Here is a 123,593-nt window from a genome sequence, read left to right as displayed (position 1 = left end):
GGACTACAAAATTCTGTCCAAGGTCATCGCCAATTGGGTCAAGTCAGCCCTGGAGGTGGTGATCCACCCCGATCAGACCTGCGCCGTGCCTGGCAGGAAGATCTCTGATAGCCTGGCGCTACTCAGGGATACGATCGCCTACGTACAGGACAGGGGGGTGAATACCTGCCTGGTCAGCCTGGACCAGGAGAAGGCCTTTGACAGAATATCCCACAGGTACATGATGGACGTGCTCTCCAAAATGGGGTTTGGGGAGGGAATCCGCAATTGGATCCAACAGCTCTACACAAACATCAGTAGCGCCATTTCAATCAATGGATGGGAATCAGAAAGCTTCTCGATCAAATCTGGATTCAGGCAGGGCTGTCCTCTCTCCTCCGTCTTGTTAGTGTGCTGCATCGAACCCTTTGCCGAGTCCATCAGGAGGGATGCGGGCATAAGAGGGGTGACGATCCCAGGCAGCGGAGGCACTCAGGTCAAGGCCTCCCTGTACATGGACGACGTCGCCGTCTTTTGCTCGGATCAGCTGTCGGTCCGCAGACTGATGAGCATCTGCGACCAGTTTGAACTGGCCTCAGGGGCCAGAGTAAATCGCACCAAGAGCGAGGCCATGTTCTTTGGGAACTGGACCGACCGATCCTTTGTCCCCTTCGCCATCAGGTCGGATTACCTGAAGGTGCTGGGGATCTGGTTCAGGGGGGCTGGGGCGTGCACCAAGAACTGGAAGGAGCGTATCTCCAAGGTGAGGCAGAAACTGGGACGGTGGGATCGACGATCCCTCTCGATTGTGGGCAAGAACCTGATCATCAGGTGCGAGGTGCTCTCGGTGTTGCTGTACGTGGCGCAGGTCTGGCCCATACCTCGCTCCTGTGCCGTGACAGTCACCCGAGCCATCTTCCGCTTTATCTGGAGATCAAAAATGGACTGTGTCCGCAGGGACACGATGTACAAATCTCTGGAGAAAGGGGGGAAAGGCGTGCCCAACGTGGCCCTCATCCTGATGGCCACTTTCGTGTGTGGCTGCATCAAGCTTTGCGTGGACCCTTGGTACGAAAACAAAAAATGTCACTACGTGCTGAGATTCTACCTATCCCTGGTGTTGCGAAGGATGGGCCTGGCTACGCTGCCACGGAACACTCCATTCAGTTGGACCGTTCCGCCCCACCTGTCCCTCGTCGAAAAGTTTATGCAAAAAAAACACTTTTGACCACAAGGCAATCAGTAAGTGGTCCGCACGTAACGTCCTCGAGACCCTGCGGGAAAAGGAGACGATGGATCCTGTCAGTTGGTTCCCCGAGCAGACTGTCAATGTCATTTGGCAGAACGCTTCATCGCCAGAGCTTTCAAACAAGCACCAAGATATAGCTTGGCTGGTGGTGAGAAGGGCCCTTCCTGTCAGATCCTTCATGCACTCCCGGACTCTCAGCGCCACCGCACATTGTCCCCGAGGAGGCTGCGGTGCAGACAAAACTGTCACCCATCTCCTTCTGGAATGCGCCTTTGCAAAGAAGGTCTGGAGAGAGATGCAGTGGTATCTGTCCAGGTTCGTCCCGAGCAACTCCGTAACACAGGACTCTGTGCTCTACGGGCTGTTCCCGGGGATGCACACCGAGACAGACATCAACTGCTGCTGGATGACCATTAACTCGGTGAAAGACGCCCTTTGGTCTGCCCGAAACCTGCTAGTCTTCCAGTGCACGGAGCTGTCCTCGACCGAGTGTTGCAGACTGGCACATTCCAAGGTCCAGGACTACATGCTCAGGGACGCACTGAAGCTAAGTGCAGCCGCCGCAAAGGCTCTGTGGGGAAAGGAAACCATTTAGAGCCTTCCCGCCATTGTATACCGAGGGGCTGCAATCATGGAAACCCCCCCCCCGGGCAGAATGTAAAATTCAAATTGCTGTAATGTATCTGTAATGTACCTGTAATGAATCTGTAATCAATAATCTGTATTGAGTATAATGCAATGAGACACCCTAGAGTGTCATGAACTGTAATTATGCACAATGTGTTCATTGAACTGTATTTGATTTAACCTGCAAATTGTATAATCTGTATTGTGTACGATTGGAATGTGATATGACAAATGTATGTTTTGGCTACAAATTTTATGAATAAGGTATATTTTTTGAAAATAAAATCCAGGCTGACACTTCCCCCGGTGCCAATACTGAGGGAGTGCTACACTGTCAGAGCTGCCATCTTTCGGATGAGACGTTAAACCAAGACGTCTGCCCTCTCAGGTGGACATGAAAGATCCCACGGCCACTATATGAAGAAGAGCAGGGGAGTTCGCCCTGGTGTCCTGGCCAATATTTATCCCTCAACCATTACTAAAAAAGCAATTTGTCTTTTCATTTATCAGGTTATTAGGTTGCTGTTTGTGAGACCTTGCTGTGTGCAAATTGGCTCCCGTGTTTCCCTACATTACAGCTACAGTGGACTACAGTTCAAAAGTACTTAATTGGCTGTAAAGCACTTTGGGACATCCTGGGGTTGTGAAAGGCACGGTATAAATTCAGAACAGATCTAGCAGCAAAAACTGGGCATCCATGAGGCGCTGTGGGCCATCAGCAGCAGCAGAATTGTATTCCAGCACAATCTGTAACCTCATGGCCCGGCATATTCCTCACTCTACCATTACCAACAAGTCGGGGGATCAACCCTGGTTCAATGAGGAGTACAGAAGAACATGCCAGGAGCAGCACCAGGCGTACCTAAAAATGAGGTGCCAACCTGGTGAAGCTACAACACAGGACTACATGCATGCTAAACAGCGGAAGCAACATGCTATAGACAGAGCTAAGCGATTCCACAACCAACGAATCAGATCAAAGCTCTGCAGTCCTGCCACATCCAGTTGTGAATGGTGGTGGACAATTAAACAACTAACGGGAGGAGGAGGCTCTGTAAACATCCCCATCCTCAATGATAGTGGAGTCCAGCACGTGAGTGCAAAAGACAAGGCTGAAGCATTTGCAACCATCTTCAGCCAGAAGTGCCGAGTGGATGATCCATTTCAGCCTCCTCCCGATATCCCCACCATCACAGAAGCCAGTCTTCAGCCAATTCGATCCACTCCACATGATATCAAGAAACAGCTGAGTGCACTGGATACAGCTATGGGCCCCGACAACATCCCGGCTGTAGTGCTGAAGACTTGTGCTCCAGAACTAACCGCACCTCGAGCCAAACTGTTCCAGTCCAGCTACAATTCTGGCATCTACCCGACAATGTGAAAAATTGCCCAGGTATGTCCTGTCCACAAAAAGGACAAACCCAATCCGGCCAATTACCGCCCCATCAGTCTACTCTCAATCATCAGCAAAGTGATGGAAGGTGTCGTCGTCAGTGCTATCAAGCAGCACTTACTCACCAATAACCTGCTCACTGATGCTCAGTTTGGGTTCCGCCAGGACCACTCGGCTCCAGACCTCATTACAGCCTTGGTCCAAACATGGACAAAAGAGCTGAATTCCAGAGGTGAGGTGAGAGCGATTGCCCTTAACATCAAGGCAGCATTTGACCGAGTGTGGCACCAAGGAGCCCTAGTAAAATTGAAGTCAATGGGAATCGGGGGAAAACTCTCCAGTGGCTGGAGTCATACCTAGCACAAAGGAAGATGGTAGTGGTTGTTGGAGGCCAGTCATCTCAGCCCCAGGACATTGTTGCAGGAGTTCCTCAGGGCAGTGTCCAAGGCCCAACCATCAGCTGCTTCCTCAATGACCTTCCCTCCATCATAAGGTCAGAAATGGGGATGTTCGCTGATGATTGCACAGTGTTCAGTTCCATTCGCAACCCCTCAAATAATGAAGCAGTCCATGCCCGCGTGCAGCAAGACTTGGACAACATCCACGCTTGGGCTGATAAGTGGCAAGTCACATTCGTGCCACACAAGTGCCAGGCAATGACCATCTCCAACGAGAGAGTCTAACCACCTCCCCTTGACATTCAACGGCATTACCATCGCCAAATCCCCCACCATCAACATCCTGGGGGTCACCATTGACCAGAAACTTAACTGGACCAGCCACATAAATACTGTGGCTACAAGAGCAGGTCAGAGGCTGGGTATTCTGCGGCGAGTGACTCATCTCCTGTCTCCCCAAAGCCTTTCCACCATCTACAAGACACAAGTCAGGAGTGTGATGGAATACTCTCCACTTGCCTGGATGAGTGCAGCTCCAACACTCAAGAAGCTTGACACCATCCAGGACAAAGCAGCCCTCTTGATTGCTACCCTGTCGACCACCCTAAACATTCACTCCCTTCACCACCGGCGCACTGTGGCTGCAGTGTGTACCATCCACAGGATGCACTGCAGCAACTCGCCAAGGCTTCTTCGACAGCACCTCCCAAATCCGCGACCTCTACCACCTGGAAGGACAAGGGCAGCAGGCACAAGGTAAACAACACCACCTGCACTTTGCCCAAGTCACACACCATCCCGACTTGGAAATATATCGCCGTTCCTTCATCGTCGCTGGGTCAAAATCCTGGAACTCCCTTCCTAACAGCACTGTGGGAGAACCTTCACCACACAGACTGCAGCGGTTCAAGAAGGCAGCTCACCACCACCTTCTCAAGGACAATTAGGGATGGGCAATAAATGCTGGCCTCGCCAGTGATGCCCACATCCCATGAACGAATAAAAAAAAATTCAAGTCTCTTCTTTCTACGCAGTCTGTCCGTTTCTACCACTCTGTGGAATCTGCTAGACACTTAAGAGGTTGAAGTTCACAGTTTTGGGAAGCAAGGCCATTTCAGAACCACTCCTACTGCAAGCAGCTGCGTAATGTGACATCACCTTAAAAGAAGTTCAGTGCAATACATAACTGCTGGTTTGCCTAACGGCATCTGGGATCAACTGATATGAAGACAAAGTGGAGTGCTGCATCTATTAGCAGTTGCTAATGGAAGTAATGGGAACCAGCTATTCCTGACTCTTACTATTGGTTGACAAAAATAAGAATAAAAGGAAAATACTGCAGATGCTGGAAATCTGAAATAAAAACAGAAAATGCTAGAAACGCTCAGCAGGTGTGTGGAGAGAGAAACAGTGTTAACCTTTCAGGTCGATGAATTTTTGTCAGAACTGGGAGATGTTACAGGCGAACTGTTATCAGTAGGAACAGAAGCAAGGAAAAAGGGCGGGGAGCAAAGAAAAAGTATGGTCTGTGATTAAGGTGGAGGCCAGGAGCTGATTAAATGACAGAAGTGATAATGGTGTGTCAAAAGGAGCCAATAATGAGAAATAAAAGATGATCCGGGAGACCCAGATGATGTGTAAATGGTTACAGCACAATAGCAGAGTGGGAGGGGAGCATGGCAAAGCGGAGAAGGCCCCAGTGACCTGTGAGTGTGATGGAAGAGGACGGCAGGGGACACCAGGGAAGCAGACCATCGCACTGGCTCTCGACCGATTGAGCATCCACATCCCAAGCACCAGCCCACAACCTCCCCCATTCCCGGAAGCGCTGGTGAACCCATCCCACATTACCAGCACCCGCTGTCCAAGAGAAAATGAGAGCCGTGGTTACAGTGTGAAGATCAATTTTCAGGACAGATGGCTGTAAATTACTGAGTAGAAAGATGAGGTGCTGTTCCCCGAGCTTGTGTTGAGCTTCGTTGGAACGGTGTAGGAGGCCGGGGACAGAGAGGTCAGAGTGGGAGTTGGACGGGGAATTAAAGTGGCAAGCGACCGGAAGCTCAGGGTCGTGCTTGCGGATTGAATGGAGGTGTTCAGCAAAGCGATCGCCCAATCTGCGTTTGGTTTCCCCAATGTAGAGGAGACCGCATCGTGAGCAGCGAATACAGTATAGCAGGTTTGAAGACATCGCTGTCTCACCTGGAAGGAGTGTTTGGGGCCCTGGTCAGTGGTATGAGAGGAGGTGAAAGGGCAGCTGTTGCATCTCCTGCACTTGCAATGGGAAGGTGCCGGGGGAAGGAGTGATGGAGGAGTGGACCAGGGTATCACAGAGGGAACGGTCCCTTCAGTAATGCTGAGAGAGGAAGGTGTGTTTGGTGGTGGCATCATGCTGGAGGTGGCGGAAATGGCTCGGGATGATCTGTCAAATGCAGAGGCTGGTGGGGTGGAAGGTGGGGACGTGGGGGAACTATCAAGTACTGGGAGGGAGGAGAAGGGATATGGGTGGAAGTGCGAGAAATGGGAAGATCACTGTCCAGGGCCCTATTTACAATTTGTGTTTTCAATAACATTAAACAGGTGTTTCGTAAATTGGTAACTAGCCCAGGATGCTGGCGTGTGCATTAAGAGAGGCATTTAGCATTGGGAGCAGGTCACTTGCCTGCTCAGCCACCTAAAGAATGGTCTGTAGTGCAGAAGAAGAAACAAAATAGGATAGAAGAAAAATAAATGCAGCATGTGAAATAATTACTGGCTTTTAATATTCAATTAAGAGAAGTTATGTTAAACTTGTATAGAACCTTGGTTAGACCACACTTGGAGTACTATGTACAGTTCAATTTTAAAGTTTAAATTTTTAAGTTTCTGTCAGGCTTCAGCAGAGAGCTGCTGTAGTAAGTTAATTGGTTAGCTAGATTAAACTGGTTCCTGAAGGTGGAGCAGGCCTGACTCATCGGAGTCACAAACTGTAGAAATACAGGGGCCTGTTCGTGCAACAGCACGGAGTGCAACGGAGCACAGAGTGATCTGCTAAGAGTTTGGTGAGTGTGGGAGTTCGGTGAAGTGGGGGAAGGAGGTGCTGCTTTGCCTTGCTTTTCCTAACTTTTTCCGCAGAGCGGCAGCGGACCTGAGCAGCAGAAGACTGAGAGTGGGGAATAAAAGCAGCAGCAGACCTGCAACAAGAGAAAACTACTGTGCGACGTCACAGGTGAGGCAGGAGAGTCCGAGAGGTGGGCACAGTATAAAAGGAGAGACCGAGAGCGGGAGGAGAGTCTGAGAGGTGAACGCAGGGTAAATCTAAGGCAAGTCATGGCAGCACAGCTCGCACTCGTGATATGCTCCTCCTGCACTATGTGGGAAGTCATGGACACTACCAGTATCCCTGGCGACCATGTGTGCAGGAAGTGTGTCCACCTGCAGCTACTGGCTAACCGCATTTCGGAGCTGGAGCAGCGGGTGGATTCGCTGTGGAGCATCTGTGATGCTGAGACTATCGTGGATAGCACGTTCAGTGAGGTGGTCACACCGCAGGTAAAGATTACGCAGGCAGAAAGGAAATGGGTGACCGCCAGGCAGAGTAAAAGGACTAGGCAGGTAGAGCAGGAGTCCCCTGGGGCCATCTCCCTATCAAACAGATATACCGCTTTGGATACTGTTGGGGGAGATGGCTTATCAGGGGAAAGCAGCAAGAGCCAAGTTTGTGGCACCACGGGTGGCTCTGCTGCACAGGAGGGGTGGAAGAAGAGTGGCAGGGCTATAGTGATAGCTGATTCAATTGTAAGGGGAACAGATGGGCGTTTCTGTGGCCGCAAACGTGACTCCAGGATGGTATGTTGCCTCCCTGGTGCTAGGGTCTAGGATGTTGCGGAGCGGCTGCAGGAGATTCTGGAGGGGGAGGGTCAACAGCCAGTAGTCGTGGTCCATATCGGTACCAACGACATAGGTAAAAAAAGGGAGGAGGTCCTGCAAGGTGAATTTAAGGAGTTAGGAGATAAATTAAAAAGCAGGACTTCAAAGGTAGTGATCTCAAGATTACTACCAGTGCCACATGCTAGTGAGTATAGGAACAGGAGAATAGACCGGATGAATGCATGGCTGCAGGGATGGTGTAGGAGGGAGGGATTTAGATTCCTGGGACACTGGGACCTGTACAAGCGGGACGGGTTACACCCGAGCAGGACCAGGACCAATGTCCTCGCGGGGGTGTTTGCCAGTGCTGTTGGGGAAGGTTTAAACTAGAGTGGCAGGGGGACGGGAACCTGAGAGGGGAGTCAGAAGGGAGTAAAGTTGAGAGCAGCAAGAGAGGGGAAGACCCAGGGGAAATTTACAATACAAATGGTACAAACAGTTGTTCAAGAACAAGTGAAAGGGAACAGCGTAGAGCAGTAGAAAGAAAGTGTACTTTAGACACTACAGATAAAGTGAAAACTAGAAGGTGTAAGGCGATTAACCCAGCATCAAAGCTGAAGGTCAGGCTAGGGTGTGTGGCCCAACTAAGAGTTCTATATACAAATGCACGGAGTATAAGGAATAAATTAAATGAACTACAGATTCAAATTCAAATTGGAGGGTATGACATGATAGCTATCACTGAGACATGGCTGCAGGATGGTCAGGATTGGGAACTGAATATATCAGGTTATAAGGTCTACAGGAGAGACAGGGAAAATGGAAGAGGGGGAGGAGTAGCCTTAATGATTAGAGATGAAATCACTTCAATGATAAAGGAGGATATAACGAGAGATAAGCAGCCAACAGAGACCTTATGGGTTGAATTGAGAAATAGGAAAGGATGAAGACTATAGTGGGAGTTGTGTATAGGACCCCTGGCAGCAGCTCTGAAGTGCTAGATTGTATAAATGCAGAGATTAGACAAGCGTGTAAGAAAGGCATAGTGGTCATAATGGGGGACTTTAACCTTCACATAGATTGGGAAAAGCAGACTAGCAACTGTCAGAAAGGTAGCGAATTTCTTGAGTATGTCCGGGATAGTTTTCTACAGCAATATGTCCTGGAGGCAACAAGGGGGCAAGCCATACTAGATTTAGTAATGAGTAATGAACCAGATTTAGTTAACGGCTTAACTGTACATGAACATCTATCCAATAGCGATCACAACATGATCGAGTTCAATGTAGTGTTTGAAAGGGAAAAAAGTGAGTCAGCTGCTAAGATTCTAGACTTGGGTAAGGCCGACTTCAATGGGATGAGACAGAGACTGTCCACAGTAAACTGGGAAAATCTGTTAATGGATAAAACGACTGATGATCAGTGGGAAATGTTTAAAGAAACATCTAACGTGATACAGAATTGGTTTATACCCCTGAGGAGCAAGAACTCTACTTGCCAAAAAAAACAGCCATGGACAACTAAAGAGGTAAGGGACAGTATAAGACATAAGGAAAGGGCATACAAAAAGGCAAAAAATGGCACAGATCCTGGCGAATGGGAAAGATACAAAGATCAACAAAGGGTCACAAAACAGATAGTAAGAGCTACAAAAAGAGTATGAAAAGAAACTTGCAAGGGATATCAAAACCAATACGAAGAACTTTTATAGTTACATTAGGAAAAAGAGGGTGGTCAGGAGCATTGTTGGCCCCTTAAAAACTGAAAGTGGGGATATTGTCATTGACAATGGGGAAATGGTGGACATGTTGAACGATTACTTTGCGTGAGTATTTACAGTAGAAAAAGAGGATAGCATGCTGAAAATCCCAAGAAAACTAATTGAATCGGGGACAGGAACACGATAAAATTAATATAAGTAAAGCAACAGTAATGAAGAAAATAATAGCACGAAAGAGTGACAAATCCCCAGGACCAGATGGTTTCCAATCCAGGGTTTTAAAGGAAGACGGTGAGCACATTGCAGATGCCCTAACTATAATCTTTCAAAGTTCTCTAGATTCAGGAACTGTCCCTCTGGATTGGAAAATTGCACATGTCACTCCGCTTTTTAAGAAAGGAGAGAGAGGGAAACCAGGGAATTATAGACCGGTTAGCCTAACATCTGTTGTGGGGAAAATGCTGGAGTCCATAATTAAGGATAGGGTGACTGAACACCTCGAGAATTTTCAGTTAATCAGAGAGAGCCAGCATGGATTTGTGAAAGGTAGGTCGTGCCTGACAAACCTGATAGAATTTTTTGAAGAGGTGACTAAAGTAGTGGACAGGGGAATGTCAATGGATGTTATTTATATGGACTTCCAGAAGGCATTTGATAAGATCCCACATAAGAGACTGTTAGCTAAGTTAGAAGCCCATGGAATCGAGGGAAAAGTACGGACTTGGTTAGGAAATTGGCTGAGCGAAAGGCGACAGAGAGTAGGGATAATGGGTAGGTACTCACATTGGCAGGATGTGACAAGTGGAGTCCCACAGGGATCTGTCTTGGGGCCTCAATTATTCACAATATTTATTAACGACTTAGATGAAGGCATAGAAAGTCTCATATCTAAGTTTGCCGATGACACAAAGATTGGTGGCATTGTAAACAGTGTAGATGAAAACATAAAATTACAAAGCGATATTGATAGATTAGGTGAATGGGCAATACTGTGGCAAATGGAATTCAATGTAGACAAATGTGAGGTCATCCACTTTGGATCAAAAAAGGATAGAACAGGGTACTTTCTAAATGGTAAAAAGTTAAAAACAGTGGATGTCCAAAGGGACTTAGGGGTTCAGGTACATAGATCATTGAAGTGTCATGAACAGGTGCAGAAAATAATCAATAAGGCTAATGGAATGCTGGCCTTTATATCTAGAGGACTGGAGTACAAGGGGGCAGAAGTTATGCTGCAGCTATACAAAACCCTGGTTAGACCGCACCTGGAGTACTGTGAGCAGTTCTGGGCACCGCACCTTCGGAAGGACATATTGGCTGTGGAGGGAGTGCAGCGTAGGTTTACTAGAATGATACCCGGACTTCAAGGGTTAAGTTACGATGAGAGATTACACAAATTGGGATTGTATTCTCTGGAATTTCGAAGGTTAAGGGGTGATCTGATCGAAGTTTATAAGATATTAAGGGGAACAGATAGGGTGGATAGAGAGAAACTATTTTCGCTGGTTTGGGATTCTAGGAGTAGGGGGCACAGTCTAAAAATTAGAGCCAGACCTTTCAGGAGCGAGATTAGAAAACATTTCTACACACTAAGGGTGGTAGAAGTTTGGAACTCTCTTCCGCAAACGGCAATTGATACTAGCTCAATTGCTAAATTTAAATCTGAGATAGATAGCTTTTTGGCAACCAAAGGTATTAAGGGATATGGGCCAAAGGCGGGTATATGGAATTAGATCACAGATCAGCCATGATCTTATCAAATGGCGGAGCAGGCACGAGGGGCTGAATGGCCTACTCCTGTTCCTATGTTCCTATGTTCTGGTCTCCGTATTACAAAAAGGATATAGAGGCACTGGAGAAAGTGCAAAAAAGATTGACAAGGATGATACCAGAACTGAGAGGCTATAACTATCGGGAAAGATTGAACATGCTGGGGCTCTTTTCTCCAGAAAAGAGAAGGCTATGGGGTGACCTGATAGAGATCTTTAAAATTATGAAAGGGTTTGGTAGGGTAGACATAGAGAAGACGTTTCCACTGTGGGGGAGACCAGAACTTGGGGCCATAAATATAAGATAGTCACTAATAAATTCAATCGGGAGTTCAGGAGAAACTCCTTTACCCAGAGTGGTGAGAGTGTGGAACTTGCTAACACAAAGATTGGTTGAGACGACTGGCATGGATGCATTTAAGGGGAATCTAGATAAACACATGAGGGAAAAACATAGAAACATAGTAGGCCATTTGGCCCTTTGAGCCTGCTCCGCCATTCAATATGATCATTGCTGATCATCTATCTCAATACCATATCCCTGCTCTCTACCCATACCCCTTGATGCCTTAAAGGAATAGAAGGATATGCTGATAGGGTTAGATGAAGTAGGGTGGGAGGAGGCTCATGTGGAGCATAAACACTGGCACAGACCTGTTGGGCCGAATGGCCAGTTTGTGTGCTGTAAATTCTATGTAAAACTCTGGCTTACTGACATCAGGGAATTGTTTTACAAATTGGCATTTTCCTCTAAGTGTTTTCACTTCTGAGCTGATGTAACCTGCTGGACTTGCCCCATCTCCGTCACAGCTTAATAACTGTTCTCTCCCTGCCCAGCCTCGAGAGCTCCGGTGGGAAAAAAAACACAGCGTGTTCTGTCCAATTAGCTTTTTTGCCTAGTAACGGCACACCTGGGATTTTCCAGCTTCTGTCATGTATCGATGGTTATTGCTCTAAAATTTCACATATAGTTCCACACATTATTAACATACACACAGAGGCAAGCACAAAAGCTCAGGGCATCCAGCTCTATAGGAGTGTTAGCTCTCAGGAGAGGTAAGAAGAAAGAGATGTGTGTTAGCCTCAGCTGTGTCTGCAGACTTTTCCACCTGTATAGATCTGCAACCCAACATTGTCACAGTCCTGTGCTAATTGTAGCCTCCAGTCACATTTTGCTAATTTGTTCCCAAGACTTCCTTAGGTAGCTTTCACCAGCAGATATATCTGCCCATTTGTGTAGACACCTACAGATTTAACAACCAATTACACATTTTACATTCAAAATAAGTCAAGGAAGAGACAGAGTCACATTGTATGTGCATCCCCGATTTCCATCGCTCCAACATTGGCGGCCGTGCCTTCAGCTGCTTACAACAACAACTTGCATTTATACAGCGCGTTTAACATAGTAAAATGTCCCAAGGCACTTCACAGGAGCAATTTACAAACAAAATTTGACACTGAGCCACATAAGGAGATATTAGGACAGGTGACCAAAAGCTTGGTCAAAGAGGTAGGTTTTAAGGAGCGTCTTAAAGGAGGAAAGAGAGGTGGAGAGGAGGAGATGTTTAGGGAGGGAATTCCAGAGCTTAGGGCCTAGGCAGCTGAAGGCACGGCCGCCAATGGTGGAGCGAAGGAAATTGGGGATGCGCAAGAGGCCAGAATTGGAGGAGCGCAGAGATCTCGGAGGGTTGTAGGGCTGGAGGAGGTCACAGAGATAGGGAGGGGGTGAGGCCATGGAGGGATTTGAAAACAAGGGTGAGAATTTTAAAATTGAGGCATTGCCGGACCAGGAGCCAATATAGGTCAGCGAGCACAGGGGGCGATGGGAGAACGGGACTTGGTGCGAGTCAGGGATTTGTGAGAAGAAAGAGATGCGTGTTAACCTCAGCTGTGTGAAGCGCCTTGGGATGTTTTACTACGTTAAAGGCGCTGTATAACTGTTGTGACTCATTGCTGTACGTGACTCATTGGATCACTGCTCACTTCCAGATTCATCTCCGAGGACCAGACATTGAGGAATTGCATGTAAGGTTTTCTCACATATTTATTTAAACTGGATAAATATAGAACACAATTTGCATGTGACCTCACAGCGTGTGGTCAGGAAAGAACTGCTAACTGCATTCAGAATGCTCTTTGACAAAAACAAACGTACAACTCAAACAGTGCTAATGATCCCGTCTTCTATCATTTGAAATATTTGAAATATTTACAGATCTTCAGTAATTACGAATACTGGATATTTCCATGTACTAAAGCAAACATTAAACAGCCCTGAGGCCACTAATTCTTCACTAACAAAAGCAACACTTTTATCTGTAATAATATTCAACCAAAAGCCATTCAAATCAATTGAATTCTTCCTTCTGGTGAAAGGTCAAAATAATTTACAACTTCTACAAGATCCAAAATCAAGCTTCTAGTTACTCAAGAGTTCTCTGTGATGTTGCTGCATGGCCCATATCCATGGAATGACAATTCAGATATTATAAAAGTTGTACCAATCCGGTTGATTTGGAGATTCTGGGTCATGTGGCAAAGTTTGTCTTGAATCTGTAAATAAAATGAGAAAAAAAATACACACAAAGCAAAAATGATTATTTTCATTCGCTCTTATATAAAAAAGCATGTTAAATCAAGTCCCTGTATCATCTGCTATACCCAAAGAATAACTATGTGGTTGGAAATGGGCCATAACCAATTTCCATCCCTATTATCTTAAAGGCAGATAGGTCCATTGTCACAGAAGATTCATGAGGTTTTTCGGATTTTGAAAGGAACTGATAGGGTAGATAGAGAGAAACTTTTTCCGCTGGTGGGAGAGTCTAGGACAAGGGGACATAACTTCAAAATCAGAGCTAGGCCACTCAGGAGAGAAGTTAGGAAACACCTTTTCATGGAAAGGGTGGTAGAAGTGTGGAACTCCCACAAAAAGCGGTAAACACTAGCTCAATTAATCATTTTAAATCAGAGATCGATAGATTTTTGCTAGCGAAGAGGCAAGGCAGGTGGATGGAGTTAAGATACAGATCAGCCATGATCTCATTGAATGGCGGAACAGGCTCGAGAGGCTGAATGGCCTCCTCCTGTTCCTATGAGATTGAGATGATTGCATATTGTCAGTGTAACATGCAATAAAAAGTCAGCTAATGAGATCTACTTGCCATAAGCACTCACCTGATAACCCATGAGCAAAGAATATGATTGAGTTATGGTGGGAGGCATCAATGGGATATAGATCCTATTCCATCACTTTCAGGAATTTTGTTTATACCACATATTACGTAGAAATGATAAAACATGGATTTAGATTAGTGATATTCATGTGCAGATTGTAGACTGGTTCCACTGACAACCCTCTGAAATGGCTTTCCTCGTAGTTTTGTCTATTTGCAATTGTGAAATTGGAGATTTCCAAGATGGGACTGCAAAACATTTTTTTTGGAACCAGTGGGGAGTAGGACTGTAGGCCTGGTGAGTGGTGCAGGAGGGTAATAGTGACCGTGGGAGCAGAGCGTTAGAGGTTAAACTAGGTTGGCGGTGAGATGAGATTGAGAGATTTTTGTCAGGTAAGGGTATTAAGGGGTATGGAACCAAGACGGGTAGATGGAGTTAAGATACAGATCAGCCATGATTTAATTGAATGGCGGAACAGGGGGTTGAATGGCCTTCTCCTGTTCTTATGAGGCTGGGGGCATCTACCACTGATGGGATGATTGAGGGCGGGCAAATAGGACCTGCATAGGGGAGGCCTGAGTCTGGTAATATTTTGCGGACAAGGTGGAGGAAAATCAAGGCTATCAGCCATCATCCTATCTGTACCCGACCTCCTTCCCCCATGCCCAATCCCTGTTCCTGTCCCACTCCCAGTGTCTCACCGACAACGACCAGTGCCCCATTTCCCCTCTCCTATAACGGATTTGCAAGTGGCAATATCTATTTATAATCTAAGATTTGCTGGGACAATGTACAATACGTTTAAAAGTTAGTTAAGAGTGTGTTTTCCCCTAGTGGGGGAGTGTGAGCCCATTAAAAGTGAGGTTAATTAAATGTAAAGCATTGGTAAACAGAAAAAATAAGGTCAAATTCAACGCACTGTGCAAAGTCATTACAATCATTTGCATAGCGTCAGATCAATCAATTGTTGTATGTGATTATAAAGAATTAACCGCATGGGATTCCACTGAAAATTAAATTAATTAAGATAGTTAAGCAGTGAAATAGCATGTGAAAATAGTGCCTGAAAAGTGCACATCAAACCAGCAGTGGTGACAGTGAGTTCTCACCTCACTGATGGTAAAAATGTTTCATCGTAGAGGTGTTCACTGCTTCAGAGACACTCCCTGTCAGAGGTGTTACTGGTTAGCTACTTTCTACAGTGCATACAATTACTGACCATACAAATTTCGATGGCACACTTAAACGTTTGATGCATTCGCAAAGGTACTGAAAATTTGGCAAGTTTCACCAGTTAATAGTGCGTCTGTATTACAAAACTGCTTTGAGAGTTCGAAAACACATTAAGCTTGCTGGTGTTCTGAATTGGCCCTGTTCTCCTGGCCAGCCTCCCACTTTCCGCCCTCTGAGCTTAACCAGAACTCTGCTGCCTGTATCCTAACTCACACTAAGTCCCATTCACCCATCACCCCCGTGCTCATTGACATACATTGGCTCCCGGTCCAGCAAAGCCTCGATTTTAAAATTCTCATCCTTGTTTTCAACTCCTTTCATGGCCTCGCCCCCTCCCTATCTCTGTAACCTCCTCCAACCCCACAACCCTCTGCGATCTCTGCGCTCCTCCAATTCTGGCCTCTTGTCCATCCCCGATTTTCATCGCTCCACCTTTGACGGCCGTGCCTTCAGCTGCCTAGGCCCTAAGCTCTGGAATTCCCTCCCTAAACTTCTCCGCCTCTCTACCTCTCTCTCCTTTAAGACGCTCCTTAAAACCCACCTCTGTGACCAAGCTTTTGGTCACCTGTCGTAATATCTTCTTATGTGGCTCGGTGTCAAATTTTGTGTGATAATCGCTGCTGTGAAGCGCCTTGGGACGTTTTGCGACGTTAAACACGCTGTATAAATGCAAGTTGTTGTTGTTTACGCTGTGGGGTGGGATTCAGATCACCGGCAGCAAGACTGAAGCAACTGCATTTGTGCGAGATTACGCACAACTGGTTGTGCAAGATTAGATGTGCACAATTGTACAAAAGCCACAACTTCAATGCAACAGCACACACGTGATCCTGTGCACGTGCAATTACTTCCAGGACTCATTCTCAACTTTATGGCTTTGCCCACGCACCTTTGCCAGTGCAGGAATGCCCTTGCTGGCCTGTATGGCAGGGTGAACAAAATACCCACCTCCAGGCCGAGCAGCAGTGCGGTGAAGTTTTTAGGGTGAGTCTTCACGACCCTGATGCTCCCTGGAGGAGGTTGGGGTGGGGGTTGCGGGGTGGGGGGTAAATACTCTCTAGTCTGAAGGCACTGGATGGAAAGTCAAACTTGCTTGAAGATATTCTTGCTGCAAGACAGACAATTAGAGACCCAGAGCACAAGAATCAAGGACAACTGAGTAAGACAAGTGGCAACACGGGAAAAAAAATGCTGCAAGTTACAGGGGAAATTCCTGCTGACTGATGTGGGGAATGTCCTATCCATAGAAATGACCAATTGGAATGTTTCTTTTTGTAGATGCAGACGGCAAGATCCAATTGGTACAACTTTAGCAGCCTCTGCTGGTGGAATTAGGAAACTGCGGGCCGAAGATGGTTCGGTTGTTTTGATTTTTGGTGCAAAACAATGGCCTGGAATTTCCTGGGTCGCACTCAGCTTAGAAAGCGCAGAAGGTGCAAAAAAGATTTAGAAGGATGAATCATGGAATCATAGAAATTTACGGCACAGAAGGAGGCCATTCGGCCCTAGACTGTGCTGGCTGATAAAGAGCTATCCAGCCTAATCCTACTTTCCAGCACTTGGTCCGTAGCCCTGCAGGATACGGCACCTCAAGTGCACATCCAAGTACTTTTTAAATGAGTTGAGGGTTTCTGCCTCTACCACCCTTTCAGGCAGTGAGTTCCAGACCCCCACAACCCTCTGGGTAAAAAAATTTCTCCTCAACTCCCCTCTAATCTTTCTACCAATTACTTTAATTCTATGCCCCCTGGTCACTGACCCCTCTGCTAAGGGAAATAGGTCCTCCCTATCCACTCTATCTAGGCCCCTCATAATTTTATACACCTCAATTAAATCTCCCCTCAGCCTTCTCTGTTCCAAAGACAACAACCCCAGCCTATCTAATCTTTCCTCATAGCTAAAATTCTCCAGTCCTGGCAACATACTCATAAATTTCCTCTGTACCCTCTCGAGTGCAATCACATCTTTCCTGTAATGTGGTGACCAGAACTGTACACAGTACTCTAGCTGTGACCTAACCAGTGTTTTATACAGTTCTAGCATAACCTCCCTGTTCTTATATTCTATGCCTTGGCTAATAAAGGAAAGTATTCCATATGCCTTCTTAACCATCTTATCTACCTGTCCTGCTACCTTCAGGGATCTGTGGACATGCATTCCAACGTTCCTTTGTTCCTCTACACCTCTCAGTATCCACCCATTTATTGTATACTCCCTTTCCCTGTTTGCCCTCCCCAAATGCATAACTTCACACTTCTCCGGACTGATTTCCATTCGCCACTTTTCTGCCCACCCAACCAGTCCATTGATATCTTCCTGCAGTCTACAGCTTGCTTCCTCACTATCAACCATATGACCAATTTTTGTATCATCTGCAAACTTCTTAACCATGCCCCCTACATTTTAGTATATGCCACAAAAAGCAAGGGACCTAGTACTGAGCCCTGCGGAATCCCATTGGAAACAGTCTTCCAGTCACAAAAACACCAGTCGACCATTACCCTTTGCTTCCTGCCATAGCGCCAATTTTGGATCCAATTTGCCACTTTCCCTTGGATCCCATGGGCTTTTACTTTCCTGACCATTCTGCCTTGTCAAAAGCCTTGCTAAAATCCATGTAGACTACATCAAACGTGCTACCCTCATCGAACCTCCTCAAAAAATTCAATCAAGTTAGTCAGACACGACCTTCCCTTAACAAATCCATGCTGACTGTCCTTGATTAATCCATGCTTTTCTAAATAACGATTAATACTGTCTCTCAGAATTGTTTCCAATAATTTGCCCACTACTAAGGTTAGGCTGACTGGCCTGTAATGGATAGACTCAGTCTATCCCTTTCTCCCTTTTTAAGCAACATTACAACATTAACAATTCTCCAGTCTACCGGCACCACGCCTGTAGCCAGAGCGAATTGGAAAATGATGGTCAGAGCCTCCGCTATTTCCTCCCTTGCTTCTTTTAACAGCCTGGGATACATTTCATCCGAGCCTGGCGATTTATCTACTTTCAAAGATGCTAATCCCCTTTATACTGCTCTCACTATGTTTATCCCATCCAATATTTCACACTCCTCCTCCTTAACTACAATTTCTGCATCGTTCCCCTCTTTTGTGAAGACAGAACCAAAGCATTCATTAAGAACCATACCCACATCTTCCACCTCTACACACAGGTTACCTTTCTGATCTCTAATAGGCCCCACTCTTTCCTTATTTATCCTCTTCCTCTTTATGTATTTATAAAACATCTTTGGGTTTTCCTTGATTTTACTTGCCAATATTTTTTCATGCCCTCTCGTTGCTTTCCTAATTTCCTTTTTAGTTTCACCCCTGCACTTTCTATATTCCTCTAGGCTTTCTGTAGTATTGAGCTCTCGGCATCTGACATAAACTTCCCTTTTTTGCCTTGTCTTACCCTGTATGCTCCATAACATCCAAGGGGGTCTAAATTTGGCAGTCCCACCCTTTATCTTTGTGAGAACATGTTTACTCTGACTCCCTTGAATCTCCCCTTTGAATGCCTCCCACTGCTCTGACACTGATTTACCTTCAAGTAGCTGTTTCCAGTCCACTTTTGCCAAATCACACCTCAGCTTAATAAAATTGGCCTTTCCCCAATTGAAAACTTTTACTCCTGTTCTATCTTTGTCCTTTTCCATAACTATGCTAAATCTAAATGTATTATGATCACTATCACCAAAATGCTCTCCCACTGATACTCCTTCCACCTGCCCAGCTTCATTCCCTAAAACTAAGTCCAGAACTGCCCTCCCCCCCATCTTGTTGGGCTTGCTACGTACTGGCTAAAAAAGTTCTCCTGAATGCATTTGAAGAATTCTGCGCCCTCTATACCTTTTGCACTGATTGTATCTGTGGTAATATTCGGGTAGTTGAAATCCCCTACTATTACTGCCCTATTGCTTTTGCACTTTTCAGAAATTTGCCTACATATTTGCTCTTCTATCTCCCTCTGATTTTTTGGGGGTCTATAGTACACTCCCAGCGGTGTGACTGCCCCTTTTTTGTTCTTTAGCTCAACCCATATGGCCTCATTTGATGATTCTTCTAACATATCATCCCTCCCCACAGCCGTAATTGTTTCTTTAACCAATATTGCCATCCCCCCCTCCTTTTTTATCACCCTCTCTATCTCGTCTGAAAACCCTGTAACCAGGAATGTTGAGCTGCCATTCCTGCCCCTCTTTAAGCCTTGTTTCAGTAATAGCTAAGATATCGTACAACCTCGTGTCTATCTGTGCCCTCAGCTCATCTGCCTTATTCACTGTACTCCTTGCATTGAGGTATATACTGTTAAGCACTGCCAAAATCCTTTGTTGTCTAGTTTCTAATCTTTGTTTCCTCTGCCTTCCAAACGTGCTCACTAATCTTCTGCCTTCCATTTCCAGCTCTGTTTCTCTCCCTTTTGGATCTACGCTCAGGTTCCCATCCCCTTGCCAAGCTAATTTAAACCCTCCCCAACAGCACGAGCAGACCTCCCCACGAGGATATTGGTCCCGGCCCTGTTGTGGTGCAATCCGTTCGGCTTGTACAGGTCCCACCTCCCCCAGAACCGGTCCCAATGCCCCAGGAATCTAAAGGCCTCCCTCCTGCACCATCTCTCCAGCCACACATTTATCTGCTCTATCCTCCTATTTCTATGCTCACTAGCGCGTGGCACTGGGAGTAATCCAGAGATTACTACCTTTGAGGTCCTGCTCATTAATCTCTTTCCTAACTCCTTAAAATCTGCCGGCAAAAGCTCATCCCTCTTTCTACCTATGTCATTGGTACCGATGTGAACCATGACCTCTGACTGTTCACCCTCCCCCCTCAGAATGTTCTGCAGCCACTTAGTGACATCCTTGACCCTGGCACCAGGGAGGCAACATACCATCCTGGAATCACTGGTGAGTGATTTTCTTTTCTGGTCCCTATCAGGGACAAGTCTTAAGTTTATTTCTGGTAAGTTTAGTTAGTAATCCAATAAACAGAAGCATGGCAGGGCACCTCAGTCCCACATCCTGTGCCATGTGGGAAGTCCAGGACGCTTCTCAACGGCCACATGTGCAGTCTGAGGCTGCAGAAACGCCTGTCTGTTCCCCCAACTATTGAATCCCCGATCACTAACACTCTCCTGATCTTCCTCCTCTCCCCCTAAGCCACCTGTAGTGCTGTGGACTTGGCTCGGGCTGCACTCCCCAGAGGAAGCATCGCACTCACCAGTATTCAGAGCTGAATACCGGTTAGAGAGCAAGATGCATTCAGGGGACTCCTGCACTCCCTGCCTGGTCCTCCTTGTCTGTCTGGCGGTCACCCAGTCCCTCTCTGCCTTCACCCTCTTAAGCTGTGGGGTGACCACCTCCCGTAATGTGCCATCCACGTAGCTGTCAGCCTCGAGGATGCACTGCAGTGACGCCAGCCACTGCTCAAGCTCCGAAACCTCCAACTGACCACACTTTCTGCACATGTGGCCGTTCAGGACATGAGAAGTGTCCTGGACTTCCCACATGGCACAGGATGTGGGACTGAGGTGCCCTGCCATGCTTCTGTTTATTGGATTACTAACTAAACTTACCAGAAATAAACTTAAGACTTGCCCCTGATCGGGACAAAAACAGAAAATCACTCACCAATCAGCTTCTTCCCTTATGCTGACATCACACCTGATGCCTGAACTGAGAGGTTATAACCATCAGGAAAGATTAAACAGGCTGGGGCTCTTTTCTCTAGAAAAGAGAAGGCTGAGGGGCGACCTGATAGAGGGGTCTTTAAAATTATGAAAGGGTTTAATAAGGTAGATGGAGAGAAGATGTCTCCACTTGTGGGGGAGACCAAAACTAGGGGTCATAAATATAAGATAGTCACTAATAAATCCAATAGGGAATTCAGGAGAGACTTCTTTACCCAGAGAGTGGTGAGAATGTGGAACTCGCTAACACAAGGAGTCGTTGAGGCAAATAGTATAGATGCATTTAAGGGGAAGCTCAATAAACACATGAGGGAGAAAGGAATAGAAGGATATGCTGATTGGGTGAGATGAAGTAGGAGTGGGCTCATGTGGAGCATAAACACCGGCACAGACCTGTTGGGCCGAATGGCCTGTTTCTGTGCTGTACACCCTATGCAATATGTAAAAGTTGCCGAAATTTCCACCAGTTTCTACGCTGACCTTGCCAACGGGAACTTACGCCCAAATTTCCTGAGAATTGCATTAGTAAATGCTGGAACAGAAAAAAATGGAGTAAAACAAACGGAAATCAGTGTAATCAACTGGGGCCTGAGGAAAGCGATGAACATACAACATCTTCCTTCATTAAGTCCCTCTTTATCTTATTGATGTCATAAAAATTAAAATTTGAAGCCATCAGGTTGGCAGGCTGTAACTAGTGGGGTACCACAAGGATCGGTGCTTGGGTCTCAGCTATTTACAATCTATATTAATGACTTAGATGAAGGTGACTGAGTGTAATGTATCCAAATTTGCTGATGATACAAAGCTAGGTGGGAAAGTAAGCTGTGAGGAGGACAAAAAGAGTCTGCAAAGGGATATAAACAGGTTAGGTGAGTGGGCAAGAAGGTGGCAGATGGAGTATAATGTGGGGAAATGTGAGAAACTATTAAATGTTGGTGTTCAGAGAGACTTGGGTGTCCTGGTACAAGAAACACAGAAAGTTAACATGCAGGTACAGCAAGCAATTAGGAAAGCAAATGGCATGTTGGCCTTTATTACAAGGGGGTTGGAGTACAAGAGTAAGGAAGTCTTACTACAATTGTACAGGGCTTTGGTGAGACCACACCTGGAGTTCTGTGTACAGTTTTGGTCTCCTTATCTAAGGAAGGATATACTTGCCTTAGAGGTGGTGCAACGAAGATTCATTAGACTAATTCCTGGGATGAGAGGGTTGTCCTATGAGGAGAGATTGAGTAGAATGGGCCTATACTGTCTGGAGTTTAGAAGAATGAGAGTTGATCTCATTGTAACATATAAGGTTCTGAGAGGGCTTGACAGGGTAGATACTGAGAGATTGTTTCCCATGGCTGGAGAGTCTAGAACCAGGGGGCATACTCTCAGGATAAGGGGTCAGCCATTTAAGACTGAGATGAGGAGGAATTTCTTCACTCAGAGGGTTGTGAATCTTTGGAATTCTCTACCCCAAAGGGCTGTGGATGCTGAGTCATTGAATATATTCAGGACTGAGATAGATAGATTTTTGGACTCTAAGGGAATCAAGGGATATGGGGATCGGGCGGGAAAGTGGAGTTAAGATCAAAGATCAGCCATGATCTTAGTGAATGGCAGAGCAGGCTCGAGGGGCCGAATGGCCTACTCCTGCTCCTATTTGTTATCAGACCATTGTTCATGTATGTTTAAGAAAATGCAATTGTGGAACCTTTTCTCTTTTTAATGCAACAGATTCTGATGCCATTAAAAAAAAGCATTCGAAGATGTAGAATGTGCAGTGCAGGTCAACTTTAACTTTTTGCCCACGCATCTTTGCCAGTGCAAGAATGCCATTGCTGGCCTGTATGGTCAGGTGAACAAAATACCAAACTACCAGGCCCAGCAGCAGTGAGCTGAAGTTTTTAGGGTGAGTCTTCATGTTGCTGGAGGCACTAGAACTATCTCACTTATATTACGCTGCTGTCGTTACATGGCAGCACCAATTAAATTGGATGCTTCTCCTTCTCTCCTGTTCCCCCTCCCCCCCCCCCCCCCCAGTTTGATGGGAAAATTCTGCCTTCCAAGTTGCCTGATCTTGTTTCTCTGCTTGCTAGCTAAAACTGCTTTCTCGTACCTGCATCTGTAACAGAGGGCCCCAACCAGAACAACAACAACAACTTGACCACAACAGATATTTACACACTGAATAACGGAAGGATAAAGGTTATGTTCAGTGGGACCTCTACAATCTGCACTTGTGTTATCAGTCATTTTGATTATCTGTCAGATATTTTGCAGGACAAAACCTTGCGTGAGGCAGCACTTTACATCTGCTTTTCTTGGTGAATAAAACTATATAGCATTGATGGATTATTTAACTCTGTTAGGCATTGTACAGCTCAACTGAGCATCCACATAGATGGGTTTCTGGCATGCAATAATCGTGTAACAATTGATTATTTATATTGTACTTGTCTCCACCATGCATATAAGTCAAAACTTTGGATACTCTTGATTGTCGGTAGTTTTCCATTATTACTGGGTTTTGGGCCGGGAGCTCTCAATTATGCTGGATAAGGCAGGTCCAACTGTGAATCTTTTTTTAAAAAATCTTTAAAGGGTTATTCTACTGCACTCTGCATCCTTCACGTATCACTGGAGCTTAGCCAGGCCTGGATTACATTCTGGAAACATGCATAATGCAGGTTTCAGCTGTGGCTCAGTGGGTAGCACTCTCTAAGTCAGAAGGTCATGGGTTCAAGTCTCACTCCAGACACTTGAATGTAAAATCTAGGCAGACTCCCCAGTACACTACTGAGGGAAGTACCATCTATTGGATGTGATGTTAAACCGAGGCCCGATTTGCCCTCTTAGGTGGATGTAAAAGATCCCATGGCACTACTTCAACAAAGAGCAGGTGTCCTGGCCAATATTTATCCCTCAACTAACATCACTAAGAAAGAGATTATCTAGCCATTATCACATTGCTGTTTGTGGGAGCAATTTGGCTGCTGTGTTTCCAATATTACTACAGTACTTCATTGGCTGTAAAGTGCTTTGGGACATCCTGAGGTTGTGAAAGGTGCTAGAGAAATGCAAGTCTTGTTATGTGCTGATGTAATGCTGACCTATGTGTGATACCCCAAGTGATGTGTATATAAAAGTGTTAGATGGAGTGACAGGTTGTTTTCTCCTCTCCACAGGAAATCCTATTGTGACACTGAGTCTGTTCAATCCTTTTCTCTTCTTATCAACAAATGTGCATATATTGCTATATTTTTCCAATTTTTTTTAGCCACTTACTTGGTAACTTACTTGGTAAAAACAGTGATTAAATAGTAGTATAAGTAAATTCAAATAAACGATCATTTGTTTTTGAAAAACTGCTTGAAGTTTTAAACATTCTCTTGAATGTAGCCATACATAAACCACCTAGATTGGCACCATAAATGACAAATGTCTCTCTTCAAAATAGGACACCTCGACATGTCAAATCTAGCTCAGATTTTCCAGCCCATACCTACCAGAATGACCTACATGGTTATGTCTAAAATCTTCCAGGACAAAATACAATGCAAGAAAAACATAAAGGGAAATAAATTAGAGAATTGTGTCCAATTCTGGGCACCACATTTTAGGAAGGATGTCAAGGCCTTGGAGAGGATGCAGTGGAGCTTTACTAGAATGGTACCAGGGATGAGGGACTTCAGTTGTGCAGAGAAGCTGGGATTGTTCTCCTCAGAGCAGAGAAGGTGAAGAGGAGATTTGATAGAGGTGTTCAAAATCATGAAGGGTTAGGTAGAGTAAATAAGGAGAAACTATATCCAGTGGCAGAAGGTTCAGTAACCAGAGGACACAGATTTAAGGTAATTGGCAAAAGAACCAGAGGGGAGATGAGGAGAAATATTTTTACGCATTGAGTTATGATCTGGAATGCACTGCCTGAAAGGGCAGATTCAATAGTAACTTTCAAAAAGGAATTGGATAACTACCTGAAAAGGAAAAATTTGCAGGGCTATGGGGAAAGAGCAGGGAGAGTGGAACTAATTGGATAGCCCTTTCAAAGTGCCGGCACAGACACGATGGGCCGAATGGCCTCCTTTGTGCTGTCAGATTCCACGGTTCACAGAGCAAGACTCTACGCTGGGAATTTCCTTGTGGGTTTCTCCCGATCAGCAGACGTAACATCGGCGTAAACCCCCGAATAGACGCACAAATTGGACTTCTGCCAAAGTTACAGTGGCCAATCCGGAAAACCCTCTGAGGAAATTCCCGATGATAAGAATTTTCTTTCACTCATAAAAGTAATAACTGAGCCAACTGTGCGGTCACAATTTTATTCCTGTAAAGGATATCACTGCCAAATAACCAGCAAATTCGCAGCATGTGGAACAAAAGCTCAAGTCGTACATGAGTCAAGGATTCCACAACATCATCCCATATTGGTCATCATCTGCACATTGACTGGTATAAAGATATATTGTTTTTAAATTAATTCCTGATGCATTTAGTTTTTTCCCCCCACATGGAATCACTTCCTATACACCCTACATGAATCTAGGCACCGCTAGTTCTCCCACTGGGACACCTGTTCTGGGAGTTTGGGATGCATTGTGATGGGGCTGAGGACAGTTCAGTAAGCTCTGGAGATAGGAAGGAATTTTAGGGGTCTGCATGCATTGAGATGCATCCCAGATCCTGGTCCCAGAGAACACATCTATTCCAGTTACTGCAATACACAAGAAACTTTTATTTTGTACTGCCCCCAGCTGCAGGCTTTAGGGAACCTGATAAGTTTACTTTGGTTCTGACGAAAGATCATCGACCTGAAAGGTTAACTCTGTTTCTTTCTCCACAGATGCTGCCTCACTTGCTGAGTATTTCCAGCATTTTCTGTTTTTATTTAAGTTTACTATGGTGTTGCCACCAGCTCTGTCGGACCTGTGTGTCAGAAGCCAATGATGCTAAGAAAGACTTGCATTTATATAGCGACTTTCACCACAAGTGCCAGGCAATGACCATCTCCAACAAGAGAGAATCTAACCACCTCCCCTTGACATTCAACGGCATTTCCATTGCCAAATCCCCCACAATCGACATCCTGGGGGTCACCATTGACCAGAAACTTAACTGGACCAGCCACATAAATACTGTGGCTACAAGAGCAGGTCAAAGGCTGGGTATTCTGCGGCGAGTGACTCACCTCCTGACTCCCAAAAGCCTTTCCACCATCTACAAGGCACAAGTCAGGAGTGTGATGGAATACTCTCCACTTGCCTGGATGAGTGCAGCTCCAACAACACTCAAGAAGCTTGACACCATCCAGGACAAAACAGCCCACTTGATTGGCACTCCATCCACCACCCTAAACATTCACTCCCTTCACCACCGGCACACTGTGGCTGCAGTGTGTACCATCCACAGGATGCACTGCAGCAACTCGCCAAGGCTTCTTCGACAGTACTTCCCAAACCCGCGACCTCTACCACCTAGAAGGACAAGGGCAGCAGGCACACCTGCACGTTCCCCTCCAAGTCACACACCATCCCGACTTGGAAATATATCACCGTTCCTTCATCGTCGCTGGGTCAAAATCCTGGAACTCCCTTCCTAAAAGCACTGTGGGAGAACCTTCACCACATGGACTGCAGCGGTTCAAGAAGGTAGCTCACCACCACCTTCTCAAGGGCAATTAGGGATGGGCAATAAATGCTGGCCTCGCCAGCGACACCCACATCCCATGAACGAATAAAAAAAGACCTCAGGATGTCCCAAAGTGCTTTACAGTCAATTAAGTACTTTTGAAGTGTAGTCACTGTTGTACTGAAGGAAATGCAGCAGCTAATTTGCGCACAGCAAGATCCCACAAACAGCAACATGATAATGATCAGATAATCTTTTCTGGTGATGTTGGTTGAGGGATAAACATTGTCTCAGGACACTGGGGAGAACTCCCCTGCTCTTCTTTGAAATAATGACATGGGATCTTTTACATCCAACTGAGAGGGCAGATGGGTTTAATGTCTCATCCAAAAAGGCGGCACCTCTGACAGTGCAGCACTCCCTCACTACTGGCACTGGGAGTGTCAGCCTAGATTTTGTGCTCAAGTCTCTGAAGTGGGACTTGAACCCATGACCTTCTGGCATCAAAGGTGAGAGTGCATCGCAGATGTGCAAGAGGCCAGAATTGGAGGAGTGCAGAGTTCTCGGAGGGTTGTAGGGGTGGAGGTGGTTACAGAGATAGACAGGTAAATAATAAACACAACTGTCTTCACCAAAGGTCACAGTGTAATAAAAAATTGACGTGCATCATTAATGCAACCTCAGCACCTCTTCCATCACACAGCTTCATTCAGTCACCTGTGCATGAGTCAGGGGATTCGAAGGTGTGCTTTTCAGCGGGACTGAGAGAGAGGTGACATGCTCCCTGTGTCAAACAGGAAAAGTGGCTATCAAGCACCACGTCAGATACTGCGGTGTGCTGATGCCTTTGAGTTTTATCGTTTATTCTTCGTTGTGAAACTCATCTCACCCGCAGCAATTATTGGGGTTTATCCCTAAGATCAGAAAACCTAGCTTAACAGTTCTGAAATAAAATCCGTAATACAGTTGCGCGTGTTCGGTTCAACGATGTACCTTTACATGGTCCGTTTTCAAATAAAACATCATCTATTGCAATGTCGCTGTTTATTGATAGGCCACGGATTGCTTCAAAGACAATCTGAAAAGAAAAATATTTATTCGTAAATACAGCAGCGAGTTGTTATGATCTGGAATGCGCTGCCTGAAAGGGCGGTGGAAGCAGATTCAATCTTTCAAAAGGAAATTGAATAAATACTTGAAAGGGGAAAAATTTGTAGGGCTGTGGGGAAAGAGCAGGGAGAGTGGGACTAATTGGATAGCTCTTTCAAAGAGCTGGCACTGGCACGATGGGCCAAATGGCCTCCTTCTATGCTGTATGATTCTATGGTAAATCTATGAAAATAAGCCACCCAGCTTCTGCCTAAAAATACACACTTGTAAAAAATTTCTACATTTTTCCAGATATATTAAACAGCGGTCGGGAATTTCCTTGAAGTTGCTCCAGCTCACCCCGTGCTCCCCCGCCCCCCCGGGTGTGACTTTGCTGGAAGTGCGCCAGAAACTCCCATTTGCGCACATAGAATGATACAGCACAGAAAGAGGCCATTCGGACAATCGTGCCTTGAAAGAGTTATCCAATTAGTCCCACTTCCCTTCCCCCCCCCCCCGCCCCCCCCCCCCCAAACCCCGCTCTTTCCCCACAGCCCTGCAAATTTCTCCACAAACCTTGGTTAAACGTAAACAATGTTTCCTCCGCACTTCCATTGAGGAGATGCCCACAGACTGGAAGGAGCTGCGGGGAATTTCCTGGCCGATGACTCGATCATTTATTGTTGTTTGGGTGACTCTTTCAATGGGAACTGAATAAGTCAAATTCTATTTGTGTCACGAGGGATTTTGGAATTTTTCTTGGTGGTTTTGCAGATTGCATTCTGCAATTCCAAGTATCTTTCCTTGAAAACTGCAAATCGGGGGTGTTGGCCATTTATATCAGCGCTAGAAAGTACACTAGCTCAAGTGAGCTCTTGACATTTAACCAGCAGACTTCATGTTTGTGTGCCAAAGTGTTAAAGTGTTTGCTTGAGTTTTGCTCATCGTCAGTCCAGCTACTAAATGGAAAGGTGAATTTTAGGTGGTTTGTAAGGGGAGATTGTAGGACATAATTACAGTCTTTCCAATAAAACACTCTCTAATGGAGAGATATGACCCAGGCCTGCACCCATCATTCTCCCCACAGTCGCTTCCTGATCATAGCTGTGCTGTCTTGTTGGAGGCCCCAACCAATGGAGCCATAAGTCTGCACAGAGGGCATGGAACAAGCATCAGTCAATTCATGTGAAAATCTGGAACTCTTTCCCCCAAAGCGCTGTTGAGGCTGGGGGTCAATTGAAAATGTCAAAACTAAGATTGATAGATTTTTGTTAGGTAAAGGTATTAAGGGTTATGGAACCTAGGCAGGTCGACGGAGTTAAGATACAGATCGGCCATGATCTAACTGAATGGCGGAACAGGCTCGATGGGCTGAAGAATGGCCTCCTCCTGTTCCTATGTTCCTTCCTAATGCATGCCACTCTAGTGGACTTAATGGCCAGCTCAAGAGAAATGCTTGTCCACACTCTTGGCAGGAGAATTGGACATGGTATGGGGGAGTTTACAAAGGAAAGATGCAAACTTTAAATAAAGACGTACCCAAGGGCAATCTTTCTTTTTCTCATACTGTCTCAGTTTTCTAAACTATACTCTAGTTATTCTAGCTTTTTGTTGGGGGAGTGAGTATCAGTTAGTGCTTTCACTCCATGAATCAGCTATCCAATTCTAGCCAAACCAATGAGATGAAATTCTCTTCTCCTCTTCTAATCTCTCAAAGGATTTTGAGGGAAACGAGCTGTGCAGGACCTGATTCCAGCTTGTAGCTGTATAGCAGAACACTGCCAATAATTCTGCCTCAACTAGGAAATAGCAATAATAAAAACCATTTGTTTCAGCTTAATCAAAACAAAATCCAGCAGCATCAACAGAACATCATTTACTACCAAGATGATTTGTTGTGCAAGATTAAAAAAAAACGCATCAAAACAAATGAAAAGGGATCACTTTGGTCTCCTTTTATCTAAAGTACAGATGACCATGTATACCCTGAGTCAGCACTTCCCGCTCTGATTGTTACCAGTAGTGTGGTTTCTAGCTAAGGAACATTCTGGAATGTAATAGTCTATTCATATATTGGAAAATGTGAAACAGGAGCCTTTGTTTGGTTTTGGCTGCTGTAGAATCAATGATGGGAAGAACAATGCCCGAATTACTAAAAGTGAAATATCATATAGTTGTGATTTTTCTGCTCACTGATGCTGGAAAATGGAACACTTTCCATTTTGGACACTCTAAGAGTTATTAAACACTCCCACGTTAGGCAGGGCATGGTTAAATGCAGAGAGAAGCTCACTGTACTTGGCTCCAACAATGTGCCTTAACCACCAATCTCAGAAGAACATCACCAGTGTGACAGTTTCCCCACTTCCATAACTGGCCATCCTGTGGCCTCTCTAACTGAGATCACCAATTTAACGCTAAATTAGGTCAAGCTTTGTATTGTGGGCACATGACCGGAAGGAACTGGCCAAACTAGTTTCACATTGCAATCCTTCATCGAACTGGGCTGGATTCAAACCCAGGTTCAGAGGTGATGGGCTTGTATGCCCATTGGCATTTTAATGCCAACTAACCTGATGGCTTTGCTCACTCTGGTATTCTATGGAGGCTTTCAGCCAAGATATACTCTGCTCTCCTCTTCTTTTCCAAATGAGAGTTTCTTGAGCATCCTTCTTCTTTAAGTAAACATTTAGCGACCCAGTTCCGATTCCATACATATGGTAGAAGAACATCAGACAATGGTGACCAGTGAATCCTCGCAGATGCCAGGACAGCAAACGTGCATTGTATCCATGCCTCATATGAGAGGCCTCGATGTACATGTAGCGTCCTATATAAAAGATTTTCAATAGGTTAGATTGCAGACTTTCAGCTCTGAAACAAACCCCTTACTCTTGGGAAATACAATCCTTACTGACTGCCCCTCAGTTATTGTATGATGAATTTCATCCTTCCTTCCTTTAAGTCACTATCCAAGGGAATATATCCTATTCATTTAACGCCTGAACCCAGCCAAAATGGGTTTAATTCCAACCAGGATAGAGGCTGTGGAGGGTGGGGGGTAGAAGAAGTGTGGGGGGGGGGGGGTAGGAAAAGTGGGGGGTAGGAAAAGTGGGGGGTAGGAAAAGTGGGGGGTAGGAAAAGTGGGGGGTAGGAAAAGTGGGGGGTAGGAGAAGTGGGGGGTAGGAAAAGTGGGGGGTAGGAGAAGTGGGGGTAGGAGAAGTGGGGGGTAGGAGAAGTGGGGGGCAGGAGAAGTGGGGGGTAGGAAAAGTGGGGGGTAGGAGAAGTGGGGGTAGGAGAAGTGGGGGGTAGGAGAAGTGGGGGGCAGGAGAAGTGGGGGGTAGGAGAAGTGGGGGGTAGGAGAAGTGGGGGGTAGGAGAAGTGGGGGGCAGGAGAAGTGGGGGGTAGGAGAAGTGGGGGGCAGGAGAAGTGGGGGGCAGGAGAAGTGGGGGGCAGGAAAAGTGGGGGCAGGAGAATTGGGGGGGTAGGAGAAGTGGGGGGCAGGAAAAGTGGTGGGGGTAGGAGAAGTGGGGGGTAGGAGAAGTGGGGGGCAGGAGAAGTGGGGGGCAGGAGAAGTGGGGGGCAGGAGAAGTGGGGGGCAGGAGAAGTGGGGGGCAGGAGAAGTGGGGGGTAGGAGAAGTGGGGGGTAGGAGAAGTGGGGGGCAGGAGAAGTGGGGGGTAGGAGAAGTGGGGGGTAGGAGAAGTGGGGGGCAGGAGAAGTGGGGGGCAGGAGAAGTGGGGGGTAGGAGAAGTGGGGGGTAGGAGAAGTGGGGGGCAGGAGAAGTGGGGGGTAGGAGAAGTGGGGGGCAGGAGAAGTGGGGGGTAGGAGAAGTGGGGGCAGGAGAAGTGGGGGGGTTGGAGAAGTGGGGGGCAGGAAAAGTGGGGGGTAGGAGAAGTGGGGGGTAGGAAAAGTGGGGGGCAGGAAAAGTGGGGGGCAGGAAAAGTGTGGGGGTAGGAAAAGTGGGGGGTAGGAAATGTGGGGGGCAGGAAAAGTGGGGGGTAGGAAATGTGGGGGGTAGGAAATGTGGGGGGTAGGAAATGTGGGGGGTAGGAAATGTGGGGGGTAGGAGAAGTGGGGGGCAGGAGAAGTGGGGGGCAGGAAAAGTGGGGGGTAGGAAAAGTGGGGGGTAGGAAATGTGGGGGGCAGGAAAAGTGGGGGGTAGAAATGTGGGGGGTAGGAAATGTGGGGGGTAGGAGAAGTGGGGGGCAGGAGAAGTGGGGGGCAGGAAAAGTGGGGGGTAGGAGAAGTGGGGGGCAGGAAAAGTGGGGGGCAGGAAAAGTGGGGGGTAGGAAATGTGGGGGGTAGGAAATGTGGGGGGCAGGAGAAGTGGGCAGCAGGAAAAGTGGGGGGTAGGAAGTGTGGGGGGTAGGAGAAGTGGGGGGTAGGAGAAGTGGGGGGTAGGAGAAGTGGGGGTCAGGAAAAGTGGGGGGTAGGAGAAGTGGGGGGGGGTAGGAGAAGTGGGGGGTAGGAGAAGTGGGGGGTAGGAGAAGTGGGGGTCAGGAAAAGTGGGCGGCAGGAAAAGTGGGGGGTAGGAAGTGTGGGGGGTAGGAGAAGTGGGGGGTAGGAGAAGTGGGGGGTAGGAGAAGTGGGGGTCAGGAAAAGTGGGGGGTAGGAGAAGTGGGGGGGGGTAGGAGAAGTGGGGGGTAGGAGAAGTGGGGGGTAGGAGAAGTGGGGGTCAGGAAAAGTGGGGGGTAGGAGAAGTGGGGGGGGGTAGGAGAAGTGGGGGGTAGGAGAAGTGGGGGGCAGGAGAAGTGGGGGGTTGGAGAAGTGGGGGGTAGGAAAAGTGGGGGGTAGGAGAAGTGGGGGGTAGGAGAAGTGGGGGGCAGGAAAAGCGGGGGGCAGGAGAAGTGGGGGTCGGAGAAGTGGGGGGTAGGAAATGGGGGGGTTAGGAGAAGTGGGGGCAGGAGAAGTGGGGGGGTAGGAGAAGTGGGGGGTCAGAGAAGTGGGGGGTAGGAAATGTGGGGGGGTAGGAGAAGTGGGGGCAGGAGAAGTGGGGGGGTAGGAGAAGTGGGGGGTAGGAGAAGTGGGGGGCAGGAGAAGTGGGGGGCAGGAGAAGTGGGGGCAGGAGAAGTGGGGGGTAGGAGAAGTGGGGGGAGGAGAAGTGGGGGGTAGGAGTAGTGGGGGGGTAGGAGTAGTGGGGGGGTAGGAGAAGTGGGGGGTAGGAGAAGTGGGGGGCAGGAGAAGTGGGGGGTAGGAGAAATGGGGGGGTAGGAGTAGTGGGGGGGTAGGAGAAGTGGGGGGAGGAGAAGTGGGGGCGTAGGAGAAGTGGGGGGAGGAGAAGTGGGGGCGTAAGAGAAGTGGGGATAGGAGAAGTGGGGGGTAGGAGAAGTGGGGGGAGGAGAAGTGGGGGGTAGGAGAAGTGGGGGGTACGAGAAGTGGGGGGCAGGAGAAGTGGGGGGTAGGAGAAGTGGGGGGCAGGAGAAGTGGGGGGCAGGAGAAGTGGGGGGCAGGAGAAGTGGGGGGTAGGAGAAGTGGGGGGTAGGAGAAGTGGGGGGCAGGAGAAGTGGGGGGTAGGAAAAGTGGGGGGAAAAGTGGGGGGTAGGAGAAGTGGGGGGCAGGAAAAGTGGGGGGTAGGAAAAGTGGGGGGAGGAGAAGTGGGGGTAGGAGAAGTGGGGGCGTAAGAGAAGTGGGGGTAGGAGAAGTGGGGGGTAGGAGAAGTGGGGGCGTAGGAGAAGTGGGGGTAGGAGAAGTGGGGGAGGAGAAGTGGGGGCGTAGGAGAAGTGGGGGGTAGGAGAAGTGGGGGGTAGGAGAAGTGGGGGCGTAGGAGAAGTGGGGGGAGGAGAAGTGGGGGCGTAGGAGAAGTGGGGGGTAGGAATGTGGGGGGTAGGAGAAGTGGGGGGTAGGAAAAGTGGGGGCAGGAAAAGTGGGGGGTAGGAAATGTGGGGGTAGGAAATGTGGGGGTAGGAGAAGTGGGGGGCAGGAGAAGTGGGGGGTAGGAGAAGTGGGGGCAGGAGAAGTGGGGGTCAGGAAAAGTGGGGGGCAGGAAAAGTGGGGGGTAGGAAAAGTGGGGGGCAGGAAATGTGGGGGGTAGGAGAAGTGGGGGGCAGGAAAAGTGGGGGGCAGGAAAAGTGGGGGGTAGGAAATGTGGGGGGTAGGAAATGTGGGGGGTAGGAGAAGTGGGGGGCAGGAGAAGTGGGGGGTAGGAGAAGTGGGGGCAGGAGAAGTGGGGGTCAGGAAAAGTGGGGGGTAGGAGAAGTGGGGGGCAGGAGAAGTGGGGGGCAGGAGAAGTGGGGGGTTGGAGAAGTGGGGGGTAGAAAAGTGGGGGGTAGGTGAAGTGGGGGGGTAGGAGAAGTGGGGGGGTAGGAGAAGTGGGGGGGCAGGAGAAGTGGGGGGGTAGGAGAAGTGGGGGTCGGAGAAGTGGGGGTAGGAAATGTGGGGGGGTAGGAGAAGTGGGGGGTAGGAGAAGTGGGGGGGGGTAGGAGAAGTGGGGGTAGGAGAAGTGGGGGCAGGAGAAGTGGGGGGTTGGAGAAGTGGGGTAGGAAAAGTGGGGGGTAGGAGAAGTGGGGGGTAGGAGAAGTGGGGGTCAGGACAAAGTGGGGGGCAGGAGAAGTGGGGTCGGAGAAGTGGGGGGTAGGAAATGGGGGGGTTAGGAGAAGTGGGGGCAGGAGAAGTGGGGGGGTAGGAGAAGTGGGGGGGTCAGAGAAGTGGGGGGTAGGAAATGTGGGGGGGTAGGAGAAGTGGGGCAGGAGAAGTGGGGGGGTAGGAGAAGTGGGGGGTAGGAGAAGTGGGGGGCAGGAGAAGTGGGGGGCAGGAGAAGTGGGGGGCAGGAGAAGTGGGGGCAGGAGAAGTGGGGGGTAGGAGAAGTGGGGGAGGAGAAGTGGGGGGTAGGAGAAGTGGGGGGGGTAGGAGTAGTGGGGGGGTAGGAGAAGTGGGGGGAGGAGAAGTGGGGGGCAGGAGAAGTGGGGGTAGGAGAAATGGGGGGGGTAGGAGTAGTGGGGGGTAGGAGAAGTGGGGGGAGGAGAAGTGGGGGCGTAGGAGAAGTGGGGGGAGGAGAAGTGGGGGCGTAAGAGAAGTGGGGATAGGAGAAGTGGGGGGTAGGAGAAGTGGGGGGAGGAGAAGTGGGGGGTAGGAGAAGTGGGGGGTACGAGAAGTGGGGGGCAGGAGAAGTGGGGGTAGGAGAAGTGGGGGCAGGAGAAGTGGGGGGCAGGAGAAGTGGGGGCAGGAGAAGTGGGGGGTAGAGAAGTGGGGGGTAGGAGAAGTGGGGGGCAGGAGAAGTGGGGGGTAGGAAAAGTGGGGGGCAGGAAAAGTGGGGGGTAGGAGAAGTGGGGGCAGGAAATAGTGGGGGGTAGAAAAGTGGGGGGAGGAGAAGTGGGTGTAGGAGAAGTGGGGGCGTAAGAGAAGTGGGGTAGGAGAAGTGGGGGGTAGGAGAAGTGGGGGCGTAGGAGAAGTGGGGTAGGAGAAGTGGGGGAGGAGAAGTGGGGGCGTAGGAGAAGTGGGGGTAGGAGAAGTGGGGGGTAGGAGAAGTGGGGGCGTAGGAGAAGTGGGGGGAGGAGAAGTGGGGGCGTAGGAGAAGTGGGGGGTAGGAAATGTGGGGGGTAGGAGAAGTGGGGGGTAGGAGAAGTGGGGGTCAGGAAAAGTGGGGGGCAGGAAAGTGGGGGTAGGAAATGTGGGGGGTAGGAAATGTGGGGGGTAGGAGAAGTGGGGGGCAGGAGAAGTGGGGGTAGGAGAAGTGGGGGGCAGGAGAAGTGGGGGTCAGGAAAAGTGGGGGTAGGAGAAGTGGGGGCAGGAGAAGTGGGGGGCAGGAGAAGTGGGGGGTTGGAGAAGTGGGGGGTAGGAAAAGTGGGGGGTAGGTGAAGTGGGGGGTAGGAGAAGTGGGGGGGTAGGAGAAGTGGGGGGGCAGGAGAAGTGGGGGGGTAGGAGAAGTGGGGGTCGGAGAAGTGGGGGTAGGAAATGTGGGGGGGTAGGAGAAGTGGGGGGTAGGAGAAGTGGGGGGGTCGGAGAAGTGGGGGTCGGAGAAGTGGGGGGTAGGAAATGTGGGGGGGTAGGAGAAGTGGGGGGTAGGAGAAGTGGGGGGTAGGAAAAGTGGGGGGAGGAGAAGTGGGGGGAGGAGAAGTGGGGGTAGGAGAAGTGGGGGAGGAGAAGTGGGGGTAGGAGAAGTGGGGAGGAGAAGTGGGGGTAGGAGAAGTGGGGGGAGGAGAAGTGGGGGGAGGAGAAGTGGGGGGAGGAGAAGTGGGGGGAGGAGAAGTGGGGGGTAGGAGTAGTGGGGGAGGAGAAGTGGGGGGAGGAGAAGTGGGGGGGTAGGAGTAGTGGGGGGGAGGGGGTAGGAGAAGTGGGGGGTAGGAGAAGTGGGGGAGGAGAAGTGGGGGTAGGAGAGTGGGGGTAGGAGAAGTGGGGGGCAGGAGAAGTGGGGGAGAGAAGTGGGGGAGGGAGAAGTGGGGGTAGGAGAAATGGGGGGGTAGGAGAAGTGGGGGGGAGGAGAAGTGGGGGGAGGAGAAGTGGGGGGAGGAGAAGTGGGGTGTAGGAGAAGTTGGGGTAGGAGAAGTGGGGGGCAGGAGAAGTGGGGGTAGGAGAAGTGGGGGGGTAGGAGAAGTTGGGGTAGGAGAAGTGGGGTAGGAGAAGTGGGGGGCAGGAGAAGTGGGGGTAGGAGAAGTGGGGGGGAGGAGAAGTGGGGTAGGAGAAGTGGGGGGAGGAGAAGTGGGGTGTAGGAGAAGTGGGGGTAGGAGAAGTGGGGGGTAGGAGAAGTGGGGGTAGAGAAGGGGGGTAGGAGAAGTGGGGGCAGGAGAAGTGGGGGGTAGGAGAAGTGGGGGGTAGGAGAAGTGGGGGGTAGGAGAAGTGGGGGGTAGGAGAAGTGGGGCGTAGGAGAAGTGGGGGGAGGAGAAGTGGGGTGCGTAGGAGAAGTGGGGGGTAGAGAAGTGGGGGAGGAGAAGTGGGGCGTAGGAGAAGTGGGGGGTAGGAGAAGTGGGGGAGGAGAGTGGGGGGGTAGGAGAAGTGGGGGGTAGGAGAAGTGGGCGTAGGAGAGAATGGGGGAGGAGAAGTGGGGGGCAGGAGAAGTGGGGGGAGGAGAAGTGGGGGGGTAGGAGAAGTGGGGGTAGGAGAAGTGGGGGGCAGGAGAAGTGGGGGGAGGAGAAGTGGGGGGTAGGAGAAGTGGGGGTAGGAGAAGTGGGGCGTAGGAGAAGTGGGGGGAGGAGAAGTGGGGGGGTAGGAGAAGTGGGGGGTAGGAGAAGTGGGGGAGGAGAAGTGGGGGAAGTGGGGGGGTAGGAGAAGTGGGGGGTAGGAGAAGTGGGGGGAGGAGAAGTGGGGGCGTAGGAGAAGTGGGGGGTAGGAGAAGTGGGGGGAGGAGAAGTGGGGGCGTAGGAGAAGTGGGGGGTAGGAGAAGTGGGGGGAGGAGAAGTGGGGCGTAGGAGAAGTGGGGGGTAGGAGAAGTGGGGGGAGGAGAAGTGGGGGGTAGGAGAAGTGGGGGGTAGGAGAAGTGGGGGGCAGGAGAAGTGGGGGGAGGAGAAGTGGGGGGGTAGGAGAAGTGGGGGGTAGGAGAAGTGGGGGGCAGGAGAAGTGGGGGGAGGAGAAGTGGGGGGGTAGGAGAAGTGGGGGGTAGGAGAAGTGGGGCGTAGGAGAAGTGGGGGGAGGAGAAGTGGGGGGGTAGGAGAAGTGGGGGGTAGGAGAAGTGGGGGGAGGAGAAGTGGGGGCGTAGGAGAAGTGGGGGGTAGGAGAAGTGGGGGGAGGAGAAGTGGGGGCGTAGGAGAAGTGGGGGGTAGGAGAAGTGGGCGGAGGAGAAGTGGGGGGTAGGAGAAGTGGGGGGTAGGAGAAGTGGGGGGTAGGAGAAGTGGGGGGTAGGAGAAGTGGGGGGAGGAGAAGTGGGGGGTAGGAGAAGTGGGGGTAGGAGAAGTGGGGGGGTAGGAGTAGTGGGGGGGTAGGAGAAGTGGGGGTAGGAGAAGTGGGGGGTAGGAGAAGTGGGGTTAGGAGAAGTGGGGGCGTAGGAGAAGTGGGGGTAGGAGAAGTGGGGGCGTAGGAGAAGTGGGGGGGTAGGAGAAGTGGGGGGCAGGAGAAGTGGGGGCGTAGGAGAAGTGGGGGGTTGGAGAAGTGGGGGCAGGAGAAGTGGGGGGTAGGAGAAGTGGGGGGTTGGAGAAGTGGGGGCAGGAGAAGTGGGGGGTAGGAGAAGTGGGGGGAGGAGAAGTGGGGGGAGGAGAAGTGGGGGGAGGAGAAGTGGGGGCGTAGGAGAAGTGGGGGGAGGAGAAGTGGGGGGAGGAGAAGTGGGGGGAGGAGAAGTGGGGGCGTAGGAGAAGTGGGGGGGTAGGAGAAGTGGGGGGTAGGAGAAGTGGGGGGAGGAGAAGTGGGGGGAGGAGAAGTGGGGGGAGGAGAAGTGGGGGGAGGAGAAGTGGGGGCGTAGGAGAAGTGGGGGGAGGAGAAGTGGGGGGTAGGAGAAGTGGGGGGAGGAGAAGTGGGGGGAGGAGAAGTGGGGGGAGGAGAAGTGGGGGGTAGGAGAAGTGGGGGGAGGAGAAGTGGGGGGGTAGGAGAAGTGGGGGGTAGGAGAAGTGGGGGGAGGAGAAGTGGGGGGTAGGAGAAGTGGGGGGAGGAGAAGTGGGGGGAGGAGAAGTGGGGGGAGGAGAAGTGGGGGCTTAGGAGAAGTGGGGGGTAGGAGAAGTGGGGGGTAGGAGAAGTGGGGGGGTAGGAGTAGTGGGGGGGTAGGAGAAGTGGGGGGTAGGAGAAGTGGGGGGGTAGGAGAAGTGGGGGGAGGAGAATTGGGGGGAGGAGAAGTGGGGGCGTAGGAGAAGTGGGGGGAGGAGAAGTGGGGGCGTAGGAGAAGTGGGGGGTAGGAGAAGTGGGGGCGTAGGAGAAGTGGGGGGAGGAGAAGTGGGGGCGTAGGAGAAGTGGGGGGTAGGAGAAGTGGGGGTAGGAGAAGTGGGGGCGTAGGAGAAGTGGGGCGTAGGAGAAGTGGGGGGTAGGAGAAGTGGGGGGTAGGAGAAGTGGGGGGTAGGAGAAGTGGGGGGGTAGGAGAAGTGGGGGGTAGGAGAAGTGGGGGGGTAGGAGAAGTGGGGGGTAGGAGAAGTGGGGGGGTAGGAGAAGTGGGGGCGTAGGAGAAGTGGGGGGGGTAGGAGAAGTGGGGGCGTAGGAGAAGTGGGGGGAGGAGAAGTGGGGGCGTAGGAGAAGTGGGGGGAGGAGAAGTGGGGGCGTAGGAGAAGTGGGGGTAGGAGAAGTGGGGGGCAGGAGAAGTGGGGGGGTAGGAGAAGTGGGGGCGTAGGAGAAGTGGGGGGAGGAGAAGTGGGGGCGTAGGAGAAGTGGGGGGAGGAGAAGTGGGGGCGTAGGAGAAGTGGGGGGAGGAGAAGTGGGGGGTAGGAGAAGTGGGGGGTAGGAGAAGTGGGGGGGTAGGAGAAGTGGGGGGTAGGAGAAGTGGGGGGGTAGGAGAAGTGGGGGGTGTGGAGAACTTTCAATTCAAGAGAAGGAACAAGTCATTAAAACATCTCCTCCCAGTTTCCCCAAATGCCCAGCGTAAAACTGAGCCATGCAGCTCAGGAGAGTCCCTGGTCTGTGCTGATGTGGAAGGCCTTAGCTGGAATGGCATTTAGAATGTTGCAATTGGCCCTCAGCATTCCTCGGCTCGGGAGGTTTCCTGCTCCTGGTTACTATCCAACTGCAAACTGCACCTGTGTGTATTTCAGATGAGGATAGTATCAAGCTCAGCTGTGTAAGCTCGTACGGTTGAATAGCCTGAAAACATTCACTCACGTGTGAAGAATTACTACCTGGACAAAACTACCTGGGGTTTTTTTGTTTGTTTAATGACACATGGGCAGCCCAGTATCTCCTTATGGTTTGACTAAGAAAAGGCCAAGTGTACAGGCAAGTGTTCCAGACTCCTGCCAGTGCCAATTTGGAACGAGGTCCTAGGTGTGCAGGAGGTGACATGCCCTTCAATTTACCTTTCATCCCTCTGGGGAGATAACGTCCTTCTACTCAGTGATTCCCGTTAATCAAGATCTGGGAGCAGAGGGAGATCAGTCCTGCCTCCTACTTCTCCGAACCATGGTGGATTAACGGACTAATCCACTGGAACACTTGTGGTAGCACAACGCCTTGAATCTGAATCACATCTTCCTGCATGACCTCAGGACGTCCCAAAGTACTTTACAGCCAATGGAATAGTTTTGAAGTGTGGTCACTGTTGTAATGTAGGAAACGCGGCAGCCAATTTGCGCACAGCAAGATCCTACAAACAGCAATGTGATAATGACCAGATAATCTGTTTTTTTTCAGTTATGTTGGATGAGGGATAAATATTGGCCCAGGACACCGGGAAGAACTCCCCTGCTCGTCTTCAAAATCGTGCCACAGGATCTTTTACCTCTGCCTGAGAGGGAAGACGGGATCTTGGTTTAACGTCTTATACAAAAGACAGTATCTCCGACAGTGCAGCACTCCCTTAGTACTGCACTGGGAGTGTCAGCGTAAATTTTATGCTCAAGTCTTGGGAGTGAGACGTAAACCCATAACTTTCTGACGCAGAGGCGAGAATGCTACCCACTGAGCCACCATTCTTGCTGGGCCAGGAGGGTTTAAATCGAGGGCAGCAGCACACATGCACAGTACCTGATACTAGGCATGTATTTTTTTTTTATTCGTTTATGGGATGTGCGCGTCGCTGGCGAGGCCGTCATTTATTGCCCATCCCTAATTGCCCTTGAGAACGTGGTGGTGAGCTGCCTTCTTGAAGCGCTGCAGTCCGTGTGGTGAAGGTTCTTCCACAGTGCTGTTAGGAAGGGAGTTCCAGGATTTTGAACCAGCGACGATGAAGGAACGGCGATATATTTCCAAGTCGGGATGGTGTGTGACTTGGAGGAGAACGTGCAGGTGGTGTTGTTCCCATGTGCCTGCTGCTCTTGTCCTTCTAGGTGGTAGAGGTCGTGGGTTTGGGAGGTGCTGGCGAAGAAACCTTGGCGAGTTGCTGCAGTGCATCCTGTGGATGGTACACACTGCAGCCACAGTGCGCCGGTGGTGAAGGGAGTGAATGCTTAGGGTGGTGGATGGGGTGCCAATCAAGCGGGCTGCTTTGTCCTGGATGGTGTCGAGCTTCTTGAGTGTTGTTGGAGCTGCACTCATCCAGGCAAGTGGAGAGTATTCCATCACACTCCTGACTTGTGCCTTGTAGATGGTGGAAAGACTTTGGGAAGTCAGGAGGTGAGTCATTCGCCGCAGAATACCCAGCCTCTGACCTGCTCTTGTAGCCACAGTACTTATGTGGCTGGTCCAGTTAAGTTTCTAGTCAATGGTGACCTCCAGGATGTTGATGGTAGGGGATTCGGCGATGGTAATGCCGTTGAATGTCAAGGGGAGGTTAGATTCTCTCTTGTTGGAGATGGTCTTTGCTTGGCACTTGTCTGGCACGAATGTTACTTGCCACTTATCGGCCCAAGCCTGGATGTTGTCCAGGTCTTGCTGCATGTGGGCACGGACTGCTTCATTATCTGAGGGGTTGCGAATGGAACTGAACACTGTGCAATCATCAGCGAACATCCCCATTTCTGACCTTATGATGGAGGGAAGGTCATTGATGAAGCTGCTGAAGATGGTTGGACCTGGGACACTGCCCTGAGGAACTCCTGTAGCAATGTCCTGGGGCTGAGATGATTGGCCACCAACAACCACTACCATCTTCCTTTGTGCTAGGTATGACTCCAGCCACTGGAGAGTTTTCCCCCTGATTCCCATTGACTTCAATTTTACTAGGGCTCCTTGGTGCCACACTCGGTCAAATGCTGCCTTGATGTCAAGGGCAGTCACTCTCACCTCACCTCTGGAATTCAGCTTTTTTGATGTTTGGACCAAGGCTGTAATGAGGTCTGGTGCCGAGTGGTCCTGGCGGAACCCAAACTGAGCATCGGTGAGCAGGTTATTGGTGAGTAAGTGCTGCTTGATAGCACTGTCGACGACACCTTCCATCACTTTGCTGATGATTGAGAGTAGACTGATGGGGCGGTAATTGGCCGGATCGGATTTGTCCTGCTTTTTGTGGACAGGACATACCTGGGCAATTTTCCACATTGTCGGGTAGATGCCAGTGTTGTAGCTGTACTGGAACAGTTTGGCTAGAGGCGCGGCGAGTTCTGAAGCACAAGTCTTCAGCACTACAGCTGGGATGTTGTCAGGGCCCATAGCCTTTGTTGTATCCACTGAGACAGCCTCAAGGCACTCCTACTCACACAGACATGCCAGATCACCAGTGCTTCATTTCAACTGCAGCTCGTAAATCCCTGCCTGAGATCAAACTATTACTAAAAGCCTTGCCAAATAAAAGCTAAATATGCAGCACCATTTCACGTGTAACTATGGAAACCAATCTCAGAGATGGAATTTCTCACTCTCACTCAAAATAGACTCGCACGGCAATACTATATTTTATAAATATTACTTAATATGCAGTACTGTAGCTTATTAGTTATGATGTGGGACTAGCAAGCCAGAGGTCGTGAGCTTAAAATCCACCATGGCAATTTGTAAAATTTAATACCTATAAATCTGGTAATTAATGGCCTAACATGACCATTAAAGCTGTCGGATTATCGCCAGTCATGTTCTGGGAATAGAACATGCTAGTCCTACCCAGTCTTGCCCACATGTGAGTCCAGTTGACTTTCAGTGCCTTCTGAGATGGCCTAGCAAGCCAAACAACCACTACAAAACAGAACCATCAATCCTACAAAGTTCCCCCTCGCCGCATTGGAAGAGCCATCCCACCAACTAGTCAAGAAATGGCACGACATAGTCATCCTCACAAATTACATTAGTGTCCCCTCCCCCCTGAACTTCAATGGCACTAACAGCACTGAGTTCCCCACCATCAAAACCCTGGGGGACACCATTAACTAGAAGCTTGATGGGACCAACCAGTAGCTACAACAGAACAGGGTCTGGGAATTCTGCGACGAGTGGCTTACCTGCTGAGCTCTCCACCACGTAAACGGCTCAAATCAGGAGTGCGATGGAATACTCATCACCCGTCTAGATGGGTGCAGCTACAAAACATTCATAAATGCTCAACGCAATCCAGGACAGAGCAGTCTACTTGAGTGGAGCCTCTGCCACAGGACTCAATATCTATCTCCTCTATCTCCTCCATCACCAGTGGTTGCAATATGTACTGTCTACAGCACTGCACCAACTCACCAAGGTTACTTTGACAGCACTTCCCAAGAGCAGCAATGCCATGGGAACACTATCACCTCCAAATCACACACACCATCCTGCCACGGACATACACCGCTACTCCTTCATCATCACTGGGTCAAAATCCTGAATTTCCCTACTTAACGCCATTGTGCAAACACTATCACCACACAGACTGCAGCGGTTGAAGAAGAAAGCCCACCATCTTTATTGGGCAATAAATGCTGGTATCGTTCACATCCCGCGAACAGATAAAAATTAAACCATCTTGGCTAGTTGGAATGGTCATTACAGGCTGAACCAGCCCAAAGTGACACTGAACCAATTTCAGATGTCACAAAACAATGTTCAAGATGTCTCCATTCCAACATTTCTCTTGCCCATGACTGACCTCAACCACAGCAACAAAAACAACAACATGCATTTATATAGCGCCTTTAACGTAGTAAAAAGTCCCACAGCTGGAGTCAGGGATTCAGCAGCATCTGGGAAATCGACCTTGTGCCACTCACATATGTTCCAACAGTTGGTGACACTGCGCCCCATGAAGTAAACCTCCAGGTGTTAGCCCACTTGGGACTTAGGGGCAATTTTGTGAGTTTGCACTCCTAGTGAGGAGCCCTGCCAGCCAGGAGCACAGAACAGAAATTCGGGTGTGCACTGAACATGTTGTTCTGACCCTGTAAATGAATAAGCACTGCTTAGCCGAATTTCTGATACGTGCCATTGCCGGGCAGAGCCCCCCAGCGGAGCCTAGACTTGTAAAATGACAACAACAATAACTTGCATTTATACTGCGCCTTTCATAGAATCATAGAAGTTACAACATGGAAACAGGCCCTTCGGCCCAACATGTCCATGTTGCCCAGTTTATACCACTAAGCTAGTCCCAATTTCCTGCACTTGGCCCATATCCCTCTATACCCATCTTACCCATGTAACTGTCCAAATGCTTTTTAAAAGACAAAATTGTACCCGCCTCTACGACTGCCTCTGGCAGCTCGTTCCAGACACTCACCACCCTTTGAGTGAAAAAATTGCCCCTCTGGACCCTTTTGTATCTCTCCCCTCTCACCTTAAATCTATGCCCCCTCGTTATAGACTCCCCTACCTTTGGGAAAAGATTTTGACTATCTACCTTATCTATGCCCCTCATTATTTTATAGACTTCTATAAGATCACCCCTTAACCTCCTACTCTCCAGGGAAAAAAGTCCCAGTCTGTCTAACTTCTCCCTATAAGTCAAACCATCAAGTCCCGGTAGCATCCTAGTAAATCTTTTCTGCACTCTTTCTAGTTTAATAATATCCTTTCTATAATAGGGTGACCAGAACTGTACACAGTACTCCAAGTGTGGCCTCACCAATGCCCTGTACAACTTCAACAAGACATCCCAACTCCTGTATTCAATGTTCTGACCAATGAAACCAAGCATGCCGAATGCCTTCTTCACCACCCTATCCACCTGTGACTCCACTTTCAAGGAGCTATGAACCTGTACTCCTAGATCTCTTTGTTCTATAACTCTCCCCAACCCCCTACCATTAACGGAGTAGGTCCTGGCCCGATTCGATCTACCAAAATGCATCACCTCACATTTATCTAAATTAAACTCCATCTGCCATTCATCGGCCCACTGGCCCAATTTATCAAGATCCCGTTGCAATCCCAGATAACCTTCTTCACTGTCCACAATGCCACCAATCTTGGTGTCATCTGCAAACTTACTAACCATGCCTCCTAAATTCTCATCCAAATCATTAATATAAATAACAAATAACGTAGTAAAACGTCTCAAGGCGCTTCACAGCAGCGATTATCAAATAAAATTTGACACCGAGCCACATAAGGAGATATTGAGACAGGTGACCAAAAGCTTGGTCAAAGAGGTTTGGTTTTCAGGAGCGTGTTAAAGGAGGAGAGAGAGATGGAGAGGCGGAGAGGTTTAAGGAGGGAATTCCAGAGCTTAGAGCCTAGGCAGCCGAAGGCACGGCCGCCAATGGTGGAACAAAGGAAATCGGGCATGTACAAGAGGCCAGAATTGGAGGAACGCGGAGATCTCGGAAGGTTGTAGGAGGTTACAGAGATAGGAAGGTGGCGAGGCCATGGAGGGATTTGAACACATGGATGAGGATTTTAAGTTTGAGGTGTTGCCGGATCGGGAGCCAATGTAGGTCAGTGAGCACGGGGGGGTGATGGGTGAACAGGATTTGGTGCAGGCAGCAAAGATAAAGCAGATCATAGGAAATGATTCTATGAATTTGCTACTTGGAGAAGTAAAGATTATATCAATGTCTGTCTTTTGGATGAGACGTTGAAACGAGGCTCGATCTGCCCTCTCTGGTGGACGTAAAAGATCCCAGGGCACTATTTGATGAAGAACAGGGGAGTTCTCCCCAGTGTCCTGGACAATATTTATCCCTCAACCAACATCACTAAAACAGATGATCTGGTCATTATCACATTGCTGTTTGTGGGAGCTTGCTGTGTGCAGATTGGCTGTAGTGTTTCCTACATTACAACAGTGACTACACCTTAAAAGTAGGCTGTAAAGTACTTTTAAGATATCATGAGGTCGTGAAAGTGGCTATATAAATGTAAGTCTTTCTTTCAAGACAATAATTGACTTTTTCCCGTCTGTCTTACTTTCCCCACCAGATTTTGGCACTTACTAAACAAGGAAAGATTCTTAATTCGTTCATGCTTGTCTGCATGTGCTAAGGGGAAGATGCATAAAGTATTACTGCTGTTTTAAGAACACTTATTGAAGTACAACTCACCTACCCCTGTCGTGTGATCTCCTTTTGGACCTGTGAAGGATGTTGGTGTTGTACCTCCTCTTCTGTACCAATTGCTTTTGTCCTTGTGGTCCTGACTGAATCCACAATTATCCACATCAAAATTGCACTTTCCTGGAACAGCCAGCCAGGAACCTGCAAAAAGAAAGTCCTCAAACTGTAAAGATTTCCAAAAATATATATTTTTTTACCTCTACTCCCCCCATGCAACATTTTTATTTTTAACGATGCAGTATGAAAATATTTTATCGTTAAGAATGGCATTTTATTGAATTCATGTGCATCATTGTGAGGGTTGGGAGTGCTCGGGAACTGTCAGCATCAAGCACTTCCCTGGTCAAGGTGTCACAATTTTAAGTTGTACGAGGCCAGATCGAGGTTAGATGTCAGGAGGTGGTTCTTTTCCCAGAGAATAGTGGGCCTCTGGAACAGGCTGCCGGCTTGTCCGGTGGACGCTGACTCGCTGAATTCCTTCGAGCGAGAGATGGGCCTGTTTCTGGCTGGGGCGGAGATCACCTCGTACAAAAGGGTAGGTACAGCATAGAATTATCAGGGCGAGCGTGATCTCCCGGACTCGTCTCGATCGCCTCGAGAGGAATTTCCCAGATTCTTTCCCCCAAAATTGGCCTGGGTTTTTAATCTGGTTTTCTCACCTCTCCCAGGGAGGGTCCAGAGGCCCACACATACTTTGAGTTCATTGGTTACCACACGAGAGGTGCAGTTAATGACCCTGAGCACCGGTGTAAAAGTGCTTAGAAGAACGCCCCTTGCTACACCAGGCTTGTGAAGCGCCTTGGGACGTTTTACTATGTTAAAGGCACTATATAAGAACATAAGAAATAGGAGCAAGAGTAGGTCATACAGCCCCTTGAGCCTGCTCCTCCATTCAATCAGATCATGGCTGATCTTCGACCTGAACTCCACTTTCCTGCCTGATCCCCATATCCCTTGATTCCCCTAGAGTCCAAATATCCATCAATCTCAGTCTTGAATATACTCAACGACTGAGCATCCACAGCCCTCTGAGGTAGAGAATTCCAAAGATTCACAACCGTCTGAGTGAAGAAATTCCTCCTCATCTCAGTTCTAAATTGCCCACCCTTTATCCTGAGACTTTGCCCTCTTGTTCTAGACTCTCCATCCAGGGGAAACAACCTCTCAGCATTTACCCTGTCAAGCCCTCTCAGAATCTTATATGTTTCAATGAGATATAAATGCAAGTTGTTGTTGTAGTTGTCATACGGTCAACGTAACTGCCGATTTAGTGCCAATGTGCGTTGATTTGTGGGGCGGTTGTGCACTGTGAACTCACACCCACAGTTGTCCAAGCAGCAGAAGAGTCAAGTGGCCTCAGGTGCCCCTGGGCACGGAAGAGAAAGAAGAAAAAAAAACTTGGTGCCCTCTGGCAAAGTGCCCCTCCCCACTTCTTCCAGATACAAACAACTCTTCCGAGTTGAGCATTTAGCTGAAAATGGCCGTGCCATTGAAAGACCCCGTGCAGGTGCCCCTGAGATATCCTTGGTATCACATCATTGGACGATTTAATTTTGTGGGTGTAACCATGGTAACAGTGGATGCCGCTTTAGCTTGTGACGTACACTATTGTAACATGCAGGATGAATAAATATTTATGCCTTGTTTGTAATTAACGCTTTAGTACAGTCTGTACCTCCAGGGATCCGGCAGTCTCCTTGGATCACCGTGATATCATCCAGTGCTACCTTTCCACAGTTCCAGAAATTCTTACAGACACTAACAAAAACTATCTGAAAAAAATAAAAGACAACCATCACTTAAGTAAACTACAATAACATTCTCAAGGGTTTTTTCTCTCTGAGACCACCTTCTCCGCTTATTAACAATCCATACTGCACCTCTTCCAAGTTATTGCTCTATAAACCTTTGAGATTCAGGTTTGTAATTCATCTGAAATGAGATGTAAAAGTACTTGACCAAAGGCAAGACAGTACATGATTGTAACAGAATTTTATTTGAATAATTATCAGAGCTCAGGGAGTGCTGTATTTTTTATGGTTATAAATGGGATAGGAACATAGGAACAGGAGTAGGCCATTCAGCCCCTCGAGCCTGTTCCGCCATTCAGTTAGATCATGGTCTATATTTATATAGCCTTTCATAACCTCAAGACGTCCCAAAGCACTTTACAGCCAGTGAAGTACTTTTTGAAGTGTAGTCACTATTATAATGTAGGGAAACGCGGCAGCCAATTTGCGCACAGCAAGATCCCACGAACAGCAATGTGATAATGACCAGGTCATCTGTTTTTTTTGAGTTATGATAGTTGAAGGATAAATATCAAAACTGAGATTAATAGATTTTTGTTGGGTAAGGGTATTAAGGGTTACAGAACCAAGGCGGGTAGATGTAGTTAAGATACAGATCAGCCATGATCTATTGAATAGTGGAACAGGCTCAAGGGGCTGAATGGCCTACTCCTGTTCCTACGTTCCTAATATGGGTCACCCAACAACCTAGATAATGTTGTCCACAACTGGGACTGCTTTATACGGTAACACTTGCACAAGATTCACTCAGGAAGCAAAACACTGCACGTAGTTCAAAACCAGGGTTGCCATCTCTCGTTGGACGTATTCCAGGAGGTTCCATCACATCACCTCCAACCTCCAACCACCCTGCCCTCACACTCCTGCCATTGGCCGCCTGACACGTCCATCCTCACTGTGCCCCGCCTTCCCACGGCCAATGGGAAAGTGAACAGACACCTTGTTACCTGGTTGGATGATTCTTGACTCTCAGTCAAACAGCCTTTATTTCCATCTCCAATATTTTTATAATTAATAAAGGAAAGTGTTCAAAGAAAAACAAATAAACATACAATTTTTTTGATGCTCCTATGATTTTGCTCCTGGTTTGCTCGCAGCAGTGTCCAAGAGATTAATCTTTAATTCCTGGAGACTCCAGGACAACCCCGGAGGGTTGGCAAATCTTACTCACAACAGACGAGTGATTCTGCTTGTGACTAAGCCTTGGCACACTCTTTTATGACCTGGCTCAAGGCCAAACTATGACCATTCACTGCTGATGTAGTGGTAAGTAATTGTGAATTGTCAAAATGTGATCAAATCTAACAATATAAAAAAAGCCATAATTTAAAAACACAAGAAAAAATGTTAAAAGATGCATCATCTTCATGAAAAATATTTTTGATAAACTTTTTTTTTGGGGGGGGAGGAAGTGGAAGAGCCATACATCATTACTTTGTTAAGATCATCTCCAACACAACTGACAAAATGATCCTTTTGATTTAATTTACATAACTGTTTGCATACAAAATGAAAAACAAGACTTGCCAAATGCTTTTTTTTGAAAAAAGCAGTGCACCTTTAAACAGTTTCTGACCTTAGGAAATACCCTTGATTAAAGGCACCCTCTATGACAATGTAGCTTTGGATACTGCCAGAAATTTGCTGGAATTTCAACAGTAAGAAGATCTTGTATTATAGTAGTCAATGCTGTTTGCTGTGATTAATTGGACTCCGATTGACAAATAAATGTTGGATTTTCCCCGATATTTTGTTGACCAGTCTTCATTCCTTCATCAGATTTTGTTTCCGACCAACAATAGTCTAAGTGTCAGCCGTGGCTCAGTGGGTAGCAGCTCTTGCCTGTGAGTTAGAAGGCTCGTGGGTTCAAATCCCACTATCAAAGACCTGTGTGCAAATCTAGGCTGACACTCCCAGTGGAGTGCTGCACTGTTGGAGGTGCCTTTCAGATGAGATGTTAAACTGAGGCCCCGTCACCTTTTCAGGTGGACGTAAAAGATCCCACAGCCATTATTTTGAAGAAGAGGAGGGGAGTTCTCCCCAGTGTCCTGGCCAATATTTATCCCTCAACCAACATCACTAAAAAACAGATTATCTGGTCATTATCACATTGCAGTTTGTGGGATCTTGCTGTGTGCAAATTAGCTGCCGCGTTTCCTACATTACAACAGTGACTACACTTCAAAAAATACTTAATTGGCTGTAAAGCTCGGGGACATCCTGAGGTTGTGAAAGGCGCTATAGAAATGCAAGTCCTTTTTTCTTTTTTTATTGGATTTTTGATTACCTGTGTGCACCACAACATAAAATTCCAGAACAACGAACTGGAGGTAGACTTTCAACTCATGGCTGCCCATCTGTCGCCAGAAAATGGGCGGCACTCACTCGAAAATCGGGAGGGGTGGACACACATCTCAGCTGCCTCATTCACCCCTCAAAGCCCGCTGGATGGAATTTTCAGGCAGGCCTGTGAATGGCGAGCAGCCCGCCCGCCTGAGGCAAGAGTAAGGCTGCTTAAATATGCGAATTGGGATCCTACGCCAAGTTATACCAGGCAACGATCGGTCGAACCAGCAGTACGCACAAGGACCACTCAAGAAAAGGGTCTAGAAACTCTTCGTTTTTAATTGTGCAAAAATAAAACCTCTGGCCTGTTGCTGGCCATTGTGAGGCTCCTCCTGTCTAAATACTGCGAGGGGCCACCGCCGGGAACCACATTCCCCCCCCCGCCTCCCTCCATCCCACCGCCCAAATCCGATCGCTGGCTGGCTCAGACTGGGAGGCAGCCAATTTCCCGCCCTCTGACTTTGAGACATCATGAGGTTGTGAAAGGCGCTATATAAATGCAAATCTTTTTTTCAAGACCGGCAGCCATGCGCAGGGCTAGACAACGACAACAGCTTATTCGACCGTTGCAGGGGGCAGTCTCGGTAAAAATTCCCTCCTGAGTTCCGCACACATGCATTTCCCTGTAGAAAGCACTGAAGAAACTATTAGGAGTAGGAACTCAGACCGATTTTTCCCCCATCCCCAGCCCAGGGATTACTGGGTTAATAAACGATTACCTTATTGGGCTCTCGTCTTTGATAGTTGACTTCTGCCTGAATCCACATTCCAGTTGGTGATTTGGGAATTGACCAGATCTTTTCTTGAACATGGTCTTCTGCGTCATAAATGTAGACTGCCAGGGCATCCTCTGTTACAAAATGATTCAAGGCATAAAAGAATCGCAAGCAGTACTGTAGGTTGTCATGTAAAAGTGGACCGGCCAGATGTGCCACATACTCCTGCTGGTATCCAAATCTTGCGTTGGAAATAAGAAAGCCACCTGTGAAAAGTCAGGGAGTATCTGTTACTGACATAAAGCAATTTAAAAAAGAAAGGCTTCCATTTATACATGGCATCTGTCATGACTTCAAGACGTTCCAAAGCACTTTACAGCCAATTATGTACTTTTGAAGTGTAGTCACTGTTATAATGTAGGCAATGCAGCAGCCAATTTGGGTACAGCAAGATCCCACAAACAGCAATGACCAGACAATCTGTTTTTAGTGATGTTGGTTGAGGGATAAATATCAGCCAGGACACCGGGGAGAACTCCCCTGCTCTTTCTTCGAATAGTAACATGGGATCTTTGTGTTCACCTGAGAGGGTAGATGGGGCCTCGGTTTCGATGTGAAGAGAGGAATTTCATATCATCAAACTATGCATTCACACGGTAAAATTGCTTATGGTCTTTCATTATTCAGCTTTCCATTATTGACACGAGTGTTGAACAAATATGAATATTAATTTGATAAATCAATGGGGGTAATTTTAACTTAACTCGCCGGGCGGGATTTCCACGGGATGGGGTGGAACGCTGGTTTTACACCCCGCCTGATATTGATTTCAGTGAAGAATAAAATCGGGCAGGGTTTAAAACCAGCATTGCACCCGATCCAATCAGTTTCCCGATGGGCAGGTTAGGTTAAAATATCTCCTGGCAGATTTATTTTATCCTTTGGCCGTCTCATCATCCTTCCAATGTTTTGAGTGCAGAAGCGATATTAAATGTTTTTTTAACATTTTTATTTTTAACATCCCTCTTGTGTTTATCTAGCTTCCCCTTAAATGTATCTATGCTATTTGCCTCAACTACTCCTTGTGGTAGCGAGTTCCACATTCTAACCACTCTCTGTTTGATGGGAAATTATTGATATATCCAAAATAAACCGCTCTGTAGCATTGACTATGAGTTAGGCAGCCTGAAGATCACTATACTTTTAATTAGCCACAGATCCCCGTCATGCATTCTTGCTCGGATCCCAGTTTTCTGGCTCAATTTACATCTATGTTCATCCCAAAATCCTCATTAATCCCAGCTGCCTCAGCAGGTTACAATTATGCAGCTTGATAGTCTGACAGAAATTTTCTATTTTAAATCCAGGTATTAAACTTGACAGCCTTATGTTCAACAACTCACACACAAATCTTACCAGATGAATTTCAGATCACACAAACACATCTGTCTTTACACAATGAAAAAATGGAGAACTACCAATAACAACATCCACTTCTGTAGCAACTTCATAGTTTTTCCTTATTTCATTTTTACTTTTTTTACCTCTTTTGTAGGCCTCTTTCCATTCCTCAAAGGCAAAAACAAAGAACTTGCATTTATATAGCACCTTTCATGACCTCAGGATGTCTCAAGGCGCTTTACAACCAATGAAGTACTTTTGAAGTGTAGTCACTGTTGTAATGTAGGAAACGCAGCAGCCAATTTGCACACAGCAAGATCCCACAAACAGCAATGTGATAATGACCAGATAATCTCTTTTAGTGATGTTAGTTGAAGGATAAATATTGGCCAGGACACCGGGGAGAACTCCCCTCCTCTTCCTCAAAATAGTGGCTGTGGGATCTTTTACGTCCACCTGAGAGGGCCATCGGGGCCTCAGTTTAATGTCTCATCCAAAAAACGGCACCTGCGACAGTGCAGCACTCCCTCAGTACTGCACTGGGCGTGTCAGCCTGGATTATGTGCTTAAGTCTCTGGAGTGGGACTTGAACCCACGACCTTCTGACCCAGAGGTGGGAGAGCCATGGCTGACACAGCCGCTGAAGCTTTCAGATGAGTCAGTAACAATCAACGCCACCGTTCCAGAAATAGCGTAACTTCTGAGGCGTATTCTAACCCACCTCCCCAGTTTTCTCTTGACTCAAGACCCCTACTCCAACTCCCCCCCTCCATCCCAGCATCACATCCTCGAGAGAAGAAAGAAATAGACAAACAGTGTGTCACTTTTCTCATGATAACGTTGTGCAAAAGAAACACTTCAGTCACTATGTTGTGGGTTCATTTACAAATAAAGGTTTGCCAAGTGGCTTTTTTTTTACATAAAGACAGTGTCCCTTTAAAGCTTTCATCAGAGAATTATCAGGTTGAGCATCACACTTGTTTAATAATAACAACTGTATCCCTTGCCTGAACACCATTAGTGTGAATAACCAGGTACCCACCACATGATTTACCACACAGGCATAACTTCAATCTTACCTGTTCCACTTGTGTGGTCTCCAAATTGAAATGCATTTGGTTTTCTAACCAGTCTCGTCCATTTTGTGCCATCTTTGTGGTTTTGGGAATAATTGCAAAAACCGTGATCAAAGTTGCAATTTGCCAGAGATGGGTCAAAGACCAGTGCTTTATTCAACAAAAACAGAAAATACTGTTCAGCGTATATCAGATTGTTTACAGTGTAATAGATTGTAAGAGTAATGCAGAATCACTTGATTAAAATGTGTATCGTTTCAATGCTACTCAGACACAGCTAATCCTGCCAAAGAGACTGGCTAAAATCAGTCACCACATCTATATCTGCCCAAGAGCAGTTCTAGCTAGAAATAACCATCGGTTCAGAATAAAAATCTGAACTTGCTTGAGTTTTATTGAGAGCAGGGAGTAGGGTAGTTGATCAAACTGGACTCTGGCTTAAGGGCCAATTTTAACCCCCCCGTCCCCATGCCCGATGAGAATGGGGCATGTGGGGGAGAGGGGGTAAAATAGAGTGTCCTCCTCTCCGGGTTGGCATCGCACTCACACGTGAGGGTGCACAGTGGTTATGTTACTGGGCGAGTAATCCAGAGGCCTGGACTAAAATCCAGAGTCATGAGCTCAAATCCTGCCACGGCAGCTGGCGAATTTAAATTCAATTAATTAATTAAATTCAATTAATTAAATAAAAATCTGGAATTAAAATACTAGTATCAGTGATGATGGCCATGAATCTACCGGATTGTCGTAAAAACCCATCTGGTTCACTAATGTCCTTTAGGGAAGGAAGCCTGCCGCCCTTACCCGGTCTGGCCTATATGTGACTCCAGACCCACAGCAATGTGGTTGATTCTTAATTGCCCTCTGAAATGGCCTAGCAAGCCACTCAGTTGTAAAATCTCACTACGAAAAGTCATAATAAGAATAAAACCGGAGGAACACCCGGCATCGGACCACTAGGCACCGGACACGACAACGGCAAAACACCAAGCCCAGTCGACCCTGCAAGGTCCTCCTTACTAACATCTGGGGACTTGTGCCAAAATTGGGAGAGCTGTCCCACAGACTAGTCAAGCAACAGCCTGACATAGCCATACTCACAGAATCATATCTTTCAGCCAACGTCCCAGACTCTTCCATCACCATCCCTGGGTATGTCCTGTCCCACCGGCAGGACAGACCGACCAGAGGTGGCGGTACAGTGATATACAGTCAGGAGGGAGTGGCCCTGGGAGTCCTCAACATTGACTCTGGACCCCATGAAATCTCATGGCATCAGGTCAAACATGGGCAAGGAAACCTCCTGCTGATTACCACCTACCGCCCTCCCTCAGCTGATGAATCAGTCCTCCTCCATGTTGAACATCACTTGGAGGAACACGAGGGAAAAACTTACTTGACCTTGTCCTCACCAATCTCCCTGTCGCAAATGCATCTGTCCATGACAGTATTGGTAGGAGTGACCACCGCACAGTCCTCGTGGAGATGAAGTCCCGTCTTCGCACTGAGGACACCATCCAACGTGTTGTGTGGCACTACCACCGTGCTAAATGGGATAGATTCAGAACGGATCTAGCAGCTCAAAATTGGGCATCCATAAGGCGCTGTGGGCCATCAGCAGCAGAATTGTATTCCACCACAATCTGTAACCTCATGGCCCGGCATATTCCTCACTCTACCATTACCAACAAGCCAGGGGATCAACCCTGGTTCAATGAGGAGTGTAGAAGAGCATGCCAGGAGCAGCACCAGGCGTACCTAAAAATGAGGTACCAACCTGGTGAAGCTACAACTCAGGACTACATGCATGCTAAACAGCGGAAGCAACATGCTATAGACAGAGCGAAGCGATTCCACAACCAACGGATCAGATCAAAGCTCTGCAGTCCTGCCACATCCAGTCGTGAATGGTGGTGGACAATTAAACAACTAACGGGAGGAGGAGGCTCTGCAAACATCCCCATTCTAAATGATGGCGGAGTCCAGCACGTGAGTGCAAAAGACAAGGCTGAAGCGTTTGCAACCATCTTCAGCCAGAAGTGCCGAGTGGATGATCCATCTCGGCCTCCTCCCGATATCCCCACCATCACGGAAGCCAGTCTTCGGCCAATTCGATTCACTCCACGTGATATCAAGAAACGGCTGAGTGCACTGGATACAGCAAAGGCTATGGGCCCCGACAACATCCCAGCTGTAGTGCTGAAGACTTGTGCTCCAGAACTAGCTGCGCCTCTAGCCAAGCTGTTCCAGTACAGCTACAACACTGGCATCTACCCGACAATGTGGAAAATTGCCCAGGTATGTCCTGTCCACAAAAAGCAGGACAAATCCAATCCGGCCAATTACCGCCCCATCAGTCTACTCTCAATCATCAGCAAAGTGATGGAAGGTGTCGTCGACAGTGCTATCAAGCGGCACTTACTCACCAATAACCTGCTCACCGATGCTCAGTTTGGGTTCCGCCAGGACCACTCGGCTCCAGACCTCATTACAGCCTTGCTCCAAACATGGACAAAACAGCTGAATTCCAGAGGTGAGGTGAGAGTGACTGCCCTTGACATCAAGGCAGCATTTGACCGAGTGTGGCACCAAGGAGCCCTAGTAAAATTGAAGTCCATGGGAATCAGGGGGAAAACTCTCCAGTGGCTGGAGTCATACCTAGCACAAAGGAAGATGGTAGTGGTTGTTGGAGGCCAATCATCTCAGCCCCAGGGCATTGCTGCAGGAGTTCCTCAGGGCAGTGTCCTAGGCCCAACCATCTTCAGCTGCTTCATCAATGACCTTCCCTCCATCATAAGGTCAGAAATGGGGATGTTCGCTGATGACTGCACAGTGTTCAGTTCCATTCGCAACCCCTCAGATAATGAAGCAGTCCGAGCCCGCATGCAGCAAGACCTGGACAACATCCAGGCTTGGGCTCATAAGTGGCAAGTAACATTCGCGCCAGATAAGTGCCAGGCAATGACCATCTCCAACAAGAGAAAGTCTAACCACCTCCCCTTGACATTCAACGGCATTACCATCGCCGAATCCCCCACCATCAACATCCTGGGGGTCACCATTGACCAGAAACTGAACTGGACCAGCCATATAAATACTGTGGCTACGAGAGCAGGTCAGAGGCTGGGTGTTCTGCGGCGAGTGACTCACCTCCTGACTCCCCAAAGCCTTTCCACCATCTACAAGGCACAAGTCAGGAGTGTGATGGAATACTCTCCACTTGCCTGGATGAGTGCAGCTCCAACAACACTCAAGAAGCTTGACACCATCCAAGATAAAGCAGCCCGCTTGATTGGCACCCCATCCATCACCCTAAACATTCACTCCCTTCACCACCGGCGCACTGTGGCTGCAGTGTGTACCATCCACAGGATGCACTGCAGCAACTCGCCAAGGCTTCTTCGACAGCACCTCCCAAACCCGCGACCTCTACCACCTAGAAGGACAAGAGCAGCAGGCACATGGGAACAACACCACCTGCACGTTCCCCTCCAAGTCACACACCATCCCGACTTGGAAATATATCGCCGTTCCTTCATCGTCGCTGGGTCAAAATCCTGGAACTCCCTTCCTAACAGCACTGTGGGAGAACCGTCACCACACGGACTGCAGCGGTTCAAGAAGGCGGCTCACCACCACCTTCTCGAGGTCAATTAGGGATGGGCAATAAATGCTGGCCTCGCCAGCGACGCCCACATCCCGTGAACGAATAAAAAAAAGAGTTACAGGGAAGAATTTTGAAAAAAAGCTTTTATGTTCCAACTGCAGAATAAGTCACGGCTTTTAAACTTCTGCCAGACCTGAAACAGTCACATGATTAACGGGTGATCACCGAACAGTGTGACTATGGACCAATGACAAGAGAGATTTTTCAGTCATGTGCTTCACACCCCCCCACCAAGCAAAACGGTCAAAACGGACAGCAAAACAATGATTAGCAACTCAATTTAAAAAAACTCTACTAGCTGATCTAACACCACGTTGCCCATAAAGAGAAAAGAACAAAATAACAAATTTATTTCTTTATGTGATGTTAACTTGTTCAACTCAATTGTGGCGGGTGTGCACATTTGTGACATTAGTTTTTAAATGTAGTAAAGGTCATCAGTTTTGGCAAGGCTATGGGAGAGAAAAGAATGTAATTAAAAAGAGTAAGAACATTAAGTACACTTAAGGGATAAAAATTCTGTTGCCGGTGAGGTCATTTGTAGGAATAAGCTTAAACTGAAGACGATTTAACTGTCGTTCACATTGAGGTTAAACCTAAGGTCGCCAACTTTGATTGGACGTGTTTCATAAGGTTTCATCACATGACGTCCCGTCTCCAAGCTCCCCGCCATTGGCTGCCTGACATGCCCATCCTCTGCCTTCCCACACCAATCGGAAAGTAAACAAAACCTTCATTACCCGATTGGATGATTCTTGATTGGTCAGTCAAACTGCCTTTTTTTCCTATGTCCAATATTTTTATAACAAATAAACAAAATTGTTCTAAGAACATATTTTTTTCAATACCCTGGATGTTTGCTCGCAGCAGTGTCCAGGAAATTAATCTTTCATTCTTGGAGACTCCAGGGCAATCATGGAGGGTTGTGACCCTTAGTTAAAGTTGCTGTAATACAGATATTGTACTCAGCTTTTGGTGAAATGAGTACGTTTTTCAGTGAATTTTTGCCTGTTTTAGTTTCCACCACCACAGCAGTGGCCTGTGCCATTCTGGCATTGACCAGTTGGGCCAAATGGCCTGTTTCTGTGCTGTAGTTTCGATGTGCTGAGACTGGAACAGTAGAGTCGGGCATGAGACAGAGGGAATAGCATACAATGTGCGGAAGATGTGGGAGCAGTGACAACAACAACTTGCATTTAATGTAAAAAGAACTGCCCCGAGGCCCTTCACAGAGGCGTACGGAGAAAGTCAGAGCTGTGCCAAAGAAGGAGATATTCAGAAAGTTGACCAAAGGCTTGGTCAAAGAGGTGGGTTTTAAAGGGGGGTCCAGAGTGTGAGGCCCAGATGGCTGTCGGCACAGCCACCAATGGTGGGGCAAAAAAAGGGGAAGATGCTCAAGAGGCCAGAGCCAGGTAAGGGAGATAAAAGGATTTGGGAACAGGGCAGGCACTGGGAATATGTGGAAAATAAACACCAACACAACTGGTTGGGCCAGCTGTTGCTGCGTTGTAATTTCTATATAATTCTATGTAATAGTTCATAGGCAGTTCTTAAATACCTTGCTCAAAGGGCCATTCTTTACGTGTGAGTCCAGAAAGTGAGTGTTGGCAGTTTATTTAGTCCGGGGGGGGGGGGGGGGCGGGGGAAGGAGAAATGGGAGGGCCAATCACCTTTATCCGACATGAAGGTACATTCCAGCTAAGGTCACTGGATAGCACGGGAACCTGACTGATTTTGTTCCCCCTCCTTAGATAAGGACCCTGAAGTCTATTGTAGTCCCTCCAACTCTCTCCACTCTCCTGGCTGAGATCAGCTAATTCAGCAATAGCCAAGGATCATAATTTGGAACTTTTCGGATCTAAGTGGCTCAGGATTACACCAGGAACTGAAGGGGGAAACCATTAATTAATTATTGATCAGGGCTTGCTTGCTAGAGCTCAAAATACCCTTAATTGGATCCAATAATGAATATCCATTGACATATTGCTGCTTCTGTGTATGCACAAGCAATTAGCCTAAGCACTCATTTTTTTTTATTCATTCATGGGATGTGGGCATCGGGCAACGCCAGCATTTATTGCCCATCCCTAATTGACCTTGAGAAGGTGGTGGTGAGCCGCCTTCTTGAACTACTGCAGTCCGTGTGGTGAAGGTTCTCCCACAGTGCTGTTAGGTAGGGAGTTCCAGGATTTTGACCCAGCGACGATGAAGGAACGGCGATATATTTCCAAGTCGGGATGGTGTGTGACTTGGAGGGGAACGTGCAGGTGGTGTTGTTCCCATGCACCTGCTGTCCTAGTCCTTCTAGGTGGTAGAGGTTGCGGGTTTGGGAGGTGCTGTCGAAGACGCCTTGGCGAGTTGCTGCAGTGCATCCTGTGGATGGTACACACTGCAGCCACAGTGCGCCGGTGATGAAGGGAGTGAATGTTTAGGGTGGTGGATGGGGTGCCAATCATGCGGGCTGCTTTGTCCTGGATGGTGTCGAGCTTCATGATACTGCTTTCAAATTCCTAATGTTACTGAGGATTAATATCCACAAAAACCCTCTCATTACAGATGTAAAATACCAGCTTCTTCAGGAGTTACCCAACAAAGGAAGAAAATTAAATCTCTAACCTGTTTTATTATTGCAGAAATGTGGGGAGAACGAAATATCATCCAGCGCAGCATAACCTCCTTTCGTACTGCTGAATGCGACTTCGAACACCATCTGAAAAATCAATAACTATTTACATATCCGTGAACAATGTGTCAAGGGAACTCTAGAAGATTAGAAACTTGCCCGCTATTTGGCTCTCACACAAACTTTCAGCCTGAAGGGCCTGAAACTCTTTATCTAGGGTTTTCATCCTGTACATTTTCTTATGTGAAAGTGAGAGGGAAAATTGCAGACTAGTTCAGCATTGGACTCCTCACTGTCTTATCTCTTAATGATCAGCTGCAGATAGGAGTTGCCAACTCTCCAGAATTGTCCTAGAGCCTCCTGGAATTAAAGATCAATTTCCAGGACACTGCCGCGAGCAAACACCCGGGAGATGGGGGAGAAAAGGACTGTCAAGAATCAATCGGCAAATCGAGTAACGAAGAGTCTGTTCGCTTTTCAATTGGCTGTGGGAAGGCGGAGAGCCACGAGGATGGACATGTTAGGTGACCATTGGCGGGAGCGTGGGGGCGGGGTGGTTGGATATGGAAGGTCATGTGATGAAACCATGAATACATCCAACCAGAGTTGGCAACCCCAGCTGCAGAATGGCATTGGGAGGACCAGGGACAAGACTGCTGCCCACACTCTTGGCCAAAGGGTTGTGGAATAGTGGGAGGGGGAACTAAAATAAAGGGGAGGATAACATCATCAGAAAACCAATGTCCACACAACAGTCTGAAATATGTTACAACAGTCACTACACCTCAAAAGTACTTTATTGGCTGTAAAGCGCTTTGGGACGTCCTGAGGTTGTGAAAGGCACTATAGAAATGCAAGTCTTTCTTTCTTCCTCTTTCTCTCTATAATCCAATTTGTTTGCAGAATGTGAACATGGAGGTAGGTAAAGAGAAAAAAATACCTCAGAAGGAGGAGGGATTAAAATTGCCAGACAGAGAGAGATTTGAGTTGTATATATAAAAATGCACAAATTATTGTTGATAAAATTGGTGAGCAAGAGGCATAAATTGCTTGGGGACATTATGTTATAACAGCATTAACAGAAACATGACTTAGGGTAGAGCAGAACTGGGAGCTTAACATTCCTGATTAAAAATATTCAGGTGAGATAGAGGAGAAAGAAAGGGAAAAGGGATGTTAATCAAAGATTCCATTATAGCACTAGACTATAGGGGTAGTGCAAAAACTGAATCTCTTTGGGTAGAATTAAGGAACAAAAAGGGAACTGTTATTCCTTTGGGAGCATACTGTAGATTGGCAAACAGTGGATACAAGGTAGAGGAAAGAATGAAAGAATGTTTATATAATGCTTTTCACATCCTTGAGACGTTCCAAAGCACTTCACAGCCAGTAAATTACTCTTGAAGTGAACAGCCCAGACCATGAACAAGGGCCTTGGTTTAATGTCTCGTCCAAAAGTTGGTAAACTCCAACAGTGGAATTCTGGACTGAAGTGATAGCTTAGATTATGTGCTCAGGCCCTGGAGTGGGCTTGAACCCACAACATTCTTCCTCAGAGACAAGAAGGTTACCATTGAGCCAACCTGAGAAAGACAAGATATATAGACAAATAACAGAACAATGCAGGGACACAGGGCCATAATAATGGGCGATATTAACCACCTAAAGATAGACTAGGGGAGAGCAATGAAAGTAGCAAAGAACAGATGGGTTTCTATAATGCACCCAGGATTGCTTTCGAGATAAGTACGTTTTTAGTCCAACAAGGGAAGAGGCAGTTTTCAAATTTCTCCATGGCCTCGTCCCTCCCTATCTCTGTAACCTCCTCCAGCCCTACAATCCTCTGAGAGCTCTGTCCTCCTCCAATTCTGGCCTCATGCGCATCCCCGATTTTAATCGCTCCACTATTGGTGGCCGTGCCTTCAGCTGCCTAGGCCCCAAGCTCTAGAATTCCCTCCCTAAACCTCTCCACCTCTCTACCTCTCTCTCCTCCTTTAAGACAGTCCTTAAAACCTACCTTTTTGACCAAGCTTTTGGTCACCTGTCCTAATATGTGGCTTGGTTTCAAATTTTCTCTGATAATCGCTCCTGCGCTCCTGTGAAGCGCCTTGGGACGTTTTACTATGTTAAAGGCGCTATATAAATGTGAGTTGCTGTTGTTGTAGTGCTGGATCTAGTTGTAGGAAATGAAATGGGGCAAGTAGATTCATGCAAGAGTGGAAGAACATCTAGGAAACAGTGACCATGACGTAAGTAGGCTCAATTAAAAATTGGAAAGGAGAGGGAACAATCAAAGGTAAATGTACTCGACTGTGGGGAAAAAATCACTAAATTAAAAAAAGGAACTAGCCCAAATAAACTGAAAAACTGGCAAATAACGGGAAACATTCAAACATCTTTCTTCCCACCAAATCACTCACTGTCACCCACTCGTATTATTCCCCTGGATACAGTTAATATCTTCTCTTCCTTAAGTCAGAGGGCTGCAAACTTGTACGTATGCACCCGACGCACAACTAATCTAGTCATTCACTGCCTGATTCTGCTCGTCCGCGTCAAACATTACTGCACCTCAGACTCCTCAGCTAAATCCTCCCAATACTCCAGGGATACTGGAAGTCAAGAACAACCCAAGGCTTCTTTTCTCCACAACTAACCGCTCCTTAAACCCCTTTCCTTGGCTGCTTCACTCTCACTTCCACTAGAATGCAAAGAACTAATGGATTTCTTCATCCTGAAGATTCAGCCCACCTCTTCAACTGCCTCCCTATCCTCTCTCCCTGCACTCCCAGACTCTCCCCAAACCTCCCATCCACTTTAGCTCCAATCCCCTGTCACCGTAGTTTCTTTCCCATTCTCCCCAAGCTCATCTCTTCCAAGAAACCCACTTCAAATCTCCTTGATCCCCAAGTTAGACAACATTATTAATGGCTTCTTTTGCACTGGCCCCTTTCTTGCTCCCTTTCAAAAACAACGGCTATCACCCCCACCTCTCGTCTTATCTGTCCTCTCTAACTACCAACCCATCTCAAACATTGCTTTCCTTTCAAGTCCTCAAACATGTCATCAGCACCCAGCCCCGGGTCCACCTTTTCCAAAACTGCTCCGGGAGCTATCGTATCATGTCGAGTTATGGACGCTTTACTTTAAGAAGGATGTCAAGGCCACAGAGAGGGTGCAGAAGAGGTTCGCAAAGATGGATACCAGGGAAGAGAGGCTTTCGGTATGAGGGGAGACTAGGGAAAGTGGGGCTTTTGTTTTAATTAGACCGGGAGATTAAGGGAGATGTGGTAAAGGTGTTTAAAGTGAAGAAGGGTTTTGATAAGGTAAATCAGGAACAGTTTCTTCTCGTCACTGAATTGGTAACTAGAGAATATAAATTGAAGAATATAAATTTATCACCAAAGTACAAAGGGAGAGGTTAGGAGAATTTTTTTTCTGCAGTGGGTGGTTAGGACATGGAATGCTCTACTAGAAACAATGCCATGCTGGCTTTTAGAAAGGAAGAGGATACATATTTCAAAAAGAAAACATTAAAAGGGGAAAGCACAGGGGAATAGGGTTAAGTAGGCGACTCTTTCAGAAATCCAAGAGAGGCATTAATGGCCTCCTTCAGAGCTACAAAATTTCACAGCCCCACTTTTTATGGGGAGGGAGCGGGGAGGATCCAGGGCAGGCTGAAAACGGCCTAAGAAACCAGCAAGGCCGGGGACACGGAGATCCTGACGATCTTAACGGCAGGACCTCATTGACATTCTTTTATTCCATTTCTCACACGGCAGCCGGCCAAATGGACACCCTGGCCGGTGGATGGGAGGGAACACCAGCGGCAGGAGGCCGCAGTTGGGGACTCTTGGGGTTGACCTCCAGCAATTGGGAGGGGAAAGGGAAGGCCACAATCGGGAAGGGTGAGAGAGGTCAGCGATCGGAAGAGAGTTCAGCGATCAGGAGGGGGAGGAGAGGTCAATGATGGGGGGGAGGGGGGAGAGAGGTCCTTGATCGGGAAAGAGTTCAGCGATCAGGAGGGGGAAGAGAGGTCAACGATGGGGGGGAGAGAGGTCAGCAATCGGGAGAGAGGTCAGCGATCAGGAGGGGGGAGAGAGGTCAACGATGGGGGGGGGAGAGGTCAGTGATTAGGAGAGAGGTCAGCGATCAGGAGGGGGAAGAGAGGTCAACGATGGGGGGGGAGAGAGGTCAGTGATTGGTAGAGAGGTCAGCGATCGGGAGGGGGTAGAGAAGTCAACAATGGGGGGGAGGGAGAGAGGTCAGTGATCGGGAGAGAGGTCAGCGATCGGGAGAGAGGTCAGCGATCGGGAGGAGAGGAGAGGTCAGCGATGGGGAGGGGGGAGACAGGTCAGCGATGGGGAGGGAGGAGAGAGGTCAACAATGGGGAGGGGGAGAGATGTCAGCAATCGGGAGGGAGGAGAGAGGTCAGCGATGGGGAGGGGGAGAGGTCAGCGATGGGGAGGGGGGAGAGAAGTCAGCGATGGGGAGGGGGGAGAGGTCAGCAATGGGGAGAGAAGTCAGCGATCGGGAGGGGGGAGAGAGGTCAGTGAATGGGAGGGGAGAGAGAGGTCAGCGATGGGGAGAGAGGTCAGAGATGGGGAGAGAGGTCAGCGATCGGGAGAGCTGGGGGAGGGGGGCGCTGGCGATCGGGGCTGGTGGAGGCCGAAGGCTTCCTTGTGGGGTGGGGAGAGCACTCCTGCTCCTCCTGGCCCACAAGGAGTGCTGAGAAAAGCACTTACCTTGTGGTGCTGGCAGCTCCCACGTTCCCCGTATTTCACTCTTTAACCCCCCTACCCCGACCCTCTCCCACCTGACATGGGGGGTTAATATGGAGGCCCATGATGCTATGCGAAAGGTGCCCCTATCTGCTCAGATCTTTGAACCTGGAATAAATGAACATAGAAGCTGGCACCAGTTATTAAAATGAAAGATAAATGAGTGCATGAAAGCTCACTTAAAAAGTCAAGATTGATAGATTTCAACCATCCAACATTTTTGTATAAGCGATCCTGATTTAAATCCAAATAGAAGACTCCCCTTCCTCTCCCCCATATAAACAACCACTTCCAAAAGCCCTTACAATCAACAAGACCTGAAGGAAAAGTCTTTAGCAGGAACCATTATTTCTGGAAATAACTCCCTGCTGGTTTGTTCCTTTTTAGTCATCCCAAGCAGCCCATCCAAAATATACCCTCCGTTGTGGAAACTCTGAGTTTCATGATCTAATATCTGCCTCGGTTATTTTTCTGCTGTTGAAAAGCTTGACAAGTGAGTGTATATTACTGTACCAGGAACTGTCTGAGACACCAGATGGACTCTTTCATGCACCTACTCTGCAGACTTCCCAGCACATTCCAGACAGAATTGCCAGCTAAGCATTTCTAAACTTTGTCCAAAGATAGACAATGTAGGAACTCAAATTACATTTGAGATGTTAAAAATATGCTTGGAAAGTAAACACACACACACACACACACACACAAAAATCAGAAACACAAAAAACTTGTAATGAAAAGGCTAAAATGCTAAACGGCAGGTCAATTAATATCTGAAAGAGAAAGGTAGATTAATATTTAGGATGGGACAGATAGGTTCATATTTAGGATCGAACCCTTCATCAGGTTAATGTTTCAGTTGTGCCAACTCTGGTGAAGTCATGTTATCTTGTATCGAGCCTTAATTAGACCACACTTACTGCGCACAGTTCTGGTCATCATATTATAAAAAGGATATAGAGGTACCGGAGAAGGCGCAAAAAAGATTTACTAGGATGATACCAGAACTGAGTGGTTATACTTATCAGGAAAGGCTAAACAGGCTGGGGGTCTTTTCACTCAAAAAGAGAAGGCTGAGGGGTGACCAAAGAGAGGTCTTTAAAATTATGAAGGGGTTCGATAGGGTAGATGTGGAGAAGATGTTTCCATTTGTGGGGGAGACCAGAACTAGGGCCATAAATATAAGATAGTCACTAAGAAATCCAATAGGGAATTCAGGAGCAACTTTTAAAAAAATTATTTTCATGGGATGTGGGCGTCACTGGCAAGGCCGGCATTTATTGCCCATCCCTAATTGCCCTCGAGAAGGTGGTGGTGAGCTGCCTTCTTGAACCGCTGCAGTCCGTGTGGTGAAGGTTCTCCCATAGTGCTGTTAGGTGGGGAGTTCCAGGATTTTGGCCCAGCGATGTTGAAGGAACAGCGATATATTTCCAAGTCGGGGTGGTGTGTGACTTGGAGGGGAACGTGCAAGTGGTGTTGTTCCCATGTGCCTGCTGCCCTTGGCCTTCTAGGTGGTAGAGGTCGCGGGTTTGGGAGGTGCTGTTGAAGGAGCCTTGGCGAGTTGCTGCAGTGCATCCTGTGGATGGTACACATTGCAGCCACTGTGCGCTGGTGGTGAAGGGAGTGAATGTTTAGGGTGGTGGATGGGGTACCAATCAAGCAGGCTGCTTTGTCCTGCATGGTGAACAGCTTCTTGAGTGTTGTTGGAGCTGAACTCATCCAGGTAAGTGGACAGTATTCCATCACACTCCTAACTTGTGCCTTGTAGATGGTGGAAAGGCTTTGGGGTGAGTCACTTGCCACAGAGTACAGAGCTTCTGACCTGCTCTTGTAGCCACAATATTTATGTGGCCGGTCCAGTTAAGTTTCTTTACCCAGAGAGTGGTGAGAATGTGGAACTCGCTACCACAAGGAGTAGTTGAGGCAAATAGCATAGATGCTTTTAAGGGGAAGGTAGATAAGTACATGAGGGAGAAAGGAGTAGAAGGATATACTCGTAGGGTTAGATGAAGAGGGGTAGGAGGATGCTCATGTGGAGCATAAACACTGGCATGGGCCAGTTGGGCCGAATGGCCTATTTTTGTGTTGTAAATTCTATGTAATTTCTTTCTCTTTCAGACAGTGACCAACCTGCACTTCCAACATTTTCTGGTTTTGTTCCTGAAAAATATAATTTGTTGCTTTTTCCTTAAAAACAAATAACTTGAACTGTAACATTATTGACTTGAATCTGGTGAAATGCGAACAGTCAGATCGGAATCTAGTTGCAGATTCATCTCAGGTTAACGATGTGCTCCTGTACACAAAAGAAAGATTTACCTGAAATGGGTGTGAAGCTTTAACATTCACATTTACCAAATTCCAATTGTATGTAGACTGATTCGCCCTCCACACCTCCTCATAATGCCCGATTCTGTCCTTGGTATAGACCACAAATGAATTGGATTGCTTCTGCTTGAGTTGGTAAAAGAAAGATAGGCATCCAGACAGAACGGAAGTTGTCACTGGTGACATTAACTGAGCTACTTCATGTAAACTTGTAGAGTAAATAGAGTCAACATACATATAATGACCTGCAAGGAAAACAACAGATTCAAATACAATATGTCAGTTGTAAAGTGGATCATTGAATAGTCTTGACAATCTGATATTAGTATATCTTTTTCTGTTAGGGGAACTATACAAATATGTTACAGAACAGTTTAACATATAATGAACAAGTGGGCATAGGTGTAAGATTAAATGTAAGAGATTTAGGACAATTTCATTTCTATTGATTTCGATAAGAATCATACATTCATACAGCACAGAAGGAGGCCATTCAGCCCATCGTGCCTGTGCCGGATCTTTGAAAGAGCTATCCAATTAGTCCCACTCCCCCTGCCCTTCCCCCTAGCCCTGCAATTTTCTACCCTTCAAGTATATATCCAATTGCCTTTTGAAAGTTACTATTGAATCTGCTTCCACCGCCCTTTCAGGCAGTGCATTCCAGATCATAACAACTCGCTGCGTAAAAAAAAAATCTCCTCATCTCCCTTCTGGCTCTTTTGCCAAATACCTTAAATCTGTGTCCTCTGGTTACCGACCCTCCTGCCAGTGGAAACAGTTTCTCCTTATTTACTCTGTCAAAACGTTTGCTGATTTTGAACACCTCCATAAAATCTCCCCTTAACCTTCTCTGCTCTAAGGAGAACAATCCCAGTTTCTCCAGTCTCTCCACATAACTGAAGTCCCTTATCCCTGGTACCGTTCTAGTAAATCTCCTCTGCACCCTCTCCAAGGCCTTGACATTCTTCCTAAAGTGTTTAACTTTCTAAAGAGAACAATCCCAGCTTCTCTAGTCTCTCCATGTAAAGAGGAATAAAAATGAGATGGTTTGTCTAACGGGCGGTAATCCGCGAACCCAGTTTTACGCCCGAGTGACAAGTTGAAAATCTACCCCACTGTGCCATAAGTGCTGGTAAAATCAACACCCCTAGTATGGAGAGGGATAAGAAGACTTTGCAGCAGCTAGGCAACCACTGTACTTTTGTTTGGACCCCGCCTTGTCCTCCTGCCAGTGAAACTGGGGTCTACTGTAAGCAGGAAAGTTTATCCAGGAGCAGGGACACACCATAGGAACATAGGAACAGGAGTAAGCCATCCAGCTCCTCGAGCCTGTTCTGCCATTCAATGAAATTATGGTTGATCTGTATCCTAACTCCATCCACCCACCTTGGCTCCATATCCGTCAATACCCTTGGCTAGCAAAAATCTATCGATCTCAGATTTAAAATGATTGATTGAGCTAGCTTCTACTGCTTTTTGTGGGAGAGAGTTCCACACTTCTACCACCCCTTGTGTGAAGAAGTGTTTCCTAACTTCTCTCCTGAATGGCCTGGCTCTGATTTTATGTCCCCTTGTCCTAGACTCTCCCACCAGCAGAAAATGTTTCTCTCTATCTACCCTATCAATTCCTTTCAAACATCAAAGGTGTTACACTATAAACCTTGATACAACAGCGAAAGAGCGTTACATTGCCTGCAAGAGTTGTTTCTTTCTCACTTCCGACTCAGAATCAATTGTGGAAATGTAACATTCTGGCTGTTTTTTTTTGTTAAGGTGTGGTTCAGCCCTTTAAGAAGTAAAGTAACATTTCTACACCAGAAGAGAAATAGCCACAGATAACCACTTTTCAGTTCTTCTGGCAAATACCTAGGAGCAAAAAAAAAGACCTGCCATTTGATAGGTTTGATGGGGTAGACGTAGAGAAGATGTTTCCACTTGTGGGGTGTACCAAAACTAGGGGCCATAAATATAAGATAGTCACTAATAAATCCAATAGGGAATTCAGGAGAAACTTCTTAACTCAGAGTGGTGAGAATGTGGAACTCGCTACCACATGGAGTGGTTGAGGCGAATAACATAGATGCATTTAAGGGGAAACTAGATAAACACATGAGGGAGAAAGGAATAGAAGGATATGCTGATAGGGTCAAATGAAGAGGGGTGGGAGGAGGCTCATCTGGAGCATGGACCAGTTGGGTTCAATGGCCTGTTTCTGTGCTGTACAATCTATGTAATTCTATGTAATTTTTACATTCTTTTTATTCCATCTTTTAACATTCTTCACACTTGAGGTTTTCAGAAAACCTTAGTTTTGCGAATATTGTAGATCAGAAAACCTGTTGTGAGCATCGCACAGAAAAACTACTTACCATGCAGTTCATGAATTGAAAAATCATTCTGTTGTCCAGCACAAGCGTAATTTACTTTTTGGTCCTGACTAACACACAGACTCACATGAGTTGTGCCACCACAACCCACTTCGGAGATTCCTAGGGAATAAATCACTGGCTCGTAGACAAACAGAAATCCCACTGTAATTCAATAGCGGTTCTATGGCCAGGATCGTCTCTTCTTAAAGGAATACCGAGTACAGAAACTGCAGAACATGACATATCATGACATATCACCATCCCAACTTGGAAATATATCACCGTTCCTTCGTCGTCGCTGGGTCAAAATCCTGGAACTCCCACCTAACAGCACTGTGGGAGAACCTTCACCACACGGACTGCAGCGGTTGAAGAAGGCGTCTCACCACCACCTTCTCAAGGGCAATTAGGGATGGGCAATAAATGCTGGCTTTGCCAGCGACACCCATGTCCCAAGAATGAATTAAAAAAATATCAGATCATGTTATTGTGCTATTTGCAAGTTTATGTCGCCATGGAATTACATAGAATTTACAGCACAGAGACAGGCCTTTCGGCCCAACTGATCTATGCCGGTGTTTATGCTCCAAATGAGCCTCCTTCCACCCCACTTCACTATCAACATATCCTTCTATTCCTTTCTCCCTCATGTATTTATCTAGTTTCCCCTAAATGCATCCATGCTAGTTGCCTCAACCACTCCATGTGGTAGCGAGTTCCACATTCTAACCACTCTTTAGGTAAAGAAGTTTCTCCTGATTTCTTTATTGGATTTATTAGTGGCCATCTTATATTTATGGCCCTTAATTCTGGTCTACCCCACAGGTGGAAACATTTTCTCTACGTCTACCCTATAAAACTCCTTCATAATTTTAAAGTCCTCAATCAGGTCACCCCTCAGCCTTCTCTTTTCTAGCGAAAAGAGCCCCAGCCTGTTCAAGCTTTCCTGTTTAAGTATATCCTTTCAGTTCTGATATCATCCCAGTAAATCTTTTTTGCACCTTCTCCGGTGTCTCTATATCCTTTTTATAATATGGAGACCAGAACTCTCTCTGGAAATTCCCAGAACTAAGTCATCTGTCATGACTCTCATTGTAATTTGATAAAGTCCAATCATCGTGCAATAGTGTTTATTTAACAAGCAGCAGAATTGCAAATTCCAATTCAAGCAAAACAGGATGTGGTAGGTCATTCACCCAAGGGTACTTTAACTGGATTATTAAGAACAAACTTACTATTTTGAGTTTTGCAGGACAATCTTGCAATTTAGTGTTTTTTTCATGCTATCTGACTGTGCACTGTTTTGTAAATATGCCTTAGTGTTTTCTGTTAGTGGAAAGGTGTAATTTTTCCTTTGCTTGTTGCAATAAGGCAGTTGCTCGAGAGATCGGTTGACTGATCTGAGTGTGTCCTACTTATCCTTTCTATTAATCTGAGCAAAAATAGAGCTTGCCTGTGTATTATTTTTGTTCTGATTGTACATTAGTTAGCATTCTTAAGGTCTTTTTCAGCTTCAATAATATCACAATCTCACAGGATATAATGACTTACAAAAGTATTGGGACATACAGATATATAATCGCACAGTGCATTCGGCCCATCTTGCCTGTGCTGGCTCTTTGAAAAAGCTGTCCAATTAGTCCCACTCTCCTACTCGTTCCCCTTAGCTCTGCAAATTTTTCCTTTTCAAGTATTTAACCAGTTCCCTTTTGAAAGTTACGATTGAATCTGCCTCCACCACCCTTTCAGGCAGCGCATTCCAGATCGTAACAACTCCCTGCATAAAAATATTCTCTTCATCTCTCCTCTGGTTCTTTTGCCAATCACCTTAAATCTGTGTCCTCTGGTTACCGACCCTCCTGCCAGTGGAGACAGTTTCTCCTTATTTACTCTATCAAAACTCTTTTGTAATTTTGAACACCTCTATAAAATCTCCCCCTAAACTTTTCTGCTCCAAGGAGAACAATCCCAGCTTCTCCAATATCTCCACATAACCGAAGTCCCTCATCATTCATGAGAAAATACAAAACCTTACAACAATCATCCTTTGGCATTTTCTGGTGGTTTCTAGTGCTGCTGTGTGGTTTGCTGTGAGTAAATACTTCTCGTGGATAGTTACAGATGTCAACAGTACTACTTTGCTGCATATCTTTGATGGCTTTTATCCACAATTCGATGAGTGTTCTTCCTTAATATGCAACGTTTTATTCCATCTGTGGTCAGAATTCTTTTTGGGTTGTCCCCACTGAGGCAGTTGGTGCTCCTTCCAGTGCTCAATGACATAATTCATAACAGACTCCTTCAGATAAAGTCTGCAAGTTGTCATATTCTTAGTCCATCCTCAATTGAGCACCCCCCACTACATGTTTATTGAGAGCTGAGATCATTTATTTTGATTTCATGCTGAAGTAACATTGAGCTACGAGGCTTTACAGCTAGACATTCCAATTTGCATTGGAATTAATTTAAGTCAACCTACATTTTACATGTTGGGCCTGAATACTTGCTGTCTCAATGTAATAAAATGTTATTGTGCAAGGACATGCAGCATTTTACCTTTTGAAATGACATTGTTACTTACACATACAAAATTGATGGACAAGCCTGCACCATACCCATTATGACCGGAGCATCATGACTAGACACTTCATCTCCCCCCCACCACCCACCGACCCACCACCTCACCCCCCCCCCATCCCAGCCATGTAATCTCCTGGGAGAGGCAAAAAAAAGGAGAAAAAACCCCAGGGCCAATAAGGGAAAAAATACTCTGGAAAATTCCTCTCCGACCCTCTCGGCAATCAAAACCCGTCCAGGAGATCACACGGACCAAGTGTTATCTATAAAGACACTTACCTTCTATATGATACAATCGTTGCCCCCAGTCAAGAACCGGTCCAGCTCCCTCTTGAAGACAACAGAGAGTCAGCACCCACCTCACTTCAATGACTGTTACCTATATTTCATTATCCCTGCACTCCCAGTGGGGAGACACACATACACAGAACATGGGGGTGATTTTAGGAGGCAATTGCAGGTGAGTTGGGGGCAGGAGGGCTCTGAAAATTGTGGAAATCCTGTTTGGGTTCGGAAGCCGGCTCCAACCCGCCGATTTCCGAGTTTCCCAGGGACCCACCTGTGTGCGCGCGGGTGACCCGAAAACAGAAGTCCACCAGCAATTAAAGCCAGCGGGATGACAGTTAAAGAGCCAAATGTACCTGATTGAGGTACTTAAGGCACTTTACCTGTGGCAGATTAAGTAGTTAGAAAGATTTTTAACTTACCTGGGCAGCTTGCCCACCGCTACTGATTCATGTCTGGTGAAACCAGGCATGAAGGGCCGGATCAGGCAAAAAGAAACGAAATAAATTAAATAAAAAACCATGGAAGGAAGTGAAAACATAAATGAACCTACCTTTGAAACCTGCTCCGATGTCCGATGTCCCCCGTTCCGATGTCCCCCTCTTCACCCCCCCCGATGTCCTCCCGATCTTCCCCCGATGTCATCCCGATCTTCCCCTCTCCCCCCCCCCCCCCCCCGATCTACTCCTCTCTCTCCGCCCCAATCTTCCCCTCTCCCTCCCGATCTTCCCTTCTCCCCCCCACCCCGGTCTTCCGTTCCAGTGCCAGATGATGTCTGGCTCTTTCTGTTTTTCGCGCCCCCCTCACCCCCACCCTCACATTGCAGCTCCCAATGACAGCCAGCCTGTCAATCAGGCTAGCTGCCTGGCACGAAATCCCAAGAGGACGTTAATCATCAGCATCGGAAACGGTAAGTTTTGTTCATCTGGGTTTGCCACGCGTACCTTCACCCCCCCTCTCCAACCCACTGCCAACCCGCCACCGTTGTAAAATCGAGCCCCATGGTTTCAAAGTCAGGGCTACAACATTGCAGCCTTGATTTTCTGACCTGTGGTCACGAGACAGTGGAATATCCCTATAATGTAGCTTTCCCACCTTGATGCAAGTCAGTTGGATTGTGATCCATCTTTGAAAAATGTCGTGGGTTTTGCACCAAATTGATACTTTTGTTGAAGTGAAGTTACATTCTCCTTAATTATTTATACTTCAGACTTTCAAAATCATGAAGGGTTTAGATAAAGTAAATAAAGAGAAACTGTTCCCATTGGTGGAAGGGTCAATAACCAGAGGACACAGATTTAAAGTGTCTGGCAAAAGAAACAAAGGCGACATGAGGAAAAACTTTTTTACGCAGCATGTAGTTATGGTCTGGAAAGCACTGCCTGAAAGGGTGGTGGAAGCAGAGTCAATCGTAGCTTTCAAAAAGGGAATTGGATAAATACTTGAAGGGAAAAAATTTGCAGGGGTACGAGGAATGAACGTGGGAATGGGACTAACTGGATTGCTCTTACAAAGAGCCGGCACAAGCTCGATGGGCCGAATGGCCTCCTTCTGTGCTGTAACCATTCTATGATTCTATAAGATTGGATATTAGTACAAAATATTAGTACTGCATTCAGCTCTGGGCACCGCACCTCAGGAAGGATAGAATCATAGAATCATAGAAGTTTACTATATTGGCCTTGGAGGGGGTGCAGTGCAGATTCACCAGAGTCATACTGGAGTTTAAAGGGTTAAATTATGAGGACAGCTGGCTTAGACTAGGCTTGTATTCCCTTGAATATGAAAGATTAAGTTCCGCAGGGATCAGTACTAGGTCCCTTGCTTTTTCTGGTATATATCAATGATTTAGACTTAAATGTAGGGGGCATGATTAAGAAGTTTGCAGATGATACAAAAATTGGCCATGTGGTTGATAGTGAGGAGGAAAGCTGTAGTTTGCAGGAAGATATCAATGGACTGGTCAGGTGGGCAGAAAAGTGGCAAATGGAATTCAATCCGGAGAAGTGTGAGGTAATGAATTCGGGGAGGGCAAACAAGGCAAGGGAGTATACAATAAATGGTCGGATACTGAGAAGTAGGGAGGAAGAGAGGACCTTGGAGTGCATGTACACAGATCCATGAAGGTAGCAGGACATGTAGATAAGGTGGTTAAGAAGGCATATGGGATACTTTCCTTTATTAACTGAAGCAAGGAGGTTATGCTAGAATTGTATAAAACACTAGTTAGGCCACAGCTAGAGTACTGCGTACAGTTCTGGTCACCACATTACAAGAAAGATGTGATTGCACTAGAGAGGGGACAGAGGAGATTTATGAGGATGTTGCCAGGACTGGAGAATTTTGGCTATGAGAAAAGATTGGATAGGCTGGGGTTGTTTTCTTTTGGAACAGAGGAAGCTGAGGGGTGATTTAATTGAGGTGTATAAAATTATGAGGGGCCTAGATAGAGTGGATAGGGAGGACCCTTAGCAGAGAGTCAATAACCAGGGGGCATAGATTTAAAGTAATTGGTAGAAGGATTAGAGGGGAGCTGAGGAGAACTTTTTTCACCCAGAGGGTGGTGGGGGTCTGGAACTCATTGCCTGAAAGGGTGGTAGAGGCAGAAACCCTCAACTCATTTAAAAAAGTACTTGGACGTGCACTTGAAGTGCTGCAACCCACTGGACTACGGACCAAGAGCTGGAAAGTGGGATTAGCTGGATAGCTCTTTTTTGGCCGGCACAGACATGATGGGCAGAATGGCCTCCTTCTGTGCTGTAAATTTCAATGTTTAAGGGGTGATCTAATTGAGGTGTTCAAGATGATTAAAGGATTTGATAGGGTAGATAGAGATAAACTATTTCCTCTGGTGGGGGAATCCAGAACAAGGGGTCATATCCTTAAAATTAGAGCCAGGCCACTCAGGGGTGATGTCAGGAAACAATTCTTCACACAAAGGGTAGTGGAAATCTGGAACTCTCTCCCCCAAAAAGCTGTTGAGGCTGGGGGTCAATTGAAAATTTAAAAACAGAGATTGATAGATTTTTGTTAGGTAAGGGTATTAACGGTTACGGAACCAAGGGGGTAGATGAGTTAAGATACAGATCAGCCATGATCTAATTGAATGGCAGAACAGGTTCGAGGGGCTGAATGGCCTCCTCCTGTTCCTTTGTTCCTAAAACAAAAAAGTGTGTTCAAACCAAATACATTTTATGAGCCTTTCGCTAATAAAAAGATTTTTTTTAGCACATCTAAAATGCTACGGCATTAGAAAACATACCATGCTCATTGTCCAAAGTGTGATCAGTAGGCAGGTTTGTGGGTGAATCTCGGACCGAACCTCCACCGACCAGCCAGTTCAGGTTTGGGTTCCATCTGTTGTTATAGCCGCAAAGATGATTTTCTTCAAAGGTACACACTGTAATTGTAACGGCATTTGGTGAAAAGGAGCTCGTGGTGTTGGATACAGAGCTACGACCAAGAATATTAACTGAGATACAATCAGTGCAAAAGATATAGAGGGCACAGAATTCTTAAATTGCATTCAGGAGAACTTTTTTAGCCAGTATGTAGCAAGCCCAACAAGAGTGGGGGGGGGGGGTGGGGGGGGGGCAGTTCTGGATTTAGTTTTAGGGAATGAAGCTGGGCAGGTGGAAGGAGTATCAGTGGGAGAGGCCAATTTTACTAAGCTGAGATGTGATTTAGCAAAAATGGACTGGAAACAGCTACTTGAAAGTAAATGAGTGTCAGAGCAGTGGGAGGCATTAAAGGGGGAGATTCAAGGGGCTCAGAGCAAATATGTTCCCACAAAGAAAAAGGGTGGGTCTGCCAAATCTAAAGTCCACTGGATGTCAAGGAGCATACAGGGTAAGATAAGGCAAAAAAGGGAAGCTTATGTCAGATACCGAGAGCCTAGAGGAATAGAAAGTGCAGGGGTAAAATTAGAAAGGAAATTAGGAAAGCAAAAAGAGGGCATGAGAAGATATTGACAAGTAAAATCAAAGAAAACCCAAAGATGTTTTATAAATACATTAAGAGCAAGAGGATAACTAAGGAAAGAGTAGGGCCTATTAGAGACCAAAAAGGTAACCTAAATGTGGAGGCGGAATATGTGGGTATGGTTCTTAATGAATACTTTGCGTCTGTCTTCACAAAAGAGGGGGATGATGCAGAGATTGTAGTTAAGGAGGAAGAGTGTGAAATATTGGATGGGATAAACATAGTGAGAGAAGTATTAAGGGGATTAGCATCTTTGAAAGTAGATAAATCACCAGGGCCTGATGAAATGTATCCCAGGCTGTTAAAAGAAACAAGGGAGGAAATAGCGGAGGCTCTGAACATCATTTTCCAATCCTCACTGGATACAGGTGTGGTGCCGGAGGATTGGAGGACTGCTAACGTTGTACCGTTGTTTAAAAAGGGAGCGAGGGATAGGCTGAGTAATTACAGGCCAGTCAGTCTAACATTGGTGGTGGGCAAATTATTGGAATCAATTCTGAGCGACAGTATAAACCGTAATTTAGAAAGGCACAGATTAATCAAGGACAGTCAGCACGGATTTGTTAAGGGAAGGTGGTGTCTAACAAACACTTTTTGAGGAGGTAACAAGGAGGATCGATTAGGTTAGTGCATTTGATATAGTCTACACAGATTTTAGCAAGGCTTTTGACAAGGCCCCACATGGCAGACTGGTCAAAAAAGAAAAAGCCCATGGGATCCAAGAGAAAGTGGTAAATTGGATCTAAAATTGGCTCAGTGGCAGGAAGCAAAGGGTAATGGTCAACGGGTGTTTTTGTGACTGGAAGAATGTTTCCAGTGGGTTCCGCAGAGCTCAGTACTAGGCCCCTTGCTTTTTGTGGTATGTATTAATGATTTGGACGTAAATGTAGGGGGCTTGATCAAGAACTTTGCAGATGATACAAAAACTAGCCGTGTGGTTGATAATGAAGAGGAAAGCTGTAGACTGCAGGAAGATATCAATGGAATGGTCAGGTGGGCAGAAAAGTGACAAATGGAATTTAATCCAGAGAAATGTGAGGTAATGAATTTGGGGAGGGCAAACAAGGCAAGGGAGTACACAATAAATGGGAGGATACTGAGCGGTGTAGAGGAAGTGAGGGACCTTGGAGTGCATGTCCACAGATCCCTGAAGGTAGCAGGACAGGTAGATAAGGTGGTTAAGAAGACATATGGAATACTTTCCTTTATTAGCCGAGGCATAGGATATAAGAACAGGGAGGTTATGCTGGAACTGTATAAAACACTAGTTAGGCCACAGCTTGAGTACTGCGTACAGTTCTGGTCACCACATTACAGGAAGGATGTAATTGCACTAGAGAGGGTACAGAGGAGATTTACAAGGATGTTGCCAGGACTGGAGAATTTTAGCTATGAGAAAAGATTGGATAGGCTGGGATTGTTTTTCTTGGAACAGAGGAGGCTGAAGGGTGATATGATTGAGGTGTATAAAATTATGAGGGGCCTGGGTAGAGTGGATAGGAAGGACCTATTTCCCTTAGCAGAGAGGTCAATAACCAGGGGGCATAGATTTAAAGTGATTGGTAGAAGGATTAGAGGGGAGCTGAGGAAAAATTCTTTCACCCAGAGGGTGGTGGGGGTCTGGAACTCACTGCCTGAAAGGGTGGTAGAGGCAGAAACCCTCAACTTATTTAAAAAGTACCTGGATGTGCATGTGAAGTGCCGTGACCTACAGGGCTACGGACCAAGTGCTGGAAAGTGGATTTAGGCTCATTTTCAGCCAGCGCGGACACGATGGGCCGAATGGCCTCCTTTTGTGCCATAAATTTTCTACGATTCCATGTAATCTAAAAACTTTCAGCTAGAAATTGGACCCAGCTGCGCCTTTTCTCTTTGCGCAGAACGGGTGCACCGCTATCCCAGTGCCTTCTCCCATGCCCCGCGGGCACCTGAAATATGTCTGACACCATCTTGGGTCAGATGTAGGAGTTGCCAACCCTCCAGGTATTGTCCTGGAGTCTCCAGGAATTAAAGATCAATCTCCTGGACGCTGCTGTGAGCAAAACCCAGGAGAAAAAATCATAGGGGCATAAAAAAATTATGATTTTTTTAAATACAATTTCTTTGAACACTTTCATTTATTAGTTATAAAAATATAGGAGATAGCGGAAAAGGCTGTTTGACAGGGCGAGGCGGTTGGAGGTGGGAAGTCATGTGATGAAAACTCCAGGAATACGTCCAACCAGAGTTGGCAACCCTGGTTAGTTCTAACACCCAAAGTAACTTCACCCCCAGAGAGACTGCAGAAATGCAACAGTTTTGAAATCTGTGCCTGATTTAATTGTAATGATCCGCTGCATGATGGGCAGTTTTGGATAACAGCTGAAAAGCTCTTTTGCTCCCTAATCTTAATATTGAATAATCGCATTCAACAATGGTCCCAAACATCCCACAACTAGCATAACAATCTCATCATTCTTACTTTCATTTCTATTGGTATAATAACTAAACAAACTCACCAATGCAATAGCCAGGAGTGATGTTGATTTCAAAAACTGCAATGCTAGCCTTCGGGTCTGGATTGACTATACCTTCTAGAATGATCTGTGGAAAAGTAAAATAAAACATTCATGTAGAATGCTTGTGAATAATAACTTTTGTTTCTTACAGAACATTTGCTGTATTGTGACAAATTGGACCCTATTTTTCAATTCAGCAAACTGATTCTCAGCTCTCATCACGATCTAATGCAGTTGGCTTTGATGAGACCTCACCTGGAGTACAGCGTACAGTTTTGGTCCCCTTATCTAAGGAAGGATATACTTGCCTTAGAGGCGGTGCAACTAGATTGATTCCTGGGATGAGAGGGTTGTCCTATGAGGAGAGGTTGAGGCGAATGGGCCTATACTCTCTGGTGTTTGAAACATATAGGATTCCGAGGGGGCTTGACAGGGTAGATGTAAAAAGATTGTTTTCCCTGGCTGGAGAGTCTAGAACTAGGGGGCATAGTCGCAGGATAAGGGGTCGGCCATTAAAGACTGAGATGAGGAGGAATTTCTTCACTCAGAGGGTTGTGAATCTTTGGAATGCTCTACCCTTAGAGGGCGGTGAATGCCGAGTCACTGAATATATTCAAGGCTGAGATAGATAGATTTTTGGACACTAGGGGAATAAAGGGATATGGGGATCGGGCGGGAAAGTGGAGTTGAGGTCGAAGATCAGCCATGATCTTATTGAATTGCGGAGCAGGCTCGAGGGGCCGGATGGCCTACTCCTGCTCCTATTTCTTATGTTCTAGTTGCTGAAATTGTCGAGTACCTATTTCCCCTAATTGTCTCCCCTTTTCTTTCTCCCTCATTTGAAGGCACTAGAGCTGATTTTTCTTTCTGAGTATCGAGTAGGTGCCTGATAGGCACAGCGCACCTGCGGTGAGGGAATTGCCTGAATTTTTCCTCCCCTCGGTGTGTCAGCTGTGGCTCAGTGGGTCACACTCTCACCTCTGAGTCAGAAGATTGTGGATTCCAGCCCCACTCCAGAGACTTGAGCATAAAATCCAGGCTGACGCTCCCAGTGCAGTACTGAGGGAGTGCTGCACTGTCAGAGGTGCCGCCTTTCAGATGGGACGTTAAACAGGGACCCCGTCTGCCCTCTCAGGTGGACGTAAAATATCCCACGGCCACTATTTCAGAGAAGAGCAGGGGAGTTTTCCAATATTTATCCTTCAACCAACATCACTAAAAAACAGGTCATTATTTCACTGCTGTTTGTGGGATCTTGCTGTGTGCAAATTGGCTCCCATATTTCTTACATTACAACAGTGACTACACTTCAAAAGTACTTCATTGGCTGTAAAACGCCTTTGGAAAGTGCTATATAAATGCAAGTCAGTCAGTCTTCCTTCTTTCCCTCCTCACCGGCACAGGCTCATTCCCCGCCTGGGTCTTATGGCTGCAGATGTGAGCACAGCTGGCAGGCCTCTTAGGTGATGGTCTGCAGCTGCATGTTGGGCCTCTGAGATTGGGGCCTTCTGTGAGCTAATCTCTATCAGCAGCCAGAAAGTCCTAATTGTACGCAAGTATCCAAGGGGATGAACGGGTTAACAATACCGCAGAAGCACTTACCCAAACGTCTCCGGCCTGCTCTCAGGACTTCCACAGACGGCCTGGTCAGCGAGGTTCGCTGGGGGACTGGCCATCCCTGCACCAAGGCACTCAGGGATTGCTGCAACAGGGAAATAAGGCGGAAGGCCTAGAACGTCCCGTCAGGCCTCATCACCATAACAACACGGGGCCCACTCCTGCTACAGGAACAGGCCCAGTTACATCAGTGGAGGGAGCCCCAGGAAAATTCCAGGGCAACCAAACAGGTGCGAGGACCTGAGTTACCAAGTCAGTGCCCCTTTTCCCTCTGCCATATGCTTAGGGCGGGGGTGGGGGGGTGGGTAGGGGGGCTGGGGTTGCTGATTCTCCAGGTGCAGGGCAGAGAAAAATCTACTCCCCCCGGGGGTGCCTCGCTCACATGGTCATTCTATGCGTGTGAGCCTAGCCAGCAGGCTATTTGACTGTGGGGGGCATGTTCAAGTCTTTCCTTATCTGATACACTGCAACCCTGCCTGATTTCTCCTCTCCCTAGACCAGGGCCACTCAGGCCAAATGAAGCCCTAACCACTGCCCATGGCCGAGATCAGGTAATGCAGCGCAGATTAAGGGTCAAACTTGAGACCTCCCTAGTCTGTGGATGACTCAATACTGTACCACTCCTTAAGTTGTTGGAGCAGTTCATCAAATATAAACTCAGAAACAATTTCAAACTCCCACTGAGTTAGAAAACCACTGGCTGTATTTTTAGAGGCAACAGATGTTCAATAATTACAGTACGCTGGTGACGGAAAAAGGGCAGAGAAGGAACACACTATATTATCTCAAACATCCATGCCCACTCTGTGACACAGAGAGACTTTTTAAAATTAGAGTTAATCATTGTTTTGAATCGGTGTAAAAATAGTGCTTGTTCCTTCAGGCACAGGGTTTGTCCACGATGTTGGCACAAATATGTGAGGGAATGTAAGAATCACATCGTTCTCCCCGTGATATGGACCAACATCTGTTAGTTCATGGAATGGGAGATGGCAGAACATATGAAGCAGAACTAAGGGACTTTTTAACAATCCCAATAGAATCACTTAGAGCAGAGAAGGTTAAGGGGAGATTTAATCGAGGTGTTCAAAATCATGAAGGGTTTTGATAGAGTAAATCAGGAGAAACTATTTCCACTGGCAGGAGGGTCGGTAACCAGAGGACACAGATTTAAGGTAATTGGCAAAAGAGCCAGAGGGGAGATGAGGAAATTTTTTTTACGCAGTGAGTTGTTATGATCTGGAATGCACTGCCTGAAAGAGAGGTGGAAACAGATTCAATAGTAACTTTCAAAAGGGAGTTGGATAAATACCTGAAGGGGAGAAAATTACAGGGCTATGGGGAAAGAGCAGGGGAGTGGGACTAATTGGAGAGCTCTTTCAAAGACCGGCACAGGCATGATGGGCCGAATGGCCACCTCCTGTGCTGTAAGTTTCTATGATTCTAAGAGGTCAGGGAGGGGACCTGAATAAAACAGGAACAAAGAATATTCAAAATATCCTACATAAAGGCAGGCATAGCTATGGGACTTTTTAACAATGCCGACAGAATATATGGATAGGTTATACTGTATATAACTGTATATGGTCTGTGGAAGTCATAGAATCATAGAAAGTTACAGCTCAGAAGGAGGCCATTCGGCCCATTGTGTCCATACCAGCCGAAAAAGAGCTATCCAGCTTAATCCCACTTTCCAGCACTTGGTCCGAAGCCCTGTAGGTTACGGCACTTCAAGTGCTCATCCAAGTACTTTTTAAATGAGTTGAGGGTTTCTGCCTTTCAGGCAGTGAGTTCCAGACCTCCACCACCCTCTGAGTGAAAAAAATTCTCCTCAGCTCCCCTCTAATCCTGCTACCAATTACTTTAAATCTATGCCCCCTGGTCACTGACCCCTCTGCTAAGGGAAATAGGTCCTCCCTTTCCACTCTATCTAGTCCCGTCATAATTTTATACACCTCAATTAAATCTCCCCTCAGCCTCCTTTGTTCCAAAGAAAACAATCCCAGCCCATCCAATCTTTCCTCATAGCTAAAATTCTCCAGTCCTGGCAACATCCTCATAAATCTCCTTTGTACCCTCGCGAGTGCAATCACATCGTTCCTGTAATGTGGTGACCAGAACTGTACGCAGTACTCAAGCTGAGGCCTAACCAATGTTTTATACAGTTCTAGCATAACCTCCCTGTTCTTATATTCTATGTTTTGGCTAATAAAGGAAAGTATCCCGTATGCCTTTTTAACTACCTTATCTACCTGTCCTGCTACCTTCAGGGATCTGTGAACATGCACTCCAAGGTCCCTCACTTCCTCTACTCCACTAGTATCCTCCCATTGTTAGTCCCTTGCTTTGTTTGCCCTCCCCAAATGCATTACCTCACACTTCTCTGGATTGAATTCCATTTGTCACTTTTCTGCCCACCCGAGCAGTCTTCCTGCAGTCTACAGCTTTCCTTGGTTTGATTGGCTGAATTATCTTTTCTTAGTCCAAGCTCTCTTATGTTCCAAAAAAAGCAACAAAAAATAGTCTGCAGATGCTGGAAATCATAGAACGATGTAAATGGACTATTTCTATTTCGTCGACTGATTTCCTGAGCTGTTCGGGTGGTTCCTGTCAGGAGTTGGCATCAGGATCTGGAGCTTTTAATTTTGACTCCCACAGGGATTGTGGCGGTACCAGAAGTTGTAAACTTCAGTTTAAGATGGATCTTTTTTTTCTAAGCAAAAAGCCAGCAGTTTAGCATCATTTCATGCAGTATTCAACAGATATTTCTTATCTTGAGATGTCCCCAAACTTTGCACAGACTTGCCACAGAATTTACATTCTCATGCCATAGAAATTGGATTTGAGGAGCTGCCTAAATCTATGAGAAACCTCTTATAACTAGCAGGAAAGTGGAAAATGTCAGTTGATGCCAGTTTGTTCACGTTTCATTTTACATAGAATTACTTAGAATTTACAGCACAGAAACAGGCCTCTTGGCCCCACAGGTCCATGCTGGAGTTTATACTCCACACGAGCCTCCTCCCTCCCTACTTCATCTCACCTTATCAGCATATCCTTCTATTCCATTCTCCCTCATGTGTTTATCGAGCTACCCCTTAAAGGCACCTATGTTATTCACCTCAATCACTCCTTGTGGTAGTGAGTTCCACATTCTCACCACTCTCTGGGTAAAGAAGTTTCTCCTGAATTCCTGATTGGATTAGTGACGATCTTATATTTATGGCCCTTAGTTCTGGTCTCCCCACAGGTGGAAACATCTTCTCTACGTCTACCCTATAAAATACTCTCATAATCTTAAAGACCTCTATCTGGTCCCCCCTCAGTCTTCTCTTTTCTAGAGTAAAGAGCCGCAGTCTGCTCATTCTTTCCTGATAGGTATAACCTCTCAGTTCTGGTGTCATCCTTGTAAATCTTTTTTGCACCTTCCCCAGTGCCTCTATATCCTTTTCAAAATATGGAGACCAGAACTGTTCACAGTACTCCAATTGTGGTCAAATGGACTGAGCCATCTCAACTACGGTAAATGTGGATAGAATGAGCAGTAAAAGGGCTACATAACCCTCATAATCTGAAGCACCCCATTCAAATTCTATTCAATATCTCTACGCCCTGCAGTCCTGTCAATTTAACCCCTCGAGAGCTCATTTCAACTCAGTGGTAGTATTTTGAACATATGTACCCCAGCATTCCACTGTGTCAGCATAACAACAATAACAACTTGCATTTATATAGCATCGTTAACGTAGTAAAACATCCCAAGGCAGTTCACAGGAACGATTATCAAGCAAAATTTGACACCGAGTCACATAAGGAGATATTAGGACAGGTGAGGTAGGTTTTAAGAAGCAGTTTAAAGGAGGAGAGGTGGAGAGACGGAGAGGTTTAGGGAGGGAATTCCAGAGCTCAGGGCCTAGGCAGCCGAAGGCATGGCCGCCAATGGTGGAGTGATTAAAATCGGGGATGCGCAAAAGGCCAGAATTGGAGGAGTGCAGAGATTTCAGAGGGTTGTAGGGCTGGAGGAGGTTACAGAGATAGGCAGGGGCGAGACCATGGAGGGATTCAAATCACAAGCATGAGAATTTTAAAATCGAGGTGTTGCTGGACCGGATACGAATGTAGGTCAGTGACTACAGGGGGCGATGGGAGAGCGGGGCTTGGTGCGAGTTAGGATACAGGTAGCAGAGTTTTAGATGAGCTCAAGTTTACAGAGAGTGGAAGATGGGAGGCCAGCCAGGAGAGCATTGGAATAGTCGAGTCTAGAGGTAACAAAGGCTTGGATGAGGGTTTCAGCAGCAGATGAGCTGAGGCAGAAATCCCCAAAGCGTGACAATTTATATGAATATTTTTCCAGACTTTTTTTTCTGAAAGTAGTTAAGCGATGAGAACAGCTATCTGCCTGCACACAGTAAGTACCTTGGATTTTTCTGTTATGTTCCGTACGCCTATACTAGCAATTTTCCAGCTGTCTGATGGTTCGCTGGCAAACCACAGCTGAAAATCAAAGCTGTCCCTGTCTGGCCGAAAGTACATATTCAATCTTCCAGGATCTGAACCAGTCATCTGATACACAAGCCTGACACAGCTTTCTCCCAGAGCATGAAGTTCAGGACTGATAAGGGAACCCACTTTTCCATTGTTGTCAGCAGAACCTTCAATATAGATGTAACGGCCTGAAAAAAAAAGGAGACCAGCTGTTATCAAGCTCCCGACCAGCAAGAGATGGATCTTCCATGCAAAAACTGCAGAAATTGTATTCGAATGTTCATTGAACTGGTGGCAGGAGGACTCCCCCTCCCTCCCCTCAGCCTCCCCATCCCTTCACCTCCCTTCCCTCTGCCTCCCCTCCACCTTCTCCCCCCCTCCTCCTCTCCCCTTCCCTCTGCCTCCCCTTCCCCTCCTCCCCCCTCCTCCTCTCCCCTCCCCCTCATTCTCCCTCCCTCCTCTACACTCCCCTCCAAAAAAACAGTCATTATGGGTCAAGGCAACATGGTAGATAACAAGAGTCTAACAAAATCATGGTAAAGTCCAGAGAAATGTTTAAAAATTTGGTTCCCATTCTTAATCCGCTTACAGTATTGGCAGCCCGCTTGATTGGCACCCCATCCACCGTCTTAAACATTCACTCCCTTCACCACCGGCGCACCGTGGCTGCAGTGTGTACCATCTACAGGATGCACTGCAGCAACTCACCAAGGCTTCTTCGACAGCACCTCCCAAACCTGTGACCTCTACCACCTAGAAGGACAAGAGCAACAGGTACATGGGAATACCATCACTTCCAAGTTCCCCTCCAAGTCTCACACCATCCGGACTCAGACAAATATCGGCCGTTTGTTCCTTCATCGTCGCTGGGTCAAAATCCTGGAACTCCCTACCTAACAGCACTGTGGGAGTACCTTCACCACATGGACTGCAGCGGTTCAAGAAGACGGCTCACCACCACGTTCTCAAGGGGCAACAAGGGATGGGCAATAAATGCCGGCCTTGCCAGCGACGCTCACACCCCAAGAATGAATTGCGTTAGGAATACTCCCTACATCATGTTTTAACACCATGATAAAGGGACATGCTCAACTTCACCCAAATATGCAACCTATAATGCTATGGCAGTGCAACCAAAAATCGGCAGCTATTGACTCAGTGAGCAAGTGCATCAGCACATTTTAACACAACCACCGCTCCCTGGAGTCAGTCTCCAAGGCCAACCACAAGCCACTTTGTAAATCTTGCTCTGTTATGATTTGGACTTTTCCCCCCTGAATACTTTTCTGGTGCAAATGGATCGACTACAATTTCCCTAAGCAGACTGACATCTCCTAAGAAGTACAGTGAAACTTGTACAAACAGACACTCCCAAAAAACAGACACTTATTGGAGACCCAAACAATTTACATGGTAAAATATACAAGAGACACTCTGAAACCAGACACTCGCAATTACAAACTACGGACAGCCTTCGATGCACCAAGCCCTTTTTTTAACTTAAAACACAGGACACAGTCTGTCGCAAAGCTGCTGTACCTGGAACTGTCACTGTGTCGGGATCACTGCTTCCCCATGCAGCTTGCTTCCTTTCTGCCTCCAAATTCTCGTGAGGTCAATGTATGCCGGTCAGTGCCAGGCGGCAGTGGGTTTTGTGAAAGAAATGGCATTTGTGGAATGAGGAGCTCTTTGAATAGCGGCAGAAAAACTGCTCTGTCTCTGGGATTGAATGCTTGCACTGCTCTGTCCTCATCGCGCCTCTGGTTCTTTTGCCAATTACCTTAAATCTGTGTCCTCTGGTTACCGACATTCCTGTCACTGGAAACAGTTTATCCTTATTTACTCCATCAAAACCCTTGATGATTTTGAACCTCTATTAAATCTCCCATTAACCTTCTCTGCTATAAGGAGAACAATCCCGGCTTCTCCAGTCTCTCCATATAACTGAAGTCCCACATCCCTGGTACCATTCTGGTAAATCTCCTCTGCACCCTCTCTAAGGCCTTGACATCCTTCCTAAAGTGCGGTGCCCAGAATTGGACTCAATACTGCTTCTGAGGCCTAACCAGTTCAGCCTTTGAGCCCTTTGGATACAGTTATTCACTGATAGAAAATTAAAGTACGAACACCCTAAAGTAACATAATCTAAATCTCCACGGTCATTAAAATTAAGATAATGCAGGAAGAGTGTCAGATGTCTTTGTGGGTAACTCAATGATATAGGGTAGTATTGAGCCGGACAGGTCAGTGTGGTTCGAGTTTCCATTATGGCATATGCTTTAGTCAGTCAATCTCACGAGGGCAGCTGAGGGAGGGCGACAAATGGCATAAGGATCAGTGGGCTCAGGAGGGGGAATTTCATTTATTGGTCCCCACTCCTGATCACTATCTAGTGAACCTTTCCTGGAAGTGCATAATGTAGAATTACATCGAACGTACAGCACAGAAACAGGCCATTCAGCCCAACAGGTCTATGCTGGTGTTTATGCTCCAAAGAAGCCTCAATGTGGGGACGTTGGGTGAGGACAAGATCCAACTTAGCTGCGCAGCTCCCTCCACAGTGGAATAGTCTGCCAATACTTGGGGGGTGATTTTAAACCCCAAGAATCGGTGGGTTGGGGGCGGGTGGGAGTTGAAAATAGTTGGATTTTTTGGGTCGCAACCCCAAATTTTTCGCGCTTTGCATTCCCAGTGGGAAGCCTGTACTTTTACGCGCCGACGTTAAACCCAGAAATAAAGCCGGGTTGTGCTCGCGACCCAAGAAACAACTATTTTCAACTCCCACCCGCCCCCAACCCACCCATTCTTGGGGTCTAAAATCAGCCCCTTACTGTCCATCCGGGTGTACATGGACCACCTGTATGACGTGTTGGAAGGCCACTGCTGTCCTGAAACTCGACTGCAGAGATGTGACGAGAAGTCTTAAGGAAAATTGGAGTATACTCAATCTGCTTTCTGTGTAAATTCTAATTGAGATACGTTTGAGTAGCCTCAATCTAATCCCAAGTGGTGTGGGCCCACAACACTAAACTGAGGAAAAATATGACACCAGTGGTTTTGAGGATGGGATTAAGAGATATTTGGCAAAAGAGTAAGAACTTTGCTCTGTATCTAATTGGACTGGGGAGTTCTTGATGCTGAGTCCCTGACGTGGAAGTGTCCCATTTCCCAGAGAGAACATCTCTCACCTCGATGAGCACAGAATGCACCATATTTTGTTTTCCTACTGTGACCTTTCTAGGTACGAAGCTTAGCTTCAGACAGTGCTGAACTCAAGATCATGACAGCAACAACAATTTGCATTTATATAGCGCCTTTAATGTCGTAAAACATCCCAAGGTGTTTCACCGGAGGGTTATCAGACAAAAAAAATCCAGGACTTAAGCCTTTATTCCTGATCACTCGGTATCCCGGTGACCCTGGGAAGAAACATCCTCTCTGAGGTGTGAGAGGGACTTAATACAGTTGTCTACCCTGCTGCCCAATGATGGGAACAGCGATGTAAAATAATTAAATCAACAGCAATGTAATAGGATATTCATACTGTTTGGTCCTGTAACTCATTCCTGTAATGAAATGGCAATCTGCTAATGAGCAAATAGCTCTAACTTTCTAACTTTTAATTCTAACTTTCAGTTCCGCACAGACATCTGAGTGTTTATGAGGTAATTTTTCAAGCTCACACTGCCGGGGGTGAGGTTCCTGGAAACTCAGAAAATCAACCGTCAAAGCAAGTGTCCAGCAAAATCCCCACACTTCAGTATTGTTTCCACAATTTAACAATTTATGAGTAAGAAGCATACTCCTAAAATCTGCAAATAGACTCTGCAAAACATTTCTTGAAATATACTGTTGGACGGAGCCACAAAAAGTATTGCCCAGAACGATCAACACAAGGAGTGTTGACAGCTATGTCATGGTCTAACACAATGACAATAAGCGATGCCAATCCGCAAAGCCTTCACCGAGGAGTTGAGTGGATCATGGCTGGAGTATGCAAATATATTCAGCCAGCCCATAAATCAGTGATATGTAGATTAACAGCTCTCAACCTCCTTTATGAGCAGAAGCACTTTTCTCTTTACAGGCCAAGAGCTACTTGGGATAACTGACTACAAAAAGATTAAACTTATCTAACGATTGGTATTTCTGGCTTACATATAACTACTGTTTAAAAAGACAGACAGGAAGGAAGGAAGGAAAGAAAGAACGAACTTGCATTTCTATAATGCCTTTCACGACCTCAGGATGTCCTAAAGTGCTTTACAGCCAATTAATACTTTTGAAGTGTAGGCACTGTTGTAATGTAGGAAACACGGCAGTTAATTTGACTCCTGTCCCTCCTGTTCCACATTCAGGTAAGTATATTTTAACAAACTTACCTTTTTGGTGATGGCCTGCAGCGGTCCCTTTAAGGCCTGCCCATTAGGCCGCAAGTAGACCTGGTTTTCCTGAACACAGCTGGTTTTAGGGTAGCCCAATTTACACAGAGGGCCTCAAGCAGGCGTTAGACCCCTTATTTGCATGTTTCAGGCGTGGACTCTGGATGCCTATTATTTTGCCTACACCAAAATAGCAAGCGGCGCATTTCCGGCTTGTAATGAGCACGTACTTCCTGCCAGCCATATTGGAATCTTCGGTGACCATTTAGCGCCTGAAAAACAGTCGCGGTGCCATCAAATTTCATGCCACGATGATAGGTTGAGTTTTGGAGATCAGTTGCGTTGAGTTTTTGTGGCGCTACTTGGGATTCCAATCACAATTTTGGACGTGACAGGAGCAGCAGGGACAGAAACAGAGAGAGATGGGTCTCTTGATGGATGGAGAGTGCCACTAATGTTAGTCACTGGAGTCCCCATAGAGAGGAGATTGAGTCGAGCAAAATAAGTGACTCTGAGGAGCTAGCAGAAGCATTTCTTTGAGCCAAATTTCAGGCACGTACAGGAGACTTAATGATAGAGATGGTGGCAGACTTTAATTTCTGAGTTTATGTTTCAGTGACAATATTGGAATCCTCGACAGTGCAAATGGTTTCCATGGATGCGGGCCAAACAGAGACTCATTGAAGATATAGCAACAACAACAACAACTTGCATTTATATAGAATCATAGAATCATAGAAAGGTTAGAGCACAGAAGGAGGCCATTCGGCCCATCGAGTCTGTGCCAGCTCTATGCAAGAGCAATGCAGCTAGTCCCACTCGCCCGCCCTTTCCCTGTAGCACTGCAAATTTTTTCCTTTCACGTCTTATCCAGTTCCCTTTTGAAGGCCAGGATTGAATCTGCCTCCACCGCCCACTCGGGCAGTGCATTCCAAATCCTAACCACTCGCTGTGTAAAAGAGTTTTCGTCATGTCACCTTTGGTTCTTTTGCCAATCACCTTAAAGCTATGCCCTCTGGTTCCGTTCACCCATCACTTCTGTGCTTATTGACCTACATTGACTCCCGGTCAGGCATCACCTCGATTTTAAAACTCTTATCCTTGTGTTCAAATCCCTCCATGGCCTCGCCCCTCCCTATCTCTGTAATCTCCTCCAGTCCTACAAACCTCCAAGATCTCTGCGCTCCTCCAATTCTAGCCTCTTGCACATCCCCGATTTTTGTCACTCCACCATTGGCGGCCGTGCCTTCAGCTGCCTAGGCCCTAAGCTCTGGACTTCCCTCCCTAAACCTCTCTGCCTCTCTACCTCACTCTCCTCCTTTAAGACACTCCTTAAAACCTACCTCTGTGATCAAGCTTTTGGTCACCTGTCCTAACATCTCCTTACGTGGCTCGGTGTCAAATTTTGTTTGATAATCACTCCTGTGAAGCGCCTTGGGATGTTTTACTACGTTAAAGGCGCTATATAAATGCAAGTTGTTGTTGTTTTTGTTGTGGCCAGCAGCTCCCTAAACTCCAACAAGATGGCAACAGGTCTAATTGTCTGGGTGCAAGCAAAACATAACTCAAATAATGGACAACCTGTCGGATCACCGATAGTAATGATAGAGAACTGGGTGTCCTTTATCTTAAATGCATCACCACCTCCGCTGAAATAGGAATTTCCGGTAGATACGTTAAGCATTCATGAGCTAGTCGCACAGGCCGAATCTCAGGGTTACATCTCCTTTGTTGTCCTGTGTAAAGAACTGAATTCCGAAAATAAACATTGGTTACATTAAAATATCTATTTATTCTTCCATGCATAAAAGAACGAAAAATTTTCTAGCGATAACATCAGGAATTCTCTAGGATAAAAGTTTCGACTCTTTAGAGCTGCTGCTACGATTTTCCCTAATTCAGTGACATTTTAATAAACTCTGCCCTGCTGCATTAAAAATATCATCTGACAACTTCCCAGGAGAAAGAACTCTGCGAGGAATGATGCCAAATGCTATCTTTATTAGCAAATGGATTAACCCTGCCTATAAGAGAGAGCCCCTGGTTCTATTACACCAATAAGATACGTCCATATCAACCATCGCTTTGTACTTCTCGGACTAAAATTGTAATTATTGCCGACTTGTGACCAACTTTTCCCTGTAGCTCCCGCACCAACCAGAAACTAGTTCAGATTCTCTAGATTCATTACAGTAAGGAATCTTAAAAGCTATGAGACAAAGAAAATTTTCATCTAATTTTTTTTGGTGGGGGCGACTACATTTGAACCCAAGTCCCAGGGAAAGGAGGTAGGCAGTGAGCCAGAAAGAACTTACATTTATAGTGTACCATATCTTGTCTCTCAGAAATATCTCAAAAGCCCTTCACCAGAATGATACCAGGGCTAAAAGGGTTAAATTATGAGGACAGGTTGCATAGACTAGGCTTGTATTCCCTCGAGTATAGAAGATTAAGGGGTGATTTAATTGAGGTGTTTAAGGTGATTAAAAGATTTGATAGGGTAGATAGAGAGAAACTATTTCCTCTGATGGACAAGGGGGTATAATCTTAAAATTAGAGCTAGGCCCTTCAGGGGTGATGTCAGGAAGCACTTCTTCACACAAAGGGTAGTGGAAATCTGGAACTCTCTCCCCCAAAAAGCTGTTGAGGCTGTGGGTCAATTGAAAATTCCCAAACTGAGATTGATAGATTTTTGTTGGGTAAGGGTATTAAGGGTTACAGAACCAAGGTGGGTAAATGGAGTTAAGATACAAACCAACCATGATCTAACTGAATGGTGGAACATCAACATAACTCGATATAACAGGCTCGAGGGGCTGAGTGACCTCCTCCTGTTCCTATGTTCCAATGAATTACTTTGATTTGCAGTGACTCGTTACATGTACAAAACGTACAATGCTGTAATCCACTGTGCCACCAGATCCCAATACCTCTCCGTTTCCCATCAGGTGCACTCTACTTGCAAAATTCAAAGTTTGCATTAGTGCGACTGAAAGCCACGGCCATCTGTATTTGCAACTAGGCTAGCACTGGGGTAACAGTAGAGTAATCAATGGGTTAAAATGCATTACATTTTATTCGTGCTTGCAGATATTAGCTGGTTTGCCCAGTACAGTCCCCACCGCATATAGTAGGCTTGTTGGTATTAACTCGATTCATCCGCTATAAACATTGGACAGTAAAACTGTGGAATCCCAAATAAAGACTGTGTCAGTAGCCACTTTATTTTCCAGCTCTACCTTGTACAGGTAGGAGTCACCAAGACAATGAAATCTTGCAGCCTGTGCGAAGGCCAATAAATACAAGTAATCCCATCACTCAGCCACCATTCCGCCACCCAGCAGGCCTTAAAGGGGACAGCCACTTTTTTGGAGGATAATCCAGGTCCAGTTTTTTTATCAGCGGGTTTGAGGTGGTGGCCCCGCATCGTACCTAATTTACTCTGTTTACCAGGGTTCAGGGTAAGCACATTCCTTATAAAGTGAAGGGCAAGGCTGGTAGAAGTAGGGAACCTTGGATGACTCGGGAGATTGAGGCCCTAGTCAAAAAGAAGAAGGAGGCATATGACATGCATAGGCAGCTGGGATCAAGTGGATCCCTTGAAGAGTATAGAGATTGCCGGAGTAGAGTTAAGAGAGAAATCAGGAGGGCAAAAAGGGGACATGAGATTGCTTTGGCAGATAAGGCAAAGGAGAATCCAAAGAGCTTCTACAAGTACATAAAGGGCAAAAGAGTAACCAGGGAGAGAGTAGGGCCTCTTAAGGATCAACAAGGTCATCTATGTGCGGAGCCACAAGAGATGGGTGAGATCCTGAATGAATATTTCACATCGGTATTTACGGTTGAGAAAGGCATGGATGTTAGGGAACTTGGGGAAATAAATAGTGATGTCTTGAGGAGTGTACATATTACAGAGAGGGAGGTGCTGGAAGTCTTAACGCGCATCAAGGTAGATAAATCTCCAGGACCTGATGAAATGTATCCCAGGACGTGATGGGAGGTTAGGGAGGAAATTGCGGGTCCCCTAGCAGAGATATTTGAATCATCGACAGCTACAGGTGAGGTGCCTGAAGATTGGAGGGTAGCAAATGTTGTGCCTTTGTTTAAGAAGGGCGGCAGGGAAAAGCCTGGGAACTACAGACCGGTGAGCCTGACATCTGTAGTGGGTAAGTTGTTAGAGGGTATTCTGAGAGACAGGATCTACAGGCATTTGGAGAGGCAGGGACTGATTAGGAACAGTCAGCATGGTTTTGTGAGAGGAAAATCATGTCTCAAGAATTTGATTGAGTTTTTTGAAGGGGTAACCAAGAAGATAGATGAGGGCTGTGCAGTAGACGTGGTCTACATGGACTTTAGCAAAGCCTCTGACAAGGTACCGCATGGTAGGTTGTTACATAAGGTTAAATCTCACGGGATCCAAGGTGAGGTAGCCAATTGGATACAAAATTGGCTTGACGACAGAAGACAGAGGGTGGTTGTAGAGGGTTGTTTTTCAGACTGGAGGCCTGTGACCAGCGGTGTGCCTCAGGGATCGGTGCTGGGTCCGCTGTTATTTGTTATTTATATTAATGATTTGGATGAGAATTTAGGAGGCATGGTTAGTGAGTTTGCAGGTGACACCAAGATTGGTGGCATTGTGGACAGTGAAGAAGGTTATCTAGGATTGCAACGGGATCTTGATAAATTGGGCCAGTGGGCCGATGAATGGCAGATGGAGTTTAATTTAGATAAATGTGAGGTGATGCATTTTGGTAGATCGAATCAGACCAGGACCTACTCCGTTAATGGTAGGGCGTTGGGGAGAGTTATAGAACAAAGAGATCTAGGAGTACAGGTTCATAGCTCCTTGAAAGTGGAGTCACAGGTGGATAGGGTGGTGAAGAAGGCATTCGGCATGCTTGGTTTCATTGGTCAGAACATTGAATACAGGAGTTGGGATGTCTTGTTGAAGTTGTACAAGACATTAGTAAGGCCACACTTGGAATACTGTGTACAGTTCTGGTCACCCTACTATAGAAAGGATATTATTAAACTAGAAAGAGTGCAGAAAAGATTTACTAGGATGCTACCGGGACTTGATGGTTTGACTTATAGGGAGAGGTTAGATAGACTGGGACTTTTTTCCCTGGAGAGTAGGAGGTTAAGGGGTGATCTTATAGAAGTCTATAAAATAATGAGGGGCATAGATAAGGTAGATAGTCAAAACCTTTTCCCAAAGGTAGGGGAGTCTATAACGAGGGGACATAGATTTAAGGTGAAAGGGGAGAGATACAAAAGGGTCCAAAGGGGCAATTTTTTCACTCAAAGGGTGGTGAGTGTCTGGAACGAGCTGCCAGAGGCAGTAGTAAAGGCAGGTACAATTTTGTCTTTTAAAAAGCATTTGGACAGTTACATGGGTAAGATGGGTATAGAGGGATATGGGCCAAGTGCAGGCAATTGGGACTAGCTTAGTGGTATAAACTGGGCGACATGGACATGTTGGGCCGAAGGGCCTGTTTCCATGTTGTAAACTTCTATGATTCTATGATTCTATAAATCTGCCTCCAAAATGGGCAGTAATTCAGAGCACAATCCAGCCTTTGATGTTTTTGCTGAGACGACAAACAAAATTCTGCTGAGTATTAAACTTTAGAAATTTGAGGTGTACTTTGAACAAAAAAAAATTCCCCCAGACTTTCCTTCCCCTTGAAGTAATGAGTTTTATATATCACACACATACACTATATCTATATATTTATTTCTTCAATGTCAGCCATGGTTCAGTGGGTGGCACTCTCGCCTTTAAGTTAGAAGGTTGTGGGTTCATAGTCCCACTGCAGAGATGTGGACCCAAATCTCGGCCAACAATCCCAGTGCAGTACTAAGGGAGTGCTGCACTGTTGCAAGTGCTGTCTTTCAGATGAGATGTTAAACCGAGGCCCCATCTGCCCTCTCAGGTGGACGTGAAATATCCCATAACCACTATTTGAAGAACAGCAGGGGGGAGTTCTCCCTGGTGTCCTGAGGCCAATATTTATCCCTCGACCAACATCGCTGAAAAACAGATTATCTCTTTGCTGTTTGTGGGACTTTGCTGTGCACAAATTGGCTGCCGCATTTCCTACATTACAACAGTGACTACACTTCAAAAAGTACTTCATTGGCTATAAAGCGCTTTAGGATGTCCTGAGGTCGTGAATGGCATTACGTTCCTCCATGTTGTCCTGTACGCTGTCTTTTAATTTCTCTGGCTGTGCACAATTCAGCCAAGGCCGACATTTATTGCCCATCGGTGTCAGCCATGGCTCAGTGGGTAGCATGCTTGCCTCTGAGTCAAAAGGTTGTGGGCTCGAGTCTTACTCCAGAGACTCGAGCACAAAATCCAGCCTGACACTCCCAGGGTAGCACTGAGTGAGTGCTGCACTGTCGGAGGTGCTCCCTTTTGGATGAGAGGTTAAACTGAAGACAGGACAGGTCTGTCCTCTCAGGCGGACATAGAAGATCCCAAGGCACTATTTCGAAGAAGAGCAGGGGAGTTTTCCCCGGTGTCCTGGCCAATATGTATCCCTCAACCAACATCACTAAAAGCAGATTATCTGGTCATTTATCACATTGCAAGGGATCTTGCTGTGTGCAAATTGGCTACTGCGTTTCCTACATTACAACAGCGACTACACTTCAAAAAGTAATTCATTGGTCGTAAAGCACTTTGGGACGTCATGAAAGGCGCTGTATAAATGCAAGTTCTTTATTTCTTTTTACTTAGTTATCCTGAGCAGATGATTGTGGCCTTCTCCTGAAACTGCTGCAGTCCTTGTGATGATGGCGCTCCCAGGATGGTTGGGAGTTTTGCTGTGGCTGTGCCTATCCAAGCAAATCTTCTTCACCGAGCAGACACAGGGAAGCTGGCGACTAAGGGCACTAGCTAAGTGTGTCAGTCTTGGACACCGACTCAGGCCTAGCCCCAATTTTAACTTGATCAGCCCGGTGGGGAAGGGGTGATTGCGGGACAGTCGCCCGTGTTACACTCTCAGCCTGGTTTTACGCTCCATTGGAGTCAACGGGGCGTAAAATCGGCCAGAGGGTTTAAAACGGGCGTCCGACCCAAACCCACCCCATTCCCGACGGGCGGATCAGGTTAAAATCGGGGTTGGTAAGTGCGTCAATTAAGGACAGCAGCTCAGTGTGTCGGCCCTACTGTTTTTTCAATGCGTTCACTCCATTGCTTCTGTATTCTTGGAAGGAGATCAGTTTTATGACTGTCAGTATGTTATTTCTTCAGCCTACTGCTCTCAGCAGAGTCGGGAAAAAACCCCACTGTGCGATGTTAAAGGAGACTAAAACTGAGGCCAATGTCATGGAGCAGCTGTTGTTCTATGGGTAACCCTGCACCACCCCCACCTTCCCCACCCCACTCTTGGCTGAGATTTCCCTCTGTATCCACTCTATTATCTAATTACTCACTGAAGCAAGTGTATTTTTAAACTTACACTTTTAAGGGGAAAAAAGTACGCCTTTCAAGAAAAATGAAATCCGTGGTGGTGCTTACAGTTAAGTACAGTACTGCTCATAGAACTATTTCTACATTCACATGTCAATATATCTTCTCTGATCAATTCTCACTCAAGAGCCAACAGTACATTTCACCTTAAAGTGCAGCTAAAACCAAAACATACAATTTACAGCAAACAAACAGGCCATTCAGCCCAACAGGACCATGCCGGTGTTTATGCTCCACACGGGCCTCCTCCCATCTTGCTTCATCTCACCCTATCAATATATCCTTCTATTCCTTTCTCCTTCATGTGTTTATCGAGCTTCTCCTTAAATGCATCTATGTTATTCGCCTCAACTACTCCATGTGGTAGTGAGTTCCACATTCTCACGATTCTCTGGGTGAAGAAGTTTCTCCAGAATTCCCTATTGGATTTATTAGTGACTATCTTACATTTATGGCCCCTAGTTTTGGTCTCCCCACAAGTGGAAACATCCTCTCTATGTCTACCCTATTGAACACCTTCATAATTTTAAAGTCCTCTATTAGGTCACCCTTCAGTCTTCTCTTTTCTAGAGAAAAGAGTCCCAGCCTGTTCAACCTTTCCTAATAGGTATAACCTCAGTTCTGGTAATATCCTTGTAAATCTCTTTTGCACTTTCTCCAGTGCCTCTATATCCTTTTTAAAATATGGAGACCAGAACTGTTCACAGTACTCCAAGTGTGGTCTAACCAAGGTTCTATTCAAGTTTAACATAACTTCTCTGCTTTTGAATTCTATCCCTCTAGAAATGAATCCCAGTGCTTTGTTTGCTATTTTCACGGCCTTGTTAACCTGCGTCGCTACTTTTAGTGATTTGTGAATCTGTACCCCTAGATCTCTTAGCTCCTCTGCCCCATTTAGACTTTCATTTTCAATTCAATTAAAAAACAATTCAAATCACAGAGACCATGAGGACAATGTTTTCCAGGGTCTAACGACACTCAGTAACAGCAGTGCTAAGAGCTTAAAATAAGCTGCTAATTGTGGACCACGGTTATTGTACCTTCTGACACACCTTCGCAAGAACAGTAATTCAGTTCATTAAGTGCGTTGGGGGAGAGAATCCAAATAAAGCTGATCACACCGCATTTTACAATCGCTTGAAGCACTGCACCTCTTCACCCAGCTCATATTGGTAGTAATTGCATCCCTCTTGACCCAGAGAGTGGTCAGAATGTGGACCTCCTTATCACAAGGAGTAGTTGAGGTGGCTAGTATAGATGCATTTAAAGGGGAGGCTCGATAAGTACATGAGGGAGAAAGGAATAGAAGGATATCCTGATAGAGTTAGATGAAGTAAGGTGGGAGGAGGCTCCTGTGGAACGTAAACACCGGCATGGACCAGTTGGGCCGAATGGCCTGTTTCTGTGCTGTACATTCTATGTAATTATGTGTATGTAGTACTTCTTCCACAATGATTGATAACTCAGTGTCGACAAAAAAGGCTTCATAGACAATTTCTGATCCACAGCTAGGAAATTTCTTATCAGCACATCTAGATTGGTGAACAATGACAGAGACTCAAGGCATTGAATGGAGAAGCGGACTTGTTAGAACAATAACTACAAGCGTCCAAGTAATGTACGGGCTTGATGTGGAGCACGTCCTTGCTGTTTATACAGGTCTGTAAATAAACCGAAAGCCCAGTTACTACCTACTTACATTTATGTTGGGTTGGAACAGGTTTACACGCAGAAGCTCACACACTAAGGGGAATATTTGTTCATTTTTTTAAAAATTGATTTTTCCAGTGAATTATTTGCCAAGACATTTATAAATTGCATCCAGTTTGTTATGAACTACCAGGAATTTTAACCAACCTTAATGATGGGCCAAATTTGCTTCATATAATCTATGGATGATCACTCAATGGAGGATTAGGACTCTTATGCAGTGCCTGCTCAGTAATTCCTCAAATTAAGATTAATGCTGTCTGGACTCACTGACATAGAGTGATCATTTTACTGTTTGCTTTTCCTTACTTCACTTCTTAACCTGATTTTACAGGGGTATGCCCAGAATAATGACCTTGATAACAATGAGATGAAAGTCCTAGACAGATTAACAGGGCACAAAAATAATAAATCCCCAGGCTAGATACTATTTCTCCCAGAGTTCTGAAGAATACTAAGGAAGAGATTTGTGTGGCATTGACCACCATTATGAGGGAGTCACTGGACACTGGGGAGGTACTAGTAGATTGGAAGTAAGCCAACATGGATACCATATTCAAAAAGGGTGACAAAACAGACAAAGCCAATTATAGACCCATCAGTCTTACTTCAATCCCATGTAAAATAATGGTACCAATTATCAGATGTAAACTTGAAGATCATCTGTACAATAATAACTTAGAAAACAAGTCAAAATCCAGGCTGACATTCCCAGTGCCAGTACTGAGGGAGTGCTGCACTGTCGGAGGTGCCGTCTTTCGACATTGAGACATTAAACCGAAGCCCCGTCTGCCCTCTCGGGTGGACGTAAAAGATCGCACGGCCACTATTTTGAAGAAGAGCATGGGAGTTCTCCCTGGTGTCCTGGGCCAATATTTATCCCTCAACTAACATCACTGAAACAGATTATCTGATCATTATCACATTGCTGTTTGTGGGATCTTGCTGTGTGCAAATTGGCTGTCACGTTTCCTACATTGCAACAGTAACTACACTTCAAAAAAAGTATGTCATTGGCTGTAGAGCGCTTTGGGACATCCTGAGGTCATAAAAGGCGCTGTATAAATGCAAGTTTATTCTTTCTTTCTTCTTTCATGGTACTTGCAATCGCCAACGCCCCCCCCCCCCCACCAAACATTGGCACTCTATCCCCACCCCCACCCACTCCCCTGGGACTTAACTTAGGGCGACTGTCTGTAACGCAAGCGGCCCAATATTTGACAATATAAAACGGGCCAGCTCATGAAAATAAGGCCCGAGGCCCAATTTCGGGCCTGCCTCGGGATTCCTGGTTCCCGCCACCGGTTAGGCACCCAAAAACAGGCCATAACGAATTTCTAGGCCAACGGGTCTAATTCTTTCCACTAAATATATTCAGGGTATAATATGGATGTGATGCGGACACTGTAGTGAGACAATGCGGTGCAGTAAAATAATTGCTAGCAGAACTAGGGGGCATAGTCTCAAGATAAGGGGTCGGCCATTTAGGACCGAGATGAGGAAAAATTTCTTCACTCAGACGGTTGTGAATCTTTGGAATTCTCTGCCCCAGAGGACTGTGGATGCTCAGTCATTGAGTACATTCAAAACTGAGATCGATAGACTCTTGGAAACAAAGGGAATCAAGGGATATGAGGAACGGGCGAGAAAGTGGAATCGAGGTAGAAGATCAGTCATGATCTTATTGAATGGCGGAGCAGGCTCGAGGGGCTGTGTGGCCTACTGCTGCTCCTAGTTCTTATGTTCTTATATAACACAGGTCCTTGGACGTTTTACTACGTTAAAGGTGCTATATAAATGCACGTTGTTGTCATTGTCGCTGCAGAAACAGCTAAGATTTTGTGTGAATGCACCTGATGAATTCAACAGTGCAAAACTCAGAAGGGGCCCGGCCTTTAGTTATTCACAAAAATGGCTTACACGAGTGTCAACAAATTGCACTATGTTATTAACCACGGTAGTGGGAACATGCAATTTCAGCAGAGTGCTTTTTTTGCGAGATGGAATGAAGCACAATGTTCATATGGAAGATGACCTCACCCGCAATAAAGTTGATGAATCACCTGTCAACCACTTTAAACTGCACAGTGTGAATCTGGAATTCCCTCCCTAAACCTCTCCACCTCGCCAACCTCTCTCTCTCCTCCTTTTAAGATCCTCCTTAAAACCTACCTCTTTGACCAAGCTTTTGGTCACCTGTCCTAATATCTCCTTATGTGGCTCGATGTCAAATTTTTCATCTGATAATCGCTCCTGTGAAGCGCCTTGGGACGTTTTACTACGTTAAAGGTGCTATATAAATGCAAGTTATTGTTGTTGTGAATAAGGAAGATGATTCTGAGTGGAACAAAGAAGGCGTGAAAGAACATAGGAACATAGGAACAGGAGTAGGCCATTCAGCCCCTCGAGCCCGCTCCACCATCTGATAAGATCATGACTGATCTGTCATCTAACTCCATACACCTGCTTTTGGCCCATATCCCTTAATACCTTTGGTTGGCAAAAAGCTATCGAGCTCAGATTTAAAATTAGCAATTGAGCCAGCATCAAAAAGGAAATATTCAGGGATGATATCTGACAGGCTCTTGTGAAATGAATGAAGATGCAGTAAATCAGCCTCTATACGGCCAAAGGGCACACACCTGACATACAGGGACTATGTCAAGCAGAAGAGGGAGAAAGGACATCCAAGTGATGTCATGCCCCCGATGCAATTGGGATGATGTCAGAAAGAGGAGTGATGTGCTGGGCTAAACAGGGAACTTTTCTATTGCCTTCTTTGTACTCTGGACAGAAAGCAGCACCTAGCATCGCTTCTGTGTATCAATATTATTACATAGAATTGCACTGAATGTACAGTACGGAAACAGGCCATTCGGCCCAACTGGTCTATGCTGGAATTCATGCTCCACACAAGCCTCCTCCCACCCTACTTCATCTTCCCTCAACAATATATCCTTCTATTGCTTTCTCCCTCATGTGTTTATCCAGCTTCCTCTTAAATGTATCTATGCTATTCACCTCAACCACTCCATGTGGTAGCGAATTCCACATTCTCACCACTGGGTAACGAAGTTTCTCCTGAATTCTCTATTGAATTTATTAGTGACTATCTTATATTTATGGCCCCCTATTTTCGGTCTCACCCACAAGTGGAAACATCTTCTCTACGTCTACCCCATTGAACCGCTTCATAATCTTAAAGACCTCTATCAGGTCACCTCTCAGTCTTCTACAAACTTACCAATTGAGATGTTCCAATGTGAGATCCAAACAAAAGACCACTAGTGAGAAGTTGAAATGGACCCTACACAAGGACATGGTCTTAGCTTGCATGTGCTCTCTCTGTAAAGCAAATTAGCTCTACTCGAGCAGTTCAGAGTGCTTTTATGTGAGTTTAGTGCCTGAAGCTCTTTTGAGACATTTCAACATGATAAAGTGCTACATAAAAGCATTATAATCCAGGAAAAGAAAGGCAAGCTATGAACATCAGCCCAGACCATCTGCTCGAGTTACAATGGCCCCAGGGTATCACTTGAGCAAAGCTTATCAGGAAATTAATTCAGGAGATAGTCCTCTGGACGTGGGTTAGGTGCATAATATGTCTGCTCAAACATGGGCGGGCTTATTATAATTAAAGGCAAATGACAGTAATATGTCATATGTCATCCTTGTTTTCAAATCACTCCATGGCCTCGCCCCTCCCTATCTGTGTAACCTCTTCCAGCCCTACAACCCTCTGTGATCTCTGCACTCCTCCAATTCTGGCCTTTTACACATGCCCGATTTTCATCCCTCCACCATAGTCATAGTACCATAGTATGTTATAGCACAGAAGGAGGCCATTTGGCCCATCATGCCTGTGCTGGGTCTTTGATAGAGCTAGCCACTTAGTCTCACTCCCCTGCTCTTTCCCCACAGCCCTGTAAATGTTTTCCCTTCAAGTATTTATTCAATTCCCTTTTGAAAGTTACTGTTGAATCTGCTTCCACCGCCCTTTCAGGCAGTCCATTCTAGGTCATAACAGCTCGTTGCGAAAACAAATATTTCCTCATGTCACCTCTGGTTCTTTTGCCAACCTTAAATCTGTGTCCTCTGGTTACCGAACCTACTACCAATGGAAACAGTTTCTTCTTATTTACTCTATCAAAACCCTTCATGATTTTGAACACCTCTATCAAATCTCCTCTTAAGCTCCTCTACTCTAAGGAGAACCACCCCAGCCTCTTCAGTCTCTCCACATAACTGAAGTCCCCCATTCTAGTAAATCTCTACTGCACCCTCTCTAAGGCCTTGACATCCTTCTTAAAGTTTGGTGCTTTAAATTGAACACAGTACTCCAGCTGAGGCCTAACCAGTGCTTTATAAAGGTTTAGCATAACTTCCTTGCTTTTGCACTCTATGCCTCTATTAATAAAACCCAGGATCCCATATGCTTTTTTAACAGCCTTCTCAAACTGTTCTGCCACCTTCAAAGACTTGTGTACATACACCCCCAGGTCTCTCTGTTCCTGTACCCGCTTTAAAATTGTACCATTTAGTTTATATTGCCTTTCCTCATTCTTCCTACCAAAATGTATCACTTCACACTTTTCTGTGTTAAGTTTCATCTGTCGTGTGTCTGCCCATTTCACCAGTCTGTCTATGTCCTCCTGAAATCTGGCAGCCGTGCCCTCAGCTGCCTAGGCCCTAAGCTCTGGAATTCCCTCCCTAAACCTCTCCGCCTCTCTCTCCTCCTTTAAGATGCTGCTTAAAACCCATCTCTTTGACCCTGTCCTAATATCTCCTTATGTGGCTTAGTATCAAATTTTGTCTGATAACACTTTGGTGAAGTGCCTTGGGAGGTTTACTAAGTATAAATGCAAGTTGTAATCAGTGCAGCTGCCCCAGAAAATAGGCATGTGAGTCATCACCCTCAATATGTCAACTGCAATTTCTACATACTTCAGCAGAGCAGTAGGCCATTGTCTCAGCATCTCAGTATCAACCTATTGGGTAATTATATTACCTGAGCACAATGCCAATAAAAGAAATATTGACAGTATATAGCAGGGAAAAGGTTTAAGATTTTAAAGCAATGCAAATTTGGATATTGGAATGTGAAGCAAATACTATCAAAGTTATTTAATTTATTAAAAAGCTCATGCACGCCCTCATAAGAGTCATAAGACCATAACAGATAGAAGCAGGAGTAGGCCATTTGGCCCCTCGAGCCTGCTCTGCCATTTAATGAGATCATGGCTGATCTGATTCTTATCTCAACTCCACTTTCCTGCACTTTCCCAATATCCTTTGACTCCCTTGCTGATCAAAAATTTGTCTAACTCAGCCTTGAATGTATTCAATGACTCAGCCTCCACAGCTTTTTGGGGTAAAGAACTCCAAAGATTCACGACCCTCTGGGAGAAGAGATTCCTCCTCATTTCCATCTGAAACGGGCGACCCCTTATTCTGAGACTATGCCCCCTAGTTTTAGATTCCCCCATGAGGGATAGCATCCTCTCAGCATCTACCCTATTGAGTGCCCTCAGAATCTTGTATGTTTCAATAAGATCTCCTCTCATTCTTCTAAAGTCCAATGAGTATAGACCCAACCCTTCCATACCCGCAATCAACCTAGTGAAGCTTCTCTGAACTGCCTCCAATGCAAGCGTGAGCTCTTTCTAAGGCTCTTTCTATGCCTCAACCCGTTAAGGTAGCGAATAACTGACACACAGAGATCAGGAAGGTCGTAGATCCAATTCATAGTCTGGGCCAGCAGTGGGGATACTATAATTGGCCTGAGTACCCCTACGTTTGGGAGGGGAAGAAATCAGCAAGAGTTGCTGCTGCACATTGTTATCCGTTGACCCCTATTGGAAGCAGGCCTGTATGGACGTGGGGTGATTGGGCTTGTCTGCAATAGCTCCCCATGGTCAAATGGCCTGCTGATGTTCACACGGGAAGAATGAACACCTGGCCTAGGTATCGAAGGCCAGCTCCCCGCACCCCCCACCCCCCGCCCCCAGTGAAACCATGCCTAATTACCTGGTCAGAGAAATCCATTTTGGGAGGAAATAGTCAACACCAAACAAAAAAGGAAGGGGGAAAATTGGCAGGAAAGGGTGAAAAATAAAAATTGGATACACGCACTAGATGCCTATCATTACTTTATCACTGATTTTATTGTATTCATGTTTATTTAAATAGATAGTTATATTTTAATACACTGTTAGATTTCAGATTTTAATCGGGCAAAATTGTGGCAGATGGAGTTCAATGTGGGAAAGTGTGAGGTTTGGACCTAAGAAAGATAGATCAGAGTATTTTTTAAATGGCGAGTAGATCAGAACTGTGGAGGAGCAGAGAGTTTTGGGGTCCGTGTACAGAAATCACAAAAAGCCAGTGGACAGATACAAAAAATAATGAAAAAGGCTAATGGAATGTTGGCTTTTATCTCAAGGGAGCTGGAATACAAAGGGGTGGAAATTATGTTACAGTTATATAAAGCTCTGGTCAGACAACATCTGGAGTTACTGCGTTCAGTTCTGGGCACCGCATCTCAGGAAGGATATATTGGCCTTGGACGGGGTGCAGCGCAGATTCACCAGAATGACCAGAATGGGGCTAAAAGGGTTAAATTATGAAGACAAGGCACAAGTCAGGAGTGTGATGGAATACTCTCCACATTCAAGAAACACAACACCATCCAGGACAAAGCGGCCCGCTTGATTGGCAACCCATCCACCACCCTAAACATTCACTCCCTTCACCACAGGAGCACGGTGGCTGCAGTGTGTACCATCTACAGGATGCACTGCAGCAACTTGCCAAGGCTTCTTCGACAGCACCTCCCAAACCGGCGATCTCGACCACCTAGAAGGACAAGGGCAGCAGGCACATGGGAACAACACCACCTGCATGTTCCCCTCCAAGTCACACACCATTCTGACTTGGAAATATATCGCCGTTCCTTCATCGTTGCTAGGTCAAAATCCTGGAAGTTCCTACCTAACAGCACTGTGGGAGAGCCTTCACCATACGGACTGCAGTGGTTCAAGAAGGCAGCTCACCACCACCTTCTCAAGGGCAATTAGGGATGGGCAATAAATGCTGGCCTTGCCAGCGACGCCCACATCCCATGAACAAATAAAAAGGTTGCATAGACTAGGCTTGTGTTCCCTCGAGTGTAGAAGATTAAGGGGTGATCTAATTGTGGTGTTTAAGATGATTAAAGGATTTGATAGGGTAGATAGAGAGAAACTATTTCCTCTGGTGGGCGAGTCCAGAACAAGGGGGCAGAACCTTAAAATTAGAGCTAGGCCGTTCAGGGGTGATGTCAGGAAGCACTTCTTCACAAAAAGGGTCGTGGAAATCTGGAACTCTCTTCCCCCAAAAAGCTGTTGAGGCTGGGGGTCAATTGAAAATTTCAAAACTGAGATTGATAGATTTTTGTTAGGTAAGGGTGTTAAGGGTTACGGAACCAAGGTGGATAGATGGAGTTAAGATACAGATCAGCCATGATCTAATTGAATGGCGGAACAGGCTCGAGGGGCTGAATGGGCTACTCCTGTTCATATGAGCCTATCCAAACCACTATGTCCTCATCTCAGGAATTCGAAATCAGATTCAAAGGTTGTAGTTAAAAGTGCCCCTTTTTGTACGGATGTACATCAGAGGTGAAAGCAACAGAGCAACTCCAGAGTCACATCCTGATCCAACTTCAGAAAACAGGAGTTTGAGACGCTCTTGAGAAGGCCATCTCATGCTGCTTGGGGTTGACACCACAGCCAGTGTCGTGTCAAGCTAGGCTTCCATTGGACCTCCTGGGCTTTATAATTTACCCAAAGTTTCTATCTCGTGTAATGTTTTATGAATCCAAAAATAAACTTACAGCATTCAGTCTCTGCTCTATCATAGCTGTTCCCAGACTGCCTTAACGCTGAGAGCCTCTGCACATGACAGGTGTAACCCAGAGCAGGTGCAAAAATTAGTTAAAAATTCATTTTGCGCTGATTGCGCAATTAGGTTAATCATTAAATATCATTACACATGAAAGTGTTGTATAAATGTGAAGTGACTGATGTTCAGTAAATGTGTGAGCCGTGGCTCAGTGGGCAGCACTCTCTCGTCTTGAGTCAGAAAGTTGCAGTTCCAAGCCCCATTCCAGAGACTTGAGCACAAAATCCAGGCTGACACTCCCAGTGCAGTACTGAGGGTAGTGCTGTACTGTCAGAGTATTGGCTTTCAGATGAGATGTTAAACTGAGGCCCCGTCTTCCCTCTCAGGTGAACATAAAAGATCCCATGGCACTATTTGAAGAAGAGCTGTGGAGTTCTCCCCGGTGTCCTGGCCAACATTTATCCCTCAATCAACATCACTAAAAACAGATTATCTGGTCATTATCACATTGCTGCTTGTGGGATCTTGCTTTGTGCAAATTGGCTGCCACATTTCATACATTACAACAGTGACTACACTTCAAAAGTACTTCATTGGCTGTAAAGCGCTTTGGGACGTCCTGAGTTTGTGAAAGGTGCTATATAAATGGAAGTTCTTTCTTTCTTTAAATGTACATCAGTACTGCTCCAATCTCTATTTTATTATATTAACAAGCGGCCCTGTCTTTGAATGTGATCCATTCATTGGACGCATGGACAGATGGTTCAGTCTATCACTGTTTCAAAGCATTCTCAACTCTAGCATGTGGTGCCCATTAATCACTTATGACAACTTACACCAGCACACTGTCAAATGTAACAAAAGAAAGATTAGAAATGTTATCAGCATATTCTAGGGATGGTTCTTGAAAGTCACATTACCCTGTCATTAGGCAGTTTCAGAGTACCTGTATTTTTTTAATTTTACTTAAGCTGCTTAAGATTCAATAGTAACTGTTCTCCTTGAAACAGATAAGGTTAAGGGGAGATTTAATAGAGGTGTTCAGAATTGAGAGGGGTTTTGATAGAGTAAATGAAGAGAATACAACAATGCACAGATCTTTTGCATGATATTTATCCTTTCCCATCTTGGCTCGGTGTATCTATTGAATTTTGTTCCAACACAGAATTTCACAGATTCAAATTAAAAGGGAATGGGGGAGGGAGGGAAAGGAAAGGTGAAAGGAAAAGCTTTCTACTTCATTCCAGGGCTGTTGCCAGCAACAGTAGAAAAAATGTAATCCCAAATGAAAGAAAATAGATCCAAATGCATGAATATGCATGTCAAAATGTACAGCTGTGGTCATCATAAAAAGATATACACACAAACATTAGCTTTAATGATGTAGATATGTCAATTTAGAGCACAAATTTTTCAAATCTTTAGGAACTTTTGATCATGATTTACATAACTATTGCTGGCATAGATGTACTGTAATTATAGTTTAATAAATGAAGCTGTATTAAACACTTCTGTCTTCAGATACATCTGGTACAGTAATACTAGTTTTCAGGCTTAAATTATTTTGTAGGAGGGTCAGTAACCAGAGGACACAGATTTAAGGTTATTGGCAAAAGAACCAGAGGGGAGATGAGGAGAATTATTTTTACGCAGCGAGTTGTTATGATCTGGAATGCGCTGCCTGAAAGGGCGGTGGAAGCAGATTAAATAGTAACTTTCAAAAAAGAATTGGATAAATACTTGAAAAGGAAAAAAAGATGCAGGACTATGGGGAAAGAGCAAGGGAGTGGGACAGCTCTTTCAAAGAGCCGGCACAGGCACGATGGGCCGAATGGCCTCCTTCTGTGCTGTATAATTCTACATTTGTGGCAGATACAACAGTCAACATTTTTTTTAGAGTGCTGATGTGATTTTTTTTGTTCAGATAGGGTGCATCCCGGAGCTTGGTCCTTCTAGACTGCAGATATTAGAGGGAAAATGTAAGTGTCTGGAGTTTTACAACAGCTGCTGCAATGTAATACGGCTATGTGACCATCTCGGGAAGGTTTGTTTCACACCATTTGGTTGGCAATTCACTTGGATCATCGAACTGGGGGCTGACACGAGTTATACTGCCAATTCTCACGTTGATGCACACCCAAAACTACTTCCCATTACCGCAAAAGTGGCAATATAACAGCACCCAAAATGCAGTTATTACGGTAACCGCCACAGTGCAATTATTGAGTCTTTGCCAATATCTATAATACAGAACCTCACAAGTATGATATATGCAAGAGACAGCCGAGTCACTACAATCCATTTGCACCTGCAAAATCTAGCCCCAAAACGCAAAAACTAAGAACTGTTATGTCACTGTCTCACTCACAGGATATATTATGGGTGTTACAGTACAGAACCGTGCCACTATGCCATCCCAAACACAGCTCACTACAATAAACTCATGTCATACGTGTCCTTCCTACACAATATCACTCCAAATCACTAATTCATCGGCCAGAGGGCACTTTGTCCCGAGAACGCGAAAGGTTAGCTGCATAAATGAAAGTAAAAACCTTCTCAATGTTGTTACAGGTCCTGGAGCTCTTAATAAACGGACCAAACTTTCACTGTTACTATTTCATGAGGATCAAAGGGAACATTGGACTGTGTTACTTCCCGCTCTCTAACTTTACTCCTTTATCTATTTGTTTCTGAAGCTTTTGCTGCTGCACAGAAACACTGTGCAGAATGTGGCTTTGGTTCTCTTCTCAATCAACGTTTCCTTTCGGCGCACAGTCCAGCGTATTTATTTACCTTGGAAATTCACGATCCACGGTTCATAATTGGGGTCTGATTCGTATCCGCATACATCCTCCTCAAAATCGCACGACCCGTTATTCCCCATTATCTCGGCTCTGGCAAACTGCACGGCTTCATAACCAAATGATATTTTAAAAGAAACAGAGCACAGAAGAGTTTAAAATGCATCAAATTCAAAATGTTTGCTTATTTCAAAAAAAACTTACCTTCAAGATCAGACTGTAACAAACGTTTTTTTTGGAAACCAAATGCTTTCTCGGACAGGTGCACAGTTTTATGGACTGTGTACATATATAATTATATTAGTGAACATTTACCGTGCAGGATTAAGAGTATAAGAGGCGTCATGGCGTATGGTTAGGATCCAAAGTGAAGACTGTGTATAAAAGGAGTCATTCACGTTTCCCTTAAACTCTCTGTGCTCAATAGTCCAGGAGGGTTCCTCAAATAGTAAAGCTGGGCTAGAGAGACGAGCTGCTTTGTTTCAACCAGATTCAGCAGCTGAGACATCCCAAGGGGAGGAGAGAGAGCGAAGAAAAAAAAGTAACGAGATCCAGATTCGCAGGGATACACCTACCGAGTGAAACTGCTGCGTGAAGCTATTTTGTTTTGTGACTGTGGAGGCAGAACGAATGATAAATCCCAATTTTTTTTTGTTGCTGCATTTTCACAAGTGACAACACTTGTCCCTTCAATGCAGAGTTTGCTCCCCATCAACACACGCACCCTTGTGAAGTCTATTGTGATTTAGCTGACCATAGACCATTTGCAGAGACCTTTTTTTACCCTCCCAGTTGACCATTGTGGACCTTGATAGAATGAGCCTGTGCATTCCAGAGGGCCAAGAACAGTTCTCCTTATTGTCAGGAGAGTGGGGTGGGAGGGTTAAAGTATGGACCGTGCCTGCTAGTGTTGATTTCCAGAGAGGGAGGCTCTATTACTCAGTGTTCCCTGGGGGAAAAAATGACAAGACCACGTTTATTAAACACTTAGAAAACGATTATCAGTATCAGTCAGAGCTGCCAATTTTTGCATTTTAAAAAAGGCCAGTTTCTATCCAGGTTTTTGTCAAGTCTTTTTTTGTTGTTGTTTGCCAAATAACTGGGAGCTAGTGATAAAAATTTGCATCAAGATGGGTCATTGTGTCAGGAAACAATACCGTATCAGTCATGCATGATATCATTGAGATAGATACAGACAGACAGAGACAGATAGATAGACAGACAGATTGATCGACAGATAGACAGATAGACAGACGGAATGTTCAGGCTTTCCCAACTGTTTAAGCCAATGACTACATTACCCATACAGATCAAAAAAAGCCAAACTCAGTCCCCGGTCTGGGCTGAGTCTATTGACCCATGGTCGAGCAGCTGTATCAGTTCCTATTGACCTTAGCACTCATGGTTTATGGAGGGGCACGATTGGACACGTTTCCCCTGGTTGCTACCCAGGGACCAATGTTTGAAGTCCATATGTATGGATGTCAGCTGCCTCTCAACTGTGATGCCTCCTGTGGTCGACTCACCAATGCAAGAAGAACGGACACCTGGGCGATTTACTGGAAGATGACCTACGTCTTTGGAATTGTACCCAAGCAAAACTTTCAGGAGAAAAGAATATTAGCATGAAAAAGAAAGAAAGCGCTATAATTTTATTACGCTGATAGTTGAAGAATAATCATACATTAAGGAACTGGGCTATCGATTTTACCTTAATTTTTGTTATAAAAAACATTGTTACTTAGCCTCATTCCCCCAAAGGGCATTTCTAAATCCCAATTTAATATGATAGGAGTAGGATAATATGAACTTATTTGGTCCCCTCTAGTCTCCACACTCACCAGCTCACTCATGGACCCAATAGTGAACTCATTGTACCAGTTCCGGTCCAACCCTGATACTCAGAAATGATGTCAGGCTGAAGCAGGCAGGAATACCCAGCTGTTGTGACCTCAGTTGATCCAAAGTGAAATGTGGTAACATATGGTGAATGACAGGGAAAAAAGGGAAGAGAAACAGCCTACAATATAAGTCATGAGCACTCAATCCAGTTGTTGCCAATATTATTGAATAGACATAGAAAGAAAGAAAGAGATATAGATAATAGACAGACAGAGGTACAGAAAGAGATAGAGAATAAGATAGATGATAAACAGACAGACACAGACAGACGGATCTTTCCCAACTGCTTAAGCCAATGAGTACATCACATCAAAAAAAGGTCCAAATTCAATCCCCAGTCTTTGCTAAATTTGTTGACCTCTATTTTTGTATAGATATAGAAAGAAAAAGATAGATGGTAGAAAGATAGATAGATAGGTAGATAGATAGAAAGATAGATAGATAGATAGATAGAAAGATAGATAGGTAGATAGATAGAAAGATAGATAGGTAGATAGATAGATAGGTAGATAGATAGACAGATAGATAGATAGAAAGGTAGATAGATAGGTAGATAGATAGATAGATAGTTAGATAGATAGATAGATAGATAGATAGATAGATAGATAGATAGATAGATAGATAGATAGATAGATAGATAGATAGATAGATAGATAGATAGAAAGATAGATAGATAGGTAGATAGATAGAAAGATAGATAGATAGATAGATAGATAGATTTATGGATAGAAAGATAGATAGATAGATAGATAGATAGATAGGTAGATAGATAGATAGATAGATAGGTAGATAGATAGATAGATAGATAGATAGATAGATGGGTAGATAGATAGGTAGATAGATAGATTGATGGATAGAAAGCTAGATAGGTAGATAGGTAGATAGGTAGATAGATAGATAGATAGATTGATTGATGGATAGATAGATTTATGGATAGAAAGATAGATAGATAGATAGATAGATAGGTAGATAGATAGATAGATAGATAGGTAGATAGATAGATAGATAGATAGATAGATAGATAGATGGGTAGATAGATAGGTAGATAGATAGATTGATGGATAGAAAGCTAGATAGGTAGATAGGTAGATAGGTAGATAGATTGATTGATGGATAGATAGGAGAAAGAAAGAATTTGCATTTATATAGTGCCTTTAATGTAGTAAAATGTCCCAAGGCGCTTCACAGGAGCGATTATCAGACAAAATATAACACCGAGCCACATAAGGAGATATTAGGACCGGTGAACGAGGTAGGTTTTAAGGAGCGTCTTAAAGGAGGAGAGAGAGGTAGAGAGGCGGAGAGGTTTAGGGAGGGAATTCCAGAGCATGGGGCCTAGGCAGCTGAAGGCACGGCCGGTAATAGTGGAGTGAAGGAAATTGGGGATACAGAACACCAGCAACAGGTTTTTATGTGGGGGGGGGGGGGTTGGGGGGCAACCTATAGATGAAGTCTGGTTGCTGTCCTGAATTGGCGTCAATTGGCATCCATTAAGCGTATCATTTAAAGAGCATCACCCTCTTCAGGTGCAATCAGGGAAACCCTCAGAGGAAGTTCAGGGGTAGTACAAATGAGGCAAGAGAACCAGCACAAGGGGCCTGAACACATTTGTTGCTCTGTTATTTGGGCACAACGTAGCAGTAAAGCAGAGGAACATCTACCCTGAGAGCTTTGATGGCTCAGCACAACATCTGGTGATGCATTTACCAGTTCTCAGTACTCCCAGTGCAGTACTGAGGGAGCGCTGCACTGTCAGAGGTGCCGTCCTTCGGATGAGACGTTAAACCAAAGGCCCCGTCTGTCCTCTCAGGTGGACGTAAAAGATCCCATGGCTACTATTTGGAAGAAGAGCGGGGGAGTTCTCCCCTTTGTCCCAGGCCAATATTTATCCCTCAATCAACATCACTAAAAAATAATCTTTTGTTTCTTAACCAGTCCCATTACCACCCTCCTTACCTTGCACCATTCATCCCTTTTGTCATTTAATCACTCGTGCCCTTTACCCTATCACAGACCTTCCCTTTTGTTCTTTCCTCCCCTCCCTTTTCCCTGGCTCTGTACTTGCTCAAAAACTTTAACTCTTTTAACATCTTGGACCTGAAACGTTAACTCTGTTTCTTTCTCCACAGATGCTACCTGACTTGCTGAGCTTCTCCAGCATTTTCTGTTTTTATTTCACTAAAAAACAGATGATCTGGTCATTTATCTCATTGCTGTTTGTGGGATCTTGCTGTGTGCAAATTGTCTGCCTCGTTTCCTACAGTACAACAATAACTACACTTCAAAAGTACTTCTATGGCTGCAAAGCGCTTTGGGGGCCTCCAGAGGTTGTGAAAGGCGCTATATAAATGCAAGTTCTTTTCTTTCTTTCAGGCATTAGAGGGACTCTGCCAGTAATGAGATTTTAGCTTACATTTATTTGAGTCTGTACTGGCAGTGAGGTGCCTCCTTGTCTGCTGTCAGCATGGTATCGGAGAATCACAGACAGTGGGTGAGCTATCTTAAGGACCACCCTCAATGTTGTGTCCATTGTCTTTTCTAATGGAGGATATGCTGGGGGGAGTCGGGTAATGGGCTAAGTATTTGGATTCATCAGTCATCTGTCTAACTTATCTTCAGTTTATCGAGGTAGAATGTATATAGACACAAACTTATTAATAGATTTTTTTTTGCAGCCAGAATTATTCTAATTGGGAACAGTATGTGGATTAAGGAGGCACTTGGCTCCATTGTCACCTCATAAGGAAGTTTTCTTGCAAGATACTTCTGAATGAGATCACACTTTTAAACAGGATCATTGTGTTTAATCTGTAAAGTGGCCATTTCATATTGCTTTCATTGCAAATTATAAGATTGTTAAAAAAATTGTTGTCTTACTACGTCAACTTGATGAGGAGAATTGCGAGGAGTTCAGCTGTCTATTATGAGTGACCCACTAACTCTTTGAGCACTGAATGTTCTTGGCAGGTCAGCACACACACTCCCCATTTAAAGTAAATCCTTCAAACCAAAATAACTAACAATTTCTTAAACTCGGACGAATGTTGGAATCCCTAATTACCTCAGTTTTCTACCTTCTCATCCTGGTTCCATAAGTGCTGAAAGCAACAACAACAACTTGCATTTAAACAGCGCCTTTAACATGGTAAAGCGTCCCAAGGCGCTTCGCAGGAGCAATTATCGATTTGACACCGAGCCACATAAGGAGATATTAGGACAGGTTGGTCAAACAGGTAGGTTTTAAGGAGCATCTTAAAGGAGAGAGGTAGAGGGACAGAGTGGTTTAGGGAGGGAATTCTAGAGCTTGGGGCCTAGGTAGCTGAACGCATGGCCGCCAATGGTGGAGTGATGAAAATCAGGGATGCTCAAGAGGCCAGAGTTGGAGAAGAGCAGAGATCTCGGAGGGTTGTTGGGCTGGAGGAGGTTACAGAGATAGGGAGTGGGGGGAACGAGGCCATGGAGGGATTTGAAAATAAGGATGAGAATTTTAAAATCGAGGCGTTCCTGGACCAGGAGCCAATGTAGGTCAGCGAGCACAGGGGATGATGGGTGAACGGGACTTGGTTTGAATTAGGATACAGGCAGCAGAGTTTTGGTTGAGCTCAAGTTGATGGAAGGTGCAAAGTGGGAGGCCGGCCAGGCGAGCATGATTAATACTGATGAAGCTATTGGGCTCATGTTGCCTTATCCATTCAGATGAAAATCTACCATCACCCATCACAGCAGCCAGCTGTTTCTTAAAAGGTTCCCTACCCAACCCAGAAATCCACTCCATGTGCTGATCATATTTTGTGCAAACAAGAACTTTCTGACATCAGTCCAATTTTTTTTTTTGCATCTGTGTTCCTTTATCTTATTGTCTGGGTTTAACTTGAAGTAGTATTCTCAAATTATCTTTTTCTATGTCATTTACAACCAACATCACTGAAAACAGATTATCTGGTCATTATTTCATTGATGTTTTTGGGAGCTTACTGTTCGCAATTTGTGACTACACTTCAAAAGTTAGTTGGCTGTAAAGCGCTTTCGGACATCCTGAGGTTGTGAAAGGTGTTATATAAATGGAAGTTCTTTCTTTGTAGGAAACGCGGCAGTTAATATGCACTGCAAGGTCCCACAAACAGCAATGAGATGAATGACCAGATAATCTGTTTTTAGGTGTTGGCCAGGACACCACAGAGAACTCCCCTGCTCTTCTTCAAAATAGTGGCCGTGGGATCTTCTACGTCCACCTGAGAGGGCAGACGCAGCTTCTGTCTCATCTGAAAGACAACACCTTCCACAGTGCAGCACTCCCTCAGCCTCCTCTGTAGCCATCAGGGGAGCCCTGAATCCCTGAAACCCATCACCCCTTGTTAAAATCACATGCCTGCAAATTCCATGGACCCTTTTGAAGTGGCTGAAATGCCAAGAGCCATAAGTTTCCCCTATCCCATTACCTAACAAAAGTCAGTCTTGAAAGCTCCAATTGACCCCCAGTATCCACAGCCTTTTGGGGGAGCGAGTTCCAGATTTCCACGACCCTTTGTGTGAAAAAGTGCTTCCTGATTTCACTCCTAAATGGCCGTGCTCTAATTTTATGCGTTCTTGTTCTGTATTCGCCCACTCGAGGAAATGGTTTCTCTGGCCTAGAATTTTGATGACACGGCGTCCTGTTAAACGGACAGTAAAGCGTGCAATATGGCGGATGCCATGCACAGGCGTGTTCTGAGCCGGAAGTGCCTCCACCGCCCACCATGTTGGCAACAAACGAGGCGTCCTGGGCCCGTGCCTGAAACAGGACTTAGGCCCCTTTGCATACAGGGGGCCTAACCTCTGTTTGAGCCCCTGTTTGGATTGCCCTGAATGTTCAGAAAAACCAGGTCTACATGCAGCCTAACTATCGGTCCTTAAAGGGAAAACGGTAATTTAAAAAAATACTTACCTGCATGTGGAGCCGGGAATGTTCCCCCCTCACCCCCCAGTGCATTAAAACCAGGGGCCGCTGCCAGCTACTGCTTGCATCCTTCCATCTGCTGAGCACCCCTTCCCTTCCCATCCCACCAAAGAGGCCAGAAATGCCGACTGAAGTGAGATGGGCAAAGGCCCCCTCCCCCTCCTCCAGATAGTGCCCCCCACCCCCCACAGGGAGCCACTTTTAAAAATTGAAAATTCAAGATATTTGAGGCCCCCTGATTTTCAGGAGTCCAGGCCTTGATGGCAGCCTGGGCCTCCCCCAGGTGAGAGTCCCACTTCCATCGGTTGTCAGCAGGGTAGGCCCGGTGAGACCAGTTACCCTCTTCTGATGCTACAGCGGGTTGTGACTGGAGGCCAGGGGCTGACGGTCTGCCCCCAATGGCTGAGGCCCGGGCATATCTGGGTCTTCGGTGAAGTGCGCAGCATTTCCAGCGATGTCACGGCTATTGTCCACTGGACTGGTTGAGGAATTTCAGCTCCAGATGGGTCAACATCTGGTTGAAATTTCAAGGTGAGGCTCATCAGCTGGTCTATGCCTACACTTTAGGCAACAGCGACAACAACTTGCATTTATATAGCGCCCACCACCACCTTCTCAGGGCAACTAGGAATGGGCAACAAATTCGGCCTTGCTATTGTCACCTACATCGTGAGAACAATTGTTTTTAAAGAGCACTTTCTCGAAGAGATCAATGCCTAGCAATCAAGAGTGAAATGATTCCCCTGCTGGCCAGGGGTGCTAGAGCTCTATTGTGGTGCCCCAATTGTTGCCCTGGATGAGATCAACTAATTCAGCACAGATTGGGTATTAGCAAGGGATTTTCTGCACTATAAGGCTCAGAAGCATTCTGGGGCACTGTATTAATCCACAAAACCATGAGGGAACTTTCCTTTGCACTCTTCCTGGCAATTGTTATAAAATATTATTAAATATATTTTATGTAATCAGGGAAAAACCAGCTGCAGTCAAGCTCAATGCTTTGAGTTTTTGCAAAAAAATGCCCCTGCAGGCACCAAAGAGTTAACATTCATAGCACGAGAAACAAATACTCGGAGACAAATTCTGAGTCATGTTGAAAGCCAGCCAAAGAAAAATCATGAAAACTTCAAGTTAATGCACTGTGCCCCCTTGCAACTCTCATGGAACCACAGTATCTTTAATAGAAACAAACCTATTTTGGTGAGACATTGGAGCCAGACATGAAAGTAGCACACTGACATAATGCAATTGTGCTATTAAAAAACCAGAAAGAATTAGCTTTGGAAGCAATTCCTGGAATTGGTAACTCTCCATGTATATTAAACTGTCAGGCTGCTATTTAGCCCCTGCTGTTCCTATCTTCTGTTTAGTAAACGTATACTTCTAAAAATAAGGCAAAGTGGGGAAGAATGAAAGAAATCACTTGGTTTAATAGATTTTGTATTGCATTGTGCTGAACATTGATTGCACAGGTTTTGCAGCCCAGGCGTCAGATAGATTGGTTTTTATAATCATATAAAAATGAAGCCCAACAACTAAGGCTTCAACTTTGGCCCTGAATTTGCTGAAAAAATAACAATGAGTTTAATGGCGCTCACAGTTATTAATGTGTAAATCATCCAGCAACTTGTGGTGAGGAAGAGATACCCCATGAATTGCAAATCGCCACAAGTTGTTGGACAATTTGCGCCTCTCCGCCGTTAGCTTCACGATAATGGCATCTCGCCCTCAACCTCCCTGTTATTTTTAAGAACGTGCTGCATTTGTAAATTAATTGTCCATTAAACTCACTGCAGAAGGTTAAGTCTAGTAATTAACAGCGTAAGTACCCTTTTAACAAAGTGATTATTGTTGATGAATGCCAATCAACCTCTCAGGCCCAGAAAGTGAGCAATTAAAAGTGTGGAATCTCATTCCTTCAGGTTGTGAATTGTTGGAGATTTTAAAGATGTCAAATTTTAAATTTTAAATTTTTTTTTCTTACTTTTCCTTTCTGTCTTTTTTTTCTCTCTTTCTTAATCCAATCTCTATTTCCCTATCTTTATTTCTCTTTCTGTATGTGATTTGACATTGAATTCACCCCCTTTCATTCACCCTCCTTCTCAGACCTTCCTCTGTTTATTCCTACAAAAACTCAGCACCCACGGACCAGTTGAACCAGGAACACTTCTCACCACGATGGACGTCTCGGCACTATACACCAGTATCCCCCACGATGACGGCATCGCTGCAACAGCCTCAGTACTCAACACCAACAACAGCCAATCTCCAGACGCCATCCTACAACTCATCCGCTTCATCCTGGATCACAATGTCTTCACCTTCAATAACCAGTTCTTTACCCAAACACACGGAACAGCCATGGGGACCAAATTCGCACCCCAATACGCCAACATTTTCATGCACAAGTTCGAGCAGGACTTCTTCACTGCACAGGACCTCCAACCAACGCTATACACCAGATACATCGACGACATTTTCTTCCTATGGACCCACGGCGAAGAATCACTGAAGAGACTACACGATAACATCAACAAGTTCCATCCCACCATCAAACTCACCATGGACTACTCCTCAGAATCGGTTTCTTTCTTGGACACACAAATCTCCATCAAAGACGGGCACCTCAGCACCTCACTCTACCGCAAGCCCACGGACAACCTCACGATGCTCCACTTTTCCAGCTTCCACCCCAACCACGTCAAAGAGGCCATCCCCTATGGACAGGCCCTACGAATACACAGGATCTGCTCAGACGAGGAGGAACGCGATGGACACCTACAGACGCTGAAAGACGCCCTCGTAAGAACGGGATATGACGCTCGACTTGTCGATCGACAGTTCCGACGGGCCACAGCGAAGAATCGCATAGACCTCCTCAGAAGACAAACACGGGACGCAACCAACAGAGTACCCTTCGTCGTCCAGTACTTCCCTGGAGCGGAGAAACTACACCATGTTCTCCGCAGCCTTCAACATGTCATCGATGACGACGAACACCTCGCTAAGGCCATCCCCACGCCTCCACTGCTCGCCTTTAAACAGCCACCCAACCTCAAACAGACCATCGTTCGCAGCAAGTTACCCAGTTTTCAGGAGAACAGCGTCCACGACACCACACAACCCTGCCACGGCAACCTCTGCAAGACTTGCCAGATCATCGACACGGATACCACCATCACACGAGAGGACACCACCCACCAGGTACATGGTTCATACTCCTGTGACTCGGCCAACGTTGTTTACCTCATACGTTGCAGGAAAGGATGCCCCGGAGCATGGTACATTGGCGAGACCATGCAGACGCTGCGACAACGGATGAATGGACACCGCGCCAAACAGGAGGGTTCCCTCCCAGTCGGGGAACACTTTAGCAGTCAAGGACATTCAGCCACCGATCTTCGGGTAAGCGTTCTCCAAGGCGGCCTTCGAGACACACGACAACGCAAAATCGTCGAGCAGAAGTTGATAGCCAAGTTCCGCACCCATGAGGACGGCCTCAACCGGGATCTTGGGTTCATGTCACGCTACACGTAACCCCACCAGCAAAAAGGGGGGAAAAATTTATATGTTTTTTAAAATTCTCTCTCTCTCTCTCTCTGCCATTTTGAGTTTCTTTCTGCCTGCCTGTGTAAAAGACACAATGTATATCGAGTGTACTGGGACGTGCTGTTCTCCGTGACTGGCCTGTTTGAATAACAACGACACCTTTTGATTGGTGTGATGCTGTCCCAACATCGTATAAGATATGCGATTTGAGAACCTTTTCATTCATTCATCTGACGAAGGGGATAATCTCCGAAAGCTTGTGATTTTAAAATAAATTTGTTGGACTATAACCTGGTGTTGTAAGATTCCTTACATTTGTTATTTCTCAATCTTTAAATGTCATTGTTTAAGGAGATGGACTGTTTGTCCCATATTTCACCAAGGTCCCAGATGCCCTGTTGTCCTCGCCACGCCGTTATCAACTCGTACTTCCAGCTACTTTGTGGGCAAAAATGTTTTAGATCTAAACTAACGGGGCACCCTGCGAGACTCTCCGCTCCACCAAAATCTGGCCCAATGTGTTTATCTGTAACTTTTTATGTTGAATGTGCTCATCCAAACCAGAGTAATTCTTCTTTAACATCCCATCAATAATATCGAAGTTAACCAGCCTATGTTGAACATTGAACTGTCATCACTACCCACCCTGGACAATATTGGATCTGTTGAGATATTCCTAGGTTCACCCAGATCAGACTTAGATCAACATTGCTGGCCATTGGTATGACTGATAAATGACCGATTCAGGTCCATTTACATTGATCTGAAGTAGCACTGGATACCTGACTGACCTGTGAAGGAATTGGTTTCTGAACTTCAAATGAGAAGAATCAAAATACAAAATCCGGAATTCAAAATCCAGATGTGCATTCAGAGTCACCAGCCTGTGATCACGAGCAGAGCGGGCTGCAATCTAAAGGTTGCACATTTTTGTGGCAGCAGATTTGAATCCTGAGTAGATGTGGGACTTGGTTTTGTGCGTCACGGGTTTCACTACTTTGCAATCAACTTGCTTTCCTGGGACATGGTACAGGGACAGAGAGCAAGATTTCATTTGCTTAGTATCTCTGCTAAGTAAATTCATGCCAATATATTCCTCAGTGTATTAGATTTAATGAAACCATAAATACGTTTGAAAATAATGTGCTCCTGGAGAATATTACAGTTAATGCAAAGCTCAAAGTCTTCACATTATTTATTGACAGATTAAATCTGTGACTTATTTCAATCCTCCATTTAGGGCTCTCGTGTAGATAGAAACACCCAGCCTAGGCTTTCTCATTTTAGCTATTCCATATATTTGTGACAATATGCAGTTAGCCACGGAGGGCAGAATATTTCTCCGTGTAGGTTTCCTCCAGGAATGGAGTCAAGGCAGGATCTCTGCCCATCAGACTCACCCTCAGAGCCGGATAAGGAATTCTCGGGGCCCCTCCGTAAACCCACCTCCCCCCCAATTCATTAAAACCCAAACGTGTAGTAAAATGCATGAAGAAATAGATGTGCAGAATTGAATTATTAATAAAGCAAATCATATCACAATATTACATAGAATTACATGGAATTTACAGCACAAAAACAGGCCATTCGACCCAACTGGTCTATGCCGGTGTTTATGCTCCACTTGAGCCTCCTCCCTTCCTATTTCATCTCACCCTATCAGCATATCCTTCTGTTCCTTTCTCCCTCATGTACTCAGGAGTAAGGAGTTTCTCCTTAAATGCATCTATGCTATTCACCTCAACTACTCCTTGTGGTAGCGAGTTCTACACTCGAACCATAACGTACAAGACTTTTTTTTAAAACTTCTTCTATAATGCTTCTTGTTCCCTCCCTGAACTTCTCCCTCCTCCTTTAAGATGCTCCTTAAAACCTACCTCTTTGACTAAGCTTTTGGTCACCTGTCCTAATATCTTCTTATGTGGCTCGGTGTCAAATTTTGTCTGATAATCGCACCTGTGAAGCGCTTTGGGACGTTTCACTACGTTAAAGGTGCTATATAAATGCAGGCTGTTGCTGTTATGTTCCCAATGCAGCCTGGACAGAATCAGTGGCACGGATGCTGAGATGCCTCTGGTAGAGGTGGGCACCGGGGCAAGCAGCTGGCACAACTCAATTATTGTCTCGGGAGGGAAGCTCACCTTTCTCAAGCATTGTCAAATCAAGAGGTTCAAATAGATCCATCTGTAGACAAGGTGTTATGGGTACCAGCAAGTAGGGACCAAATGGCATCCATGGTGACAGATCAGTCTTGGTTATGCATCGGTTCCTCTGATTCTCCACATCTTCCTGCTTATAGCACAAGTGCAGGTTGATCCCGAAGGAAAACAACATCTGCTCCCTAAGGTGGTCAAGTCATCAATATCCACTTTGGACCTTCCACACACCATGCCCGCTCGGGACCTATAACCGTGATTCAGAGAAACCATACCTGGTCTTAAAACTTTGCTGCCTCAAGTTCATGCAGAACCAATAGTGAGAGAACATAGCGCCTTTTACATAGTAAAATGTCCCAAGGCGCTTCACAGGAGTGTTATCAGACAAGAATTGACACTGAGCCATGTAAGGAGATATTAGGGCAGGTGACCAAAAGCTTGGTCAAAGAGGTAGGTTTTAAGGAGTATCAGAGGAGGATAGAGAGGTGGAGAGGTTTAGGGAGGGAATTCCAGAGCTTAGGGCCCAGGCAGCTGAAGGCACGGCCGCCAATGGTGGAGCGATGAAAATCGGGGATGCGCAAGAGGCCAGAATTGGACATTGAAAGTAACATCTGATTCAGTACCACCCTCTAACTAATCTGAATCCAGCATGTAAAACACCACTAACAGAATTTTAATAATATTTTTTGTCAGTAGTCACAGAGCCACAGATAATAGCACTTTAGTTGTCACCTCATGCCAAGTCCAAAGAAACAGATGGAAGCAGGATAGGAGTAGGGCAGGGGTGGGATCATGGCTTGAGTTCTGAAGTTTGCTTTGCTGCTGGTGAGAATTCATTGAAACGCTCAGCATGCTTAATAAAGAATGCTTCCAAACCATAGTATGTTGCAGGACAGAAGGAGTCCATTTGGTCCACTGTGCCTGTGCTGGCTCTTTGAAAGAGCTATCCAATTACTCCCACTCCCCCACTCTTTCCCCATAGCCCTGCAATTTTTTCCCCTTCAAGTATTTATCCAATTCCCTTTTGAAAACTACTATTGAATCTGCTTCCACCACCCTTGCATTCCAGATCATAACAACTCGCTGCATACAAAAATTCCTCCTCATCTCCCCTCTGGTTCTTTTGCCAATTATCTTAAATTTGTGTCCTCTGGTTACCGACCCCCCTGCCAGTGGAAACAGTTTCTCCTTATTTACTCTATCAAAACTCTTCATTATTTTGACTATCTCTATTAAATCTCCCCTTAACCTTTTCTGCTCTAAGGAGAACAATCCCAGCTTCTCCAGTCTCTCCACATGATTGAAATCCCTCATCCCCGGTGCTAGTCTAGTAAATCTCCTTTGCACCCTCTCCAAGGTTTTGACATCCTTCCTAAAGTGTGGTGCCCAGAATTGGACACAGTACTCCAGATGAGGCCTAACCTGTGATTTATAAAGGTTTAGCATAACATAACATGGAGCACACAGAAACAAGTCAGAATAAAATACTTCTATTTTGAAAAATCAGACTTTGGTATCCGGTTTACTTTTTGGAAATTCCCAGACACACCGCTCAAAAGTGGCCTGTCCCATCCAAAACTGGATGGGCAGCAACCCTACACCACATTAAAGGGGCTCACATTGCAGCTCCTAACGGAAACTCTCCACCCCACCATTTCGATCGCTTTGTTTATTTTTTTTTCACATCTGTATCCCTTGAATTTTCTGTGTAATCTGAAGCCAGAAGTGAGGCGTAATTCCAACATCACTGGTGTACCACCGCCGCACTAATGTGCTAGGAGATTTACAGGTGCCATGAATATTAATTGAGTGGTGCCAAATATAACTTACTTTTAGTGCTGCTGTTCCGTAGATTGCCTTTTCATCCAGGCATTCAGCTGAAATTAGATCCAGTTGAGAGTGACTCGAATTGCCTTTCTCACTCCTGTCCCACAATCGGCATAGGTTTAGGGGAATAACCATCTTAAAATGAGTCTAAAACCAGACTGCAACTTATTAACATCAGCAATAAGAATAAGACACCTCTGACTCTCGTCTCTGAGTCAGAAGGTTGTGGGTTCAAGCCCCACTCCAGAGACTTGAGCACAAAATCTAGGCTGACACTCTTAGTGCAATACCGAGGGAGTGCTGCACTGTCGGAGGAGCCGTATTTCGAATGAGACGTTAAACCGAGGCCCCGTCTGCCCTTTCGGATGGCCGTAAAAGATCCCCTATCCACTATTTCGAAGAAGAGCAGGGGAGTTCTCTCCGGTGTCCTGGCCAATATTTATCCCTCAACCAACATCAGATTATCTGATCATTATCACATTGCTGTTTGTGGGATCTTGCTGTGCACAAATTGGCTGCCGCATTTCCTACATTACAGCAATAACTACACTTCAAAAGTACTTCACTGGCTATAAAGTGCTTTGGGGTGTCCTGAAGACATGAAAGGCGCTATATAAATGCAAGTCTTTCTTTTTTTCATATTACTGGACCTCATTGCTTGTGGGCTGAGAAGGAGATTGGGCTACACGCCCATCAGGGTCAGAGATGATAGAAGTGAGTTCG

General features: G+C 46.1%; 1 protein-coding gene across 2 annotated transcripts; it reads right to left on the bottom strand.

The window, feature by feature from the left end:
- Nucleotides 1-13,013: 13,013 nt before the first annotated feature.
- mamdc2a (MAM domain containing 2a) lies at nucleotides 13,014-109,009 on the bottom strand. 2 transcript variants are annotated; one of them, XM_067982267.1, is made up of 14 exons: nucleotides 108,816-109,005; nucleotides 108,493-108,609; nucleotides 84,175-84,431; nucleotides 78,142-78,226; nucleotides 74,925-75,062; nucleotides 66,423-66,676; nucleotides 59,316-59,409; nucleotides 53,036-53,182; nucleotides 50,559-50,821; nucleotides 47,358-47,454; nucleotides 45,671-45,823; nucleotides 30,367-30,623; nucleotides 27,698-27,782; nucleotides 13,014-13,540 (listed from the first exon to the last, which is right to left on the bottom strand). In XM_067982267.1, the coding sequence occupies exons 1-14, from the start codon at nucleotides 108,844-108,846 to the stop codon at nucleotides 13,467-13,469; spliced, it is 2,052 nt and encodes a 683-aa protein (XP_067838368.1). In that variant the 5' UTR covers nucleotides 108,847-109,005; the 3' UTR covers nucleotides 13,014-13,466. The 2 variants fall into 2 exon arrangements, with proteins under 2 accessions (XP_067838368.1, XP_067838369.1); XM_067982268.1 differs by lacking the exons at nucleotides 13,014-13,540; nucleotides 27,698-27,782 and having other exon boundaries at nucleotides 30,492-30,623; nucleotides 45,675-45,823; nucleotides 108,816-109,009.
- Between the last annotated feature and the right edge of the window lie 14,584 nt (nucleotides 109,010-123,593).

This window comes from Heptranchias perlo, chromosome 4, assembly GCF_035084215.1.
Source record: "Heptranchias perlo isolate sHepPer1 chromosome 4, sHepPer1.hap1, whole genome shotgun sequence".
Lineage (NCBI taxonomy): Eukaryota > Metazoa > Chordata > Chondrichthyes > Hexanchiformes > Hexanchidae > Heptranchias > Heptranchias perlo.
This window is presented reverse-complemented; position numbering and strand designations above follow the sequence as displayed.

Coding starts and splice junctions, on each gene's coding strand:
- mamdc2a (XM_067982267.1), bottom strand. CDS start 108,846: ATGACGCCTCTTATACTCTTAATCCTGCACG. Junction 50,822..53,035: donor AGACCACACAAGTGGAACAG/GTAAGATTGAAG, acceptor GACTTTTCACAG/GTGGCTTTCTTATTTCCAAC. Junction 13,541..27,697: donor TGAAAACGGACCATGTAAAG/GTACATCGTTGA, acceptor TTTTATTTACAG/ATTCAAGACAAACTTTGCCA.